The sequence below is a fragment of the Sturnira hondurensis genome, unplaced genomic scaffold (assembly GCF_014824575.4).
Source record: "Sturnira hondurensis isolate 20B ecotype Veracruz unplaced genomic scaffold, ASM1482457v3 Scaffold0015739, whole genome shotgun sequence".
NCBI lineage: Eukaryota > Metazoa > Chordata > Mammalia > Chiroptera > Phyllostomidae > Sturnira > Sturnira hondurensis.
This window is the reverse complement of record NW_028088370.1, coordinates 224242-329768: the sequence shown is the minus strand read 5'-3', so window position 1 is coordinate 329768 and position 105527 is coordinate 224242. Positions and strand designations below refer to the sequence as shown.

The window sequence follows — 105527 nt, the reverse complement described above, 5'->3', positions numbered from 1 at the left end:
GACTGGAGGGAGTCATTCCATGTTGACAGGTTAAAAGTTACATTCCTGGGAGATCTGGAGGTTGCAGTTAGGTTAGGTATTAAGTCTTGGTTTGCTGATGTGGGGCTTAGCACAGGTGACTCCCATTCTGGGCCTGTTTTTGTTTGTTTTTAGATTTTAAAAATTTATTTAGCTTTAGAGGGGAAGGGAAGGAGAGAGGGAGACAGATATCAATGTATGGTTGCTTCTCATGTGTCCCCTGCTGGGAGCTGGCTTGCAACCCAGGCATGTGCCCTGACTGGGAATCGAACTGCAGGTGTCTGGTTCGCAGGCTCACGCTCAGTCCTCTGAGCTACACCAGCCAAGTGTTTCTTTTTAACGAGGAGGAAGAGGAGTGGTGTTTGGGGAGGAGGCAATAGTGCTAAAATATGCAGAGGAGTGTGAGTGGGTAAGATCATCGCGAAGGGCCTCTCTGAGGAAGTGGTACTGAGCAGAAGCTGAGAAGAAACGGCCAGGGAGAAGTGGGAGGGCAGAGTTTCAGGCAGAGGGAAGGGCAAATACAAAGACCCTAAGACAGGAACAAGCTTGGTGTATTTAAGGAGTAGAAAGAATGTCAGGGATGGCTGGAGCAACTGGGCAAAGTTCTTAGATCCCAGCTAATGTGGTGAGATACCTAACCCTGAAAGAAAGAAGAAGTAAGATAGAAACATGTTGTTGACAACAAAGTGTGGTGAGGAATGTGATGTAACCGTACAGTTTAATGTCTGGCGGGGAGATTTGTTGAAGTGGTGTGTTGTGTCCCTGAGAACTGGCTTGTTTAATCTCTTTTGCCCAGAATCAGGACGTTTTCTCTGGTCTCTCATCAGTGGCAGTTGGCCTTTGGACAAGTTCTGGAGGTACAAGGTTGCAGAGCACCGTCCTTACGGATCCTTGAGCCAACTAAATCTGGGCCAGATACTGCTTCCTTTGTGTTTTCTCACGGTTACTTTAATTTGTATCCTTATCTTCCCAACTGATACAGTTTCACTAGGGACAGTTTAGAATTGCAGTGGCCATTTTGGGGAAGTTTTGACAAGAACAAGATTGTTTATTTGAGAGGTACCTCAGAACAAAAGGGAAAAAAACTGTCATGAGGAAATTGTCTTGTTTGTCAAGCAGAGATTATTTTAACATAGGCCATATTTTACTTCCATGCTTTGTAGATTAATAAATGCTGCCTTAAAAAAGATTTTTATTTATTTTTGGAGGGAGAAAGAGAAGGAGAAAGAGGAAGAGAAACCAATGCGTGAGATGTATTGATGGATCCATGCCTCCCACAAGCCCCCACCTGGGGACCTGGCCTGCAATCCAGGCGTGTGTCCTGACTGGGGTTAAAACTGTGACCTTTCAGTTTAATCCACTGAGTCACACCAGCCAGGGCTAAATGCTGACTTTTTAATTGTGTAGCTCTATTAATTTGTCAAGTGCCTGCTATCTTTTCTCCTTGTAGAGGGATCACTGATTAAATTTTACAGTGGAAATTTCATATTTCTCTTAAGTATTTAATAGTTCCCCATCACTATTTTGCTGTTTGTTTCCCTCTCCTGGAAAACGTTAAACTATTAAAAATTATTCCATTGTATGTGTGTGCTCTAGGAATAACCAATCTACTTAAATACTTTAAAATGTCTTACAGATTTGTTATACTATATACGTTTCCTTTGTGGGCACTTAAAAGTGTATTTATGTAATAGGCTTCATTATTATAATTATAAGATAAGACAAGGCCTTAGTTCCAAGATAAAAGAAGATGTTTGGCATTATCTATGTCTTTCAATTTGTCATCAAAAAATAATGCCAGCACAATATTTTCATTTGTACAGGGTTAAGTTTCAAATGATTTAAACCTTTAAATTGTTTATATTGACTTTATGAATTGTTACCATAGATTTCAGTTTTATTTATCTTTTTTAAGTTTTTTTTTCAGTCACCATGCTGTATATTACTTTCCCAGAATTTCTTTATAATTGGAAGTTTACAAATATATGTTTATATATAACTGGAAGTTTGTACCTTTTGAACATCTTTACCCATTTCCCCCACACCCCGCTCTGGTAACCACACTTCACTATCTTACCTCTCCCTATCCCATTTTCCTTCTGGTAATCACCATACTGTTGTTTGTGTCTATGAGGTTGTTTTTTTTTTCTTAATCCCTTTTCCTTTTTCACCCAGTCCCCCAACTCCCCTCTCCTTTAACAGCTGTCAGTCTGTTCTGTGTATGTACGAGTCTGTTTCTATTTTGTTTATTTATTTTCATTAGAGTCCACATATAAGTGAAATTATATGGTATTTGTCTTTGTCTGAATGGCCTATTTCACTTAGCACAATACTCTCCAGGTTCATCCATGCTGTCACAAAAGGTAACATTCCCTTTTTTATGGCCAAAGTAGTCTTCCATTGTGTAAATATACCACCTCTTTTTTATCCACTCATCTACTGATGGACATTGGGCTATTTCTAGATCTTGGCTATTGTAAATAACACTGCATTGAACATAGGGGTACATATATTTTTTCCAAATCAAAATCAGTGTTTTGGATTTCTTCAGCGGTGTCAATATTTCTTTTCTTAGATATTTATATATTATTTTCTCTACAATTATTCTTCATTTTGCTTTTTTCTAAATCCAGGCTCCAAATTTAGACTAATAAAATCATTAGGACATTTTTTATGCCTAAACTATCTTTGGGTTTCTTAAAACTTCCATTAGGTGCCCTGGCTGGTGTGGCTCAGTGGATTGAACACCACACTGTGAAGCAAAGGATTGCCAGTTCAATTCCCAGTCAGGGCACATGCCTGGGTTGCAGGTCAGGTCCCCAGTAGGGGGTGAACGAGAGGTGCATCAGTGCACACACTGATGTTTCTCTCACACAAAGACCTGCTACTGTACCTAAAAAAGACAAAACAATAGAAATAGGACTTCCGCCAAGATGGAGGCATAGGTGGAAACACTGTGCCTTCTCCCACAACCAAGTTTGAATACAACAAAGGTTTGGAGAAACAAGGACACAACCAAAGGACAGAAAATTGAATTATACGGAAGTCCGACTACATCTAACCGTTTAATGGGGACGGTAAGAGGGGCAGAGCCAGCAGCGAGCAGGGTCGGGCAGGACAGGTCCCCTGACCCAGGCGCGCAGGCAGCCGGAACCAGTTGGGGTGTGGGGCAGACTGACTGCTGTCACACATTCGCACACAGTGAGACAGACCACGCAGGCCCCAGGGGGCAAGGGCTGACGGTGGTGGCACACTTGCGTGCAGTGGGACGAAACGCGTGGGCCTGGTGATGGTGGCAGCTGCGGCACTGGTGAGGGCCGAGGCAGCAGGCGGCAGACAGGACGCCATAGTCCCTCTTTGACCCCGCCCCCACATACAGTGTCACAACCCAGCGACTTAGTTGCCCTGCATTGGTGAACACCTTAGGGCTCCGATCCTGCTATGGAATAGGCACAAACAGCCCAAAAGATGGTGCAAGAAGAACTCAAAGTCCCAGAGCCAATAACTCTAAGCGACCGAGAAATTGCCAGCCTCTCAGAAGCACAATTTAAGACACTATTTATCAGGATGCTCACAGAACTGGTAGATTATAGTCACAAATGAGAGGAACATATGAAGGCTAAACTAATTGAAATGAAGGGAGATGTCCAGGAAACCAATAGTGATGGAAAGGGAACTGGGACTCAAATCAATGGAATGGACCAGAAGGAAGAACGAAACATCCAACCAGAAAGGAATGAAGAAATGAGAATTCAAACAAATGAGGAGAGGCTTAGGAACCTCCAAGACATCTTTAAACGTTCCAACATCCGGATTATAGGGGTACCAGAAGGGGGAAAGAAACAGCCATGAGTGGAAAACTTATTTGAACAAATAATAAAGGAGAACTTCCCCAGTCTGGCAAAGGAAATAGACTTCCAGGAAATCCGGGAAGCTCAGAGAGTGCCAAAGAAGTTGGACCCAAGAAGGAACACACCAAGGCACATCATAATTACATTAGCCAAGATTAAAATGAAGGAGAGAATCCTAGAAGCAGCAAGAGATAAGGGGACAGTCACCTACAAAGGAGTACCCATCAGACTGTCAGCAGATTTCTCAAAAGAGACCTTACAGACAAGAAGGGGGTGGAAAGAAGTATTCCAAGTCATGAAATCCGAAGACCTACTGCCAAGATTGCTTTATCCAGCAAAACTTTCATTTAGAATGGAAGGACAGATAAAGTGCTTCTCAGATAAGATCAAATTCAAGGAGTTCATCATCACCAAGCCCTTATTATATGAAATGCTAAAGGGACTTATCTAAGAAAAAGAAGATAAAAATATGAACAGTGAGCATGGGCCTACGAACCAGACGATCGTGGTTCGATTCCCAGTCAGGGCACATGCTTGGGTTGCAGGCCAGTTTCCTGCAGGGGCCAGTTCCCTGCAGGGGATGAACGAGAAGCAACCATACATTGATGTTTCCTTCCTCTCTCCTTCCCTTCCCCTCTAAAAAGATAAATAAATAAAATATTTAAAAAAAATATGAACAGTGAAAGGACAGCAAACTCACGTTATTAACCACACCTAAAACAAAAGCAAAACAGGAGGACAGCTAGATCAGGACTGGAACCATAGAAATGAAGAACACATGGAGGGTTAGTAACAGGGGAGTGGGAGGAGGAGAAGGGGGGAGAAGGTACAGAAAATAGCATAGAGAGTAGGTAGAAAATAGATAGGGGGGAGGGCAAGAATAGTGGGGGAAATATAGAATCTAAAGAACTTGAGACACGTGGTTATAAACTAAGGGGGGAGAATGGTGGGGGAGGGAGTGCGGGGGGAAGAGAATGAAGGGGGGAATAGAACAACTGTAATGGTATAATCAATAAAATATATTAAAAAATAATAAAAGTAAAAAAACAATAGAAATAATTAAATTGTTTGGAATTCTCGAAATGTTCATTCAAAATCATTATGAGAGCTCATTTGTCTAGTAAACTCATGCCCTCGCTGGCATAGCTCAGTGGATTGAGAATGGGCCTGAAAACCAAAGGGTCACTGGTTTAATTCCCAGTCAGGGCACATGCCTGTGTTCCAGGTCAGGTCCCTAGTGGGGGGGGTGGGGGTGTGAGAGGCAACCAATCAATGTATCTCTCACACACTGATGTTTTTCTCCCTCTTTTTCTCCTTCCCTTCTCCTCTCTCTAAAAAGAAATAAATAAATAAAATCTTTAATACAAAAACCTAACAAATCAGGAGAATTTACTTTCCTAAGTTTTTTACACATGAGTAAAGTATATTAATATAAATATCTGTCAATTATTGTGTGCTTTTCCAGCTAAAAAATTATGTGTAAGCCAAAGATTGGTATGATAACTACAAAAAGATCTGTTTTCAAGATTTTGGATTCACACACCCCTTTCCCTTTTTGTACATGAAATGTCTGAACAGGCATTAGGGGTACTCGTTAATTATAGGGCAATCATAAGAGGCCTACTCCTTATTTCCGTCTTTCATTAGGTCCAGTAGCCAAGGCATAGCTGCCTCACCTAAGAGCTATAGCAATAATAGCAGAACGTGTGAAACCTTCCCTTGATTTATTTCTAGGGTCTTTACTAACTATAATGGTTACCCCCATGCTAAAGACTTTTCCATTCTAAAATGCTCAATACTTCTTGATCAGTGGTATATCTACCTATGAAATATTATTGTTCTCCTTTTATACACCACTGTCCAACACTGTAACCCCATAAATCCTTTTTTTTCTTACACAAAAGAGAAACACATGGTTGTTTTTCTCTTAGGGAATTGTCAAATCCTGCATGGAACTTCTAGATATACCCTAGTAGAGCCCTTATTTAATTGTGTTTGTTGATGATGATTAATTTTTTAAAAAGCACAAATAGCTAACATTATAATCAGTAGTGAAAGACTGAAAGCTTTTCCTCTAAGATCAGGAATAAGGCATGAATGCCCACTTTTGCCATTTCTATTTAACATGGTACTGGAAGTCCTAACCAGAGAGTTAGGCAAGAAAAAGAATTAAAAAGGTATCACATTGGAGAGGAAGAAGTAAAATTATCTTTATTCACAGATGACATAATATATAAATAGGGAATCTGAAAGATTTCATACAAGAAGCAGATCTAATATATACAACAATGTTGTGAAATATAAAATCAACATACAAAAGTCAATTGTATCTATGTACACTAACAATGAACACTGTGAAAAGGAAATTAAGAAACCAATTCCATTTATAATAGTCTCTAGAAGAATAAAATACCTAGGAAATTAAAGACTTGCCCAGTGACATATACAAAACATTGCTGAAAGACATTAAAGAAGACCCAAATAAGTAGAAAGACATCCCATGTTCATGAATTGGAAGGCTAATGTTGTTAAGATGTCAACACCACCCAAATCAATCTACTGATATATGTAATCCTATCAAAGACCAACAGGGTTTTGGGGTTTTTTGTAGAAATAGAAATATCTGTCTGAAATTTATAAGGAATCTCAATAGACTCGAAGAGCCAAAACTATTTTGAAAGAGAAAAAGAAAGAGAGCCAGTGCTTTCTGATTTTAAAACGTACTATAAAGATATAGTCATCATTGCAGGAACTAGTATAAAGGACACATGGACAATAACAAGGGGGGTGGAGAAGGGAGGGAGGAGGGGAGGGATGGGGGGTGGGCTGGGATGGGGGTAAAGGGCAGAAAACTACTTGAATAACAATTAAAATTTTAAAAATAGGAAAATGAACAGTCATCAAAACAGTATGGTACTGACTTCTAGTCAACATGGAAGCATAAGTAAACATCGTTCTTGCATCCTCCCAGAAACACTGCAAAATTAAAACTAAACTACAGAACAATTGTCATTCAGAACCACCTTAAATCTAGCTGAATAGAACTCCAGTAGGAGTATAAAGAAGAAGCCTATCAGGACTGGTAGGAGGGGCAGAGATGTGGAACTGGCTGATCGCACACCCATGCATGGTGGATAAAAACCAGGAGTGATAACTTGGGTATGGAGTTCCCCCTGAAGGAGAGAGGGGTCCCAGCCCCACACCAGGCTCCCAAGCCCAGGGTTCCAGTGCTGGGAAGAGAAGTCCTGATAACTTCTGGCTGTAAAAACCAGTGGGAATCGAGGCTGAGTGAGATGGAGGGCTGTTGGAGTTGCAGGCAGTTCCTCTTAAAAGGCCTGTAAATGAACTCACTCTGACTCACTCATTCTGAGCTCCAGCACTGGGATAGTAGCTTGAAAGGCAACAGAGACAGATAGAGGGAAACTCAAATGTCTGGCATCAGGGTAAGAGCTGGGAGGCAGCAGCTTTCTCTCAGTCAAAAGTGCTGGCAGAGGCCATTGTTTGATGAGTCCTTCCCCCATAGAGACAGTAGGCAGGCCCCATATCTGAGTCTCCATCAACCCAGCTATCACTGTTTCCCCCATCCTGTTGATTCCCTGAGACCCTGCCACATCAAACTTGGGAGCCCACCCAAGCTGTTTCCAGTGCCTTTTCCACACAAATGGCCTGTCTTGGCTCCTGCTTCAGACTTTCCTAAAGTCTCTCAAACAAGCAGCATCTGGCCTCCACAGGCCCTACACCTGTCACTAGATGGCCCCAGACCTCACACTAGCAACAATCAGCTGCAGTTCACAGAGTGGCTTCTACTGGGCACCTCCAAACCCAGCACAAGTACCAGCCATCTGTAGACTACTTTGTAGCTCAAGCTGGGTGGCACTAGTCAGAACATGGGAAGCAGCTGACCTTGGCCTCCACCTCCCCTGAAGCCCCAGAGCAAACACACCCAGTGGACAGTTTCAGACCATGTAGAAACAATACCCAACTACCTCCACATTGACAGACTCAGAGGTGGACTCAGTGGACACCAGAGTCCCTGCTGAAGTAAGTCCTGCTATGTGGGGTGGGCCCCTGCACAGGTGATCCTGCACAGCAGTCAGTGGTCACCATCAGTCCTTAAAGCAGATCAGCTTGTGGGTAAATTCTTCCTTTTGACATGCCAATAGCAATCAAGCCTTGACTACAATAGGTGGCTGTACATAGCCCACATGGGGAGGTGCACCTGGAGTGCCCAGCTTGGGTGATAGGGGGTGGTTGTGCCACTGGACTTCACAGAACATCTACTACATTAGGCCACTCTACCAAGCCCAGGGGACATAGCAACTCTACATAGAAATAAACACAGGAAAGTTACCAAAATGAGGAGTCAAAGAAACACGTCCCAAATGAAAGAACAGAACAAAACTCCAGAAAAAGAATGAAACAAAGTGGACACAAGCAGTCTACTAGATGCAGAGTTCAAAAACACTGGTTATAAGGATGCTCAATGAATTCAGGGGAAAAGTAGTTGAACTTAGAAACTTAAAAGCATAAAAGGGGACATGGAAACAATACCAACAAGAAGCAGTCAGCCCTGTCTGGTATGGCTTGGTTGGAGCATCATCCCCATAAACCGAAAGGTCACAGGTTTGATTCTTGGTTAGGGCGCATAATCACAATGTATGTTTGGTTCCCAGTCAGAGTGTGTGCAAGAGGCAACCAACTAATGTTTCTCAATTGATGTTTCTCTCCCTGTCTCTCTCCCTCCCTTTTCCTCTCTCTAAAATCAATAAGCACATCTTCAGGTGAGGATAAAAGAAACATAGCCAATCAGAAATGAAGGATAAAGCCCTGGCTAGTGTAGCTCAGTGGATTGAGCATGGGCTGTGAACCAAAGGGTTGCTGGTTTGATTCCTAGTCAGGGCATATGCCTGGGTTGCAGGCCAAGTCCCCAGCAGGGGGTGTGTGAGAATCATCCACACATTGATATTTTTCTCTCTTTCTCCTTCCCCTCCCCTCTCTCTAAAAAAATAAATAAACAAACTTTTTTTAAAGAAAAGAAGGATACACTAACTACAATAAAGTATAATTTAAAGGGAGTCAACAGTAGAGTACATAAAACCAAGAATCAAATCAGCAATTTGGAATATAAGAAAACAAAAAATACCCAATTAGAACAGCAAAAAGAAAGAGGAATCAAAAAAAATGAAGATGGTGTAAAGAGCCCTTGAGACAACATCAAGCATACCAACATTCAGCTCATGGGGCTGCTAGGAAAAGAAAAGAGAGCAAAAAATTGAAAACCTATTGAAAAAAAAAACAACAACAAAACTCCCTTAACCTGCTGAAGGATACGGACATACAAGTCCAGGAAGCACAAAAAGAGTCAAACAAGATGAACCCAAAGAGGCCCACACCAAGACATGCCATAATTAAAATGCAAAAGTTTAAAGACAAAGAAAGAATCTTAAAAGCAGAAAGATAAAAGCAGTTACTTACCTACAAGGGAGCTCTCATAAGACTTCCAACTGATTTTTCAACAGAAACTTTGCTAGCCAGAGGGATTCACAAGAAATATTCAAAATGGTGAAAAGCAAGGACCTGCAAGCAACATTACTCTACCCAGCAAAGCTATCATTTAGAATTGAAGGACATATAAAGAGCTTCCCAGACAAGGAAAAGCAAAAGGAGTTCATCACCATTAAACCAATATTAGATGAAAGGTTAAAGGGTCTCCTTTAAGAAAAAAATGTTTTAAAAAGGTAAAAAATATGAACAATAAAATGGCAATAAATACATATCTATAAACAAATGAATCTAAAAAAACACAAATAAATAGAGAAGCAGAATGGAAACAGATTCATGGATACTGAGAACATTTTGATGATTGCCAGATTGGAAGTGGGTTGGGGGAGATGGGTGAAAAAGGTGAGGAGATCAAAAAGTAAAAATTGGCCCTGGCTGGTGTGGCTCGGTGGACTGGGTGCGGGCCTGTGAACCAAAGGATTGCAGTTCAGTTCCCAGTCAGGGCACATGCCTGGGTTGTAGGCCAGTTCCTGGTGGGGGACACATAAGAGGTAGCCATACATTGATGTTTCTCTCCCTCTCTCCTTCCCTTCCCCTCTAGAGATGAATAAATAAAATCTTGAGAAAAAAAATTACAGCCCTAGCTGGTGTAGCTCAGTGGATTGAGTGCAGGCCTGCAAACCACACAATCGTGGTTCGATTCCCAGTCAGGGCACATGCCTGGGTTGCAGGCCAGTTCCCAGTGGGGGACACATAAGAGGCAACCATACATTGATATTTCTCTCTCTCTTCCCTTCCCTTCCCCTCTAAGATAAATAAATAAAATCTTTAAAAAAAAAGAAGTACAAATTGGTTGTTACAGAGTAGTCATAGAGATATCAAGTACAGCATAGAGAACAGAGTCAATATTTTAATAACTATGTATGGTGTCAGGTGGATACTAGATTTATCTGATGAGTACTTAGTAAGTTATATAATGTCTGATCCTTGGGGTGTACACCCAAAGCTAATATACCCTTGTATGTCAACTGTAATTGAAAAATTAAAAAAATAATTTAAATATAAAAAACAGTGTGGTACTGGCATAAGAACGGACAAGTAAAACAATAGAATAGAGATTCCAGAAATAAATTCTCACACATATGGGAAAATGATTTCCAACACGGGTGACAAAACCACTTCATGGAGAAAAGACAGTATTTCCAACAGACGGTGTTGAGAAAACTGTGTCTCCACATGCAAACAGATGTAGTTGGACCCTGACCTTAGCATATACTAAAATTAATTCAAAATGTATCAAAGACATGAATGTAAGAGCAAAAACTATAAAACTCTTAGAAGGAAACATAGGGGAAAAGCTTCATGACATTGGATTTGGCCATGACTTTTTGGATATAATACCGAAGGCAAAGGCAACAAATGAATAAAATAGGTAAGTTGGACTGCAACAAAATTAAAAACTTCTGTGTATCAAAGGACACAATCAACAAAGTGTAAAGATGACATAGAATGGGGAAATATTTGCAAAATCATATAATCTGGCAAAGGGTGGATACCTACATATATAAAGAACTCCTATAACTCAAAAACAATTGACTTTTAAAATGGGCAAAGGACTTGAATAGACATTTCTTCAAAGAAGATGTACAAATGACCAACATAAGAAGAGATGCTCAGGGACTCCCGCCAAGATGGAGGCATAGGTAGAAACACTGTGCCTTCTCCCACAACCAAGTCTGAGTACAACAAAGGTTTAGTAGACAAAGATGCAGCCAAAGAACAGAAAATTGAACTATACAGCAGTCCAACAACAATGAACCCTTGAACCAGACTTGTAAGAGGGGCGGGGCCAGCAGCGGAGCAGGGACAGGCAGGAAAGATCCCCCAGCCCAGGTGCGCAGGCAGCCGAGGTAGCAGGATCCAGTGAGGGTGCAGGGCAGGCTGACCACAGTCACACATTCACACACAGATAAACCAGCAGAGGAGTTAGCAGTGAGACAGACCATGCAGGCCCCAGTGGGCGAACCTAGTGAGGACGCAAGGCGGTGGTGACCACGGTCACACATTCACATGCAGTGGGACGGACCTCGTGGGCCTGGTGGTGGGAGGGGGCAGAGGGAACCACCATTGTCCCTCTTCGACCCCACCCCCACATACAGTGTCACAACCCAGCCACTGAGTTGCCCCGCCCTGGTGAACACCTAGGGCTCCGCTCCTCATACATAACAGGCACAAATAGTCCAAAATATGGCTCAAGAAGAACTCAAAGCCCCAGAGCCAATAACTCTAAGTGACCAAGAAAGAGCAAACCTCTCAGATGCACAGTTCAAAATACTGGTGATCAGGATACTCACAGAACTGGTTGATTATAGTCACAAATTAGAGGAACATATGAAGGCTAAACTAATTGAAATGAAGGGAAATGCACAGGAAACCAATAGTGATGGAAAGGAAACTGGGACTCAGATCAATGGAGTGGACTAGAAAGAAGAACAAAACATCCAACCAGAAAAGAATGAAGAAACAAGAACTCAAAAAAATGAGGAGAGGCTTAGGAACCTCGGGACATCTTTAAATGTTCCAACATCCAAATTATAGGGGTACCAGGAGGGGAAAAGAAACAGCCACAAGTGGAAAACTTATTTGAACAAATAATAAAGGAGAACTTCCCCAGTCTGGCAAAGAAAATGGACTTCCAGGAAATCCAGGAAGGTCAGAGTCCCAAAGAAGTTGGACCCAAGAAGGAACACACCAAGGCACATCATAATTACATTAGTCAAGATTAAAATGAAGGAGAGAATCCTAGAAGCAGCAAGGGATAAGGGGACAGTCACCTACAAAGGAGTACCCATCAGACTGTCAGCGGATTTCTCAAAAGAGACCTTACAGGCAAGAAGGGGCTGGAAAGAAGTATTCCAAGTCATGAAATCCAAAGACCTACATCCAAGATTGCTCTATCCAGCAAAGCTTTCATTTAGAATGGAAGGACAGATAAAGTGCTTCTCAGATAAGATCAAATTCAAGGAGTTCATCATCACCAAGCCCTTATTATATGAAATGTTAAAGGGACTTATATAAGAAAAAGAAGATAAAAATATGAACAGTGAAAGGACAGCAAACTCACAGTTATTAACAACCACACCTAAAACAAAAGCAAACAAAGAGGACAGCTAGATCAGGAACAGAACCATAGAAATGAAGAACACATGGAGGGTTAGCAACAGGGGAGTAGGAGGAGGAGAAGGGGGAGAAGGTACAGAAAATAGCATAGACAGTAGGTAGAAAATAGATAGGGGGAAGGCAAGAATAGTAGGGGAAATATAGAATCTAAAGAACTTGAGACACGTGGTTATAAACTAAAGGGGGGGAATGTTGGGGGAGGGTGTGTGCAGGGTGGAGGGGAATGAAGGGGGGGAATAGAACAACTGTAATAGTATAATCAATAAAATATATATTTTTTAAAAAAGAAGAGATGCCCAATATCCCGAATCACTAGGGAAATGCAAATTAAAATCACAATGGGATGCCATCTCACACTCACTAAGATGAGTACTATAAAAGAAGGAGGGTGGAACAACAAGCATTGTCTAGGATGTGGAAAAACTGGGACCCTTCTGCACTGTTGATGGAAATGTAAAATGGTGCAGCCACTGTGGAAAACAGTATGGCATTTCTTCAAAAAAATAAAAGTAGATTTACTATATGACTCAGCAATTCCTTTTCTGGATGTATACCCAAAATATCTGAAAGCAGAGTCTTGAAGAGATACTTGTACACCCATATTCATAGCAGCATATTTACAAGAGCCAAAAAGTGGAAGCAACCCCAGTGTCCATTCTGACACATGCTACAACATGGATGAACCAGATGCATTGTGCTAAGTGAAATGAATCAGACACACACACATACACACAAATACGTACTGCATGATTTCACTCATATACAGTACCTGGAGTACTCAAATTCTCAGAGACAGAAAATAGAATGGCAGTTGTTAGGAGCCTGGGGAGGAGGAAAGAGGGAGTTTAATGGATATAGAGTTTCAATTTTGCAAGATGAAAAGGGTTCTGTAGATGTGTTGTACAACAAGGTAAATGTACTAACACTATAGAACTGCACTTAAAAATGGCTGAGGTGGTTTTATCTTGTGTCTGTTTTACCACAATTAAAAAATCTAAAAAGAGACTTCCAGCCAAGATGGAGGCGTAGGTAGACACACTGTGCCTCCTTGCACAACCAAAATTAAGCACCACCCCCCAAAAAAACAAACCCAGAACTGACAGAAAATTGAACTATACGGAGGTGCGACAACCATTCACCCAGATCAGTAAGAGGGGTGGAGTCTGTGGCCAGCAGAGGGGGGGTCTCGGCAGGAAAAAGCAGTGGCCGGTGGCCCCGGGTATGCAGGTGGGGCTGGCAAATCCCGGGTGCAGGGAGGTAACGAGCAGACCCAGTGAGGCATGCAAGGTGGCTGGCTGACCACAGTTACATATTCCCATGCAGATTAACCAGGCGAAAATGGGAAGAGAAACAGACTGCGCAACCCAGGGCCCCAGTGATGGGAAATAAAGCCTAAAAGCACTGACTAAAAACACCTGTGGGGGTTGAGGTGCCGGGAGAGACTCCCAGACTCACAGGAGAGTTTGTTGGAGAGACCCACAGGGTCCTAGAATGTACTCAAGACAACCCACATGGGAATCAGCACCAGAAAGACCCAGTTTGCTTGTGGGAAGTGGCAGAGGGGACTAAAATCTGAGACAGAGCAGAGCAAGCACCATTGTTCCTTCTCTGACCCCTCTGCCCACACACAGTGTCACAACCCAGAGACAGGAGTTGCTCTACCCTGGTGAACACCTAAGGCTCTGCCCCTCACTTTGTAACAGGCATGGCCAGACCAAAAGAAAAAAGAAAAAGAAAAAGAAAAAGAAAAAGAAAGAAAGAAAGAAAGAAAGAAAGAAAGAAAGAAAGAAAGAAAGAAAGAAAATGGCCCAAATGAAAGAAAAGATCAAAGCCCCAGAGCCAAAACTTTCAAATGACCAAGAGATAGCCAACCTATCAGATGCACAGTTCAAAATACTGGTGATCAGGCTGCTTACAGAACTGGTTGATTTTGGCCACAAATCAGATGAAAAAATGAAGGCTAGACTAAGTGAAATGAAGCAAAATGCACAGGGAAGAAATAATGATGGGAAGAAAATTGGGACTCAGATCGATGGAGTGGACCAGAAGGAAGAAAGAAACAACCAAACAGAAAAGAATGAAGAAATAAAAATTCAGAAACATGAGGAGAGGTATAGGAACCTCCAGGACATCTTTAAACATTTCAACATCCAAAATATAGGGGTACCAGAAGGGGAAGAGGAAGAGCAACAAGTGGAAAACTTATTTGAACAAATGATAAAGGAGAACTTCCTCAATCTGGCAAAGGAAATAGACTTCCAGGAAGTCCAGGAAGCTCAGAGAGTCCCAAAGAAGCTGGACCCAAGGAAGAACACACCAAGGCACATCATCATTACATTAGTCAAGATTAAAATGAAGGGGAGAATCTTAAAAGAAGCAAGAGAAAAGGAGACAGTTACCTATGAAGGAGTTCCCATCAGACTGTCAGTTGATTTCTCAAAAGAGACCTTACAGGCAAGAAGGGGCTGGAAAGAAGTATTCCAAGTCATGAAATCCAAAGACCTACATCCAAGATTGCTCTATCCAGCAGAGCTTTCCTTTAGAATGGAAGGACAGAAAAAGCACTTCTCAGATAAGGTCAAGTTCAAGGAGTTCATCATCACCAAGCGCTTATTATATGAAATGTTAAAGGGACTTATCTAAGAAAAAGAAAATAAAAAATATGAACAGTGAAAGGACAGCAAACTCACAATTATTAACAACCACACCTAAAAAAAACTAAGCAAACAACTAGAACAAGAACAGAACCACAGAATGGAGATCATATGGAGGGTTAGCAACAGGGGAGTAGGAGGAGGAGAGAGGGGGAGAAGGTACAGAGAATAAGTAGCATAGATGGTAGGTAGAAAATAGACAGTTGGGGGGCAAGAATAGTATGGGAAATGTAAAAGGTGAAGAACTTAAGACACATGGACATGAACTAAAGGGGGGGAATATGGGTGGGAGGGGGTATGCAGGGTGGAGGGGAATGAAGGAGGGGAAATGGGACAATGTTGATTGTCCCGTTGATTTATTGATTGTGCTATTATGTAATAGCATAATCAATAAAATATATTTAAAAAAACAAAAAAATTTAAAAAGAAAGAAAAAATTTTAAATTTCCAAGCCAACTATTTTTATCACAATCTTACATTTATCCTTGTCAGCTTGTCCCAGAAGTTAAATCTTAGATGGTAAATTAATGAACTTCACCCAAACCTGCAAGCTGGAAAAAGATATTAAAACAGATATTTGTACTGATAGTACATTGATACTTTTAGATTAATCCATGACTTTGAAATTCACTGGAAACAGTCCCACTTAGAAAAACAGTGTGGCGTTTTCTTGTAAAAAAACACATATGCTACTGCGTAGGTCCTGCACCTGTTTGTCCTAGGATCCACTTCTTATTATCCCCTGATGTGTTTAGTTTTGTGGCCGGGGACTGCTTCAGACTACCCTCTCAGGTAGTTTTGTCAGCTGGCTTCCAGGTGGGTTCAGCCAGGGGAAGACAATGGCTGAAGAATGGAAAGAGGGAGGAAAGGAGAAGCCAGGGTATTTCTCAGCTGCACCTTCCTCCACTCCCACCCCCGCCTTAGTTAGGTAGCAGCCCCTGTGATGGCTGTAGCTCTCACATGGGTCCAGCTTGCCCAGAAGGGGGCCAGCCATGATTCCAGCTTCTACAGGTGATCTTTGCCCCAGGATCTGGCAATACTAATGCTTTATTCCTCCTTTCCTAGCATAGGTGACAGCTTTCTGCCATTGTTCATTTGTGGGTTGCCTCACTATCTCCAGTTAGGCTTCTGAGCTATTGGTTACTGTACTACTCTCAATAAAAAGGAACAAACTATTAATACATGCAACAGCTTGGTTGGACCTCAAGGGAGTTATACTGAATTTTTTAAAAAGCCAATCTCAAAGTGCCATGTATACAACATTCTAGAAATTATAAAATTATTGAAATGGAGAATGGATCAGTGGTTGCCAAAGGTCGAGAGGTAGGGGTGGAGAGAAGGGGTAAATGTGACTATAAAGACATACCACAGGAATCTTTGTGGTGGTGGAATTCTAACAATGGTTGCACAAATCTGCATATGATAAAATTCTATGTGTGTATAGAACTGTACCTATACACAGGCACAAATGCATTGTAAAACTGGTAAAATCTGAATAAGGTCCGTGGATTGCACCAATGTCAATTTCCTGGTTTTGATACTGTACATTTATAGTTACGTAAGATGTCACCATTGGGAGAAACTAGATACATGGTGCTTTTCTGTACTATTATTTGCAACTTCTTGTGACTCTATTATTATCTCAAAATTAAAAGTTTTCCTCATGGCTGATGTGGCTCAGTGGACTGAGTGCTGGCCTGCGAATCAGAAGATCACCAGTTGGATTCCCAGTCAGGGCACAGGCCTGGGTTGAAGGCCAGGTCCCCAGTAGGGGGCACACGAGAGGCAATCGCACACTGATGTTTCTCCCTCTTTCTCCTTTCCTTCTTCTCTCTCTAAAAGTAAATAAATGAAATCTTTTAAAAATAAAAATAAACAAAGTCTTTTAAAATTTTTTTAAGTTTTTAAAATCCAAAAGAAAGAGAGCAGATGTAAATGGACAATACTGAATCAACACTGAAGGGGGTAACATTAAGGGTACTGCCGAGGATGTTTCCAATACATGCCCTACCTGCCAATGAAAGATCCCTGGCAAGACTATAAAGGTAAGACGTGGAAAGGAACCAAAGCCATGAAGCTCTGTGGATACCTCCAAACAAACTGTAAGTACATTCTAATTACTGTTGCTTATTCCCAGAATGGTTGGAGGATTTCTGTTGCTAGAAAGTTGTGGATGTACTGGTAGAGGAAAAGTTACTTGATTAAAAAATCCCTAACATGGTGGGGAGGGTCTCAATTTATCTCTCTAGTAATGAAGACATATATTTCTTTTTTAAAAAATATTTTATTTATTTATTTTTAGAGCAATGGGAAGGGAAGGAGAAAGAGTGGGAGAGGAACATCAGTGTGTGGTTGATTCTCAGTGCCCCCTTCTGGGGACCTGGCCTGCAACCCAGGCACCTGTCCTGACTGGGAATCAAACCAGCGACCTTTGCTTCACTAACCCGTGCTCAACCCACTGAGATACACCAGCCAGGGCTCTGAAGACATATATTTCATAGGTGCCATTATTTTTTTAATTCCGTATGGCTTTACCTTTTGCTTGAAAAATACACTGTCAATATCATCTATTATTTTCAGCAAAAATAAAGAGAACTAAAGGAATTTAAAAACTCATAATTATCAAAACTCTCAGAAACCCAAAGTTTTGCCACTGCAATTCCTCCCTGGACACACAAATTATCTCCTTCTGAGTTAACTGCCCATACATTGGGGAATCATTTCCGATTCTAGATTGGCACCATAATGAACTTATATCACTAATTTCTGCAGGTACTCACATAATACCTCCAGATTATCATTTTAGTACAAGCTGCATTTTCAAATTAACCACCTAGGCAGCTCTGCATGATCGGAAACGTGGAGATACGGTCTTCCGGAAAAGAATCAGAAAATAAAAACAAAAACCCTGCCCTTGAGTCTTTACAAAAATAACCTTTATTATTATTTTTCTTTTATTGATTCTAGAGAGGGGGGAAGGAAGGGAGAAAGAGAGGGAGAGAAACATTAATGTGAGAGAGAGAAATACTGATCTGCTACCTCTTGCCTGTGCCCCTACTGGGGACCAAACCCACAACCCAGATATGTGCCCTGACCAGGAAAGGAAACAGTGAACTTTCGGTTTGCAGGACAGCACCCAACCAAGGAGCCACACTGGTGAGGGCACAAAAAAGGACCTTTAACAGGTAACTGACACATCAATCAAACACCAATTTGTTGATCCTTGGATTCATGTTTTTCAGCTAAGCGGGCGTACATCACTTTCTCCTGGGTTCTGAGCATCCGGTCCATTGGGTAACCTCAAACTGAGGATTCTTGGCAATTTTCCAGGAGCTTCTGACTGTGAGCAGCTTCTTTCCAAGATGATGGAACAAGAGGCTAACCACACACATGAACAATTTCTACAGAAAACAACAGAATAAGATTAATTTTTTTGTTCTTTAGTATTCTTTTCCATACCCTTTGTCCTCCTAGTAATCTTGCCTATTATTGTCTTTAACACCCCCTTGAACTGCCTAAAAGTTTTTTTTAAGCAGTCAACTTTTATTAGTTGTTAATTACAATAGGAAAGGATTCAGAGGTGCTGGGCCGAGGTCATGTTCAGGAATGTGGTGTCCACACTGGGCCCTCTTCAGTGCTACTTGTGTCGCTGCTCGTGTCTGACTTTCTTATAAGAACCACAGCAGTAGAAAGGCACCTAGGCTGCCATCATCATAGAAACCCCAGCTGTGTTCCCTCTCTTCACATTGACATACCAGTAGTAACCTCTTCAAAATGTTCCAGCGATGTCTTTAGAGGTGAAATTCCACATCAGTATCCAGCTTGGCAGCTCCCCTATTTTGACCTCCATGAGTTTCTTCTCCTTCAATGTACAACTGACGTGATCTTGGAGCCCAGGGGCAGGGTGAGGTGGTGGGGTCTGCTCTCTGACTAAAAGTTTTCTTAATAGGATCTTCCCTATTTACATTTTGTTATTTTTTACTTTCTGCAATCTCTTGTTGCTACATAGGAAAAAAAAAAAAGCCCAGCCCAGGCTGGTATGACTCAGTGGATTGAGTGCTGGCCTGGGAACCAAAGGGTCACTGGTTCGATTCCCAGTCAGGGCACATGCCTGGGTTTCAGGCCAGATCCCCAGTAGGGGGCACCAAGACGCAAGCACACATTGATGTCCCTCTCCCTCTCCCTCTCTAAAAGTAAATAAATAAAATCTTAAAAAGTAAAGCCCTAGTGCTTATTTTTTGGCTACTGCTCTGAATTTAACTCAATGCTGGATCTGTTGCCTCACCACCTCCTCCTGCTGACAAAAATGTAACATCTGCAAACACCTCAGGAGGTAGACTTTCTTCTACAAGTCCCTTATGGCCTTAAATTTTCCTTACATGATTAGTTCTAAAGTTTGGTCTTATAAAAATTGGACCTGAACAAAATGCTTTTGCTGAGATCAAACCTAGGTCATTGGGAATGGGAACTAATATTGGGCCTAGACTTGCTACAATAGTCTGTTTATTCTCTTCCAAGATACTCTAGCCTACCTGAAGAAATTATGTAACTGTAAAGGAATCTGTCTCCCTCAAAAGTCTAAAAATTGGACACTGCTATAGAGATAAACGAGATTTATACTCCCAATTCAATGTCTGGATAAATCCTGATTATTACACAGACATCAGGCTTTTACCTGCCCGCTGCACACCAGCTTACCTGCATATCTGAGGCAATTGTTAGAGCCTTTCAGATATTTTAAACCACCACCTCTCCACTGAATTATGTTTTCTAGAGAATGACACCCAGAAGTCTTCAAAATGAGACAAGAACAATGAGGCTATGCAGGAAAACTCCTGAGAGGGAGGGCCTGCTCTCTTATTACATACGCGGCTCACGCTGCGTGAGCTGTACCCCTGGAGCAGGGGTAACACTATGGAAGAGGGGATCCAAAACGTGCCTCCCATCCCAGCAGATATCATAAATGACACAACTGTGATTCAGAAGCCCAGCAACCAATTTACATTTAAATTCATAAACCAAGGGGGAATTTATATTTTAGCAAAAATGGTTTGCTGCACCTATATAAATCCTGCAGGTCAAGCAGAACAGTCTGTGGCTATGCTAAAAAAAAAAAAAAAGTCACTTTGTACCTCTTAAAAAAAAACCAAGCTGGACTTTGGGCCATATTTTTATTGCCTGGGTTTGGCAATCTAGACCCCTTTCTCCAGGATTAACAACCATTTTGTTTCTGGTGATTTCCTATGATGCAATTGGCTGATGTACTCTGTCCATTCAGTCTTAAATGCTGCCACGCAACCATCATCATGCTGGCGGAGGACTCAAGAACTCACACTAATATAGTAGACAGACAGATCCAGGCGGCATAGGAACAATAGGCTGGGTACAGAAGGTCACCCAGGGAAGAGAGACCTGGGCGCCAAACAACAGGTAATTGTAAGGTGGGACCTCACCCCAGGTGACCTTTCCCCCCCTAGCATATCTCTCACTCATCGTGAAGTTTAGACCCCCTGACACTTCATAACGCTGGTCACGCAGTTCAGACTCTCCCCTGACCTTTCATCCCCCCCACCTGGCATGCCACCATTCATCTGGTAGACCCCCTTAGAGGAAGAACAAGGGAGCAGGAGAACAGCCTCACACAACCTGATACGAACCCTTGCGCGACTACTTGTTTAAGCATTAAGCCCTCAGGACAAGGAGGTTTGGACCCACATCAAATAATCTTAAGAACAAAGCCTTGGGTCTGTGGACCACAGAGACAGAGTTTTAGTCAAACTAGAGATAACATCTAGGCCTCAGTTGTGTTTCAGCACCAGTCCCAGAAAAGCAGCAAGGCCAGGCAGGGCAACAGCATGGCTAACATTAGGAATAGCTGCGGTGATTGATGTTCCCTTGCCCTGAAAGGACAGACCTGGAAATCTGACAAATATTTTATTCAGCTACTCCCCTGGGGCCTCCAGATAAAAACCCCCAAGACAAAGGACTCAGTGTTAGGCGTCTCTCTCTCTCTCTCTCTCCCTCTTTCTCTCTTTGCCATGTGCCTACCCCATGTCAGAGCTTTCCTCCCCCTGCATTTCCTCAAGGTGCATACCTTTGCTCTCTTTCTCCTGAGCTCCAAGGGCCCTTCTTTTGCCTCCGTAACTTGTCTGTTCTATGTCTGTGACCCTTTAAATAAACTTGTATTTGAGTCTTGGCTCTGAATTGTTTCTTAGCCAAAACTCAAGGACCAAAGTCTAATATCTGGTACTGGTTTGCCATTAACAACCCTGCAACAAAAGGAGGAGAGACTAACCTCAGTCTAACCATAGACATTCTACTGACAATCTCCTCATAAACCAGATCTTGGCAATGGTGAAGAGCTGGATAGTACACTAACGTCCTGAGGTCTGACTCCATCAGCCCTCAGCCAAGAGGGGAGGGACCGAGAAACAGAAAGCAGCTCCTGACAGCCTAGAGCTGTCCTGGTGCTATCATTGAGGCCTTGGCATTGAAAAGAACTAGTGTGACACTTGCAGCTAGACTGTTTTTTCTCCTGACGAACGTAAACATTTTTTCAGAACACCCACATCACAGAGACAAGACTATACTCATGACTGTGGTGGATCAAGACAAGAACAAGAACACTTCGTCATCACGTCTGAACACAGACCAAAGCACAACAGAAATGACCAACTCTCCCCATCCTGGCTAATACAAACAATGCCTGCTTCTTTGTCAATGAAAGCTTTAGTCTTGCTCTTTCTTCCCACTTTTAGATAAATATTTTTAAGGTACCAAATCATAGAACCACCCCTACTTCTTCACATCAAAACCAGAGCAAAACCCCTTTCCTTGAATCCTTCCCAGAAACCTAACACAAGTTCAAGTCCTATAAAAAGTCATTAAAAACACTCTAAGAAAACCCACCAAAAAGAACAACAAGAAAAACACTCTCTTACTGAGACACCCACAGTTGCCCTTACTCTGTGGTCACAGTCATTGCAATAGTCAATAAGCCCAACTTTGTTCAATTACAGCTGTGTTCTTAGTGGCTTCCCCCCCCCCCTTTTTATGGTAGCTTTTGATGGCAGGGGTTGGCACTGGAAACTAGATTTTTTTTTTCACTGAAAGATACTTATTTTTTTTAAGGTGGCTCAAAACAAGTTTTAAACACTCAGAAATCATATAAAACGGATCCATCAGTTTGATTTGGCCTGGGAGTTGCCGGTTTGCAACCTTTTAGTTAGATGATTTCCCTGTTAGATGTAAAGGTTAATAGTGTTATGAATAGTTAACAGCTATTAAGTCTCTAAACTGAACCAAGGATTAGAACACATATTCTCACACATATCATTTTATTTAATGTACTTAAGTCATTCAGAACTCCCTAAACTCTATTCATGCTGTGCCATTTGCAAGGTTGCCTGCCTTGTTTGTCTGTAAGTGAGGTCAAATTCCCATTTTACAGGAAGATGCTGATGTATGCCCATTTCCTTCTCGCTGTGAGCCTGTAGCTATAGGAACTGTGATAAGTACAATAACACCTTCAAGAACAGATCCTCAGGGAACAGAGTTTATTTTAATGAAGCTGGCCTACCACAGAGGAATCTGGGAGACTTCCTGGGCTTCCCAGCACTGTACTGCCTCTTGACTTTAGGCTGGCTCTGGAGGGGTAAGTGGAGCTGTCTCGGGCATGGGTTTCTCACTGGGAGCTGGGACTTCGGCCAGTCAGAGAAAGGTATGGGGAAAATTCTTGCAGGCCTGCTCCTACGAAGGAGAAAATATAAGGGCTTTGTATACCAGGTCCCATGGTCTCTGAGAACTTTACGAGTTCAGAGAGTATGTGAACTGAGGGTAGAGTGTAGAAGAATTCTAGCATTACCCAGGATATCGGCTAGAATATCTTTCAGGACACTCTAGCCCTGAAATCATAGGGGCAAAGGGCCCAATTCTATGACAGCTGCCTTGTTCTGTGAAGGGAGAAAACAGGAAAAGCTTTAGGCTAAGTTTATACATCAACAATTCACTTCTCTTTCTGCATTTCTGCTACTTCCTATACAATATGGTCTTCACTCTATTTCCAAAAAGCCCAGATACCTTTGCTTTCCTTTCATGGCCTGAGATGATCCTTGGGAACCCTCATGCCCACCAAATCCCTGCCTTTCCCCTTTCCTCCACTCTGTGGGCCACGGCTTCTTCCTCAGGCCCCTTGCATGACGAAACAGTTTCCCTAGGACTGGCGCTGTCCCTGATCCTTTGGCATCCCGGATTCCCCTGGCAGTGCTGGCCTTTGGAATCCAAATAGTCTTTCTATGCTCATGTCAGGCTGGGCCTTGCTATGGAAGGAACTGATTACTCAGAACCCCCATTCTGAATTAAGCCGCTGTAGGGAATCTCTGACCACCTCTCAGTGTAAATATGGGTCTTACTTAACAGCCTGAATCAAGATGATTCGAACACAGTCCAGTGGACCATGGCCGCAGCAGTCAAGGAATTGCTCTATGACAAGGTCAGGCTCCCATCCCAGGATTCCAGACCTAGTCTCGCTCCCCTTCTCCTCAGACCATGTACCTGAGATCCCAGGATACCTCTCCAATCAAGCCATTCACTTTGAAAGAGGTAGCCCAAAAAGATAGATAAAAGACAAAGAAACAGAGACAGAAACAGAGAGGCAAAGAGAGAGAGAGAGAGAGAGTTTGAGGACAGAGGTGCTTAAAAAGATGTGACATTTTTTCTATCAATCTTCTAAGTTATAGTGGAGGGCTAAATCTCTTCTCTATTCCTGCTTAATATACACCTTGGAGGCTTCTTTTATTATTTAAAATTTTTAATTATTATTGAAAAGACAATACATATGATTTAAAAATTCAAACAGTAACACATATATAATATATAGTGTAAGTAATAACTATATATTACACTAATTACACTAATTGTGTAAATAGTGTAATATATAGTGTAAAATGAGTTTTCCCACCCTTGACCTCTAGTACTCCAGTTCTCTCTTCTAGAGGCAGCCACTGTTCAGTTTCTGGTTTATTTTTCAAGAACATTCTATGTATATAATTAGTGTGTGAGTACCTAATCTCTACCTTTTCGTGAGACACAATTATTAGCATACTATATGTTTTCCTATATTGTAGTATTTCTACTTGATATATCTTGCAGCTTATTCCATGTTCATACATGTAGATATGTCTCATCCTATTTATCAGCTGCATAGTGTTCTATTATGGTTATACTATATATAATTTGTTTAAGGCCCTACTGATGGAACAATTTGGTTGTTTCTTGTCTTTTGATATTATGAACAATGAATATCTTCTTAATACTTCTTAGAATACATCAGTATTGTTTGGCAGATAAATTCCTAAAAGCAAAATTTCTAGGTCAAAGGTTCTGTTCAACTTGATAGACATATTTACCTCGCCCTTCAGAAAGCTTAAATCAGTTTACACTCCCATCAATGTTGTGGGTGGAACTATTTTCCCACAGCCTCACCATTAGAGTATTTCCAGACTTTTGATTTTTTATTTTATTAGTTTATTCATCAAAATAATACACATACATTATGTGCTAGGCCCTGAACTGAGCACAAGAAACACAGAAATGAATCAGTCAGGTCCTAACCCTTGCCCTCAACATCCAGACAGGCAAATTACAATATTATCTGGAAAATGAAGCAAGGTACAAGGTGCAAAGGCAGCACACACAAAAAAGAGGAGTTAATCTCATCTGTTTGGAAGAAGGTGGGGATTGTTCACAGCTGAGGAAAATTCTGGGAATATCCAAAATTAGTTTTGAAGACTTCATTTCTTTAACAAATATGTATTCAATGCTTGCTATGTGCCAGGCATTATCTTGGTCCTTAGGATCCACTGTTGACAAAACAAAGATTCCTGCCTTCATGAAGCTTATAGTCTAGGGAGGGGCAGTCAATAAACAGTAATATAATAAATAAATAAATTATATAGTATGTTACAAGGTAAGGGGCACTATGAAAAAATAAAAAGCAGAGTAGCAAAGGGGGATCAGGAGTACCCACGGTGGAAAGGGATGTGAGCTTTAAGCAGTAGTCCGGTAGGCCTCATTGAGAAGGTGACTTTTGAGGGAAGACTTGAAGAAAGCAAGGGAGTTAACCAAGCAGATAGCTAAGAAAAGCTTTCTAGGTAGTGAGACTAGCCAGCCCAAAGGCTCTAGGGTGAGAGCGGGCCTAACCTATTCGAAGGGCGTAGAGGAGGCCAGGGGACTGAGGGAGGGGAAGGGTAGTAGAAGATGGGTCAGACTGATGTTAGGGGCCAGAGCTTGGAGGGCCTCGCAGACCATGGAGACAATATTGGCTTTCACTCTGGGTAAAATGAGGAGTCACTGCACAGTTTTAAGCAGAAGCATAACATGATCTTACTTTTATTCTTTTATTTTTTATTACTTTTTAAAAAATCTTCACCCATGGATATGTGTATTGATTTTTAGAAAGAAAGAGGAAGGGATACAGAAACATCGATGTGAGAGAGAAACATCAATTGGTTGCCTCCCGTATGTGCCCCAACCAGGGATTGAACCCACAATCCAGGCCTGTGCCCTGACTGGGAATAGAACCTGCAACATTTTGGCATATGAGACAACACTTCAATCAACCGAGCCACCTGGCCAGGGCATCTTACTTTTCTTTTTAAAGTCACTCTGGTTGCTGTATTTAGAACAGACTGTCATGGGGGCAAGGGTAGAAGCAGAAACATCAGTAAGTCTGGTGTGAGATGATCACAGCTTGGACCAACATGGTAATAATGGAGATGGTAAGAAGTGTTTAGATTCTGGACATGTTTTTAAGGTAGAGACATTGACCTGAAAATGGCATGAAAGAAAAAGGACTTAAACACGACCTAGAGGTGTTTGACTTAAGCTACTGAAAAAAAAAATGAGTTGCTGTTAACTGAGATAAGAAGGCTGAAGGCAAAGAAACTTATAAGGGGAAGATCAAGAATTCAGTTTTGGATATGTTACCTTTCTGAGACCTACTAGATATTCAAGTGAAGATGCCAACTAAGCAGTGAAATTTATCAACTTGGAGTTTGAGAGAGAGGTTTAGACTAGAAATACAAATTTAGTACCTAAATGATGAATACGAGTTTGTCAGGCAGATGAGGATGGGGGCAATCCAGGTGAAAGAAACAGCAACTTATGTCTGGGAAACTATAAATGCTCAGCTTTCCTTGGAGTTTAAAGAAGAAGGAGGGTGAGAACAGTGGTGGAAAATGCTATAGAAAATGCTATAGAAATACTACTGCCAACGGCCTATGGACCAAACCAAGAAATTTCAACTTTGCAATGAAAACAATGGAAGGTTAATTACCAAAATAGTATTTTAGTATAATTATTCTGCATCTGAGAAAAGGAATTCTGGGGAACAGTTTAGAGATGGTTTCAACAAACCAGGCAATAGAGATGTTGAGCATCTGCATAAAGGCAATGATGGTGGAAAAGGAGAGGAAAGAATAGAATGGAGCCCTGATGAGGTACCTGAGTTGGTTAGAGTATCATCCCAATACACCAAGGTTGCCTATTCCATCCCTCATCAGGGCACATGCAGGAATCAACCAATGACTGCATAAATAAGTGGAACAACAAATCAATGTTTCTCTCTCTCTTTCTCTATCTAAAATCAATCAATAAAAAACTTTTTAAAACAGGGAATTTAAGAAACACCTATAAGGCATTAAAGTTCTAGTGACTAGGACTTCTTGTCAAGATGGCAGCATAGGCAGACATAGCTTGACCCTTTGCACAACCACATCAAAATTACAACTAAAATATAGAACAACCATCACTGAGAACCATCAGAAATTGAGTTGAATGGAAGTCTGACAACTACAGAATTAAAGAAACCACATTCATCCAGACTGGTAGGAGGGTCACAGACACAGAATGGGCTGGTCCCTCAACCATGTGTGGTGGATAAAAATTTGGGAGGGATATCATGGGAGCAAGGAGTCCCAGCCCCATACCAGGCCCTCAGCCCAGGGTACCAGTGCAGGGAAGCTAAGTCCCCAGAAACTCTAGCTGCAAAAGCCAGCAGGGGACTGAGTCCGTGGAAGAAACTTCTGGCTCCCCCAGCAGTTCCTCTTAAAGAACCCACACACAGACTCACCTACTCAGACTCACTCCCTCTGGACTCCAGCACTGGGGTAGCAGCTTGAAGGGGACCAGTGGCAGACAGGGAGAAACCGAAGTGTCTGGCATCAAGGCAAGCAGAGACCACTGTCTCTTTACTAAACCCTCCCCCCACAGAGCCTGCAAGCTGGTGCCATATCTGAAACTATCAACTAAGGTAAGGCTGTTTGACCCGCCTTTGATCCCCAGAGACTCCACTCCACCCAAGGTACTTTTCCACATGAATGTCTGGTCTTGGCTCAAGCTTCACAACATCCTAAATCCTATCAAACAAGCAACAGCTGGCTTCAGTGAGCCCCAGGCCCAGCACTGGCAGCAACCAGCCTAGATTCATACCTTGGCTTCTCCTGGGAATCTCCAAGCCCAGCACATGTACCAGCCATCTCAGATTGCTTTACAGCTCAGGCAGGGTAGCCTCAGACAAAACACAGGTAGGGGCTGACCTTGGCCTGCACTACCCAGTAAAACCCAGGGCCAGCGCACCCAGTGAACAGCTACAGACCATGCTGGAGCACCACCACCCTGCCCCTGCACAACTAACGGATCCTCCACAGAAGGTGGATGTTGGTGATCAGTGGTCACAGCCAATCCTTACATCTGAGTGGCCTGGGTAAATCCCTCTCACTGATCTGCCAACAGCAACAAAGGCTCGACTACAAGAGGAGGGTGTATTCAGCCCATACAAAGGGTGCGTCTCAAGCACCCAGCTTTGGTGATGGGAAGCTGGGTCACTGGACCCTACAGGACACCCACTACATTAGGCCACACCATCAAGATGGAGTCAAAGCAGCTCCACTAATACATAGGAACTTTACAGGCTAGAAGGGATTGGCAAGAAATATTTAAAGTCATGAAAAACAGGGACCTACAGCCAAGATTGTTCTATCCAGCAAAGATATTTAGAATCAAAAGGCAGATAAAGAGCTTCCCAGATAAGAAAAAAGTCAAGCAGTTCATCATCACCAAACCATTAATATATGAAATGTTAAAGGGATTTATTTAAGAAAAAGAAGATCAAAACTATGAACAAGAAAATGACAAAAAATACAAATCTACCAATAGCTGAATCTAAAAAACAAACTCAGCAAACAAGAACAGAGACAGAGTCATGGATTTGGAGAGCATTTTGATGACTGCCAGATGGCAGAGGTCTAGGGGAATGGGTGAAGAGGTGAGGGATTAAGAAGTAGAAATAGGTAGTTATGGAATAGCCGTGGGGATGTAAAGCACAGTACAGGAAATGGAGTAGCCACAGAACTTATAAGCATGACCCATGGACATAAACAATGGTGGGGGGATTGCCTGAGGGAGTGGGGGTTATTGGGTGGAGAGGGGCAAGGGGGGAAAATCAGGACCAACTATAATAGCATAATCAATAAAATATAATTTAAAAGTTTTAAAAATACTTTCAGAGAGTGATTGGATATGAGGGATCATGAATCAGCAAGATGAAAGGAGGATTCTGTGGTTTGGGGCTAGGGCGAGAGTACAGGTGGTGGTGTCAGCCGAGACAGGTGACAGTGGAGAGGAGAGCACAGAAAGAACATGAGTTCATTATGAGTCCTGTTTGGATATGCTGAATTGTGGGTGACTATGAAGCTGTCTATCAGCCGGTGGATGTTGGATATAAAAGATTTGCTCCTGAGATGTTGATTCCACTGCCATTGTTTAATCCTCACACGAGGATCTATTTATTGACTTTAGACAGAGAAGAAGGAGGAGAGAGAGACAGAGAGAGAGAGAGAAAAACATCAATGTGAGAGAGAAACATCCACTGGTTGCCTCCCATACACACACTGACTGAGGATCAAACTCGCAACCTAGGCATGTGCTCTAACAGGGTATGGTAGAGCAGCTTATGGAAAATATATGGAAATATATTTTTCCATGGAAAATATATGGAAGAGCAGCTTGAGTGGGCTTGTAGGTTGGGTGGAACAGAGTTTCTGAGATCTCCTGGGGGTGGCAAACAGTGTTAGTCAGGTCAATGGAGTCTCAGACATGGCACTAGCTGTGGCTGTCTGAGGGGAGGGTTCAGAAAAGGGACAATGCCTTGCCTTTCTATCTGGGCAGAGGCTGTCCCCCAGCTCTCTCCTTCATGCCAGACTCTTCACTTTCTCCTTGTATGCCACTGGTGCCTTTCAAGCTGCTACCCTGGTGCTGGAGCTCAGGAGTGAGTCTGATTAAGTCTATTGTGGGGTTCTTTAAGAGGCACTGCTTGGGAATTCAGGAGTTTCTTCCACCAACTCAATCCGCATGGGTTTTTGCAGCCAGAAGTTATGGGGGCTTATCTTCCTGCCACTGGAACCCTGGGCTAGGGGTTCTGGTATGGGGCTGGGACTCCTCCCTTCCAAGATATTCCTCCCTAATTTTTATCCATTATGTGGGTGTGGGACCAGCCCATTCTATGTTTCCACTTCTCCTACCAGTCTGGATGGGTGTGTTTTATTTAATTCTGTAGTTGTCAAACTTTCATTCAACTCAATTTCTGACCATTGAGATGGTTGTTCTATGTTTTAGTTGTAATTTTGATGTGGTTGTGCAAGGAGGTGAGCCATGTATGCCTATGTCGCCATCCTGACCAGAAGTATTGTCTCATTGTGGTTTTGGTTGGCATTTCCCTAGTGACTAATGATGTTGAGCATCTCCTCATGTGCTTATTGGCCTTTTCTATAACCCCTTTGGAGAAGTGTCTATTCAAGTCCTTTGCCTATTTAAAAAAATGGGTTGATCTTGTTGTTGTTGAGTTGTAGGAGTTCTTCATATATTGTAGATATTAACCCCTTATCAGATATATGATTTGCAGATATTTTCTCCTATTCTGTGGGTTTGCTTTTCACTGGATAATATTCTTTTTAAAAAATATTTTAGCCCTGGCTGGCGTAGCTCAGTGGATTGAGCGCGGGCCTGCGAACCAGATGATCGCGGTTCGATTCCCAGTCAGGGCACATCCCTGGGTTGCAGGCCAGTTCCCTGCAGGGGCCAGTTCCCAGCAGGGGTTGCAGGAGAAGCAACCATACATTGATGTTTCTCTTCCTCTCTCCTTCCCTTCCCCTCTAAAGATAAATAAATAAAATATTTTTAAAAAAATATTTTATTTATTTATTTTTAGAGAGATGGGAAGGGAGGGAGAAAGAGAGGGAGAGAAACATCAATGTGAGAGAAAAACATTGATTAGTTGCCTCCCATACATGCCTGGACCAGGGACTGAACCCACAACCAAGGCACGTGCCCTGACTAGGAATCAAGCCAGTGACCTTTTCCTTTGTGGGATGACGCCCAACCAACTGCGCCACACTGGTCAGGCATCTTTTCTCTTTTCTAATGTAGGTGTCCACAGCTATAAATTTCCTTCTATACACTGCTTTCTTTGCATCCATTATGGAGGATGCAAAACATCTGTTTTGGTATATATGTTCTTCCATTTGCATTCATCTCAAAATATCTTCTAATTTCCTTGCAGTTTCTTCCTTGAATCACTGGTTGTTTAAGGGTGTGTTGTTTAATTTCAATGTATTTGTGAGTTTTCCGGTTTTTTCATGTTATTGATTTCTAGTTTTATTCCACTGGGGTCGGAGAAGATAGTTTTTACGATCTAATCTTTGAAATTTACTGAGATTTGTTTTGTGACCTAACATATGGTCTGTCCTGAAAAATCTTCCATGTGCACTTCAAAAGTATGTGTATTCTGCCCTGGCTGGTGTAGCTCAGTGGATTGAGTGCAGGCCTGCGAACCACACGATCGTGGTTCAATTCCCGGTCAGGGCACATGCCTGGGTTGCAGGCCAGTTCCCAGCAGGGGATGCATGAGAAGCAACCATACGTTGATATTTGTCTCCTTCTCTCCTTCCCTTCCCTTCTAAAGATAAATAAATAAAATCTTAGAAAAAATTTTTAAAAAATAAAGAATTTTAACAAAAATTATGTACTCTAAAAAAAAGTATGTGTATTCTGCTGTTGTTGGGTGGAGTGTTGTCAATATGTCTGACCGGTTTAACTGAATTATAGCATAGTTCAAATTTTTCTATTTCCTTAAGGATGTCCTATTTGTTCTAACCATTGTTGAAAGTGGAGTATATACATTTCTAACAGTTTTTTAAATTTTATTGTTCAGTTATAGTTGATATACAATATTATATTAGTTTCAGGTCTACAATATAGTGATTGAACATTTATGCACCTAATTTCCAACTATTATTAAAGAACTGGTTTTTTCTCTTAATTTTTTTCAATTTTTGTTTCATATTTTGGGGCTCTGTTGTTGGTGTGTATAATGTTTGTAATTGTTACTTCTTCATTATGAATTAACCCTTTCATCAATATAATGTCCTTCTTTCTCTCTTGAAACAATTTTTTACTTAAATTTTATTTTGTCTGATATTAGCACAACCACCCCTGTTCTCTTTTGGTTACTATTTGTATAGAGTATCTGTTTTTCTGTCTTTTCATTTTCAACCTATGTCTTTGGATCTCAAATGAGTCTCTTGTAAATAGCATGTAGATGTTTTCTTTTTAAAGATTTTTATTTATTTTCAGAGAGAAGGGAAGGGAAAGAGAAAGAGAGGGAGAATAACACCCATCAGTTGACTTCCCCATTCCTCTAACTGGGGACCTGGGCTGCAAACCAGGCATGTCTTTGACTGGGAATTGAACCGGCGACCTTTTGGTTTTTAGGCTGGCACTCAATCCACTGAGCCACACCAGCAAGAGCAGAGGTTTTCTTTTTAAAATCTATTTCAAAAAACTCTGTCTTTTAACTGGAGAGTTTAGTTCATTTACACTTAAAGCAATAACTGATAAGGAAGGGCTTTTGCTATTTGTTACTTGTTTTCTGTACGTGATATCCTCATTCCTCCATTACTACTTTATGTTTCCTTTTTTTTTTTTAGTAATGTACCATTTTGATTTATTTTCATTTTCCCTTATATTTCATAATTATTTGGGGACAGTTACCTTCAGAATTACAATTAGGATCTTAAACTAATAACAACCTATTTTGGTATTTTTGAAGATTTTATTTATATATTTTTAGACAGGGAGAAAAACATTGATATGAGAGACATTGATCGGTTGCCTCTTATAGGTGCCCAACTGGTATGAACGTGCAACACAGGCACGTGTCCTTGCTGGGAATGAAACAGCAACCTTTCACTTTGCAGGATGATGCTCAACTAACTGGGCCACACCAATCAGGACAGACCTTTACATTTTGAATGGGTTGTTTAGATGGGCATTACATTTGTCAAAACTTATAACATTTTGCAATTAAAATCTGTGCATGTTACTCAATATAAGTTTTACCTTGGGGAAGGGACATTATTAGCTACTGCTAATCCCTTGGCTATTAATATATATTTCAGTTATTTTCTCCTACTTCTCACTTGTATGGGGTCTTTTATCACATAGAGGCCTTCAGTTTTAAATAATTAAGTTGACCCATTTTTCATTTCTGCTTTCTGTATTTGTCTTGCTTTAGAAAGTATCTCTTCCCCTGGCTGGTGTGGCTCAGTGGATTGAGTGCTGCCCTGCAAACCAAAAGGTCGCCAGTTCTATTCCCAGTTTAGGGCACATGCCTGCATTGCGGGCCAGGCCCTTGGTAGGGGGCATGTGAGACGCAACCACATACTGATGTTTCTCTCCCTCTCTTTCTCCCTCCTTTCCTCACTCTAAAAATAAATAAATGAAGGAAAGTATCTCTTATTCTAGGTTTATAAACATGTAGCTGTTGGCTAGCTGGAAACCAATTCCTAACATTGCTGAGACTTGGTTTCCTCATCTATAAAAGAGGGGTGATACCCATTTTGTTTTGTGATTGGCGTGATTGAACAGAAGAACATTTGAAGGCTGTTAAGTACTTGACCCATTTAGTAGTTATTCCGTATGGGATACCTATTGTTCCTATATATTACATTATCTATCTACTATGGAATTTGACATTTTATCATAATTCTTTGTGTATCCGCTTCTTTCACTAAGGATTTTCATTTCACTTCCCTCAGTGTCTAATCAAGTATCTGACATTCAACAGGGGTTCAAATGTTTGTTGAATGAATGGATCAGTTGATTGAATGAATGAATAGGCACAGGATAAAACCAAGTATTAATACTAAAGGGGAAGAGAAGAACTAATTTTATCAAGCAGCTCCGATATAAAACTAAACACAAAACTGAGGTCCAGCTAGGGTAGAAGGACCCTTATTAAATGAATAAGGGCTCTTGTCCAAGGATGGGCTTCAAGAGGACTGAGGTTCCACTAACTGGAACTACATGTAAACATTTAGGTGAAAGTGCATTTTTCCAGGGAGAGGGTCCATAGGCAGACTGTAGTTCCAGAAGGCTGGGGATCCTGAATACTTTTTCTGCCATTGTATTCCAGGCCACAGAATAGAGCCTGGTAACTCAGAGATGTTTATTGAATGAATATCTGACTGACTGACTAACTGAACAAAAGCTTTCTTTCATCAGATTTTCAAAGGGATCTTTATCCCTAAAAAGTTTTAAGACAATAATTTTGAAGGGGAAAAAAATCAAACAGATCCCTGGAAGAAACTCTGTCTGTCCCAGAGCTCTGAGAAAAATCCATCACCATGGAGTGATCAAGGAACCCCGCTCCCAACTCCTTTCAAGGGGCTGGGTGATTCCCTCCTCGGCTTTCTGAGTCTCACCTGTAGGCTGCAGTCAGGCTTAAGTTATAAGCCAGCTTCTGCTACCCAGTACCTGTGTGTCCTGAGTTAAATTGCATAAGCTGTCTAGGGGCAGGTTGTCACCATAACATCTACTTTAAGAGCATGATGAGTGGGTAAAGTCAGAATGTTGGCATAATGCAGGAGCGTTACAATGTGCAACCAATTCTGTGTCCTCCTGTACCCCTACCACCACCTTTCCTTTTTTTCTGTATCAGACATTTGTTCACATCCATTTACCCTGATGTGCAGGCCTCAAGGAAGTTCTTTTCTCTAACCTGTTTTCTTCTTTTGGTCCATAGAATTGCTTGGTTTCACCATATGAGTAAATATTAATTATGGTCATTTAAAGGAACTTCTGTCCAAATATGCCCAATTACTCTGCAAGAATACTGGGGGGACTCACATTTGTTGACTTCCTATTGTGTAGCAGCACTTTCACGCCTTATCTTACCCTACAAATTAGGCTTGTCATTTTTAGAAGCTTGACAAAGTTTTTACTGCATGGATATTAACTTTGTACCTGGACCATAACAGATACTAAAAAACAGTTGTTGGCTGAATACTTTCTTTCGTGTTTTAACTTAAATTTCACAAACATTCAAGCATGGGCAGATGTGTTCCCAACCATAAAATGAGACTGAAAATTGGTGAGTTCTCAGGAAACAGGTCTGAATGAAGCTGTTTTGAATGAATCAATCAGCAAATAGTGATGGAGTGGATGCTATATGCTCAGACTGTGAAAGACATGGGGCTTGCAAGAACATTCTATTCGAGAAACTTAGGTGTTGGCCTGAGAGATTAGACCACGACTAGGGAAAGCCTACCTAGTTGGCCCAGAGTGGGCAGGGTGTGACTAAATGGGCAGAGACCTTTGGAGGTTTTCAGGAGAGATCTCCTGGCAGGGCTGAAGGAGGGTTTGGTGGGAAAGGACTGGATTTGGTATTGAGACATTGAGGCCTACCGGTGGGAGACTTGGAGCAAGCCCCTTAACCTCTCCAGACATCAGTTTAGCATTTGTAAAACAAAGAGGGAGAAGGTTGTTGAACTTGTTCATTTACTAAGTGCCTCACAATTCCTAAATTCTAAAATTCTCTATCAGTCACACTTTTATTTTTCCTTTGAGAAGAAAATACTTCCTATGCTTGGAATTTCATTTAAGTCAATCAGTGTCACTTATAAAACACTCACTATAGTCTAGGGGACTGACATAAATTCCACCCTTCCTCCAGTTCCTCCCTCCCTCCTCACCCCAGGACATTTTCATTTGCTTTTCTAGAGCGAGAAGAAGGGAAAGATTCCTGTGAGAGAAGCATCGATTGGTTGCCTTGTACGCACCCAATCCAGGGATCAAACTGGGACTAGGACTGGGGATCGTATGTGTCTGGACCAGGTGGGGGTGGGGATTGCATGATCCAGTACCCAGAACGAGGATGAACCCGAAACCCAGGCATGTGCTCTGACTGGGAGTCGAACCCTCAATCTTTCAGTTATTGGACAACACTCCAACACTGAGCCACACTGGCCAGGGTTTCCTCCAGTTTCTTAAAAATGATTTTTAATTGTAGTAAAATAACACATAACAAAATTTACCATCTTAACCATTTTAAATGTATAGTTTAGTCGTGTTAAGCACATCCATCTTGTTTCTCAACCATCACCACCTTCCATCTCCACAGCTGTTTTCATCTTGCAAAACTCAACCTCTAAACACATTAAAATATAACTCCTCACTCCCATCATTCTACTGCCTTAATGTATTTGACTACTCTGGGTATCTCATATAAGTAGAATCATACAATATTTGTCTTTTTGCGACTGGCTTATTTCACTTTGTAAAAGGTTCATCTATGTTGTAGCATATGCCAGATTGCCATTCCTCTTTCTTTTAATCCTCACCCAAAGGTATGTTTATTGACTTAAGAGAGAAAGGAAGGGGAAAAGAGAGATAGACAGGCAGACAGACATCAATGTGAGAGAGAAACATTGATCATTGCCCGTGTACTCCCTGATCAGGGATCAAACTGGCAACCTAGGTGTGTGCCCTGATGAGGAATCGAACCCACAACCTTTTAGTGTATGGGAAGACATTCCAACCAATTGAGCCACCCAGCCAGGGCTGTCCTCCCTTCTTAAGGCTCAGTAATGTTCCATTATATGTATATACCATATTTTGTTTATCCATTCCTCTGTCTATGGACACTTGGGTTGCTTCTACCTTTTAGTTCTTGTGAATAATGCTGCTATGGTCTTAGGTATACAAATATCTTTTTGAAACCCTACTTTTAACTCATGGGGGTATGTCCTGAAAAGTGGGATTGCTGGATAATATGGTAATTCTATTTTTAATTTTTTGAAGATACACCAGTCTGTTTTCCATAGTGGCTGTACCATTTTACATTCCTACCAACAGTGCACAAGGGTTCCAGTCTCTCCACAGGCTTGCCAACACTTGTTATTCTTTTTTTTAAAAGATTTTTAAAAGATTTTTTATTTATTTATCTTTAGAGAGGAAGGGAAGGACAGAAGGAGAGAAACATCAATGTATGGTTGCCTCTCGTGAGTCCCCTGCTGGGAACTGGCCTGCAACCCAGGCATGTGCCCTGACTGGGAATTGAACCGGGATCGTGTGGTTTGCAGGCCCACGCTCAATCCACTGAGCTACACCAGCCAGGTCCTTTTAAAAAAAAACAAAAAAAAACTATTCTAATAGGTGTAAGCTAGAGCCTAATTGTGGTTTTGATTTGCACTTGTTTTTGCTAAATTTATTTATTTTGAAATGTTTTTTATTTATTTATCTTTAGAGGGGAAGGAGAGGAGAGAGGGAGAGAAATATCAATGTATGATTGCCTCTCGTGTGTCCCTTGCTGGGACCTGGCCTGCAACCTAGGCACGTGTCCTGACTGGGAATTGAACCACGATCCTCTGGTCCACAGGCCCGCACTCAATCCACTGAGCTATACCAGCCAGGGCCTTCCTGCACTTTTTAATTGGGTTGGCTTTATGTGTTGTCGTTTAGTTGTAAGTCTGGTCTTTACATCTAGCTATGAACTCCTTCACAGATATATAATTTGCAAATATTTCCTCCCATGTCATCGGTTGCCTTTTCATTCTGTTTTGTCCTTTAATGCACAGAAGTTTTAAATTTTGATGTAGTCCAACTCATCTATTTTTTTTCTTTTGCTGCCTGCGCTTTTGGTATCATCCAGGAAATCATCGCCAAATCCAATGTTGTAAAGCTTTCCATCTATGTTTTCTTCTAAAAGTTTTATAGTTTCACCCTGGCTGATGTGGCTCAGTGGATTGAGTGCCAGCCTGCAAACCAAAGGGTTACCAGTTTGATTCCCAGTCAGGGCACATGCCTGGGTTGTGGGCCAGGTCCCCAGTGTGGGGAGGGCACACGAGAGGCAACCACACATTGATGTTTCTCTCCTTCTCTTTCTCCCTCCTTTCCCCTCTCTCTAAAAATAAATAAATCTTTAAATAAATAAATAAAAATAAATAAAGTCTTTAAAAGTTTTATGGTTTCAGCTGCTTCACTTAGTTCTTTCATGCATTTTAATTAACTTTTGAATATGGTGTGAAGATAAGGATTTAACCTCCTTCTTTTGTATGTGGATATCCAATTTTCCCAACATCATTTATTGAGACAATTTTTCTCCCGCTGAATGGTTTTGGCACCCTTGTCAAGTATCATTTGGCCTTACAAGAGATGATTTTGTGCTATAAGTTCTGGAGGTGGTACAGAAATGACATGATCTATGTCTTAAGGCGGCCCCAGTAGAGTTTAGTACTCAAATTCTGTTTCTACATTAGTTGTCCAGTGCTGATTGTGTGTTCCGTGGACATTTGGGCTCATGTTTTCCCATATTTGTCTCAGCTTCCCAGCCAACCAGTGAGGTATGCATGGTGATCCTCTTTAACAGAGGAATAAACTCAATCCCCAGAAAAGCGTGGTTATAGCTTATGGAAGGGCACAAACAGAGAGGCAGGATTTGAATCCAGGTTTTTGGCTGTATTTGTCCTGTTATTCCAGATAAGACGGACCTCGGCGTTCTCATCTCTAAAATGTGGATAGAAGTGAAATGAGATGGTATCTATAAAGCAGCCTTGCAGCTTGTAGGATCCTGTTTATTAAGGAGTTATGAGTCTGGCCAGATGGCTCCATACACATTGGATCCCTGTGGGGGCGTTCACGGGAGACAACTGATGAATGTTTCTATGAATGTTGTGTTTTTGTTTTTTTGTGTGTGGGTTTTGACTCTCACTCTGCCCCCTTCCACTCTCTAAAATCAATAAACATGTCCTACTGTGATAATTAAAAAAAAAAAAAACAAAGAAAGAAAAAAAGAAGGGACTAACAGTCAGGGGCCACACCTGATGCTAAAACGTTTAACATGATTATTTTTAGCTTCAGAGAAGAACGCAGGCCCTACTCCCGGAAAACCAGAGTCCTGGGACTGGAGCCCCACCCCAGGGCGGACCCAAGTCCTTGGCCGGAACTTGGGCGCGGCTGGGCTGTGCTACTGGTGCGGGTGGGAGCCTAGCGCCGAGAATCACGTTTAAGTACACTCACGGTCTGCGGAGGGAGAGCTTACAGTTCTCACAACGTCTCTGGGGTTAGTCCCCTGGCCTCTTTCCCTCGTACGCACCTTCCGTGGAGTTATGTCTTCCCCTATACCCCTTCATTGGACATCCTCTTGGTACATCCGCACACTGATTTGAGGAGAGGCTGCCGCAAGCTTGGGCATTGCGCATGCGAATCCCCGCCAAGAGGTGTGGGGAGGAGGGTCCGGATCACGGGCTCCGCCTCTTCGCGGCTCCGCGCGTGACGTCGTGGGGGCCCGGCTTCGACTGGCTCCGAGCGGTGAGAGCGAGCGGCGGGCGCACTCCAAGCAAATAGACTGGGAAGGGATGCGTGTGTAGAGTTCCTGTCGGGCGGCTAGGGGAAGGGGAGGCCCAGGGGCACTATCAGTCGCTGACCCTTAGCCTCTGCCCTCTCCCTTCCTGCCTTTTCCCACTTTCCAAATGTGCCGGAACGGGAGGCAGGGCAGGGGGCTGAGCCTTTGTAACACCTGCATTTTCCTGGAGCTCTTCTATCCCCATCCTCTTTCCAGATGTTCCTTTGCATCACTCCTGGGAAAGAGCACTTCACTTGGAAGCAGGAGACACCTTGGCCCCGCCGTTCCTGTGTTAATGTCCACGAGCCTCGGCTTTCCCCACAGTATTTTTGCCTTGCCTCACCTGGTTTTGAAGATAAATATGACACAGAAAAATAGAAAAGAAATGGTCACTTGTTGAGTTCCTGCATGGCCAAGTATTATACAAACTATTTTATCTGCCGCATTCAGTCCTCATTACCTGGTTTAGAGCTCCCATTTCACAGGTCCTTAAACTTCCAAAGTTTGATTTTCCTATAGAGCCAATGAATGGCAGAGGAGGATTCAAACTGAGTGGTTTAACTCCAAAGTGGGTTTCTTTTGTTAGACACTTTATTTGGGCTATTGGCTGGGACTCTTCTACAGCCAAACCCTAGCTCCAGAACAGCTGTTTCCTGAGTTTCTGCCTTTAAGAATTCTCCTTCTTAGGTTCCTTTTTCCAGCACAGCGTACTCTGCTCTACTTCTGCCTTGATTACTTCAGAAATAAAAAGCAGCAACATTTATTGAGTGGTGCAGGGAGATGAACAATTGGAGTTAAGAGCCTTGGATTCTTGTTCTGGCTCTGCTGCTGTCTGTGTGGGCTTGGGCAAGTCCCTTGTCTTGGTGCTTTAGCTTCCCTTTGAGTAAAATGGGTGAGTGCCTTCTGACTGGCAGGCTCTTGTCCAGTATTCCCTTCCTGTCCTCCAGCAGGCTTTCCGTGGAGGCCCAGACCCCTCTACTCCCCATGGGCAGCTGCCAGGCAGGCCACAACCTGCATCTCTGTCTGGCCCACCACCCACCTCTGGCCTGTGCCACTTTGATGGTTCTGCTTCTTGGCCTTTCTGGCCTGGGCCTTGGTGGCTTCCTCCTCACGCACAAGACTGGCCTGCGCAGCCCCGACATCCCTCAGGTGAGTACCCTCCTGCTCCTCCATTCCACGTAGGCCTGCTCTTGCTGATAATCTCTCACCTCTCTACCACCTTTCTTTTGCACACAGGACTGGGTCTCCTTCTTGAGATCTTTTGGCCAGCTGACCCTCTGCCCTGTGACTAGGAAAGTCACAGGGGAGTGGCATGCATCCCACATTGTGGGCTTGCTGACCACCTTGAACTTCGGAGATGGTCCAGACAGGAACAAGACCCAGATATTCCAAGCCAAGGTTCTGGGTAGTCAGATGGGATGGAAAGGTGAGATCAAAGAGGACTGTGGGGCTGGACATCAGAACACTCCCCAACCTGGTGACCTTAAGCACATCCCTCAGCCTTAGTCACTTCTGCAATAATAAGGACTAGATACTTACAGTGAAAGCGATGCCCGCTGTGTAGGTTCTCTATAAATGTTTTCTTTCTCCCCTTCCAGCTCTGGGGTTCTTTAATTTTGTCCTTGGAGATGTGATGAGATGAGTTAGATTTGACCTAAAGTTCTTTGTTATCCCTCTTCATTCTTATGGCCTTCTCATCGAAGCACCTCTTTCCTCAGGGGTATCTAACAAGCATGTTCTGTTCAGTTAAGTGTGTCTTTACTACCTGTTATGTGCTTAGCACAGCTCTTTGTGCAAAGGAGGATACAGAAAAAATTAGACATCACCCATTTCCAAAGATCTTAAAGTCTTCTGGGAAGATGATGAGTGAGAGTCAGTGGGTTCCATTAATTCCTGTGTGAGATTTGGCCTCAGGTTCAATATCTTTAAAAAATGGGAGATGAAGAAGGAGGAGAGCATGGTGGAATTCTCTGACTTCTGAGGTCCTTTTCAATACTATAATTCTAAGATTCTCCTGTGAATCATATATGTTTGTGGGGGGTAGGTCTTTGTGTAGGTGTGTATGTGTGATCAAAGAGCAAGAATAAAGGAATATATCTGATATATAGCCGTCCTTTTTCTTCCAACCTCCCAGCTCTTGGCAACCACTAACTAATCTACTTCCTACCTCTAGATTTGCTTATTCTAGACATTTCATGTAACATGTGTTTTTGGGAACTGGCTTCTATCACCTAGCATAATGTTTTTAAGATTCATCTATGTCGTAACGCATAGCAGTACTTCATTTTTTTTTTTTTGCTTAATAGTATTCACTGTATGACTCTTCCCCATTTTATTTGTCCACTCATCATTTAATTGACATTTGAATTGTTTTCACCTTTCGGCTATTATGAATGATGTACAAGTTTCTGAGTGATCATGTTTTTTTTTAAAGATGGGAAGGGAGAGAGAAAGAGGAAAGAAACATTGATGTGAGAGAGAAACATCTATCATTTGCTTCTCTTATGCTCCCCACCTGGGGACCAAATAACCCACAACCCAGAAATGTGCCCTGACTGGGAATCGAACTCCTTGTGGGATGTTGCCCAAGCAACTGGGAGTCACACTGGTCAGGGTGTGATCCTATATTTTTATTTCTTTTGGGTATACAACCAGGAGTAGAATTGCTGGGCATGAATATGATAACTCCATTATCATGGAGAATATGGTAACTCCATTTATATTTATTTATTTTGGGGGAGAGAGGAAGGGAGGGAGAAAAAGAGGGAGAGAAACATCAATGCACAAGAGTTGCATTGATTGGTTGCCCCTCACATGCCCCCAGCTGGGGACCTGGTCCACAACCCAGGCTTGTGCCCTGACTGGGGATTAAACCAGTGACCTTTTGGTTTGCAGGCCAGTGCTCAGTCCACTGGGCCACATCAGCCCAGCCAGGGTCAACTCTGTTTAATCTTTTGAGGATCTGCCAGCCTGTTTTCAAAGTGGCTGTACCATTTGATGTTCCCACCAGAAATGTATGAAAGGTCCGTTTCACCACGCCTTGCCCAACACTTACTATTATCTGTCTTTTCTATTACAGCCCTCGTCGTCATTGTACAGTGGTGTCTCACTGTGATTTTGATTTGTGTGTTCCTGGTGACTAATGATATGGAGAATTTTTTCACGTGCTTATTAGCCATTTGCATATTTTTGGAGAAGTGTATATGCAGTCTTTGCCCATTTTTAAAATTGGGTAATGTGGCCCTGGCTGGTGTGGCTCAGTGGATTGAGTGCTGGCCTGCAAAGCAAGGGGTCGCTGGTTCTATTCCCAGTCAGGACAGGCCTGGGTTGCAGGCCAGGTCCCCAGTTAGGAGGCTTGCAAGAAGCAACCACACATTGATATTTCTCTCTCTCTTTCCTTTTAAAAATAAATAAATAAATCTTTAAAAAATAATAAAATTGGGTAACATGTCTTTTAATTATTCAGTTGTAGGAATTCTTTATATTTTCTAGATATGGGTCTCTTATCTGGTGTATCATTTGCAAATATTCTATCACATTCTCTGGGTTCTTTTCACTTTACTGATGGTATGCTTTGAAGCACAAATGTTTTTGATTTAGATGAATTCCAGCTTACCTATTATTCTATTGTTGCTTGTGATTTTAGTATTATATATAAGAAAAGTTTGCCTCACCCAAATTCTCTATGACTTACTTCTATATTTTCTTCTAAGAATTTTATAATTTTACTTCTTACATATATAGGTCTGTGATCCATTTTGAGTTAATTTTTGGCTATTCTGAATCCTTTGAATTTCCATATGAATTTTAGGATCAGCTTGCCAGTTTTTGCCTCTGCAAAGAAGCCCTGTTTTTAAAATAATGGTCAGAAACAAAGTAGTGACATTAAAAATTATTTTGGATAAAATTAGAAATGAGCACCTACTATGTACCAGGCATGGGGAGTTTAGAGATCTGTTAGACATGGACCCTCATTTCAAGTTGCTCATGGCCTAGCAAAGGTACAGAGGTGAACAGAAATCAGTACCTTGCAATGTGTGAAATAGAACACAAGGTACAGCAGGAGTACTCAGAAGTCTGCCAAGCAGGGGTGGTGAAGACAGGCTTTTCCAAGGATACAGGGCCTGAGCTGAAGCGTGAGGTAGGCCTATGAGGGTACCCTTCCAGCCAGAGGAAAGAGCATATGCAAGGGCATGCAGATGGAGGGACTATGCTAGCATGTTTAGGAGCTTCCAGGGGGTACAGGGAAAGGATTGTTGAGTGCATGGCAGGTAATGAACGTGAAGAAGCAGGCAGAATCCCATGGATGGTCTCATGTGCCAAGTCAAGGTAGTTGGTCTTTATCTAATGCATTGGGAAAACACAAATATTTTAATCAGGAAAAGAGTAAAATTTTGTTTATATGTTGTTCTTTTAAAAAGATAACACTTGTTGGCTGAATGCGTGCAAGGAATGTGTCCAGATACAGGAACACCAGTTGGGAGGCGGCTGCAATAAAAAGATGATGAGAAAAAACTGAGCTAAGATAGTACTGTGAAAAAAGGTGACTGATTTGAGGGAGACATTAGAAGTGTGAGATTGAAAGGACTTGGTGACTAATTCAATGTGGGTACATAGGAAAAAGGGGAGTTCTCTCATAGAATTTCACATGTAAGTTTCTCAGTTGTAATTCTGATGGATATACTGGTCGTATATCTTTTTTCACATAGGACATCATGCTTTTTGTATTAGTGCAAAAGAACAAAAGCATTATTTTAAAGGAGGTAAAGTGATTCATTAAGTGGTTAGGCCATCATTGGTTAATGCTTTCCCTGTTGTTAAACATGTAAATGTTTTTTTTTTAGTTTTATTTATTTATTTTTTAGAGGGGAAGGAGAGAGGGAGAGAAACATCAATGTATGGTTGCCTTTTGTGCCTCCCATGCTGGTAGTTAGCCTGCAAGGAACCGGCCTGCAACCCAGGCATGTGCCCTGACTGGGAATCGAACAGCGATTGTCTGGTTCGCAGGCCCGCGCTCAATCCACTGAGCTACGCCAGCCAGGGCAGTTACTTGTTTTTTAAAAAAACATATTTTATTGATTATGCTATTACAGTTGTCTCAATTTTTCCCTTTTGCTCCACTCTGCCTGGTACCCACATTCCCCCCAGCAGTACCCTGTCCCCTTAGTTCCTGTCCGTGCATTGTGCATGTAAGTTCTTTGGCTTTATTTCCGTTTTGTTTAGTTCTTTTTTAAATTTTTAAAAGATTTTATTTATTTTTTTTGTTTTAGAAATAGGGAAAGGGAGGGGAAAAAGGGAGAAAAACATCACATATGAGAGATACATTGATTGGTTGCCTCTCATGGGTTGCCGCCAACTGGGGACCTGGCCTGCAACCTAGGAATGTGCCCTGACTGGGAATCAAACTGGCAGCCTTTTGGTTTGAAGGCTGGCGCTCAATCCACTGAGCCACACCAGCCAGGACTTTTTAGTTCTTTTTCTTCAGTTTGACTTGTTCTTTTATTTGGGCCATATTTCTTTGTCTCTTCATTTTGGCAGCCTCCCTGTGTTTGTTTCCTTGTGTTAGGTAGAGCTGCTTTGACTCCCTATCTTAGCAGCATGGCCTATTTTAGCAGAGCACACTGTAATTTGGATGGGGTGGGGCCTTCAGTAATCACCAAGGCGGGGCAACCCAAGTGAACCAGGTTGATGGAGTCACAGATATGGTGTTGCCTCTCTGTGGCTCTGTGTGGGAGAGGGCACAGAAAAGGGACAGTGGCTGCTGCCTGCCCTCTGGAGTTTTTACTGGGAGAAAGCTGTTCCCTGGCACTTGCCCTGATGCCAGACACTTCAGTTTCTCCCCACATGCCAGTGGTGCCCTTCCAGCTGCTGCCCTGGTGCTGGAAGGGGCTGGAAGGGGCTCACTCCAAAGGGAGTGAGTCTGTGTTAAGTCTTAAGTCCACTTTGGCCCTGTAAGAGGAAATGACTGAGAATCCTGCAGTTTCTTCTGCTGTTCCCACCCATACTGGTTTTCCCAGCCAGAAGTTATGAGGACTTACCTTCCCAGCACTGGGAACCGTGAGCTGGGTGGTCTGGTATGGAGCTGGGATCCCTCACTCTCAAAGTATCCCTCCTAATGTTTACACATCACATGTAGGTGTGGGACTGCCCATTCTGCATCTCTGTATCTAGGCATCTACGCTCATCCTTCCCTGCTGGATGAATGTGACTTCTTCAGTTCCTCAGTTGTCAGATTTCCATACAGCTCGATTTTCTGACAACTCTAGATGATAATTGTTTTGTAGCTTAGTTGCCATTTTTGCTGTGGTTGTGTGGGGAGGTGAACCATTTTACCTACGCCTCTATCTTGACCAGAAGTCAAAAAAACTGTGACTTGTTTTTAACTTACCTTTCATTGTCTAGAAGTCTTTAATTTGTTATGAGGTTAAGTTTATTTCTGTTACTCTTTACTAAGACTTTTAGATGTGTCTTTTTTTAGGAGGGGCTTCCCAACTTTAAAATTACAAAATATTCTTCTGTATTTTCTTATAATATTTGCCTAGATTTTTGTTTTGTTTTGTTTCCATTTTTTTATAGGTCTTTAATACATCTGGACCTTATTTTATAGTGAGATAAGAGTCTAATTTTTTTCCCAAATGGAAATTGTCCCAAGGCCATTGACTAAATAGGCCGCTATATTGTCCCACTAATTTGAAATGGGATGTGAACCTTTTCCTGTATTTTGGTACCTAGTGGAAAATGTTTTATTTAAAAAGAACAAACAAATTTATACAACATTGACAGTGTGTATCTATCCCAGTCTCATTGCAACTTTGTAATCATTGGTGTATTTGTTTTGTTGTTTTGAAGCTAATTTTTGTTTATATGGGTACCTAGTTATTTTCATTTTTTCAGTGATGTAAATGATGGCGTTTAGAGTACTTCATTGAACAGAATCAGTGCCAAAATACTTGGTACTGTAGGGAGCCTTAGAAATGAATAGAAGTCTGAAAATGGGTGGTTCCCACCCAACCCTTCATGTTCTTCCATATTCTGTCTGGTGCCTCCCATAGGACCTTCTGCGGGAGAGTGGGTCCTTGTTACAGCCAGGGTCACCATGGAAAAGACCCCAGGAATCTGCCTGTATTTTAGTGCTGCTCCAGGACTTCTGCCCTCCAGCCAGCCACCCATATCCTGCTCGGAGGAGGGAGTAGGAAATGCCACCCTGAGCCCTAGGATGGGTGAGGATTGTGTCCGGGTATGGAGCCAGGAAGGCATTGCGCTCACCAAGCTGCTCACGTTGGTAAGAGCTTCAGGTTATCAGGCTTTTATAGACGTCTTTGCTGCATGTTGTGTCTTAAAGGCAATATTACCTACTGGATAAAACATAGGTTTTGTAATCCTGACTGGGAGCCTGTGTGATCTTGAACAAGCACCTGAATGTCTATGAGCCTCACTTCCTCATCTGTAAAACAGGAAACATGATACTATCTCCTAATTTGAAAAAATAAATGAGAGTGAGTGTAAAGTACCCAGTACAATGCCTGGTACATAATAGAGACTTGATAAATGATGGTTAGTACTATTAACTATTGTCTTGAAATACAATTAAACATGACCTCTACCTCAAAGGAATTCAGAAGCTGGACTAGGAGGCATAATAAGTTAATTGCCAGCATAGAGATGTGAGCAAAGTGTTATTCAATCACAGTATAAGGAGCAATTAACTCTAATATGAACATTTATGGAGAGTGTTTCACAGACATGGTGGCATTTAAAAAAGGGAATCATGTACAGTAGTGTACAGAGTGCTTTCAGATTCATTATCTCATTTGATCTTAAATGGCCTTTTGAGGTAGCTGCTATCCCATTTTACAGATGAGGAAACAGGTTCAGAAAGAGGGAGTAGATTGCCCACGGCCACACACCTACTTAAGCAGCAGACCTAGGATATCAACCTAGGCTTTCCGACTCTGAGTCTCAGCCTCGTTCTGCCCTGTCAGGATGATCCCTGGAAATGAGGAAGGTTTGGGTAGAGAATGCACTAGAGGGGGTTCAGGAAAGAGGAAATACATTTCAGGCATAAAGGACCAGCATGAGCACAGGCGGAGAGAATGAGAAGTGTTTAGCCTTTGAGGACATTTCATGATGAGGGGCTTAGGAATGACTTAGGGCAAGAGGCAGGAGAGATGCAGGGGTCTGAGCATGAGGCACTGCTATGCCGGGCTAAGATGCTATGACTTGACACTGCAGGCCGTGGGGCCGCTGATGTTGGGTGGAAGACACTGGCCAAGTGGAGGAGAGAAACCAGTTAGGAGGCTGCTCCATACTCTTCCCTCACATTTGCAAAGACCCTGGTGAGGAGCATCACCTGAGAGCTTGGAATTAGAGAAGATCTTGGTTCCAGACCTGGCCCTGCTTGCACATCTTTAAAATGTGGATGATAGTGAATTGTCATAGTCATTGTTAGGGGGTTCAATGGTTGGGCAAGAAAGCAATTTGTAGACCATGGAGACAGCTTGTATAGAAATAACATTTCCCCTTTAGTTGCTCCTTGGATGTGGAGAGGCCTTCCCCACCATGGAGGCTTCTCTCCATAGCCTTGGGCTGGGAGTAAGATGTCTTCCTAAGGGAAGATTCTCTATCCTCCCTCTGTCTCATTCATATCTCCCTCCCTCCCTGTGCCCGCCCCTAGGAGGAGCTGGCTCTGTGTGGCTCCAGGCTGCTGGTTTTGGGCTTCTTCCTGCTTCTCCTTGGTGGCCTTCTCTGCTTTCTAACTGCTGTGTGCTTTCATCCACGCCGGGAGTCGTCCTGGTCTAGAACCCGGCTCTGAGGGCACTGGTCTAGTCCCTGTCTTATTCTCAGGTAAGGTATTTTTGCCCCAGTCCTGTGAGAGTAGGGGATGGGGTGGGGTGGAGGGCAATTGTAACCGAGATAGAGTTATTTCTAAACGATATGGTTTGGTTTTACTTATTTTGAAACTTTATATAGATTGAATCATACATATTTTTTTGTGCCTGACTTCTTTCGGTTAACATTTGGATTTGAGATTTACCCATAGCTTGCCGGGGCTGGTATGGCTCAGTGAACTGCATACCAGCCTGCAAACCAAAGGATTGGATTCTCAGTCAGGGCACATGCGTGGGTTGCAGGCCAGGTCCCTAGTAGAGGGTGCACATGAGGCAAACACACTATGATGTTTCTCTTCCTCTCTTTCTCCCTCCCTTCCCTCTCTAAAATTAAATAAATAAAACCTTAAAAAAAAGATTTACCCATAGCTCTCTTTCACATCCAAGCTTCTTGGTAACTAGTATATTAAGGGGGCTCAAATTTGATGATGTGTCCTGGGATATGAATCCTGTTTGCCTTGCTTTTTCATGAAATTCTGTTACCCAATTTTATGACGCAAATTTTGTAAAATTCATCTTGAACCTCTCAAAAGAATTGATTGATGATGCCCAAGCACTTTACATGCACTTTCTCTTTTCCATCACTACCTTTAGAAAAAGTTGACTTTGCCAACAGAATCTTTGGATGAACACAGTCTCACAAAGGTAGCGGTGTGTAGGAAACATATTGGCTAACTAGTTTGTGTGTCAGCTCACTAAGGAAAATGAAATATTTCTGTAAAATAGTCTTACCCTGTCATGTGGGTCTCATACAATATGAGAGTCATATATTGTGCTTCCAGCTCTTAAATTGTTCTCAGCTTTAGCCAGCTGCTGTGCCCTAGGACATAACTGTGGAAGAAGTAGAAACAACTTGGGCCCAGGGAAAGGCCAGTGGAACCAGACATTCAAGATCAACATTGCTTATTTTGCTTAGGGCTAGGCCTAACTGCTGCAACCACCTATTTGAGACAGGAAATGAGGCACCCTGATGCCAGGTTAAGATGCTGTGAATTGACACTGCAGGCCATGGGTACCACTGGTGCTGAGTGGAAGAGACTGGTGAGGTGCAGGGGAGAGACCAGGCCTTTCTTAGATCTGAACAGACTAGAAAAGGAATATGTTCTGGTGCCAGGCAGATACTGGGGTCCTGAGGCCATCCCAGTTGGATGAATGCCTGTACCTATCTCTTTTGCCATTTCCTCTGCTCTTCCCTCAATTTCTGCAGCCATTCCAGAACTTCCCCCAAGGACTTTCTCACCTGCCTTGGGTTTTTTTTATTTTTATTTTTTTATTTTTCTCCAGGTGTGAATCAACTTCTCCAGCCTTGGTTCTGGAGATGTAACAGAAGAGATGGAAGAGATGGAAGAGATGTAACAGAAACTGGAGAGCTAGAATGTGGGGGAAAATTAAAAGATTTTTTGCCCAATGCTGCCCAGTGTGTTTATTGGGAATTGGATTGAGGTGGGAATTTTAGAGTAGACTGGTTCAGGAGGTTGGGGCAACTTTTCCTTGTTGATTCTTGGTGTGGGATACAGGTTGTCACAGGGCATGGGTTAATGAAGCTATTCCCACGGTTGTACCTTGGCTTTGGTAAATGCCTTGTGTTGATCCCCGCTCTGCCACCATATGCCTATGAAATAAAGTTGATTTCAGCCAGTTGAGAGAGTTAGGTGGGTTTGGTCAAGGGAATGCTTTTACATACTGCAGTATGACCTTCGATAGGTCATGAAACCCTAAAAGGCTTTAGTTTGCTATAAAGATTTGACCGATTACCCAGCAAAGATTCCTCAACTTGGGAGATGCATGGCCAGACTCCCTCCCTGGTTGCCAACCTGAGCAGCCCATTTTCCCGCCTTTTCAACGCCCAGTACCAGCCTTTCCTTGCCCCTCCCAGCATCTATCCTGCACGCAAGCGCAGATCACGGCTTTTTACCTTCCACCCAAGCCCCCTCAAACTTTACCCTAGCAACAAGCCCCGGCTCACTGCTAAGGCGGGGCGAACGCATGCTCCCCAGTACCTCCAACGCCAGTTGTCCGAAAGCGCGCTGGACTCCTCCCCATCGATGCTTAGCCCTTTACCCCTCCCCCGCCCCCCAGGGTCCGCGTGGCGGGGCGCGTGCGCACTATGGCCCGGTGGCTGCTTGTCCTCATCGCCGCGGCAGTAAGAAGAGAAGGGCGGGGCTGTTTCTTTCGGAGCCCCGCCCCCTTTGGCCAGGCTTCCCTACAGCGCCTGCGCGCTCCCGCCCGGTCTCCATCTTGGAATTGGGAGGAAGAGGGAGAGGGAGACCCGGACGAGACCCGGGTTCTGGTGCGGCGAGGAGCTGAGGCTGAAGAGGAGAGGGGGAGATGGCGTCGGGACTGCCCTTAGCTACAATCTTTTAGCCACCCTCAGGAGAGAGAAAGAGAAGGGGAGGAGGCCGGGGAGGGAGTGGGGGCTGTCACCCTCAGACCCTGACGTGAGGAGCCGTTTGGCCGGACGTCCTAGGGGTGGGCGCCCTGTTGGTGGCCGGACACCTGGGGCTCTGGCCCTTCGGTCCGAATTTCTGGGCTTGACCCTCACTTCTCAAATATCCGGGTGTCAGCCCCAAAGATTGAGATATTCGCGACTCGGGTCCCAATCTTTCTAAATCTGGGGTTCTTGTTTTATAGGGTTTCAAATATCTGGGGTTCAGGGCCCCGCGTGCACCAGTAGCCGGGGTTCATTCCCCACGCGTTCAAATACCAGGTTGAGCCTCCCCACGTTGAAATATCTTGGATTCAGATCCCACAATCAGAAATCCGGGACTCAGCAACTGTCACCCTCGAGGGGGAGGACTGGACCGCGAGGTCAGATCAGGTTGTCACCTCCTCCCCTCCAGGGGAGGCTTCCCGGGCCCGCCCCTCAGGAAGGGAGAAAGACGAGGACGAGGTGGCAAGGGGAAAGGCCTCCTTGCCCCTCTCCCAGCTTGGCAGAGCCGCTGGAGGACCTCAGGAGGAGTCGGAAGCGCTGGGGCACCATAGTGACCCCTACCAGGTGAGACATGGGGAGCAGGGACGTGGGTCCCTGTGTCTAGCATTGATAGGAAAGGGTGCTCCTTTCTCAGAAGTTGGACCTAGGTGGGCCCTTACCTCAGGCTGGGGAAGCCCAGCTGGGCCAGTGGTCAGCCTCTGGCTAGCCTTGCCTTCAGAGCTGCCACCCTCTTCCCCTTCCTCTTCCCTTCATTAAGTCTGTTTGATGGGGGACCTCAGTTGACAGGGTTTCTGATGTCACCGAGCGTCACGCCCTAGGTGCCTGAGCTAATCAGGTGGGTTTGCACCCTTCTGATCTCCCCTGTTCACTTTGCCCCTCACAGCTACCTCTTTCCCATGATTATAACCCTTTTAATTGATTGTTCTGGAGTGTTGATTTCCGTGCCTCTGACTTCCATGGTGGGTCTGTTTATATGTTTTTTAGGCATGTTCTGGTTAGGTTTTTGTCCTTTCAAGAAATGTGTGTGTGCATTTGTGTTTGGGATTGCCTGGCAGTACTTCCCCCTGGTTGCATTAGTTACCTTCCAACCTCTTGGCTGTGATCATATAAATAATCTATTTGTCAAGCAATCTATCATTTACAAAGTGCTTTACATCTATTTTCTCATCTTCACCCTTTTATTGCTATCTTCCCATTTTACAGTTGAAAATATTAAGGCCCAGAGAGGTTGCCCAAGGTCACTCACTCAGTGGCAAAATCAGAATTTGAGTTGGGGTAAGATTTAAGAATGGGAGGAACAAGAGCTTCCTTTTTGGGAGAGCTGTACTCAGGAACTCTGGCTCCTACCTTCTGCCTCATGGATTTTTCTCTTCACCTTGACCTTCATCTTTATTGTGGTCCCAGTCTTTGGCCTGGGTCCCTTTCGAGGAGGACTCTCTCTTCTGACAGATTATAGCCTCAGTGGTGTTAAAGCCAAGCTGCTGGGGTAGGGTGATCCCCAAAGTATTAAAACCTTGTTGTGGTGATCTTAGAGGCAAGAAGGGAAAAATCCATATGCTGAGTGTCTGTATAGAGTTCCTAAGTATGAGATCTCATTAAAAATTTCACAACAGAGCCCTGGCTGATGTGGCTTAGTGGATTGAGCACCGGCTTGCAAACCAAAAGGTCGCCAGTTCGATACCCGTTCAGGGCACATGCCTGGGTTGCAGGCTCTGTCCCCAGTGGGGAGGCAGGTGGGAGGCAGCCACACATTAATGTCTCTGTCCCTCTCTTTCTCCTTCCTTTCCTCTCTCTCTAAAAAATAAAGAAAATCTTTGGGAAAAAAATTCACAGCAGACCTATGCTGTAATTCATTTTACTGAAGAGAGGACGAAGTATAAGGATATTACTCAAAGCTCTGTTGCTGTACATTAAGGATGAAATGTACTACTGGTAGTGTAGAGACAGACACACTTGGATTTCCTCATCTACAGAATGGAGATAACATTGTCCATTTTAGAAGGTGGTTATGATTTAGCACAGACCTTGGTAGTTGCTCAAATGTTCAGTGTTATTTGAGGAAGAGGCCTCATGTGATGTGGCCTAGGGTTCTGTGGTGGCATTCTTGGTTGGAAGCTGGTAAAGAGGTCAAGAAGATTACTTTGGCAGGTTTTGAGCACCTGCTTTTGTGTGTGGGTATGTGGTGGGGGTGAGGGGTTCTTGGCAGGATTGCTAACAGAATGAAGAAAGGGGCCTGCTTTGAGCAGCCTTGGAGCTGCTGAGGGTAATCAATCAATCTCCCAGGCTATTCTGAGCCCTGTGCACCCTATGTGCAGCTTTCTCCTGGAAGAAGCTGGGCTTGCTCCTTGTCCTCCAGCTTCCAGTTGGGCTGAGGAGGCAAAATTAACAACACAACAGGAAACAATGCATGACAAAATATAATTACATGCTAAATTGTTAGTCTCTCTTAGAGGGCTAGAACTCTGCCCTGGGAGTCCAGCTCTGCTGAAGGCTTCTTTGTGCCTGAATTCCAACAAGTGCTTAGTCAGGAGTTGCCTGGGATCCCCTTGGGGGTCTAGACTTTGATGAAGGAGCTTTCTCTGGGCCTTTGGGTGGGTGCTCCTGGAGCTCTCTCTAAGCACTGGAGTGGTCAGGGAAAGCTTCCGGCAGGAGGGAGCTGAGCTTGTAGTGAGTTGCTGAGAGAGTAATGAGCACACATGCCTGACTGGAGAGGAGAAAGTCCTCTTCTCTGACCTTGGAGAAGTCCTCTTTCCTTTCTGTGCCTCAGTGATCTTGTCTGTGAAATGGTGTCGTGATCCTGCCCTGTTTATTTCATAGGGCTGTTTTAAATGCACAGTGGTAGAGGACCAGTTTGGGGAAAGTCACCCTTTCTGAGCCTATTTACTCATCTGCAAAATAGGGGTAATAGTAATAACCTCATAAGGTTGTGGTGAGAACTGAATGAGAGATAATACATCTAAGATGTTGCTACACGTGCTTAATAAATGTTATTGGTATACCACGAATGTCCTATGCCAGTGTGTGGTGCCTATGCAATTAGAATGAACAAATAAGGCAGCTCAGGTCACAGGGAGGCCCCCAAAGCCAGATGCCATTTCTAGCCCTGTCCCTCCCCATTCTAGATCTCCTCATTGCCAGTGTCCCTAGCCCCTTTTTGAGAATGAGTCTTCTGGCCCTTCTGGGCCAGTACCCACTTCTAACAATGGCCGGATTTCCACTACCTCCGGCCTGGCTATTTCCTGCTCTTTTCCAGGGTGTGAGAGGTGGGGGGGCCCTCAACGCCAAGGGGAATTGGAAGGTGCCTGGAAATATTTGGAGTATGGGACTTGTGAGACAGGACCCTTTGGGATTTGGGCTTCTGGCTGGGAGGCAAAATCTTTTATTCTTGAGGAGAGAAGTAAGGGTTGTAGGGAAATGGAATTTGTTAAGGGCTGAGGGGGTTGGTGAGGATGCGTAGTTTCCAGTCATCTTAGGAGTTTTAGGGACTCTAGCCCAGCCCCATGCTTTGGTTGCCAGGGCAGCTTCATTTTTTGGAGCTTTGATGTTGTTCTTAATTCCCCCCTGCCCTTCCTCAGCAGTGCCTCCCCCTCATCAGGGAACTAAGGAAGGAAAAGATAAACTTGAGGGGCCCTTTCCTCTCTCTGAGAGCCCCATCTTTGCACTAAGGGTCCCATTTTCATTCTCCAGGTCAGTCCCCACTCTCAGGGCCCTCAGGGGCCACCATGCCAGCTGGGGGCCGGGCCGGGAGCCTGAAGGACCCTGATGTGGCTGAGCTTTTTTTCAAGGATGACCCCGAAAAGCTCTTCTCCGACCTTCGGGAAATTGGCCATGGCAGCTTTGGAGCTGTGTACTTTGTGAGTTAAAGCTTGGGAGGGTGGGATAGCGATGGGGACTGCATTCTTCTTCCTATGGACTTCCAAACAGTCCCCTACAGTACTCCACTACACCAGCCTTTCCTGCTTTCTCCTACTGTGCCAGCAAGTCTTCCCACTGCCCAGTTCTCACTGGTGCCTTCACCCACCTTCTGGTCTGGTCCTCTAGGCCCGGGATGTCCGGAATAATGAAGTGGTGGCCATCAAGAAGATGTCTTACAGTGGGAAGCAGTCAAATGAGGTGGGTTAGGCTTAACAAGACTGGGGGGGGGAGGAGACCCCAATCTCAAGATGCAGCTTATTAAGCCTCTCTTCCCCTTGACCGGCTTCCAGAAGTGGCAGGACATTATCAAGGAGGTTCGGTTTCTACAGAAGCTCCGGCATCCCAATACCATTCAGTACAGGGGCTGTTACCTGAGAGAACACACAGCTTGGGTGAGCTAGCCCCCTGACTCTGGCCTGTTGTTTGCCCCCCAACTCAGGCCCATCCTTGTCCTGGTCTAGTCTTTTAGGTGGGCCCCGTTCAGAGTGCTGGTGTTGGGATCTTGGGGAAAAGGAAGTCTCTCCCCTTCTCTTTAGTTCTCCTACAAAGCCATGAGCAGCAGTATCTGTTCAGACTGGTGTGAAGAGTGACATAGACCATTAGCAGTTGGAAAGGGGCACATGGGTTGGAGGAGATAGAAATTTAATGGAGCTTTGAAGGGATTCAGGTGGGAGAGACCTTGATTCTAGGGACTCTCCCACCCCACCCCCATTTTCTCAGTTGCCCTTCTTCCCTGTTGTTACCCTCTGGGCATTGTCTCAGTGAAGGATACAGCAAGGCAGCTCTCCATTTTGCATCTCTGCCCAAGGGAGATGGGCCAGGGGTGACCAATTCTACTGACATCTGACCCTTGACCCTTCCTTAGCTGGTGATGGAGTATTGCCTGGGCTCAGCTTCTGACCTTCTAGAAGGTAAGTAACTTTGTCCAACAAGTGGGAGAAGGGAGAAGGAGAGAGAAGCTGTAGGGGAAAGGTTAAGGGGAGCTTGTTCCAGGTCCATCTTTGAGCTCCCTCAGTTTGATGTTTTTCCCTTACTCCCCAGTGCATAAGAAGCCCCTTCAGGAGGTGGAGATTGCAGCTGTGACCCACGGGGCCCTTCAGGGCCTGGCTTATCTGCATTCCCACAACATGATCCATAGGTACAAGCAGCACCGATGATGGCTGAGAGGGAGGAGGATGCTCTCTACACCACTCTTCATTCAGCTAGGCTACAACCTTCTTTGAAACTTGGTACTAAAGCCCCTGCCCAGCCTTTCTGAGATGCATGTCTTATTCCTGTGATTTGCTTCTCTGGCAGGGATGTGAAGGCTGGAAACATCCTGCTATCAGAGCCAGGCTTGGTGAAGCTGGGGGACTTCGGCTCCGCATCCATTATGGCACCTGCCAACTCCTTTGTGGGCACCCCGTACTGGTGAGTGGGACTGGTGGTGAGTGGAGAGAGCTCCCAGGATGTTGGGAGCAGGAGTTGGCAGGGTCTAGGCAGGTAGTTAAGTTAGCCTCTTTCTCCTGACCATTCTCCCAGGATGGCTCCAGAGGTGATCCTGGCAATGGATGAAGGGCAGTATGATGGCAAGGTGGATGTCTGGTCCTTGGGGATAACCTGCATTGAGCTGGGTAAAGACATCCTCTCTGTTCCTTCATCCTCTTTACACTGTCTTTCTCTTCCTGTCTCCATACCATACCATCCTTCAAGGTCTCTGAGCTTCTGTCCATTTTGACTCTACCCTTGATCCCCAATACAGACAACTGTCAAATCTCACAAGTTCTTAAACCGAAAGATTTCATAGCATTTATCCCTTCCTGTCTAATACTCTAGTCCTAAACCTTTTTTGAGCACTCACTGTGTACCGTGTGTGCTGTGCTAGTATATTCTAGGTATATTACAGTGAAAGAGGCTCTTGCCTTTATGGAACTTGCATTCAAGTTGGGGAAACAGGCATGTTTTCTTTCAATGTGATAAAAACTGAATGGGGGAGCTGGAGTGTGAACCCAGGTCTTCTGATTTCCATTCCAGTCTCCTTTAACTACCTGTCCCCTCTCACTTTCTCCTACTTGACCTTTCTCTGTAGCGGAACGGAAACCACCGCTGTTTAACATGAATGCGATGAGTGCCTTATACCACATTGCACAGAACGAGTCCCCTGTGCTCCAGTCAGGACACTGGTAAAGAATTGGATTCCTGGGCCCAGGGGTTAGGCCACAGGTTAAGGCTATCTGACTCATGCCTTCCTAACCCTTCCTTAATCCTCCTGTTACTACTAGGTCTGAGTACTTCCGGAATTTTGTCGACTCCTGTCTTCAGAAAATCCCTCAAGACAGACCAACCTCAGAGGTTCTTCTGAAGGTGAGGGCTCACTGGCCTAGCATTCTCCTAGAACTGTGTAGCATGTTAGAGCCACAATGAACCCCTCAGCAAAAATAGTGATTTCCAATTTTTTTCTCCATCAAGAGCTTCATTTATGAATCCCACCCCTGTCCCCACGCTCCATGGATTCTGCGTTTTACTAGATTCATTAAGTAATCATTTGTTTTCCCATCTTGTATTAACCAAAGATGTATATAATTGCCAGCCAGAGCTTCTGGTCAGCGTGCAATTACTAGGGTTGCCACACTGATCTGATGTAAATTGAGCCAAAAGCCTGTGTAGCCTTGTCATGGGTAAACGTATGATTTCCCTTAGATGTTTTTTGAGTTATCAAAAGTAGGCCCCCATTCCCTTCACAGATTCATGGGGGCCTTAAGAGCCCTGGTTGGGAACAAATGTAGATTGTCTGGTTTGACAGGGGGTTTATAATTGTGGGATACCTTATGAGGCCCAGGGAGGCCCTGTGCCATGCCCAGGCCATGTAGTACTCTGATAGAAGCCCTGGACAAGAATCCAGATCTGACTGTTCTTGTCTGTCAGCCATAGCTGAAGGAACAAGAGACTGAGCAGTAGAGATTGGGTGGTGAAAATTAACGTGGGAGGAGAGGTTGGGACAAGGCCAGCATCAGCTCCTGCTGGGCATAGACCCCAGGGGAGTTGCCTCAGGCTAGAGGAATGCCAACACCTATAGGATATTGAGGGTCAGGGGGTTGCTTGGCAGCAAGCTTCAGTGTTCTCTTTCCCCAGCACCGATTTGTGCTCCGGGAGCGGCCACCCACAGTCATTATGGACCTAATTCAGAGGACCAAGGATGCTGTGCGGGAGCTAGACAACCTGCAGTACCGCAAGATGAAGAAGATACTGTTCCAAGAGGCACCCAATGGTCCTGGTGCTGAGGCCCCAGAAGAGGAGGAGGTGACCCAGCTTGTCCTGCCACCCTTTACTACCATGTTGTACTTGCCTCCTAGCAACTGTTTGACTCCTCCCTTCTCCACTTCATCCTTCTCCACTCCTCCTCGTACCCACTGTCTCCTTGTGCTACCTCCACGTATGCACCCCTTGTACTTCCCCTTCTCTGCCCAACAGCCTATGCCCTGTCTACAGGAGACGGAGCCCTACATGCACCGGGCTGGGACGCTGACTAGTCTAGAGAGTAGCCACTCAGTACCCAGTATGTCCATCAGCGCCTCCAGTCAGAGCAGCTCAGTCAACAGCCTAGCAGATGCCTCGGACAATGAGGAGGAGGAGGAGGAAGAGGAGGAAGAGGAAGAGGAGGAGGAAGGCCCTGAAGCCCGAGAGATGGCCATGATGCAGGAGGGGGAGCACACAGTCACCTCACATAGTTCCATTATCCACCGGCTGCCGGTATGCAGCTTGCCCTGAATAGACCTGACAATGGCAAGGCCCAGCCCCAGCCTTCCTGCCCAGGCTCTCCCTCCCAAGCATGACTGCCTCTGTAAATTTGACTGGGTCTCCAGGGAACTCCCTTTGGGCCCATTGGCCTCTGAGCCTGGGGTATCCTTTCCACTTTTCCTCTAGGGCTCTGACAACCTGTATGATGACCCCTACCAGCCAGAGCTGACCCCAGGCCCTCTCCAGCCACCTGCAGCCCCAGCTCCCACCTCTACCACCTCTTCTGCCCGCCGCCGAGCCTACTGCCGCAACCGGGATCACTTTGCCACCATCCGCACTGCCTCCCTGGTAAGTGTAGCCATCTTCCCTCCGCCTGGAGGCCCCAACTATCTTTAGTCTAGAAATAATATTCTGCTTGTGGCACATGAGTAAGTTCATGTCCTACCCTCACTTTTGGTTTACTCTTACCTTCTCCTCACATAGTTTTTTCTCCTTACTTTGACCCTGTCTTCTTCCAGCAGACTGTTTTGGTCACACTACTCAGTGTGGCCAATCCCCTGAAAGTCACAGACCTCCAACATTGGGTGTTCCTAGCTTGGCAAACTCTTACTCCATTTTCGTGCCCGGACTTAAGTAGCATCTCCTGTGGTGCCTCCCCAGGCTCCTGGCCAACCAGCGCTTTATATCCCTGTGCTGTGCTGCTCCCGAACAGCATTGTAACAGGTGTGGAGTGGTATTGAGGTATCTGCCTCATACCACTGACTGGTTCTCAGGCCCACACATGTGACTGTATTTAATTCTTCAAGCTTCTCTGTGAGGGAGAGGATAAAGTCCCATTTGAGAGACTAGCAGCCATGACTCAGAGGGCCTGCTTGCCCAAGTCACTTGCCTAGGCACCTTTAATGGTTCTCAAATTCTGTAAGCAGGACCTTGGTCCTTTCCTAAAATTAAGTCATAGCAGTATTTTTCTCACTTGACAGGGAAAAAAATGGGTAGACTTTTTATGAAACGTTTTTTATCCATACTTTTAAATAAACATCTAGATTACATTCCTTAGAGGCTACTGGTTGGTTTAGTATGTTCTTGTGGTCTCTGCATATAGTTGTTTTTTCTGGTAGAATAACTCTTCAGATCCTGTTATGCTTGTGTCACTTCTTTGTGTCACTGCAATGAAGTCTGATGTCCAGGGTATTGGCCATCTGAACTAATTTGAGGTCCACTGACGCAGCCCTTTGACAATGGACCTGAGCTCAAACTTCTGTGAGGAAATCCAGGCCTAGTGTTCTTGTTATTCCAACATCACATGGCCCAGATCCTGGCTCTGTACTTGGGCTGTAACGGTCCTCAGTGTTTGCTGAAGGAGAAGGAAGCCAATACTTACTGGTTCAGAGTGTTCTAGATACTAGTACATATGTATCAAAGTTAATCTCCACAGCTCCAATGGAAGAGGTATCATTGCTCCACTTAATAGAGGAAACCAAGGCTTAGCAACCTTAACTTGCTTCAGGTCACATGGTTAGTAAGTGGCAGAGCTGGGACTTGGGCCCAAGTCTCTGATCACTCTTTTGAACCAATATGAATTATTCCTACCTTTACTCCAGTTCCTGTGCTCAGCACCTTTTATTGTTTCATTCAGTCACATCAACCTGTGAAGTTGATTATATTTCCATTATCTAGTTGAGGTGGCAGGTTTAAGAGGTTATGTGTGAGGAATGTACCAAACAAAAATTAAACATAGGAGTCTAAAACTCATATTCTTTCTCCATAGAGAATGAAGACTATATGTATTAATAAAATGAAGACAAGGGCTGAGCCCTTCTTATCCTCTCTCTCACCCCAGGTCAGCCGTCAGATCCAAGAGCACGAGCAGGACTCAGCTCTGAGGGAGCAGCTAAGTGGCTATAAGCGGATGCGACGCCAACACCAGAAACAGCTGCTAGCCCTGGAGTCGCGGCTGAGGGGTGAACGTGAGGAGCACAGTGCACGGCTGCAGCGGGAGCTTGAGGCGCAGCGGGCCGGCTTCGGGGCTGAGGCAGAAAAGCTGGCACGGCGGCACCAAGCTATCGGTGAGAAGGAGGCACGAGCTGCCCAGGCTGAGGAGCGTAAGTTCCAGCAGCACATCCTTGGGCAGCAGAAGAAGGAGCTGGCTGCCCTGCTGGAAGCACAGAAACGGACCTATAAACTTCGGAAGGAGCAGCTGAAGGAGGTGGAGTAGGCTGCAGCAGTGGGTAGGGCTCGCTGGTGGGTAAGGCAGTGAGCCACCCTTACCACCCTGCTCTCCCCACTGCCCTTACCCAGGAGCTCCAGGAGAACCCCAGCACACCCAAGCGGGAGAAGGCTGAGTGGCTTTTGCGGCAGAAGGAGCAGCTACAGCAGTGCCAGGCAGAGGAGGAGGCAGGGCTGCTACGGCGGCAGCGCCAGTACTTTGAGCTGCAGTGTCGCCAGTACAAGCGCAAGATGCTGCTGGCTCGTCACAGCCTAGACCAGGATCTGCTGCGAGAGGTCGGTCACCCCATCCCCCATTTTCCTCCAGGATCCCAGAAACCCCTTTCTGTTTGCCTCACATGTGGTCGGTCATCTTTCCCCCGCCTTTGTACGGGTTATGGCTCTGCTTCTCTTGAACACCAGTTTTGCATCTTGTGCCCATCAGACAGACCCTGCTAGAGTTCCTTTAGGACTCTGTTCCTGGGCCAGCCAGGAGTTTGGCTCCTTTATGCCCCTTACCCCACACCTCATCTCCTAACCCTCAGCTGCCTCTTCCAAGGGATTCTGGGGATCTTAACTTCTTTGACACCAATGAGACCTCCTAACCACACTCTGGGCCCTGCCTCTCTCTTGCTTTAGGACTTGAACAAGAAACAGACACAGAAGGACTTGGAGTGTGCGTTGCTGCTGCGGCAGCATGAGGCCACACGGGAGCTGGAGCTACGACAGCTCCAGGCTGTACAGCGCACAAGAGCAGAGCTCACACGCCTGCAGCATCAGACAGAGCTGGGCAACCAGCTGGAGTACAACAAGCGGCGTGAGCAAGAGTTGCGGCAGAAGCATGCGGCCCAGGTTCGCCAGCAGCCCAAGAGCCTCAAAGTACGTGCAGGCCAGCGTCCCCCGGGCCTCTTGCTCCCCATTCCTGGGGCTCTGGGACCACCCAGCACAGGCACCCCTAGAGAAGAGCAGCCCTGCTTATCTGGCCAGGAGACAGTCCTGGACCAAAGAATTCTGGGAGAGGAGGAGGAAGCAGTTCCAGAGAGAAGGATTCTGGGAAAGGAAGGGGCCATCTTGGAACCAGAGGAGCAGAGGATATTGAGAGAAGAATCAGGAACCCCTAGTCCCAGTTCACAAAAACATAGGAGTTTTGATGAGGTAGTTTGGGGTCTTTCTGAGGTGGAAATAGAGGAGCTTAGAGTCCCATCCTTGGCACCTCAGGAGAGGAACATTGTGGACCAGGAGGTGACTGAGGCATGGAGTTTGTGGGCAAAGGAGGATGGGAGCCTCCTGGATGAGGAATTTGAGCTTGGCTGGGTCCAGGGTCTAGCACTGACCCCAGTCCCTGAGGAGGAAGAGGAAGAGGAGGAGGGGGCTCCAGTTAAGACCCTGAGGGATCCTGGAGATGGTTGTCCCTCACCAGACATCCCCCCTGAACCCCCTCCAACATATCTGAGGCCCAGCTCTGCTAGCCAGTTACCTGGACTCCTGTCCCATGGCCTCCTGGCTGGTCTCTCCTTTGCAGTGGGGTCCTCCTCTGGCCTCCTGCCCCTACTACTTCTGCTGTTACTCCCACTGCTGGCGGCCCAGGGTGGGGGTGGCTTGCAAGCCTCACTGCTGGCCCTTGAAGTGGGGCTGGTAGGCCTGGGGGCCTCCTACCTACTACTTTGTACAGCACTGCACCTGCCCCCCAGTCTGTTCTTACTCCTGGCCCAGGGCACTGCACTGGCAGCTGTCCTGGGTCTTAGCTGGCGCCGAGGCCTTATGGGTGTCCCTCTGGGGCTTGGGGCAGCCTGGCTCTTAGCCTGGGTAGGCCTGGCTCTACCTCTGGCAGCTATGGCAGCTGGGGGCAAATGGGTGCGGCAGCAGGGCCCTCGGATCCGCCGGAGCATCTCCAAGCTCTGGTTGCGGGCTCTGCTGCGCCTATCACCTATGGCCTTCAGAGCCCTACAGGGCTGTGGGGCTGTAGGGGATCGGGGTCTGTTTGCACTCTACCCCAAGACCAACAAGGATGGCTTCCGCAGCCGACTGCCTGTCCCTGGGCCTAGGCGGAGTAATTCCCGTGCTGCTCGACACCCACTAGTCCTATTGGCAAGGTTTTGGGCCCTGTGCAAGGGCTGGAACGGGCGCCTGGCACGGGCCAGCCAGGGTTTGGCCTCCCACTTGCCTCCCTGGGCTATCCACACACTGGCCAGCTGGGGTCTGCTTCGGGGTGAACGGCCCAGCCGTATTCCTCGACTGCTACCACGAAGCCAACGCAGGCTAGGGCCCCCTGCCTCCCACCAGCCACCACCAGGGACTCTAGCTGGGCGGAGATTTCGAACCCGTCAGTCCCGGGCCCTGCCTCCCTGGAGGTGACCAACTCTAGCTCTTCACCAGCCCAAATCTAGAGCATTGAAGCACTTTATCTCCCACTACTCAGTGAAGATTCTGCGGTCCCAATCCTCCCTCACCCATCCTTCCTCAGTATACTTCCCCACCTCCTCAACCACCCCATTGTCCTTTGGACCTCTAGACAGGCAGCCTCCTCCACTGTGGAGCCCGCAAGTTACACTTTGTGTTCTCCTGAAGCTCCTCCCCCACCTTAAGTTATTGCTGTTCTCCCGCTGTGTGTGTGCTCATCCTCACCCTCATCGACTCAGGCCTGGGGCCAGGGGTGGTGGTGGGTGGGAAGTCATGTTTTTTTTTTCTCTCTTTGATTTTGTTTTTCTGTCTCCCTTCCAACCTGTCCCCTTTCCCCCACTAAAAAAAAAGAAAAAGACAAACACAAATAAAATACTGAGCGGAACTGTACCTTTGGCCCAGGCTGCCTCTGTCTGCTTTGTCCTGCCGCCTAGCCTCCCTGGTATGCCCCCAATCCAGACCCTTGGCCCCCAGTTCCATGACCTCTTCACCTCCATCTACGTTATCTCAACCCCTTTCACTCCTCAGCCTCATCCTCTCTGCCATCATAACTTTGTTGCATCATGACCACCACCAGTTTGGGGGTCGGGACCTCTGAGCTTTGACATAACTTCTTGGTCCCACAGTTCCCATTTGTGGATTCCTTAAGAGAGTCCTTAGTTTCCAGGTCCTTTTGTGCTCATCCCCTGCTTTATCTCCCAACCTGTTCCCAATGTGATTCCCTTCTTTCTGGGAGCTGAATTTCTCTCCTGGCACCAGGCATAATCCTAGAAGGCTGGGGGATGGGACTGGAAACCCAATACAGTAGGGGGGTGGTGAGTTTGGGGGGCCAGGCAGAGAGTATGGGGGCCATGGAAATGGAATTGGTTGTGGGCTTGGAGTGGGAGCTGAGTGCATAAGGGACTGGCTGCGGAAATGTGGCCAGAGTGACAGCTGCTGGTCCATTGAACTTGTCAGGCCCTTTCTGGCCACCACCTTTGCCCTATATGGGGCCACCCCTTCTTATCCACTTCTCAGCTCGGTGCTTATCCTCCTTCCCTCCTTCCCACCCAGATGTACTGAACCTGGGCCTTCTCTGTCTTTAGCTGTGTTATTCTCTTCCATGGGTGTGTTGTGTGACTTGGTTTTCTCACTCCGTTTATGCACATTCTGTATCTGTTCACATGCTTCTATCTCTAGGTTGTATTTTCTCTTTGCATGGTCAAAACTTCTTGGATACCCTCAGTACTCTAAAAATTCTGTTTTCTGTCCACGAACTCTCCTGCTGTTTCTTACGAATTTTTCACCTAATTCTGAAGATGCTCTTGGAACCTGCTTTATTTTCTTTACATCTTTTGCCCATTGAGAATCTTCCTCTTCCTGATCTCTCTCAACACAATCCCACCTCTCCATGTCTGTCTGTATACANGCATGGTCAAAACTTCTTGGATACCCTCAGTACTCTAAAAATTCTGTTTTCTGTCCACGAACTCTCCTGCTGTTTCTTACGAATTTTTCACCTAATTCTGAAGATGCTCTTGGAACCTGCTTTATTTTCTTTACATCTTTTGCCCATTGAGAATCTTCCTGATCTCTCTCAACACAATCCCACCTCTCCATGTCTGTCTGTATACAGTTCCCCCCGCCCCCTCTGTCTAACATGTTTTCTGTTTCTCTCCCTCTCCCTGTCTCTGTTTCTGTCTCCTTTCCTCCTCTCTCTTCTCACCTTCTCTCCTGATTGTTCCTCCTCTCCTCTTTCTCCTCTTCCTTCTCCTCCTCCTCCTCCTTCTCCTCCTCCTCTTCCTCCTCTCCCCTGCCCCCATTTCCCCTCGGTCCATCCACTACATAGTCTAAGGAGCTGCAGATCAAGAAGCAGTTCCAGGAGACGTGTAAGATCCAGACTCGGCAGTACAAGGCTCTTCGGGCACACTTGCTGGAGACCACGCCCAAAGCTCAGCACAAGAGCCTCCTTAAGCGGCTCAAGGAAGAACAGACCCGAAAGCTGGCAATCCTAGCCGAGCAATACGACCAGTCCATCTCAGAGATGCTCAGCTCACAGGCGGTGAGGCCTGGGGTCCAGGGAGTGAGCATGGTGGAGGTTGGCCGCTATTTCCCACTTAGTTATGGGCAGTGAAAGTGGGGGGCACGTGGACATAGAAGGGGCTTTTTGTTCCTGGGAAACTCAGAACTCTCCCACTGTTAGTATTCTGCACAATGGTTTTATTATCTCTCTTGAGTATTTTCTTAAGGTCTTGACAAAGCCAGCCTGCCTACTCTACCAAGAACCACCAAGGAAAGAGTGGCTATAATTTTTCTTGAGCCTGAGTTTAGTTTAATGTGCGAAGAGGGAGCAAATCAAAATGCTTGTAGCCCTCATGCCAATTTTCTCAGACTTCTGGAGGATTTTGAAGGTTGCTATTCTAAAAGTGATTACACATAACACTTGAATGGACCACTTAAAATATACACATAGTGTAAAAAGTAATGCTATTCATTGCCATTTTTCTACCTAGGGCTCTACCTCTCAGAGGTAACTTGGTAATAATTTATTGTACTAGATTTTTTTCCTATACATACTTTAAAAGTTACATAAAATTTTTTAATAAAAATGAAATCATAATTTAAATACTGTTCTTTAACTTTTTTCCCCACCCAATATTTCTTGGACATCTTCCCATATCAATACACATATCTCATTTTTTTAACAGCATAGAATTTTCCATGGTATGGATGTACCATAATTTATTTAACTCATCCCTTATTGGTGGACATTTAGGTTGTTTCCAGTATTTTGCTATTACAACGCTTCAGTGAACACCTTCGAGCACATGTGCAAGTATACCTTGGGGATAAATTCCTGGAAGTGTAATTGCTGTGTCACAGGGTATGACGACCTTTTATTTTGGTAGATGTTGACACTGGCTGCTTCTTGAAACTTTAGGGCCCAGGCCTACCTGGGGCAGGGGAGGATTGTGGGGCGGGGCGGGGAAGGAGGCCCCTAAAACTAGTTCTTCCTATTCTCCAGCTGCGGCTTGATGAGACCCAAGAAGCAGAGTTCCAGGCTCTTCGGCAGCAGCTGCAACAGGAGCTGGAGTTGCTCAATGCTTACCAGAGCAAGATCAAGATCCGAACGGAAAGTCAGCATGAGAGGGAGTTGCGAGAGCTGGAGCAGAGAGTAGCACTGAGGCGGGCCCTGCTGGAGCAGCGGGTAAGAGGGCTTGACCTCCAGGACAGGGTGGGGAGGGTAGTCCTGTCACCTTTACTGGATTCTGATATCTTTTCTTGGTGCCCCAGGTGGAAGAGGAGCTGCTCGCCCTGCAGACAGGGCGCTCCGAGCGAATCCGGAGTTTGCTTGAGCGACAGGCCCGTGAGATTGAGGCTTTTGATGCTGAGAGCATGAGGCTGGGTTTCTCCAGTATGGCTCTTGGGGGCATCCCAGCTGAGGCTGCTGCTCAGGGCTATCCTGCTCCACCCCCTGCCCCTGCCTGGCCTTCCCGCCCTGTTCCCCGCTCAGGGGCACACTGGAGCCATGGCCCTCCTCCACCAGGCATGCCCCCCCCAGCCTGGCGTCAGCCCTCTTTGCTGGCTCCCCCAGGTCCCCCAAACTGGCTGGGGCCCCCAGCACAAAGTGGGACACCCCGTGGTGGAGCCCTGCTGCTGCTAAGAAACAGCCCCCAGCCCTTGCGACGCGCAGCCTCGGGGGGCAGTGGCAGTGACAATGTGGGCCCACCTGCTGCCGCAGTGCCTGGGCCTCTAAGCCGCAGCACCAGTGTCGCTTCCCATATCCTCAATGGTTCCTCCCACTTCTATTCTTGAAGTGCAAGGTGGATGAACAGGTGAAGGGGCAAGGGCAGGGGTGGGTGGAGCCTGATCCTGGAGGGCTGTAAGCCTGCGGCCCACTCAAGGGTGGGGAAAAGGATGTTGGTTCCAGCTCTCCTCAAACCTCATCTCATGAGCTTCTTGGGCTGGCCAGTGGCCCAGTGTCAGCTTGGGCATAGATGCCTCAAGGCTGACTAGGAGTCCCTGCCTCCCCACCATGGTGCCAGGGTCTCTCTCCATCACAGCCTCAGAAAAGGAGGGAGATATGTGTGTGTCAAATATTCATCTAGTCCCCTGGGGGGGGGGGAAAGGGTGGGTTTAGACATAATTATATTCAGAGAACTATACTACCCCCTGCAATGGGGCCATGGACTGGGGACACCAGGCCCTCCAGACCTGCAATATGGCAGAGCAAGTCTGGGATCTGGGGTGGGAAGGACAGGAGGGAAGGTCCTTCGTAGGAAGAAGGATCAGGATGGGGTCTTGGGGTCAGGATGCCTGGGTCTTTCCATTCCCCCGTTGCCGTCTGATGTCCTGTGCCGTCTTGTCTTTTTTTTTTTTTTTTTTTTTTTNTCCTGTGCCGTCTTGTTTTTTTTTTTTTTTTTTTTTGAGGTCAATCAGAGCTGGGGCAGGGGAACAAGGGAAGGACCTTGGAAGGGACTGCACCCAGGTCTGGGAACAGTCATGGGAGCCCCTCCCAGCTATGGGGCTAGCACAGAGCCCCATGGCAAGCTTTTAATAAACTGTTGATATTCTAACAGACCCAGGACTCACCCTTTCTGTCTAAGGTGTGTATTAAGGACTGTCCAGTGGCAGGTGATAGTGTTACTTGTAGTTAAAAAGAATTTATTGCGCTGTGTAAGTAAAAATTTCAGTGATTTTAATGACTTCGGGCATGACTGGATTCAGAGCTCCAAAGGGGATCATCAGCCTTTTGGCCTTGGCTTCAGATTTTTAGAAGATTCACTTCATGCTCAGACTCCTGGCAGCTCCAGGCTTACATCTTACCAGAAACCTCAACAGCAAGAATCTCAGCAAAGTCCTGAAGTGACTTCATAGGCTCCATGTGTAGCCAGAGGCCTAGGTGGTACTCTGATTGGTCAGGTATAGGTCCTGTACCCACCCTTGCAATGCCAAAAGAGTTGGTCCATGGACTAAGAAGTGGCTATTTTCATAAGAGGAAGACATAAATACCAGCTGTCTCCAAGTTATCTTTTTTGCTTCACATTCTTAAGGCCAGTTTTTCAGACGCTCCTTCCAACTAGGCAGGAGGATCAAAGAGGCATACTGGTCAGGCTGAAGGAACGATGATAGGAGCTACACTCCTCTGATGGAGCCTGAAGGCAGACTGGATGACAGGATCTAAAAGCTGGGACTTCTTTAGAGAACCTGAGGGAAACTGAAAGGGAACCAGACTAGGGGTGGACAGTACAGTGGCCACTACCCAGCCTCCTGGCTCAAAGTACAGGGGGGTGAGAGTAGGGGACCAGTGTTGATGAAGTGATTCAAACATGCCTTTATTGAGTCTTAAACCCCTAATAAGCACTTGAAAATGAGAAGGTGAAGCTGAGAAGTAGGATCCCAACAACTGTGTCCCTAGGGGCCGAGTCTTGGAAGAAAGTGCTTCTGTTCAGTGCGGGCACGTATTTGAGGGGTTGGTTGAGGGGGTGCTGCGTGTAAATGTGCTTTCTACAAATGTCTAAGTCCCTCCTGGTAGATGAGGGAGCTCAGTTACTCTCGCCATCACTGCTGATGATGCCTCGCATATGTGACCAGTCTGGGCGTGGGGGACGGCGCCTTTCTTCCTCTGAGTCCAGGGCCCGGCGGTATAGTTCTCCAGGAGTGGCTGCTTCTGAAGGGTTCCAGGCTGTGCGCCTGCGTGGCCGACCTGGAGGAAGAAGTAGATTAGTTGAGAAAGCCCAAGTGCCATCTGTTCCTGGGGAGTAGGAAGAAGTCCCTCACCTGAACAGCTGATAATGTTAGTAATGTCCAAGGAAGCCACCTCAGCTGCCTCCTCACGCTGCTCCTTCAGAGCCCGACACTTCTCTAAAGAAGGGTTACCTGGGGCAGAAGAGGCTTGTGATACTTTCCTCCCCAGCAGCCAACAGCATACCTGGCCTCACCCTTCATGCAGCCCCCACAGCATACCCAGCCTCACCCTTTATGCCCAGAGCTTCCAGCTCTGCCCGGAGGATACACAGGCGCTCCTTGTGTGAGCGGCAAGAGCCCAGGAGTTTCTTGTAGTTGCGATGGGCTCCACAGGCCCGAATGTAGCGCTTTAGTCTCATCACAGCAGGGTGGTCCTCACCATGATGACCAGCCTGTCAAGGAAAGAACCGCTGAAGGCTAGGCCTGGGCTTGAAGCTGAGTCTCCCTCTTCCTTTAATTGTGACCTCCCACTCCATCTTCACCCTCACCTTCCTGCCTTTGGGTTCTGGACTGCCATTTGAAGAAGAGGAAGAGCTTTGTGTCCTGCATTTCTTGGAGCTCTTCTTGTAAGAGCGGTTCTTCCTTTCCTCCTTGAGAGTTACCCCTGCCTCACTGTCACTCACCTCCCTCTCCGAGTCACTTGCCTCGCCATTGGCTGTCTTTCCACTTTCCACTTTGGCTGACTTTCCAGTGCTTTTAGAAGCTGGTCTCAACTTCCTCCATCTGTCTTCCCCATCCTCCTCACTGCTTCCACTCTGCCTTTTGCCACCCTTTCCCTGGGTCCTGCCCCTGCTCTTCCTCTGCATTAGGAGCTCTTCATCTCCCCCACTGTTATCCCCACTGTCTGCTGCTGCTTTTTCCTTCTCTTCCTCTCTTTCCCTACCGTTTCCCAGCACTCTTGCTGCCCTGCTTTTCTGCTTACTGCTCCTCTCCTCCCAAGCTGACTTTTCCCCTCTGTTGCCCAAAGCTCTGGCTTTCCAACCCTCCTCTTCCTCTCTGTTCTCTTTCTTGGCTAGGGTCTCCTCCTCCTCACTCTCCTTTTCACTTTCCTGGTGGCTTTTAGCACCTGTGTTTCCTGTCCCCTGGGTAGGTTCCTCCTCACTGTTATTCTCCTCCATGGCTTGCTTCCTACTGGCTGAAATCTCGCCTGGTGCCTGCTTGTTCTTAATTGTAGTCTTCCACCCCACCCTCACTCTCCCACCTTTGAATTCTGGACTGCCATTTGAAGAAGAGGAAGAACTCCATGTCCTGCTTCTCTTGGAGCTCTTCCTATAAGAGCAGTTCTTCCTCTTGCCCTTGGGGATCCCCTCTGCCTCAATGTCACTCACCTCTGTCTCTGAGTCACTTGCCTCACCATTGGCAGTCTTTCCACTTGGCACTTTGGCTGACTTTCTAGTGCGTTTAGTAGCTGGTCTCAACTTCCTCCATCTGTCTTTTCCATCCTCCTCACTGCTTCCACTCTGCCTTTTGTCACCCTTCCTCTGAGTCCTGTCTCTTGTCCCAGGTTTCTTCCTAGCCCTACCCTTGGAGTCCTTTTCCCCATCCTCTTCCTCACTGCTCTCTTCTTTCCAAACCTTATTTGTTCTAGCAGAGCTCTCTTCCTCCTCCTTACAGCTCTCCTTCATCACCTCCTTCTCTAATCCAGTCTTTGCGGTAAGGTCCCTTTGCTGTTCTTCCCCATCTCTGCTCTCTACTGATTTTGAAGCTTGCTTTGGACTGACTATTGCTGCCATCCCATTCTTTGCTGGGGGGCTGATGCAGTCTGGACTGGAGGTTGCGGCGCTGGGCTCTGGAATGTGGAGAGAAGAGAAGGTTGGAACAGGTTCCTCCTGCCCCTTCTCCCTCTACTTGGAATAAGTTGCCTCAAACTCTGCTCTGACAGATGCAGGAAACAGTTATCAGTCCACCCTTCCTGGTTCCTGACCCAACTGGCCTCGCCCTCAGCCAGTGCCTTAAGACAGGGGTGTCCAAACTTTTGGCATCTCTGGGCCACACATTAATTACATTGCAACGCGTAATCACAAAAAAATTCTAATGTTTTAAGTAAATTTAGAATTTTGTGTTGGGCCACGTCCATTGCCTTCCTGGGCTACACTCAGGCCGCAGATTGGACACTCCTCCTTGGGACATAATACACGCACAGTAAACACTCTTTGAATGAACCAACTATGCAGAAGGCACTAACCTGACTCCGAATTCAAACGGAACCTTTTTCTCTCTGGTTCTTTGCAATGGGTGGGAAGCCTCCTGGCCTCCCTGGCAAGGTCTAGCCCTTCATCTCTGGCACCTGCTTCATCCACCTGTTTGTGCATCAAAAGAGGAAAATGTACCAGGCAGAGTTCTGCCACACCCCTCTCAGGTCACTACTCCTTGGCAACAAACCCTGTCTCCCGTGACGGGGGCTCGGCGCCCACACCTGCATCTTTAACAGTTCCTCCTCCACTAGCTGTTTCAGTGCCTGTTTCTCCTCAGGATCCAGGTGGTCACGGCCGGTGTGAGACAAGAACCTCTGCCTCACGATGGAGTGCGTGAGCGTGCTGCGGAGACACGTGTCAAGGTGGAGTCCTTGACCAGCCCCTGCCCTTTCCAACCCCAACCCCAACCACCAGTGCACCTAAGGTCCGGGCGGCCTCCGAAGAAGCTACGAGTGAACTCCTGCATCTCGTTCTCCCGCGCCATTTTGCTCCAACTGGGATTGGAGCAAAAACTGGCTCCCGCGTTTTTCTTCTCGGCCTCCGTCAGCGCGGTTGACAGATGCTTGCGCATGCGCAGTGTCAGAGCGCCGTCAGGCTAGGGACCGTTGGGTTTCAGTCAAGGACGCTTGGACCCAGGCTTTTGCCAGACAAAACTTGCTTTTCCGGCAGTTGGAGGGTCTCGTGGCTCCTCCCTTTTCTTAGAACCAATCAGTCTTTTTTCTTAATTCTCGTTAGAAACTGATCTGGCGCCTCAACCTTTGGGTGTAACGTAAACAATTCGCGACGCTGCCTCCATCCGCGGTCGGGGGACAGCGGCCACTGTGACTTAAAAAAACAGAAAAGGACATCTCTACTGAAAACTAGGAAGACCCGGGGGACAAGTCTTGGGGCTTCTAATCGCTGAGCACATTTAGAATCAGTAAGGACGCCTTCCAGCATCCGCCATCCTTGTGACATCATTGCGTCCCAGCAACACCACCTTTAGCGTAGCACCTCGGAGCAAGATCTCTTCCGGTATTGCCCGGGAAGGCAGCCAGTGTGGTTACGATTCCTGGGCGCGGGGTACGCCGGGAGTTGTAGTTCCAGCTGACACAGTTTTACCTAGTCTCCGGAAGTGAAGGCGTGAGAGGCCGAGCTAAACCGTCTCTGGGTAGCGGGACTCCAGTGCTGAGGCACTGCTCCCCGGGAAGATCATGAACGGGCCGACGGACAACGAAGTGGACTACAAGAAGAAATACCGGAACCTGAAACGAAAGCTCAAGTTCCTTATCTACGTGAGTGATGGGAAATGGGGTGGGAAGGGGTGAGCTGTCACGGGGTTCCCGGCTCCTTTACGGACCACTGCCCACTCAGTGCTCACCTTGACTGTGATACAGGAACACGAGTGCTTTCAGGAGGAACTGAGGAAGGCGCAGAGGAAATTGCTGAAGGTGTCCCGAGACAAGAGGTGAGACGCTGGGTGGAGGGGCGAGGGGGAGAAGGGAGGCCTGCGGGTAATGAGGCTCCTGTGGCTCAACTTTCGGACCCCATCCGGGAATGGGGTCACAAAATGCGTGATGCCTGTCCTTGGGCTGTTGCTAGGATCCAACGGGCCAGCTAGAATGAACAAGGGCTCAAAAGAACATTGTTGAGGTTTGAATAAATACTCTTGTTCTGCCTGCCTGTTTCCTCAGTTTCCTCCTAGACCGACTTCTACAGTACGAGAACGTGGATGAAGACTCTTCTGGTGAGCAAGGTCATGAAAAATTGGTGGAGGACATGGTTCCTGGCACTTCATCAAGCTTAGTGGCCCCTTTGAGGCTGTGGAGACTGACAACTAGGCTTAAGCCTAGTTGCTTGCCTTCCACCTCTACCATTCTTTCAGACAAGTATTTATTGAATATCTATGTTTTAATCACTGCCCTTTGCCCAGGAGATAATCTCTCTGGTGACCAAGGTAGACGAGGTCTCTTGGAATTTGTATTCTAGTTAAGAGTAATAAATAAGCAAGAAATTAGGATTTTAGATTTGAAAGGAATAAAATCAAGGTTATGTGGTAGTGATTTGGGTAGACCAGGGATTGATAAACTTTTTCTGTAAAGGGCCGGATAACAAATATTTTAGGCTTTGCCAAATGTACAGCCTTTGTCACAACCACTCAGTTCTGCTGTTGTAGTGCAAAAGCAGCCAAAGGTACTGATGTAAATAAATGAACATGGCTGTGTTTCAGTAAAACCGTACTTACGGACACTGAAATACAAATTTCACACAATTTTCATGTCGTAAGATATTTTATTTGGGTTCTTTTCCCCAACCATTTGAAAATGTAAAAGCTATTCTTAGTTTGCAGACCATATAAAAGCCAATGGCAGGCAATTTTCTCAATAGAGTGCTCAAGAAAGGTCTGTTACAGAAAGTAGTATTCGAGCCGGGACCTACATAAGAAGAAGAGGCTGATCTTAGAAGGTACAAGTGAGAAATGTGCAGGCAGAAGGAATAATAAAATGCAAATACTCTGAGGTAACAGAAGACCAGGTTGTCTGAAGAGCAGAAGGTCCAAAACATATAAAGCAGTGCTTTGAAACTTTTTTCGAGACACCGTTTACAATCTGTATTTTTCCATCACAACCACGTCCCTAAGTACATACTTACTTACAAAGCAAGAATTAATGAAACAATGTTAAGACCATTGCACACAAGTTTTCCTGATACTTTTTAGGCTGCTTGTTCTTTATTTCATTGAGTGTTGGTTGCAAACCAGTAAATTGACTTAATGGCCTACTAATGAGTTAAGACACGCAGTTTGAAAAAGTCCTGCATTTGGCATTTGTGTCCCTGTTTCAGGGTGGGTCTGTCAGAAGCCTTCTGACATACAGTCACCTCTCTCTGTGGTACCCTTAAACGCTGGTCTAGAGCAGGGTCAGGAAACAACATTCAGCCAAGCTGTGTGCTTTTGTAAATAAGGTTTTATCGGAACACATAATACCATTTACTTACATATTATAGGAACATAGTAGATGATAAGTGAGGTCAGAAAAGTAGGTAGAAGCCAGCACATGGAGGTCATGGCAAAATGTTTGCCTGTTATTTCTCACTGCCTTCATGTTCCTTCCCTGAGGTATTCTAGTTAACTCCCTGCTCTAGGGGGATTTCAGGATAGGGAGCATTGAGGAAACCAGCATGTTCGTGGTCGGTGTGATAAATCTAAGGAGTAAGAGCTACACATGTAAGCCACCATTTACATCCTGGAGAAGCCTGCAGTCCGCTATGGGAAATACCCACATGTGAAACATTTTAGCACAGTGTGAGGAGAATCCTGACAAGTGGGAGCAGAGTTCTAAAAGAGCCAGTGATTAACTGGGCCTGAAGGATTTCAGGAGACTTCTTAGAGAGGTGGCATTAAATTGTGCTTTTTTTCCTTTTTCAGTTACAGTTTACATGCAACATTATATTAGTTTCAGGTGTACGGTAATGATTAGACGTGTATATTCATTTGCTTTTTAAAGGGTATATCTGAGCCAGGAGATTGATAAAGGCATACATCTAGCAGTTGGCAGATGAATGATGGACCTTCTAAGTGGAGGCACAGAACTGGGAAATAAAATCATTTTTGAGGAAATTGATTGGCATGGTGTGACATGTACAGTTTGGTCAGGAAGTCAGAAAGGTAGGTTGAGGCCACATTAAAAAGCATTTCAGATGTGATCAGGTTTGTGCTGGGTCATTCTGGAGCTGGGGTGGGTGGTGCGCTGTGGGAGCGCTGAGGCTGCTTAGTAAAAGGCGAAAGATTTATACGATCTGAAGAGAAACCAGAGTATAACTGCTTAGGTGATTTTGACACCACAAGGCAATGGCTTGACATTGTGGCAGTTGGAATGGGGGCAGTGGATAAAGGTAGGAGAGATTTGAGGGGTAGATTAACAGGACCCTGCATATAGGGAGTGGAGCAGAGGCAGGAGATGAAGGAAGCTTAGAGACAAATAAGGAGAGTGATGTAAAATGTTCAAGGAGTCGAATACCTGGGCTCAAGTCCAGCCCTACAACTTACTCTCAGCCTCAGTGACCTCATCTGGAAAGTGGAGGTGAGGTGCTTACCTTCCTTCCTGGATGGTTACAAAGACGAGGAAGGGCAGCGAACGTTAAGTACTTGGTCAGAGTCTGGCACGTAGTAAGTGCTTGACCTTTGTGCTTTTGTGGAGGAGCTTGGGCAGGAAGTGTTTATAGACGTCGGTTGTAAAGTACATTTTAAGGAGCTGGGCAATGTGTAGGCTCCCCAGAATAGCTGTGCACACCTACTGGGTAATTAGATTCCCTAGAGCCCTTTCATAGAGGTGAAGATATGTACTCCTCTGAGGTAGACAGGAACCCCCCCCACAACTGACCTGCCCTCCCCACTCACAGACTCAGATGCCACTGCATCTTCAGACAACAGTGAGACAGAGGGGACACCCAAGTTGTCAGACACACCAGCCTCCAAGAGGTGAGTAGAAGCCATCATTCTTTGGGGATGGGGTTGGGGGGCACCTGGGCATCCTTGCTGCCTCTGACCCCCTCTCCTGTCCTTTCTCCAGGAAGAGAAGCCCTCCGATGGGGGGTGCCCCCTCCCCCTCCAGCCTCTCTCTGCCTCCTTCAACAGGGTTTCCCCTTCAGGCCTCCGGGGCCCCCTCCCCATACCTGAGCTCGGTGAGTTGGGGGTCAAAGATTAGAAACGGTAACTATGATACCTGGGAAGAAGGTGGGCATCATCTGGGCAGAGGGGCCAGGCCTCAGGGTGAAGCAAGTCCAACTCCGGGGACATCAGTCTGGGTGTGGCCAGCAAGCATCCCTTAGAGGGGTGTGAGCCTGGGCTGCCCAGTTCTGTCTGGTGTAGAATGGGGGACATGTGACTGAGGAGAGCAGACCCCAGGACAAAGTCCTGCTGCTGTCCCATCCCCTTCTGTTCTCAGAAGCCACACTCATCACCATCTCTTGTTTTTCCATTCTTCTTCCTATTTGTATTTTTCCCCTTCATTCCCCACCCATCCATTCCATTTCCCATCTCCATCCCCCAACTCCCACCTGCAGCTGGCTTCCCCTCCCTACCCCCCATTCCCTTCTGACTACCTGGCCCTGCAGCTGCCCGAGCCCAGCCCCCTGAGGCCCAAGCGGGAGAAACGGCCCCGCCTGCCCCGGAAACTCAAGGTACCCTGATTTGGGGATGTTAGGGAGGGGCCAGAATGGCAGGAGGATAGCCCTTTGAGGGAGGCTCAAGACCATCTGGGGGCCTGTCCAAGAATTCTGAAGGACTGATTTGGGGCTGCTGAGGGCCCAGCCCAGTGTCTGGCCCTGATGGGTGGATTAGAGAAGCCCTGGCTGGCGGGCTTGGCATGGAGATGAACCAGAGGCAGAACCAGCCTGGGGGACTCAAGTGAAGATGCCTGGGGTCCTGCCCTGACACTGCTGCAGTGGGACTGGGGCCAGGCTCACTTTCACAGGTGTTCTGTGGTGCCAGGCAGCCCCAGAGAGAGGGGTAGAGTTACAGGACCTAGATTCAAGTTGAGGCTGCACAGACTACAACTACGGGGCCTTGAGCAGGGCTCTTTCATCCTCTAGGTCTCAGATTCTGTGTCCATAAAGTGAGGGATCAAACTGCATGTCCTCAACAAGTGTTTTTGGAGTGTCTCCTATGTGCCAGGCTCTGCTCTGGGTGCAGCAGATGCAGTAGTGAACAAAGCAGATAAATCTCTGCCTTTGTGGGGCTGGCGTTTTAGCAAGATAGGCAGAAAATAGCAAGATAAATAGGTATTAATGCAGAAAAATGAAATAAAGTAAAGGGGATCGGACGCAGAAGAGTAGATGGGGCCTGATACTTATGGTTGGATGGTTTGGGATGTTATTTGGTCAGAGACTTAAATGATGAGAACAAGCCAGACGGCTTTCTGGGGAAGTGTTTCAGTCAGGAAGGATCACCAGTGCAGAGGCCCTGGGCGCAGGGAGAGGTGCATATTTGGCTTGTTCAAGGACCAGGAAGGAGTCCAGTGTGGTTGGATGAAAGTCAGAAGGGGAGAATGATCAGAGAGCAGGTCAGGGAAATAACTGAGGGGCATGATTGTGTAGGGCCTTATAGTTGTGTGAAGACTTCGGCTTGCACTACTAATGAATAGGGAGCCTTTGGAGTGACTGGGCAGAGAGAGACTCTGACTGATTTACATGTTCACAAAAGTGCTGACATTACCACGTGGAGAACAGATGGGAGGGGGAGGGGTTGGGGTCGACAGAAATTGGGAGACCAGTGAGGAGGCTACTGCAGTACGTCACACGGCAGTAGAGAGGGTGAGACGTGGATGATGAGTCTGTTTCACAAATGAGCTTCAAGAACACCAGTGCGGGCTAGGAGACAGAGGTCGAGGATGACGCCAGGGTTTTTTGCCTGAGCAACTGGAGAAGTAAGGACTGGGAGGAGCAGGTTTGGGAGAGAGGATGAGGAGTATGGTTTTGGACACACTGAGATGCTGTCTGGAAATGCCAACAAGACAACTGAGTAACATGAGTCTGGGGCCCATGGGGTACATACTTGGAAGTCATTAGCATGGAGGTGGATGCGATCAGCAGGTGAGAGTATGGATGGAGAAGAGAAGAGGTCTGCGCAGTTAGCACTGGAAGACAGGAGGACACAGAAGGCATGGTGCCCTGACAGCTCTGAGTCAGAATAGGTTCTAGGATGGACAGCTCTCAAGTTGGGTGGACTGCTGACTTAAGATTCTGGAGCCAGAAGTGAAGTGGGGTGCAGTGGTTATGGTGGTGCCGCATGTGGGTTCTGGGGTTTGTATCCCAGCTCTGCCGCCTGCTCCCTGTGTGACCTTGGCCCTTAAGCCAAGAGAAATGGGTAGGTAATGGGTGATATCCTGGTTGTTCGATCTACTTAGCAGGCCGGGTTTTTGCTTCTGGCCTATAGAGCAGGATGGTGGAGATGTCGTAGGTCAGCAAAGCCTAGAGCTGATGGGTAGAGGTGTGGTGTCGTATGGGAATGGTGGTTTGAGGTTTTCTGAGGTGTTGGGTCCTAAAGTAGAGGGGTGTTGGGGAACTAAGTTCTGGACTTGCAGGAGAGAAAATGTTGGTAGGGAGAGAGTCCCAGTCATTTGCTGTGCTTGGGGAAGGGGAAGGCCTCAAGGAAGAGGTAGCATTTGAGCACAGGATAAGTGAGATGTGGATATCATGGGCTGAGGCAGTGGTGGAAGACAAAGTTGTTTGGGCTGGAGCAGGAGCATTAAGAGAGAACTACTTTGGAAAGAAAGAGACGGTAGGGTGGGATCAGAGAAAGCTTTGATGCCCAGAACCTGGAGGCTCTGTAAAGGGAGTGGGGGTCATTGAAGTTTCTGGGTGACTTGGTGTGAGGAGACTGGGGGGAACAAGTCTGAGGGGAGGAGGGAAAGCTGTGAAGACTGGAGCAGGTCCATTAAGAGCCTGGGCCTCAGTCAGACTTGGCTGGGTTTGAATTCCAGCTCCTTCATGTGACTTGGGTATGTTATTTAACTTAAGCTTTCTTGTCATGGGGCCATTGTCATGCTAAAAGGAGATAAGGGAGAGAAAATTTAGCCCAGCACCCACTCCCTAGTAAGCCGTAGATCAACATTAGCTGCTGTGGGTCACCTGAGGAGGCCCTGGAGGAAGCTGGAGCATGTTAGGACATAGGAACTAGAGCAGGGATCAAGAGTAGGAGCCAGAGGAGGGGACAGTCCTCATGTCGCTGTTTTTTTCAGCTGTGCATGTGTGTCTGCTCCTATACATACCCATGGGTGCCTGGTACTGAGTGCAAGGGTGCTGTTCAGAGCTGAGGCTCCTGTGTCATCAGTCCTGGCAGACCCTGTACCCTGAGGTGTTGGCCCTGATTAAAAATCCGCTCTGGCCCCCCATGCCCCCCATGCCACCCCAGGAATAGCAGTAGGGGTGGGGCTCCTTGAGAAGCAGAGAGGAGGCCGTGAGGGCTGCAGGGGTTAAAGCCATCACAAGGGCCACTGTGAAGGTCACACTTAAGCATTTCCTGCTAACCTGGCGGGGGTGGGGCTGGAGGGTTGGGCAGGACAGAGGCCAATTCCCAGCTTCAAAGGACAAAAGCAGGACTTCTGACAAATAGAAAAGAACATTCCAGGTGGAGGAACCTGCCCGCTGTCAGGCCTGCAGCACTGCCTGCCCAGGGGCAGTAAGGAGCCTGCGGCCCTCTAGTGGAGGAACGACGAGCTCAGGTTTGTGTTTTAGAGAGCTCACTCTGGCTGCAGTGTGAAGGAGGAGCCGGATCTGGGACAGGCTGAAGGCAGGGAGTCCCGTTAGGAGGCTGGTACCATGGTCCAGGTGAGCTCAGAGGAGGGCCTGGACTGTGGGGATCCCCAGGAGGGGCCCAGCCGAGATCTAAGAAGCCTCACATAGCAGCAGGTAGTAAAGACCCTGGGACACCTTCCACCAAACCAGTGAGACCACAGTTGAAGGAAGGAGCTGGGGCGCGTGGTGACAAGTGGTGTTGGAGGTGCCCAGAGGCAGGCAGACAGGCAGGCACTCCAGGCTTATTCTGACTCTGGCTCTTAGGGCCAACTGCCATCCCAGGGGCTGCTGAGGTTCCACCCTGGTGAGGGCAGGGCCCAGCATTTCCTTCTTGGTTTCCTGTGAGCCCCACCACCACCCTCATCACCACCTCCATCACTACCCCGTACCCCCAAGCACTTGCTGGTTTGAGACCCTGAAGGGGCTAAGGTGGGCAGGCCTCCTGATTCCAGCATGGCTGACCCAGCTGTGTTCAGTACCCCTTGAATGAGATTTTGCCCCTGCCCTGTGCCTCAGCATTGCCTTAAAGGGGCAGTGCCAGTCTCCTGGAGATCCCATTCCTCCCTGACAGCCCTTCCCTGTGTTTCTTCCCTCCTTGCTGCAGATGACGGTGGGACCCCCCGACTGCCCTGTGGGAGGGCCGCTGACCTTCCCCAGCCGGGGTTCTGGGGCTGGGGTGGGGGCAGCCCTGGCCCCATTGCCACCCCCTAAGATGCCCCCTCCCACAATCCTGAGTGCAGTCCCTCGGCAGATGTTCAGCGATGCAGGCAGCGGGGATGATGCCCTGGACGGGGATGATGACCTGGTGATCGACATCCCGGAGTGACCCCCACCCCTGCCCAGCGCCCCCTGTGCCAGCACACGTGAGCCCTGAGCTTCCACAGAGACATTTATTGATGCCCAGTTGCCATGCTGCGGCCACTGACACAATCAGAAAAGGTGTAAACATGCACAAATGTCCCCTGGAAGGGGGGGCCCTCACCAGGAAGGGCAGGGGTCTGCCCTCACATCCTGGCCCCGTCCTGGGGGTGGTTATTTTAAATGGGTGGCTGGGAACACCTGCCACCTCTGGGAGAGGCGGAGACCCCGTGGTGCGTGCCCCGCACTCCCCAGTCTGTTTAGAAGGGCAGCTGTACAGGGCTAGATGTTGTGTTATGTTTTGTTTTGTTTTGTAAATGAAGATTCTTTATTAAAGGAGTGGCTCTGTTTTGGTTTTTGTCTTTTTCTTTTTGGAAACTTTGTCCTCCTTCAAACCCCCCCCAATCCGACCTCCTCCCTGCAGGTGGAGGGGACGGGGCAGCATGGGGAGGCAGGAGAGAGGAGCAGCAGCGGGGGGGCCCCAGGGCAGGGCCCCAGGGCAGGGCCCCGGCAGGACTCCAGCTGCAGGTGTGCGCAGGCTGGGTGGTTTACGTATTTGCGTGTAGTAGCGAGTCAGGCAGGAGGAAGTTTGCATATGTGAATGTAGGTCTTCACAGCCCCTCACAAGAAGACAGACCCCCAGTCACAGAGACTCTCACAAAATAAGACAGGTAGTATGGGGTAGGGCATCCACCCCGTGTAAACGTGCAACACACTCGTGCGAAGGTTGGGTACGGGCCCGGCCCCAGGGGCCAATGCTGGGCAGCCGCTCCCACCGCTCAGGCCGAAGGCAGAGCCCCAGCTGCAGGGGGCAGTTCGCTGGTCAGTGTGTGCCAGCGCTCCAGGGCTGTGTCTGGCTGCTGCAGACAGTCACTCCAGTGCTTCCGGGCCTCTCCTCGGGCGCCTGGCCCCAGGGACACGCCACCTGTGGAGCAGTAGAGGCAAAATCGGGGCCCCATCCCATGCCAGCCAGCCCTCCACCACCACCACCCAGCGGCTCCTTCCTCACCAATGAAGTCGTTGGATTTGCCAATGTCATAGTCCCAGACTGTGACTTCCAGAGTCTTGGTGGCTAGAGCTGAGAGCTCCATCTCATAGAAAAACTCCTGAGACAAGGCAAACCACCCCTTCCGTAAGGCGTCGCCCTAGCCCATCAGCCCCCATACCGTGATTCTGTCCCTGCCCTATGTACCTCATTAAATTCCGGGTTGAGAGTCTTCTTCTTCACACCTGTTTTATGCTTGGATTTCTTATCCACATCTGGCCTCAGGTACCTGCCAAGGAGGTGGGGCAGGGGTGAAGGAGCTGGGTGCTCAGGGATAAGCCAGTCCCCAGAGAAGGATGGGGCAGAGGTCAGGTTCCCTGGGGAGGGGAGGGCTGGTCTCAGGGCAGGGGGAGGGCTCACGTCTTGACATAGGGGTCAGAGTAGCCGTTGACATCCATGGCAGCCAAGTGGGCACAGCGCACGATGCCCACCAGCAGCCCCCGGCGAGGTGAGCTATAGCTGAGGTTTAGCAGGATGCGCCCTCGCTCTTCCAGCAGCCCAGGTCCCTGTTCCACCTGCTCCAGCTTCAGGGCAGACACAGAGGTCGGCCTGCATCTTTACCACCTCCCACCCAGACTGGTGGTCCCCGTGAGGTGCCTTACCTCCTTCAGGTAACAGGAGATGCCCCTCAGCGCCGCCGACATGGAAGATGGTGAAGCCAGCTGAGAGGGCAAAGGAAAAGTTCTGGAAACACGGCCTCCCCAGGGGCCCCTCCCCTTGGTACCCTACTACCCCACACAGACCGGGACCTGGCGCTCGAGGCAGATATTAAAATGCTTCTTCTGTGAAGGCTTGAGGCGGCGGAGGGGTACACGGATCTCCCCGATGAACTCATTGTGGCTCAGCTTGTCCTCATCACACACGGAGATCCTGGTGGGGAACTGCAAGGTCAGGGCCCCTGGGGAACCCGAGCCCCACTCCAGTGAGAAAGGACCTCTGATGGAACCCTGAGCACCTGAGGCTGGTCTTGCTCTGCCTTAAATACTCTACACCTCACCTGTAAAATGGGCTGTCTGTGCGGTGGGCACCAGGCCTGGCATCTGATGAGAACGCTTTGATTCACCCCGTTTCTATGGCCCTCATTGGACAGCTGCCCAGCCTGTGTCTGGTCCATCGGGATCTGCTCAGCTGCTTCAAGAAGCCCTCACAGATCTTAGGGACCCTCCCCATCCTTCCTCCATTCACTCCATTCAGGGCCTGTGGACAGGATCCTACTGAATGTGCGTAGGGTGCGCATTGGTGGATGCGGGTCACAGATCCAGGGTCTTACACCTGAGCTAGAGGGGCCTTGAGGAAACGTGGGCTGTCACACAGGCAGCTCTGGAGCTCCTGTCCTTTTCTGCAGGGAGCAGGGAGCTGGCCTAGGGGAAACCCATGAGGCCAGAGATAAGAAATGGCTGCTTTTACTTCCATCATCCCCTTCTGCAGCCCCTGTACTTCCTTCTGCTGTGACACTCTTGAGTAGCTGTGTTGTGTAGGAGGGTTCAATTCCCAGCTCTTCCACTTACTAGCAACCACGTGACCTTGGGCAAGCCAGCCTCCCGAAGCCTCAGTCCCTATCTATGAAATGGAAATAATGATTACCGACCTCCTAAAGCTATTATGAGGATCAAATGAAATGTAGAAACGTAAAAATGCATAGCCCAGGGCTGAGTACTACTAAGAACTGAGAAAATGATTGAACCCTCATTCTCTAGCATCTGAAATTTAGGGCCAGTCTTTCTGGTTCCCGCCTCTCTCCTCCCCTCCAGTCCACTTCACACCCAACACCAAGGTGATCTCTCTAAAACACAACCCTGACTACACCCTCCCCCCGATGCAAACTCTTCCACAGCTCCCTATTGCCAAAAAAAGAAAGAAAGAAAGAAAGAAAAGTTCTCTCAGGAGCCTAGGTTTTGCTGCCCTTCGTTCCCTGCCAGGGACTACTCTCCCCACAGCTCCACCTCCCGGAATGACTGAGCAAGTTTCCTGTCCTTTAACACTTCACTCAGAGATGTCGGGAGAACACACGCAGCAGAATGGACAGACCTCCACTGCACAGGTCTGACTTAGTCAGCAGCTTTGAAAAGGGCTGTTGGTGACCAGGGAACACTTTCTGGATGCGGCAGAACCTCAAATGATGAGTGGAATTTAGGGTGGCAGAAAAGAAGCGGGAAGCAGGGAGCGCTTTTCAAATAGAAGAGATAACAGGCAAAGGTTAGGAGTGATGAGCCTGACCAGTCAGAAGAGCATGGTCCCCAGTGAAGGAGCAGGAGGAGATATTTGGGGGGGTAGGAATGTCACAGAAACATTTCGGCCTGCTGCCAAAGGGGATGGGATCTGCTGACCGCACTTGAGTGTCTGAGAGGGGCTTCACAGGAAGTAAATCAAATGCAGGAGGTTCCAGTGACAGCTGCCCCAGAGGATGTGCTGTGCTGGAACCCTCGGTAGCAGGGAGGCTGGGTCCCTCACCTGAGCACCTTGTGGCTGATGTCATCATCCGTGATTCCACTGTATGTCAGGTCCTCATTCCACACGGGATTCAGAGTGTTCCTCTGAGTCTTAGTTTTTAGTTTATTGGCCTGAGGTGTGGGGGTGAAGGTTCTCAATACACGCCCCCTAGACTCACAGAGTCTGAAAGCGGGGAAGGTTACAGTCAGACCCACAAGCTGGGTCTGGCTGGGGTGGGAGGAAGCTATTACCTTGCAGGCTCCAGGCAGAAGGTGCAGCTTGACATAGGGGTCAGCCAGGCCATTGAAATCCATGGGCTTGAGGCCCTGGAGAGATGGGGAGGGGAGAGGGCTGTGAGCTTTCAGCCATCCCTCTGCAGAGTGGATCCTTGAGGTGTGGAGAGCCAAGTAGAGGGGTACTTGGGAGTGGGAAGGGGAGCAGAGGTCTAGCCTGGAGAAAGGAAGGGAGGATGGAAACCCACCCCCCCCACCTCAGCAAACAGAGCTGGGGCTTGGGAGGTAGGGAGTACCCACCTTGGCCCTGAGGATACTACAGTGCAAAGTGCAGGAGGCCTGGTCGTAGAGAAGGTCAAACTCCAGTGTGCCCAGGGCAGCTGGAGAAGAGAGAAGAGTCAGTGTGAGACATCGTGTGAGGTCATGTGAGTTAGTGTGTAAAGACAGGTGTGTGAGAGACCAGTGGGCAGGCCGGCTGTGTGTGCTGGCTGTGAAGGTGTGTGTCTGTCTGCCAGGCTGCAAGTATGTGTAGTCTGGGTTCCTGGCTGGGCCGCAACTGGGGCTGTGTGGGTGGTTGTCTCAGCAGAAATATTGGATATTGAGACTTGCTGAAGCTGTAATCTCCACACTGACTGCAGATGTAGTGGCAGTCCCCACCTTGCCTCTCCCCATACACCCCCCCAGCAGGGCTCCCTCCTCTTCCCACAAGCCCGGAGGGCCCCGTTAGCACCCCGGCCCTTCAAGCCCCTAGACTCACTGGCATCATCCGAGTCATAGCTGTCCACCTCAGCTCCATCCTCAGGCGTGGTGGCTCCAAGGAGGGCTGCAGGGGGAGCGAGGGCCAGGGGGGCCAGCCGAGCAGGGGCCTCCCCAAAGCCCCCGAAGCCCCCTTCAGGTCCTGGTCCCCGGCGGGGGAAGTAGTCAGAGATTTGTCGGATGGGCCGGATGGGCCCGGGGCACACGTTGATGGCCATGTGCTCCTGGATGCTGATGGCCATGCGATCACCCCTGCGGCCCCTCATGCAGCACCCCTGTCTGGGAGGAGGGGTCTGAGTGCCTGAGCCCACTGCCGACTCCTTATGCCCACAGTCTGCTGGCGAAGGTCCAGTTGGAAACCTCCGCAATCTCTGGCCCCCCTTTCTAGGTGTGGAGGGAGGTCAGCCTGTGCCAGCTGATGGGCAGGCAGGAGGCCTGGGTCCTCCAGACCCCCAGCCGCGCCCCACAGGGGCTGGGCTGCCAACTCGCCCCCCACCCCCCCACCCCGCAGGCACACACAGGTCCTGGCTCCACCTCAGCCTTGCCCACTTACCTCCAGATTGTCCCTCTGTCATCTTTCCAGTTCCTGCCTCTCATTCTGGGCTTCTGTCCGACCCTGGGCCCTGCCTATTCCCAGAAGCCGCCCCACAGGTCCCCTGTGTCTCTCTGAAGCTCTCTCCATCATCCTTCTGCAGCAGGCACTTGTCTGGTCCGGGCGTCACCCACCCCTCTAGACGTTCACTTCCCACTCTCCATTCAGTCCCAGGATCTGCCTGTCTGCCTAGTCCCCCACCCCCTGCAGCCCAAGCTGAGATCCCCCTCCTAAGATGCCTCTTCCTGAGATTGGCTCTCCAGAGGAGCCAGAAATTGCAGCCTCAAGCGAGCTAAAAACCCCCATAGGCACACGCAGGCTAACACACACACCCTCACCCTCGCCCCGGGGCGACCCAGCCCCTTGCACCTGTTTCAGTGCTTCCAACAGGTGCCCAAGCACTGGGGGACGACGGGTGCAAGCCGGGCGGTGGTGATTCCCAAGGTGGCCAGGGAGAAGAGCGCTGAGTCCGGCTGTGCGCGCGAAGAGGGAGGGAGAGCCGGAGAAAGTGCGGGAGGAGGGGGTGAGCGAGGTGGAGATTGCGGAGGCAGCCGGCGCCGGCGGCAGGGGGCAGGGAGGGACGGACAGGGCTGGGGAGGGGACGGACTCTCCCGCCGGCGCCCGCCCGGGCACACTTAGGGAAGCACTGGAGTGCACGCATACAAGTCACGAGCACGCAGGCTAGCACCCGCATCTTGCACGGGCACTCCAGCCCACTCGCCCGTGCCCACGTGCGCACTCACACACATGCACAAATCCAGACACGCACTGACACACTCACCTCGGAAAACTCGCATACACACGCAAACACACGAGCTCACTGCGTCACCAGGAACCAACAGTGAGAATTGCCCGGCGTTCCCTAACTCCTCCCCGGAGACCCAGCTCCAGTCCCTGGCCCCGGAGCCCACGGTGCCCACTCCCTCGCTTTCTCCTTCCTTCCCTCCAATCTCCAGGACCAGTCCACTTGCTTAGTTGCCATAGCGACGCCAGCGCTCTCTCGCGCGCGCTCTCTCTCTCTCTCCCTCCCTCCCTTCCTCTCCCCCCTTTACCCCCTCTTCCTCTATGCAACACACGCCCCTCCCCAGCTGAGAGTTGCGGCCGAGGGAGGAGGGCTTCTGGCCCTCCACTCCCCATATCTTTAGAGGCAGGGCCTGAGGGGCGGGGCTTGGAGTCACGCAGGGACTCTGTATCCCGAGGGGCAAGGAGTTCTGACACGCCTGTGGTAACTGGCTTGGGATCTTAGGGTCCCCAAGCCCAGGAGGGAAATTTCCCAGTCTGAGGGAGGAGAAAGAGGTCCGAGGCTGTGGCTGTCTCACGCCTCCTCCCTTTGGTTGTTCAGGTATCTCTCTTTGTGACCCGGTTCTCCCCCAAGGGCGTGCGTCCCTTTCTGTGGGAAGGCTTCCCCTTTGGAAATCTACCTTCCCTCACCCCACCCCCTACCGCCTCCAGTTCTGTCCCTCAGGTGCAGAGGAGCGCCAGCCTCGCAACTGAATGGCCCGGAGCACTGCAGTCTTTCCTCAGCAGTCTGCCTTTTCTCACCTGGACCCCGACACCTGCCGGTCTAAACCCAGCCTATGATCTTTGCTCTCCTTTGCCCCAAACTTACCATCCCCCAAAGTCCTGACAGTGGTCTCCAAGGCCCCTCAGTCCAAGACCCTGAGTTGTCTGAGCTCGGCACCCTGCTCCTCATACTGGCTCTCAGAAATGTCACTTGCAGTGGCTAATCACGCCTGGATCTCCCAGGCCACTAGATCTTTGCTCACACAAGCTGCTCTTCCTGGAGGAACTTCCCCTTGCTTCAGGGGTCACCCCAAGTCTGCTCATCCTGGGAGCCTTACTGGAACATTCCCCATCTGCCCCCAGCTTCCAGTGCTATCTCAGACTCAGCTCTGGTGACACTGGTTTCTCATGCCTGCTTACTTTTCCGTCCCCCTCCCCCACCAGGGAGCAGAGGCTGCCTCACGCTGCTCCTGGCACTAAGTTGGCATCGTGAAACGTTGTGATGTAAAAGAGAAATGCAGTTGTATAGCAATGCGAGCTGTATGCTTGAAGATGGTTACGATACATTGTGTTTTTTTCAGGTAAATTTTTAAAAAGAAAGAAATGCAAAGTCAAACTGCACTGAGATTACCTTTGTCATCTATCAAACAATAAAATTCAAAGCATCTGGTAGCACACGATGTTGGTGAGGCTGTGGGTAAGTGGGCAGTACCTGCGCGAAGGCCAGTCTGACAGCGGATGCTAAGATGACAAATATGTAGACTGTTTGACCCAGAAATGCCACTTCTGGGACTTTATCCAATAGATATGCTGGCCCATGAGCAAAATAATAGAAATTCAAGGTCTTTTGCATGGCAAAAGATTGGAAACAACCTAGATGTCCACAAGTGTTCGGTTAAACCAGTAATGACATAATTTCATGCGTTAAAATAGTATGCAGCCATGGCAAAGAAAGAGGCGCTTTATGTACTTGTTCCGAATCTTCTTCACAATCTCATGTTAACTGAAAAAAGTAAGGTACAGAGTAGCACATGTGGAATGCTTCCATTCGGGTTAGGGGAAAAAGAGTTTATATGTGAGGTTTATTTGTGCATAAATTATTTCTGGAAGGCTGCACAAGGAAAGTGGTGGCCACGGTGACCTCTGAGGACGTGGCTGCGAGGCAGGGTAAGGCGGGAATGGGAGAGGGTTCTTCTTCAAGGTATGTGATTTCATACCTTTTGAATTTTGTACCCTGTGCATGTGTTACCTACTCAAAAACATTAAAAGATCGTATTTTTTAAGTAAGGGCAACCATTAGGTTTCCTTTAGAGCAGGGTGTCAAACTCATTTTTATATCGGGGGCCACATCAGCCTCGTGGTTACCTTCAAATGGCCGAATGTAATTTTAGGACTGTGTAAACGTAACTACTCCTTAACTGGGGACAAGAAGCTCTACATTTGGCCCTTTGAAGGCAACCACGAGGCTGATGCGGCCCCCGGTAAATGGCCCCCGGTAAAAATGAGTTTGAGAACCACACTGCAGAGCTCTCCAGGAAAAAGAAAGGAGACAGGGCTAAGGGAGATGCCATTCAGGACCTGAGCCCGTGGGTTCAGCCAGAAGCAGACCTGGGCCCGCAGCTCGCAGCGAGGGGAGAGGGTCAGCAGGGCAAGAGCCTTGGAGGCCTGCACCCTCCACTGTGGTCTTCTTAAGGGGCTCAGCTCAGGCCCAGCAGCACCCTCCAAAGAGCCATGTGGCAGGGAAAATAGACGATGCTGAGCCCTGATTTGTCAAGAGGTGGAAGGGCTTTTCATCTATCCATTAAGTCAATACATATTTATCAAATACTCACTATATATTGTGGTGGTAAGACTATGACCGAGATCAATGGTCTCTGGCTTCACAGCCTTGTAGGGAGACAGACAACACACAGGCCACTCCTGTGCAGTGAGATTGATGTGGTGATGGGCGACAGTCCCAAGGTGTGGGGTCTCAGGTGCACTTTCCCAGGAGATGTGTTTTCTCAGCTGAGACTTGAAAAACGAGGAGGATATAGCTAAGTCAGGTGTGGAGCAAAAGTGTCATAGGCAGGTGTGCGCCAGGGAAGGGAGAGCCTGGGAAGAGCCCGAGAGAGTGTGTGGACAGAGCTGGGCGAGTCTTACAGGTCAGGGTAGGAGGTTCAGAACTCACCAGCGGTCACAGGAAGCCACTGGAGGATTTTAAGTAGCGGATGTACGTTTTCTGGTTTGTTCTCACTGGGGGAAGAGTGAACAGGGAGAGATCAACCAGTCCATAGGCTCAGCTGGGGGAGATGTGGGGGTGGCTCAGACAAGGGGAGACAGCATTGGAAGGGGGAAGTGAACGGATTTTGAGATTTATGTTGGAAATTAAGCCGGTGTGTCTTGATAATGGGTTTGTCAGAAGAGAGACGAGGGCGGATCTCCTGGTTCCTGAGCTTCTGCGTTGAGCAGAGTATGTAGAGGAAGCACGAGACCATTTGCTGTGATGAGAAGGAGGGCTGGGGTAGGAGAGTCAAGAGCTCCATTTGGGGTCTATTGAGTCTGAGGCGTGTGTGGACACACAGAGGCATGAAGCAGGAAGTTGGAGCCTGGAGCTCAGAGGAGAGGGCTGGGCTGGAAATATACATTTGTGAGTCATCGGCATATAGATGGTATTTAAAGCCATGAGACTGGATGAAATCACCTAGGGAGAGAGTATAGATAGAAAAGAGAAGGTCCAAGGCTGAGCTGGTTCGGAAAGGAGGAGTCCCGAAAACCAGTGAGTGCGCTCCCGAGCCTGGAGGCAGGTTCAGGACGCTGAGAGACAGACAGAATGAACAGAGACGTAACCACTAGGTTTGGCAAGCTGTTAGGTCATCGGTGGACCTGGCAAAAATGGCTTCAGTGGAGTGGTGGGGACAAAGCCAGGTCTGAAGGAGTTGAAAAATGCATTCAACATGAAGAAGCAGAGACAGCAGGTGTAGCCAGCCCCTTGGGGGTCGGCCGTCTGTACCATAACGATGTAAACCCACAAGTTCTCCCCCCTGTGCATGCCCAGAGCAGACAGCAGGTCCTGGAGATTTCTGTCCAGGTCACCTGTGGAGCCCAGAACATAGTAGGAGCGCAACACATTTATTTAATAGTTGGATGAGTAAGTGATTGGATAATTCACTGCTTGAGTCAAAAGGGCCTTTTCTGGTAGAGAGGGCAGCTGTATTCTTTGAGGCAACTGAGGAAACTGCAAAATCCACTCCGAAGGCCAAAGGCTCTGACCCCCTTTTCTCTCAGCTAACCCTCAGGAGCAGCTGCATGCACATGGGGCCAGGGCCCTGACCCAGAGCCTGGGACCGTGTTGAGTCCCTGCTGCCCCTTACAGGCCTCTGACTCTGGGTAACTCGCTTCCTCTTTCTTTCCAAGGTGTTACTTTCCCTCTTCTCTCCCTTTCTCCCTGGGCTTTTTTCTTGTTAAGGAAGCAGAACAAAGCAAGTGCCTCCCAGTGTTGCTGTGAGAATGGGTGGGCAGGGAAGATGAGGGGTGGGGATCCAGTGGAGGAGGGAGCCTCCATCCACAGGGCAGAGGACCTCACACCTGAACAGGCATCTATGTAAGAAAACCAAGGAGACCCCGAAGTGTCCTTGGGCTTGGATTGGCGGGACACACCTGTGACAGACACTTGTACCTGCCAATCAGAGGGGAACTAACTCTTTGCAGCGTACACAGCCTGCAGGAGTGAAAGTGGCTGTTGGGAAGTAACAAATAAGAGAAAACTGGGTATCAGAAAGGGAAGTTAGGATGGCCCTTGGGGAAGACCACCCAGAGACGGAAGCCTGCAAAAGCTCTGTGCATGACTGAGAGAGCTGCCTTGAGAGATGGACCAGGGGCCTTCCTCTGATGACCCCAGGGCCGGCCATTACCCTGGCAACACCTTCTCCTGGAGCACCTGGTGCAGCCTGTGGGAAGAGCGTGGTGAAGGGCCTGGATTTGGGAGGCTGTGTCTGTCTTCCCGGCAGAAGAAGGAAAAGAGGTAAGCAGGCAGGCGTGGACACTGCTGCCATCTAGTGGGAAAAACCTGTTATTTTTCCCGGTTTCTAACCTCAGGATCATCCTTGGCTGAGCACCAGAGAGGAGGTTTGGGGATGGGGGAGATGCCTGTGCCCCTGAATTTGGGGTCCCAAGGCCAGAGGAGCCTCATGGAGGAAAATAAGCTCCCTGGGAAGTGTGCACTGCACCCACATTACTTTGCCCACCTGTGTCTTGGTTCCTTCTGTGTGGTGAGGGTAGTAGTACCTACTTCAAAGGGTGGTTAGGGGAGCTGATCTATGCAAAGTGCTTGGCATAGTAATAGGTGCTCAATAAATGCTCCTCTGCTTGGTCGAAGGGGTCACTGAAGGTGTTTAGCCTTGTCCCCCGCCCCCAACTTCTACATGAAAAAACAAATCTGTGCCTTCTATACAAATGCAGCGTTCCTTAGCCCCACCAAATCCCCCGTTTCTAAATCCTGGTGCTGCCACACTGTTCATTCCAAAGGAAGGGAGGGTCTGTGGGTCCCAGCCTCTTCCCTACTGATGCTGGGGTGGTTGGAGGGAGTGTTCCAAGCTCCAGCACTTTCTCCCCTCACCCCAGTGTGTGGTCACAATGGCTCCAGGTTGTGACATCATAGAGCCACCCCCCCTTGTCATGAGTGGAGGGGTCATGAATCTGTGGCAGTGGGCGAGGGTGTGGGTGTGGCTGTTTGGTCTGAGGGCCATAGAAACAGGTGGGAAGGGGTCCTGAGAGCAGTAGGAAGGAGAAAAGCTTGGTGGGAGGAAGGGTCAATGCCCCCTTCAGGGCCAGGATGCCAAGCTTCGGCCTCTCTCTTCACTCTCCACACTTCTCTTCCATCCACCTTGTCCGGCATGGGCCTTCTTGTGGGGAGCTCAACTGATCTTTGAGAAGTTCCCGAAACAAAATCAAGGCCCTCCATAGCCACACTGAGCCTGAGTGACCTGGCAGGCCCCTGGGTCTGCCTCTGCCTCTTGGGGTGGGGGGCCCAGGTCTGCTTGGCTCTAGTCATAGACTTTGCTCTGGGTCCCCAGCGCCCAGCCCGGAGCGTGCTGAGACACTGACCCTGGGAGCAGAGTCTCCGCTCTTCATAGACAGACCTGACTTCTTTGATTATCCAGACTCAGACCAAGCCAGGCTCCTGGCCCTGGCCCAGTTTATTGGAGAGAAACCTGTCTTCTTTGTTAACTCAGGTATGAAGCAGCTTGAGAAGAGGTCTCCTCCTCGCTGGTGCCTGGAGGAGTCTCCATTTCCCCCTTCCTTGTCCAGCAGGTTCCAACTCCAGGTTCTTCCAACATATCCTGATGGGCTCTCTGGTAGTGGCCTTCTTCTTCCTCCTTTTCCAGTTCTGCACACACATGTAAGGCCTGCCCCTCCCCACTCTAGGCCCCAGCCCCACCCACCTCAGCCTACCTTGGGAGAGGCCAAAGGACCCGGAGGTGGCCTCCCACCTCTGACCTCTGTGTCCTATAGGAGGTTCCAGAAAGGGGCCTAAAGAGCCAGACAAGGACCCTGGACGCCACCCTGAGTGCCCAGACTCACCCTCCTCCCCTGCCGATGAATAAAAGTCTTTGCTTTTTTTTCCTCCCTGACTGCTCAGTGACCAGCCAGGGAGTCCTGCCCTGTCCCGTGGTCACTCTTGATTTCTATCTTCAGCCCCTCACCACACCCCCAGCCCCAAAGAACTGAGCTAAGAGGGCCGTGGTGGCGTTCACGCAGATCGACTTTATTAGCAGTCTGTAAGCACCTCCCAGGGTCCCCTGACCCCAGACCGGAAGAAGCCTTAAGAGGTCTGTAGCACCAGGGACATGCCACGGCCTGAGGGCAAGATGTGCAGCCTAAGGGGAAGGAACTGGGTGCCCCTCACCTGCCCTGGGGATTGCTCAGCACTGGGAAGGTGGGGGATAGCAGCCATCTCCCTCCCCCCACCCCAACAGACTAGTTTGAATTTGGGCGAATAAATAAATAAGATTCCTCAGGCTGGCCTCCCCTGGAGAGGGGCTGTGGGGGCAACCAGCCCTGAGCAAGGCCATGGGGAGTAGTCAGGGTGTCCCTTCCCTCCCAGACGTCAGAGAGCTAAGAGGAGTTTGCAGCAGGGGGTATGGGATGGCCTTGGCCACGGGGCCTCCCTCACGTTCTTTGACTCCCGGTTCCCTTGAGTCTCCATCAGTCTCCCCACAGTCCTTGAGCCTTAAGTGAAGGAGCAGAGGTGCCCCTTCCTCGGCCCTTCGCACTCCAAGGCCCCAGGGTTGGATCAGAGAAGGGGGTGTGCAGGAAAGTGTTCACTGACCTCAGCTCAGACACCCTGGGGAGAACAGGCCTTCTCTCCCTGCCACTTCACCTGGTCCCTGCCCCTTAGCCTTAGCCTCTTGAGGGTATCAGTGCCCACTCCTTCGGAGTCCATTCGTCAGCCAAGGGGTTGTCAGGCCCCTGGCTCCCCACCCCCATAACGGCAGTCCCAGAGCCCTGTTCCCGTCGGGATAGGGGTGGGGAGGATCCCCTGGCCCCACGCTCAGTCCTGGGTCTGACTGGGGGAGGGTGGCGGGGAGCTCCGGGGCCGAAAGAGGCGGCAGGCCCCGCGGCAGATGAGGAAGAACCAGTAGAGCTGGGGGGCGAGCAGCAGCGCAGCGCCCAGGTTGACGTGGGCCGGGATCGCGAGGGGCACTGCGAGCAGCGGCAGGCCCGCGTGCCGCCCGTAGGCCCAGTACAGGTAGGGGAAGAGCAGCACCCGGCAGCAGAGGAAGCTGAGCAGCATCAGGGCCCCGTTCACCTTGTGCAGCAGTGTGTGCTGCTGCTTGTACTGCGTGGGGACGCGGCAGAAACCAGGGACCAGTGAGGGGCGTGTCCCCACCGCTGACCACGCCCCCGACCAGCTCTGAGCCCCGCCCCCCGCCTTCCACTTTCGTGCCTTCCCCTCATCGCATAGCACTGGGCTAACCCGGAGCCCGCCACCCCTCTGCCCCGTCCTATAGTCGTTCCCAGACCTGACCCTTCGCCTGTCCTTTAAAAAAAGTCCCTAAAAGTTCCTGAAAATGCCTGCTCTTCCTGCGCCCTCCCCTCAGGCTCATATACCCTCAGGTACCCTCTCACCTGGATAAGGATCTTGCCAAGGCAGACGAAGGGTGTGCTGACCTCTGCCATCAGCAAGCAGCCTAGAAAGAAATCTCCCTTGCCCTGCCGCCACACCTGAGGAGAGGAAGGAAGCACCCTGGCTTCACCCTGGATTCCAGGGCAGCACCTGCTCCCCTGCTCCCCACTCTCCTGCTCATCACCTTTGGAGATGCTTAACCCTGACAGTCTGAATATGACCTCTCTGTGCCTAACAACCTTGTAGGTAAGACTGTACGCAGCATGTTACATATGAGGAAACTGAGGCTCAGAAACAGGAAACAGCAGCAGCAAATCTCCACAGCTGGGTATGGCCCAGGCAGGCCAGGCTGACCCCAGACCCTCTTGCTGTCTGGTGCTCAGGAAACCCTCCGTGGGGACCCTCCACCCGAGGCCTGCTCTGCTGCTGGAACCTGGACCCACAGCTCCTTAACTCCTTAGAGCACCGGTGTGATCAGGACATGGGGGCCCTGGCTGCCAGCACCACGACTCACCACCGACAGCGGGAAGCACACCAGCACCATGACTGCATGGTGGAGCACCATGAGGAACTCCTTGTGCAGGTAGCCGCGCGCCACAGCCCAGGTGCTGTCTGGGGCCCTGGCCCCTCCTTCGTCCCCTCCATGCCCCTTGACCTGGTGCTTGTGCCAGTGACAGAGAAACATGGCGTAGATGTCATAGATGAAGTAGGGCACTGCAAACTGTGTGTAGGCAGAGGAAAGCCAGTGTCTGTTGGGCAGAAAGAAGCAGGGAGAGAAAGAGGTGGTCAGAAAGAAAAGAGGTGGCAGAGCGGCTGCCAGGTGCTGGGGCTGATGCTGGGTGCATCATGGGAGTCAGATTGCACGGGCTGTTCGCAGAAACCCTGAGCTGGAGGTGGACTCTCAAATTACACGATGAAACCCCAGGTTAGCGGGTGAGAGACTTGCTCAAAATCACGCAGTCACACAGCTGGCAAGTAGTAGTGATGGGATTCAAATCAGATTGTCTAACTTCAAAACCCACCCATTTTTCGTATTCATTCATTCACTCCTTCTTCTTCTTCCTCTTCCTCCACCTCCTCTCTGTCTCTGTCTATCTGTCTCTCTAAAGTATGGTGGGAGAAAAAGGGAAAACAGATAAAAAGACAGCACAGACCAAAGGGCAGAGATAGAGTGAGAAAACAAGCCCAGGTAAGATATGAAAGACAGCTGAAGTCAGGACAAATAGCAGAAGGCCGAGAGTGATGGAAAGGGACCACATCGACTAGTTATCACACGCAGGCACTAGCCTAGTGGTCTACATCTTTTACATGGGTAAACTTATTTACTCCCCCACAAAGATCCTTTAAAAGGTAGGTATGGTTACCACCTCCATTTTACAGATGAGGAAACTGAAAGGCTAGGCACCCTGGCCAAAGAACACGAGAAAAATCTAGCTCCATAGCCCTCACTCTCAGCCCCAATGTCCCCTGGAAGATTCGAGACCAGTGTCAGAGTCGGCCCCATTGGGGAGTTGGTGCTATCTGTGCTTCTCGTTCTTCCTGACTGTGGTCCAATCTCTTGTTTTTTCAGGTGCAGCCAAGCACTATGGGGAAAATGCTGAGCAAAAGGAGCCAAGAGTAGAGAAAGTTCTATGTACTTGGAGAGTAAACAAAAATGAAAAGTGCATGAATATGCAACATTGCATTTTTCTGCTTGAGTCAGTACATTGAGCACTTTCTCTTAAATCCTATAGTGCTGGGACAGGTCTGGGGGGGTCAAAGAGGCAGGACCGGGGAGCCGGCTCAGCTGGTGGAGGGACAAAAGCGAAGTCAGCCAGGATGCTACGCAGAAAAAGAGCTGAGCTCAAATGTGAGGAGCTGCTGAAGGAGAAGTGAGTGCGACCAGGAAGCGGACAGGCGCAGATGGGGGTGTTGCGCTGGGAGCAGAACGAAAGCCCTGCAGGGAGGCGGGCCTGGAAGGGAACAGGGAGCCCACACTAAGAGGGGTGATTTCAGGAAGAGAGAAGCTGAGACCCATCTTGGAGAGTGTGACCACGAGGGACAGGGAGAAGGAGCAGCTTGGAGACAGAGGGCAGGAAAGCAGAAAGGGGTCCACCATCCGGAGAGAAGCGAGAGCAGGGAATGGTCCCCCTGGCCACAGGGGAACCAGGGCCATGCACCGGCCCCTGGGCAGCAATGTGAAGATTTAAACCCAAACTCACTCTCTGAGCAATTAGGTGCTCAGAAACAGGAACAGCTGTTGCCCCTAGATTAACCCTGATCCTCCTCACCCACCTGAAGATTAAAAGGGGGAGGGAAGAGAACAGAGCTGGGTGGGGAGGGAGAAGTAAGAGTTGGAAGGTGACCTCTGTAAGGCGTCGAGAGGAGGAAATGTGTGGGGGTCCAGGCTCATTTTGGACCCAGAGATGGAGAAAGGGGGAGAGGGCAAGAGGACGCCAAGTCGCACGCAGCAGTGTGACGAGTTAAGTGCCCACTCTCTGTGAGCCAGAACTGCTCTAAGCGTGAAAAAGACACAACTCAACTCCTCGCAGCTGCCTTCACAAAGCAGGGCTGAGCCTCAGTCCACAGATGAGGGAACTCCTCTTCAGGGAAAGAGGGGCACCTCTAGGTCAGGCTCATCCAGACACTGTCCCTGGGGCTGGACAGCCATGACAGAAGGGGAGTGGGGCCAGAAGAGACACGTGGGGAGTCATCAGCATCCTCAGGGGCAACTCTAGTGCAGCCCGTGGGTCACCCAGAGATGGCCCGTCAGCACCACGGACAGGGCCCCTCTCCTTTCTCCTGGCTTTTTTGGCAAGCACCAGGCACTGCAGCAGCTGCCAGTGCCAAATGTTGACCTCTACACACACACACACACACACACACACACACACACACACACTCACACACACACTCACCACTAGTGGCCTTGTTTGTGTCAGCTTTCTTCTCTCATCTTCCTTGTTCACGGGACTGGCGCTGGATTCGGGGAGGGGGGAGGGGGGAGCCCAGCATGAGGAAGAAGGCAACCCAGTTGGCTACTGGTTGGATGTGGGGTCTGAAGGGTGTAAAGGGTGTAGAGGAAGAAATGGCATTGGGCACTTGGGATGCAAGAGGCCGAGGAGCCCAGGAACTTTGAGAATCCTGTTTGATCTCTACTCCTTCTCCTGCTGGTTCTGACCTTTAAGGGCAGGACACAGATCTATGTATCTCTGGGTGTGGAGTTGCAGCTATTGCAGTTTACATGCTCAGGCCCAAGTGAAAGGCTTGGGGACCACTGAAGGTGTCCCTGAGAAAATCTCAGGGCTCACACACACACACACACACACACACACACACACACTGCTGCAACTTAAGCAAAGGGTCTCACGGAACTTACTGATCATCAATGATGTGCTTGCAGGAGGTGGAGACGATGTAGCCAGCTGTGGAGGCCATGACAGCTTGGACAGAGGACACTAGCCTAGGGAGGAAGAGGGAGCAGTGGTAGAGAGAGTAGACACACCCCCTGGTTTCTCTTTACTGTTCAGTTACCATGCTTTGGACTTGGTCACCTCTCAGGCCACTCCCCACCCATCTTTGCTCCTGGACTAGCCTAGCTGCCACCTCATTCCTCGCTGCCAGCTTCCTTCCCTCAGTTGTGGACATTGAGGTGTCCTCCTCCCAGGAGGACACTAGGGAGATCATTCTGAAGTGAGGCAATGCTGGAAATGTGTGGCTGATAACAAGCCCCTTCCTGAGGGGGGCAGGGTGGGGACACACAGGATGGCAAGGGGAAGCCCTGGGCCCATCCTTGCCCTGCTCAGCTGCCCAGTCATCGTATTGGTCATCAGCTAGCTCCTCAGTGACCCCAAATTTCCCCTGGCCACTTTCACACTGTCTCCTTAACTGCCACCGTGCTCCCCTCCCCAACTCTGGTCCTCATTTCAGGGCAGTGAGGAGTTCTGCCTTTCACTCCTCCGTCCCTGGCCCCCCAAACACATGCACTAAATAATACACAGCTCTCTGCCCCTTGCCTTGTTCTTTAATGTCTTGTAGGAATGTTTTAGTCACATGCTGATCTTGTTTTGGAGGGTGGGAGGGTGAATGAGGAAGGCAAAAGCAGTCTGGATGCGAGTAGACCAGATGGCTGGGTTTGGATGCGGTCTCTTGGGACAGAGAGTAGGGCAGTGGAGAGGGAAGGAAGCTTGAAGGTAAAGCCCACTGACCACTTCAGGAGCCCCAGGTCCCACCAGGTCAAGGGTCCAAGGAAGGACTGGTCCTATTCATCCCCACAAAGCCGGAGAGGGGGAGGAGGGCTGGAGGGAAGGGATGCAGTTTACCTGGCTGAAACAATGACCGCGTCGGCCTCCTCCCAGCGCAGCTGGGGCAATCGCTGCAGAGTGTTCTTGGAGAGGAGGAAGAGTCCAGGGAACACCACCCCCCCAGCCACCATTGGGGTCAGCATGTTGGCTCAGACCTGGGCAGGGAGGCTGAGCTGAAGGGAGTTAGAGGTGGAGAAAAATGCAAAGCCAGAGCAGGAGAGAGAAAAAGAGAAAGGGGCACAAAGCAGACAGGGCAGGAAGGGATGGGTCAGGGGAGTCAGAGCAGAGGAAGGGGGAAAGGGAGTTAGATCAGATGAAGAAAGGGGAGAGGCCAGGGACAGGGTGGGTCTGAGAAAGGGAGCAGGAGAAAGCCAGCCAGAGGGAGGGGGAGAGATGAGGAGGGGAGGACATGGTAAGAGGACAGAGAAGGAGAGAGTACTGGAGGAGGAGGAAGATGCGGATGGGGGAGGGGAGGGAGAGACAAGGCAGGTGGGGGGGGGGCTTACGTGGAGACGTGGAGAGGCGGGAGTGCCGGAGGAGGCGGGGTGGGGTGGGGGGTGGGACTGTGGTGCCAGCCCTGAAAGGCAAGGAGGGAAGAGAGACAGAGGAGCGGCCGGGAAACTGGTCAGCGGTCAGCACTGGTCTCCCGCCTCTCGCTGCTGCCACAGTCTCCGCTGCCCGGCACTGACGCTGCATGGGGCATTATAGAGTTCATGCCCAGCTCCCTGCCCCCTCGGTGCGGAGGGGGAGGGGGAGGATAAGTCACCAGCTTGGGTAGGGCGGGGGAGGGGTGGGGAAATTATGGCACCGACCAGACACCAAGAAACCGGACCTGCAGTGGCGGCTCCCCATGCAGCTATGAGCCACAGCAGCGGCTGCGACAGCGATGAGGGGAGCAGAGAAAGAGGGAGGGGGAGGCCCTTAAAGAGACAGCAGCTGCTGCACAGGGGGCTGCTGGGGACGAGGGCCGGGGGAGGGAAGGCTCTCCTTTTGTGGGGGAAGGTGGCCCAAGACTCCTTAACCAGTGAGAGGGGACTCTGAGACCCTAGATGGGCCTGACCCTGTTTCCCACCAGCATTTTGCAAATGCCTGCCATTTCCCCCTCTGTCAATGCTCCCCAACACTTGTCCCTCAGTGGCTTGTGGGGGGGGGGGGTCTCACTCTAGCTTAGGGGCGCAGCAGAGGGTAGAGGATTCCCTGAGGGAGGGAACAGGAGAAAGTGGTGCATCTTTCGATCTCTAAAGGATGAGTTTAAGGACCGGATAGGAATGAAAACCCTTCGACACAGTGTCCTTCAGACTCAGGGACCCCATGGCCTGCAGCCCAGTGGGAGGGAGAGAAACCCGAGAATCACATATGTACCTCATGTCTTGACTCTGCTTCAAACTGTCCTGTGATTTTTGTCTATTGTAACATCACTGAGGTAAGGGCACTTGTCCCCTTTTTCACAGGTCAAGAAATTTTCCCCGGGCTTTCAGTGATCCTCTCCAATGACACATGGTTAATAAGAGGCAGGAGCCCTTCCCTACTAGGTGTCAGAATGGCTGCAGGGTTCAAAGAGGGTGGGAATGCCATCTCTCAGCACCTCAAAGCTTAAGATGCTCCAGCCCCTGTCCTTCAGCTTCCTGGTCTCTCCTGACCTCACCTACACATTGGTCACTCTCCTTTTCTCCAGGTTTATTATGCCTCTTCCTCTGTGACTTCACAGAACAGCCAAATTTCTGAGTGGGAAAGGACCTGGGATTGGCTGGTTCAAGCCCCTCATTCAACCATAAGGAAACCAAGGCCTAGTGACTTGGCTGGGGTCACGATGCAGGTCAGGAACCCAGCCACAACCAGATTGGCCTCTGCCCCTGGTGCTGCTTCTCACTCTTTCATGCAGCCTTCACATCCTGAGCCCAACAGTCCTTTGGACTTCTGCATGATGTGGGGCCTGCTACCCAAACCTTTGGTTTTCAGTCCTGCCCTAAGATACGCCTCAATAAGCGACTCTACAATTGGCCTTTGCCTGTCCAAAGCCCACTCCATTTCTCCCGATGCCAAAAAGCTGAGATTTGCAATTGCACACTGCCCTCTAGTGGCAATCTGTGGAACAGACCCTAAAAGGCCTTAGGCAGGAGTTAGGGACAATTACAGAGAGAATTATAGAGAGACCTAGCTTCCTGCCTTCAGGGCTTCACTTAAGGGGACCCAACTTCTTCAACTGTTCACTCTGTGCTCAGCACAGGACAAGGTGATTTATATTCATTCTTATTTCATCTTCCCAGATGGTAAGTATCCTTGTTTTACACATAAGAAACTGAGAGTTAAAGATTTAAAAAAGACAAAAGACAAAAATCTTGTCCAAGATCCAACAGCTCTGAGAACTGGGGAAGCTGGATTTCAAACCCATGTTTCATAACTCCAAAGACAATGAAAAGCAAAACTACAGAAGGGTACAGGGTGAAGGGCAGCTGGCAAGGGTGGGCATCTGTGACTGCTCAATCGAGGACCAAAGACTGGTCAAGGAGCTGTGCCTTCACTTTGGGGGAAGTGGGTGGAAGTAGGCGCAGACAACTGTTGTCTTCCAGGAACTCACTCAGCCACTCAGGTAAACTCCACCCTGCTGCCCTCTCCCTCTCCCACTTCCTGTTCCATGATAGCTCACATGTATGTTAAGCTTTGTAAAATAGGTCATAAATTTTCAGCATAAGGGCCCAATCCAGCCTACAAACATGTTTTATTTGGCCAGAATGGTGATGCAATATAGTGATTTCTTAGATTCTAAGTTATTTGTCGGTGTTTGAAAAGTAAGAGATTTCACCTAAAAGTTCAACTTCTTTCAAGAAAGACTCAGGCCCAGGCTGGTGTGGCTCAGTGGATTGAGTGCCAGCCTGCGAACCAAAGGGTCACCGGTTCGATTCCCAGGCAGGACACTTGCCTGGGTTGTGGGCCAGGTCCCAGTTGGAGGTGTGTGAGAGGCATCTGATGGATGTTTCTCTCACACATCAATGTCTCTCTCCCTCCCTTTTCCTCCCTCTTCTCCTCTCTCTAAAAATAGATATATAAAATCTTTTTTTTAAAGAAGAAAGAATTAGATCAGACAACATTGGGCCCACGTTCTGACTCCAAAATATTTCACCGGATATGAGCAGCTTCTGCCCACATTCCATGGGATGAGCACGAGTCCTCCAACTCACAAAGTCCCAACAAAGTCCCTACAAAGTCCCTTGTGTTACTTGCAGGAAGTCACAACCCCTACTTCATAAACATGAATTCACCCAACTTTCACACATCTCCATAAAGAATGGAAGGGGGGAATTCTTATTAAATTAAAATTAATTTACAGATGTGGGCTCCAAAGCTCAGAGATGCTATATGACTCACAATATATTCCGCAGCCAGTGTCTTTTGACTATTAAATCTCCCCCCATCCACCACACACTCATGCACACACACACACGCTGCTGCGCTCACCACTAACTTCCTGAAAGTAGGAGACCAGCTCCACCAGCCCTGGCTCCAGTAAGGATGCCCTCACCCTGTCCTCTTACTTGGATGCCACCAAAACAGCCTCTGGTCTCTTCATCTTCAGGTTGGAGTGGTTCTGTAGGCCCCAGCAGAGGAGAGCAAAGATCAATGGAAAGAAGATGCAGCCCACTACAAAGAGCAGGGTCATGCCTGTCTGGGGTAGAGGAGGTGAGAAAAGATGGCCATGAGAACACCTTAGTGCAGCGTCCCCAGACCCAGGTACCCCCTTCATACCAATAGCTCAGTGGCCCATGTGGTCCATCCATCTGTAACCATTAAAAGCCATAGGTCTTCCCCAATCTCTCTGGGATCCTTGTTGTACTTTAAATATCCCTTTCTTTTCTTTTTTTTTATCAACTCAAATTATAATAATTTTATTTTCTGTAACCCCTGAAGCTGGTCTACACCTCCTAGTTCATCTCACACCTTAAAATTCCTTCTCTTGCCCTGGCTGGTGTAGCTCAGTGGATTATGAGCTGGCCTCTGAACCAAAGGGTTGCTAATTTGATTCCCAGTTAGGGCACATGCCTGGGTTGCAGGCCAGGTCCCTATTGGGGGTGTGCAAGAGGCAACCACACATTGATGTTTCTCTTCCTCTCTTTCTCCCTCCCTTTCCCTCTTTCTAAAAATAAATAAAAAAAATATTTACTAAAAATTCCTTCTCTTTCTCCTTCAACCGTGATGATGTGCCTACTCTTCCCTTAACTCTACCCAGGTCATTCCATCCTCTGCCCCCGACCCAAGCTCTTTGCTGTACCTCTCCCTTCCCCTAGGTCCTCACCTCTGAGGGGCAAGGTGGAGGCTAGAGAAGGAGACTGATACCCAGAACTCGAACAATAGGATGAGGAATGTTCAAATTGTAAAGGTTTGAAATTTAAAAGTAATAATTCGTTAAAAAGAAAAAAAATGCAAAACATTATCTCATTTAAAAAAATGAACCCTGAAAACATTTTTACATATATGTTATTTTTGTCTGGAAAAGACTCCTCTCCTGTCCACTCCAGGGAAGGGAGGAGACGGGGAGTCCCAAGAGGCATGTAGGGAGCCTGCCATCCTGCACCCCTTATGCGTCTTTGAGGGGACCTAGTCAGGAGAGAAGAAAAGTGTCAAACTGCAAAGGCACGAGGACCACACAGCTCAGATGAGGCAGTTGGAGAGGGCAGGAACATCACTCTCCCATTGGTGGACTGGTGGAGGGTTTGGAATATGCCTTCCTCCCATTGGCCCGCCTCTTGACACATGTGCCCTATCGTATGCTTCCTGGCGGAGATGGCTGCTCTGGTGGGATGGGTGGGGCCTTCTCTTGAAGTATTGGCCAATTAGAATTTGTTGATGGCTTGATTGACAGCTGCGTTTCAGGGGGCAGAGCTGAAAGAGGAGAAAGGAGGAGAAGGAGGAGGAGGAGGGAGGGCAAAGTAAGAGCAGGGTGAGTAGTTCTTCCTTTGAAAGACAGTGTAGGGTGATAGTTTGGACTGCAGTTTCTAGCGAGGGACCACCCAGGCTTCAAATGATCCAAATGTGGATAATAAAAGAAACATGCTGTATGACTCCATTTGGATGAAGTTCAAAACAGGCAAAGTAGCTTCCGTGGAAAATCAGAACAGTGTTTAAGTTGGAGGAAGGTGTTGACTGAGAGGAGACTCCAGGGAGCCTACTGAATCCGAAATAAAGGAATGTCCTTATATTGATCACAGTTCTATACATATGTTATACATTCTCAAGGAATGCTCTTAATATTTGTGTAATTTATTTAAATTAAGCTGGAATTTTAAAAATGGTTAACAAATGTAGGCTGCCCCATTCCCTGAATGCTGGTGGGCCAATCTCTTTTGAGCTTTATTATTTTCCCAACTTCACTTCATCCGTGAAGTTGGGAAAATAATACCCGCTCATTAAATGCTACTTACATAGCATTTACCATGGGCCAGACACTGCTCTGAGGGCTTAAAAACACTGTCATTTCCTCAAAACAACATTGAGGGTAAGGATTGTTATTGTGTCCATTTGATAGATGAGAAAGCGGATGATGGAGATGTTTGGTACCTCTTCCATAGTTAAACTGTCAGGGAGCAACTGAGGTAGGGATTTTTTTTTTTTGTCCCATCATTATTTTCCAGTTCCACCAATACACAGAGAATATTGGTCCTATAATTTAAGCAGCTATAGAAAACTCATAAATTCATTTTTCTACAGGGATGGAAAAGTTAAAGAGAAACAAAGCATCATTGAATACAGTCAGTCACATTTTCAGAGCTTATCTCTGTTAATAGTTCTTGCCTCCTTAGCTCTTCCGTTTTTTGCCCTCTTGATAGTCCTCGGAAAATGAAGTTAAAGGTTAAAGTAAAATGGCTGAAGATGAGGCTACTGGTTGCCTAACTAGTATCCAATCTCATCATCTTCCTTAGTTTCTTGGGGACTAAAGTGTGCCTAATTTAGAAAACAATATTTCCCAGCCTCTCTTGCAGTTAGAGGTCTGGCCAGTATGATGTGAGCAGAAGTCATTATGTAGGATTATGTGGGAGGCTTTTTGAAGGGGAATCAATGCAGTCGCAAAGAAATAGAAATGGCACTTAATAGGAAAAGATACCGAATGGAGGCTTGAAACCAGGCATGCTGCTGGAGTCTGTGCTGTTATCGCCCCAGCTCCTGTGCAGGCTCGCCGAGGAGATTAAATAGAAATACTGGGGTGGGGGGGGAGAAATACTGTGTATAAACTACTTTGCACAGGGTTCTGGGCCTGTTAGCTACTATTATTATGAGCACCTGCAGTATACAAGGCACTGAAATACTAAAATGCTTGCCATACATTCTCACAAATAATTTCTCCATTTCATGGCTGAGAAAAGTGAGGCTCAGGGAAGTGAAATGATTTGCCCCAAGTCACATAGTAAATGACAGGGCCAGGACTCAGACAAAAGTCAAAAAAGTATTGCCTTCTAAGCTGGAAGAAGAGAGCAGAGGAAGAAAGGGAGAAGCATAGCGGGAGATGTTTTCCTCTCTGATGCTAAAGGACAGTCATTCTCCTCTGTATCTGTGGCTTACCCTGGAATATAGAATAAGGAAGGGAAGAACCCTGGGCCATGACCTGGTAAAGGTCAGGCCCCAGTTTCGGTGGAATCCGGACTCCCTCCTATGTTTCCTTCCTTCGTTATTAATTTCTTCTAACAGCCCAAGGCTGCATGGTCTTGTCTGAGAGATAAAGGATCAGGGGAGAAAAATAAAAATAGTTGTTTAGAGCAACGGCTTTTAACTTTTTTTTTTACAGTAATCCACAAGAGATGCATTTTATTTCCTAACTGAGCACATGCACACACATGCCCGAACGGAACCCAAACTTTCTTACAATACTCACCGACCCTGATGCACAGTACACTGTGGTGTTTTCTAGCCCCTCAAAACGTGGTCCTGACCCACTGTGTCCATTCCTCAACCCACTGGGAGTAATGGCCCAAGTTGGAAAAACGTGGTTTCTCAACTTTTAAAAAAATTTAATGCTCTTCTAAGGAGCCTTTTTTAAAAGACGTTTTGTTTCCTAACGGCCACTCCAAATTTTGATGGCAGATGGACTGTGTATCTGTGCTTTATGTATCAAAAAGTAAGGTTTTTTTGCCCTCCAAGAACCAACTTTCGCCCCCTTGGGGGTGGTATTGTCCCTGGTGAGAATGCATTGGAGACATACCAACTCATTTTCTGAGTTTTTTTTGCACACCATGCCAACATCCAATGAGACTGTTTTCATCTCATTCTACAGACGTATAAGCCAAGGCTGAAGGGTTAACATTAATTATTGAGGATTGAAATGGCTGGTAAGTGGGTTGGGAATCCAGACACCTACCGAGATCCCAGCTCAGCTGCCTGATTATCTTTTCCAAAGTTTTGTTTCCTCGTGGAAAACGGTGGGATTGGTCCAAAGAAGTGCTCTCTGTGTGCTGTGGATTTTCCCCATTTGACCTAATAATAGCAAACATTTGTAATAGCATTTACTAGATGTCAGTCGCAAATTGATGTCCTTTACATATGTCAGCTAATGTAATCCTCACAAAAACCTAGGAGGGAAATGCTGGTATTACTTTTCCTTTACAAAGGAAAGAACCGAAGCACAGAGAGGTTGTGTGACTTGCCTGAAGTCACACAGGTAGTAAGTGGCAGAGCTGGGACTTGAACCTAGTAGTCTGATTTACAGACTACTGTAAATTGCTTTTTTTAACCATGTACTACTGTAAATTGCTTTTTTTAACCATGTACTTTTTTTAAAAGATTTTATTTATTTATTTTTAGAGACAGGGGAAGGGAGGGAGAAAGAGAAGCAGAGAAACAGCAATGTGTATTTGACGCTTGCGTGCCCTGCACCAGGGACTTGGCCCGTGACCCAGGCGTGTGCCCTGGCTGGGAATCGAATCAGCAACCCTTTGGTTTGTAGGCCAGTGCTCAATCCACCGAGCCACACCAGCCAGGGCCCATGTACTTTAAAAGGAAACTTTTTATCACTAGAAAACCATTATCACTTGTAAATTA

The 105527-nt window shown here is 47.6% G+C and overlaps 7 protein-coding genes and 2 long non-coding RNA genes across 26 annotated transcripts; 4 read left to right on the top strand and 5 right to left on the bottom strand.

Moving 5' to 3' along the window:
• Positions 1–22757: 22757 nt before the first annotated feature.
• TMEM219 (transmembrane protein 219) lies at positions 22758–47779 on the top strand. Of its 8 annotated transcripts, none has more exons than XM_037065401.1 (6): positions 38690–38908; positions 39159–39358; positions 39893–40091; positions 40179–40368; positions 45995–46224; positions 47617–47779. In XM_037065401.1, the coding sequence occupies exons 2-6, from the start codon at positions 39351–39353 to the stop codon at positions 47752–47754; spliced, it is 765 nt and encodes a 254-aa protein (XP_036921296.1). In that variant the 5' UTR covers positions 38690–38908; positions 39159–39350; the 3' UTR covers positions 47755–47779. The 8 variants fall into 8 exon arrangements, with proteins under 8 accessions (XP_036921297.1, XP_036921298.1, XP_036921296.1 ...); XM_037065399.1 differs by having other exon boundaries at positions 39159–39427; XM_037065397.1 differs by having other exon boundaries at positions 39159–39427; positions 39890–40091.
• LOC119000438 (uncharacterized) lies at positions 46076–47131 on the bottom strand. The gene is made up of 2 exons (XR_005069327.1): positions 46854–47131; positions 46076–46294 (listed from the first exon to the last, which is right to left on the bottom strand). It is a non-coding gene; the product is annotated as an uncharacterized LOC119000438 (long non-coding RNA).
• LOC119000439 (uncharacterized) lies at positions 47662–49911 on the bottom strand. Its single transcript, XR_005069328.1, has 2 exons — positions 49774–49911; positions 47662–47808 (listed from the first exon to the last, which is right to left on the bottom strand). It is a non-coding gene; the product is annotated as an uncharacterized LOC119000439 (long non-coding RNA).
• Positions 49912–50052: 141 nt separating this feature from the next.
• TAOK2 (TAO kinase 2) lies at positions 50053–67058 on the top strand. Of its 5 annotated transcripts, none has more exons than XM_037065385.1 (19): positions 50055–50825; positions 53949–54115; positions 54303–54374; positions 54467–54568; positions 55042–55087; positions 55218–55314; positions 55473–55586; positions 55698–55789; positions 56245–56338; positions 56438–56519; positions 57288–57455; positions 57645–57905; positions 58080–58241; positions 59734–60099; positions 60192–60395; positions 60738–60977; positions 64327–64539; positions 65503–65685; positions 65772–67058. In XM_037065385.1, the coding sequence occupies exons 2-19, from the start codon at positions 53984–53986 to the stop codon at positions 66291–66293; spliced, it is 3150 nt and encodes a 1049-aa protein (XP_036921280.1). In that variant the 5' UTR covers positions 50055–50825; positions 53949–53983; the 3' UTR covers positions 66294–67058. The 5 variants fall into 5 exon arrangements, with proteins under 5 accessions (XP_036921277.1, XP_036921276.1, XP_036921280.1 ...); XM_037065384.1 differs by having other exon boundaries at positions 57627–57905; XM_037065386.1 differs by lacking the exon at positions 65772–67058 and adding an exon at positions 65254–65361 and having other exon boundaries at positions 57627–57905; positions 65503–65590.
• Positions 67059–67788: 730 nt separating this feature from the next.
• Positions 67789–71202, bottom strand: HIRIP3 (HIRA interacting protein 3). 2 transcript variants are annotated; one of them, XM_037065388.1, is made up of 7 exons: positions 70840–71202; positions 70642–70762; positions 70411–70525; positions 68714–70014; positions 68455–68617; positions 68259–68357; positions 67789–68184 (listed from the first exon to the last, which is right to left on the bottom strand). In XM_037065388.1, exons 1-7 carry the CDS (start codon positions 70989–70991, stop codon positions 68024–68026), a joined length of 2112 nt encoding a protein of 703 aa, XP_036921283.1. In that variant the 5' UTR covers positions 70992–71202; the 3' UTR covers positions 67789–68023. The 2 variants fall into 2 exon arrangements, with proteins under 2 accessions (XP_036921283.1, XP_036921282.1); XM_037065387.1 differs by having other exon boundaries at positions 68455–68614; positions 70840–71012.
• Positions 71203–71414: 212 nt separating this feature from the next.
• INO80E (INO80 complex subunit E) lies at positions 71415–79903 on the top strand. Of its 4 annotated transcripts, XM_037065396.1 has the most exons (8): positions 71415–71694; positions 71797–71867; positions 72094–72146; positions 74801–74879; positions 74971–75082; positions 75464–75580; positions 78635–78727; positions 79299–79385. In XM_037065396.1, exons 1-7 carry the CDS (start codon positions 71614–71616, stop codon positions 78704–78706), a joined length of 585 nt encoding a protein of 194 aa, XP_036921291.1. In that variant the 5' UTR covers positions 71415–71613; the 3' UTR covers positions 78707–78727; positions 79299–79385. The 4 variants fall into 4 exon arrangements, with proteins under 4 accessions (XP_036921291.1, XP_036921289.1, XP_036921288.1 ...); XM_037065394.1 differs by lacking the exon at positions 78635–78727 and having other exon boundaries at positions 75515–75580; positions 79299–79903; XM_037065393.1 differs by lacking the exon at positions 78635–78727 and having other exon boundaries at positions 79299–79903.
• A 13-nt stretch (positions 79904–79916) lies between these two features.
• Positions 79917–85591, bottom strand: DOC2A (double C2 domain alpha). Of its 3 annotated transcripts, XM_037065390.1 has the most exons (12): positions 85390–85591; positions 84978–85081; positions 84018–84295; positions 83561–83640; positions 83279–83353; positions 83049–83158; positions 81341–81467; positions 81200–81259; positions 80958–81121; positions 80745–80826; positions 80562–80658; positions 79917–80477 (listed from the first exon to the last, which is right to left on the bottom strand). In XM_037065390.1, exons 3-12 carry the CDS (start codon positions 84280–84282, stop codon positions 80332–80334), a joined length of 1206 nt encoding a protein of 401 aa, XP_036921285.1. In that variant the 5' UTR covers positions 84283–84295; positions 84978–85081; positions 85390–85591; the 3' UTR covers positions 79917–80331. The 3 variants fall into 3 exon arrangements, with proteins under 3 accessions (XP_036921285.1, XP_036921284.1, XP_036921286.1); XM_037065389.1 differs by having other exon boundaries at positions 84978–85591; XM_037065391.1 differs by lacking the exons at positions 84978–85081; positions 85390–85591 and having other exon boundaries at positions 84018–84445.
• A 5081-nt stretch (positions 85592–90672) lies between these two features.
• Positions 90673–91626, top strand: FIMP1 (fertilization-influencing membrane protein 1). Its single transcript, XM_037065455.1, has 4 exons — positions 90673–90846; positions 91166–91324; positions 91404–91491; positions 91605–91626. Exons 1-4 carry the CDS (start codon positions 90726–90728, stop codon positions 91624–91626), a joined length of 390 nt encoding a protein of 129 aa, XP_036921350.1. The 5' UTR covers positions 90673–90725.
• A 210-nt stretch (positions 91627–91836) lies between these two features.
• TLCD3B (TLC domain containing 3B) lies at positions 91837–97961 on the bottom strand. Its single transcript, XM_037065380.1, has 5 exons — positions 97521–97961; positions 96578–96661; positions 93734–93968; positions 93222–93317; positions 91837–92931 (listed from the first exon to the last, which is right to left on the bottom strand). Exons 1-5 carry the CDS (start codon positions 97643–97645, stop codon positions 92644–92646), a joined length of 828 nt encoding a protein of 275 aa, XP_036921275.1. The 5' UTR covers positions 97646–97961; the 3' UTR covers positions 91837–92643.
• Positions 97962–105527: the final 7566 nt, after the last annotated feature.

Excerpts from the sequence above, each read along its gene's own strand:
- TAOK2 (XM_037065381.1), top strand. The coding sequence starts at position 53,984 with ATGCCAGCTGGGGGCCGGGCCGGGAGCCTGAAGGACCCTGATGTGGCT. Across the intron at positions 55,088-55,217 it reads AGCTTCTGACCTTCTAGAAG|TGCATAAGAAGCCCCTTCAG; the intron begins GTAAGTAACTTT and ends CTTACTCCCCAG. Across the intron at positions 56,339-56,437 it reads GTGCTCCAGTCAGGACACTG|GTCTGAGTACTTCCGGAATT; the intron begins GTAAAGAATTGG and ends TGTTACTACTAG.
- INO80E (XM_037065393.1), top strand. The coding sequence starts at position 71,614 with ATGAACGGGCCGACGGACAACGAAGTGGACTACAAGAAGAAATACCGG. Across the intron at positions 71,868-72,093 it reads AAGGTGTCCCGAGACAAGAG|TTTCCTCCTAGACCGACTTC; the intron begins GTGAGACGCTGG and ends CTGTTTCCTCAG. Across the intron at positions 75,581-79,298 it reads GCCTGCCCCGGAAACTCAAG|ATGACGGTGGGACCCCCCGA; the intron begins GTACCCTGATTT and ends TCCTTGCTGCAG.
- DOC2A (XM_037065389.1), bottom strand. The coding sequence starts at position 84,282 with ATGAGGGGCCGCAGGGGTGATCGCATGGCCATCAGCATCCAGGAGCAC. Across the intron at positions 81,260-81,340 it reads GCCTCGAGCGCCAGGTCCCG|CTGGCTTCACCATCTTCCAT; the intron begins GTCTGTGTGGGG and ends TTGCCCTCTCAG. Across the intron at positions 81,122-81,199 it reads TCTCCTGTTACCTGAAGGAG|CTGGAGCAGGTGGAACAGGG; the intron begins GTAAGGCACCTC and ends TCTGCCCTGAAG.
- TMEM219 (XM_037065397.1), top strand. The coding sequence starts at position 39,351 with ATGGCCAAGTATTATACAAACTATTTTATCTGCCGCATTCAGTCCTCA. Across the intron at positions 40,092-40,178 it reads GCAGCCCCGACATCCCTCAG|GACTGGGTCTCCTTCTTGAG; the intron begins GTGAGTACCCTC and ends TTTTGCACACAG. Across the intron at positions 40,369-45,994 it reads TAGTCAGATGGGATGGAAAG|GACCTTCTGCGGGAGAGTGG; the intron begins GTGAGATCAAAG and ends TGCCTCCCATAG.
- TLCD3B (XM_037065380.1), bottom strand. The coding sequence starts at position 97,645 with ATGCTGACCCCAATGGTGGCTGGGGGGGTGGTGTTCCCTGGACTCTTC. Across the intron at positions 93,318-93,733 it reads TGTGCTTCCCGCTGTCGGTG|GTGTGGCGGCAGGGCAAGGG; the intron begins GTGAGTCGTGGT and ends TCCTCTCCTCAG. Across the intron at positions 92,932-93,221 it reads TTGGCAAGATCCTTATCCAG|TACAAGCAGCAGCACACACT; the intron begins GTGAGAGGGTAC and ends GTCCCCACGCAG.
- HIRIP3 (XM_037065388.1), bottom strand. The coding sequence starts at position 70,991 with ATGCGCAAGCATCTGTCAACCGCGCTGACGGAGGCCGAGAAGAAAAAC. Across the intron at positions 70,526-70,641 it reads AGGAACTGTTAAAGATGCAG|GTGGATGAAGCAGGTGCCAG; the intron begins GTGTGGGCGCCG and ends ATGCACAAACAG. Across the intron at positions 68,185-68,258 it reads TAACATTATCAGCTGTTCAG|GTCGGCCACGCAGGCGCACA; the intron begins GTGAGGGACTTC and ends TTCTTCCTCCAG.
- FIMP1 (XM_037065455.1), top strand. The coding sequence starts at position 90,726 with ATGGCTCCAGGTTGTGACATCATAGAGCCACCCCCCCTTGTCATGAGT. Across the intron at positions 90,847-91,165 it reads TCTGAGGGCCATAGAAACAG|CGCCCAGCCCGGAGCGTGCT; the intron begins GTGGGAAGGGGT and ends CTGGGTCCCCAG. Across the intron at positions 91,325-91,403 it reads TGTCTTCTTTGTTAACTCAG|GTTCCAACTCCAGGTTCTTC; the intron begins GTATGAAGCAGC and ends CTTGTCCAGCAG.